Source organism: Furipterus horrens, unplaced genomic scaffold (assembly GCF_987537825.1).
Source record: "Furipterus horrens unplaced genomic scaffold, mFurHor1.1.pri manual_scaffold_1, whole genome shotgun sequence".
In the NCBI taxonomy this organism is placed as follows: domain Eukaryota; kingdom Metazoa; phylum Chordata; class Mammalia; order Chiroptera; family Furipteridae; genus Furipterus; species Furipterus horrens.
This window is the reverse complement of record NW_028327171.1, coordinates 174,570,941-174,715,119: the sequence shown is the minus strand read 5'-3', so window position 1 is coordinate 174,715,119 and position 144,179 is coordinate 174,570,941. Positions and strand designations below refer to the sequence as shown.

Below are 144,179 nucleotides of genomic sequence, written 5' to 3'. Positions count from 1 at the left end.
AGAAACCAGCTGTTTTATTTTTATTGATTTTTTCCTACTGTTTTATGTTTTCAGTACTATTGATTTCTTCTTCACTCTTCGTTATTTCTTTTCTTCTGCTTGCCTTGGGTTTATTTTGCTCTTCTTTTTCTACTATCTCAACGTAGGAGTTTAAGATTATTAATTTGATACCATTCCTCTTTTCCAATACATTCTAATATAAATATTTAGTGCTATAAACTTTTCAACATTGTTTTAATTGTAGCTCAATTCTAAGATTTTGAATGTTTACTTTCACTCAGTTTAAGATATTTTTAAAATTTTTCCTAAGACTTCCTCTTTGACCCATTGATTATTTAGAAGGGTATTATTTAGTTTCTGATTATTTGGAAATGTTACTTTTTCTCTGTTATTGATTTCTAATTTAGTATTATTGTTGCTTAAAGAAGACATGCTGTGTGATTTTAAGTCTTTAATATTTGTTCAAGTTTTTTTTATGGGTCTGGTTTTGGTTTATCTTGGTATACGGTCTGGACATTTGAAAAAATATACATTGTATTATTATTGGATAATGTTGGACAAATGTCATTGAGATCTTGTTGGTTGATAGTGTTGTTGCATTTTTTAATGTACTTGCTGATCCTCTTTCTAGCTCTTTCAATTGACAAGATAAAGGGGTTGAAGTCTTCAATTATAATTGTGGATTTGCCTATTTCTCCTTTTAGTCCTATCGGCTTTTCCATTGCATGTTTTCTATCTCTGTTGTTTGGTGCATACATATTTAGGATTACTATGTCTTTGGGGTGGAATAATATTGCTATCATTATATAATGTCCCTCTCTGTACCTAGTGTTGTCTTTGCTCTGAAGTCTATTCAATATTAACATAGCCACTCCGGCTTTCCTTTGATTAATGTTAACACAATATACAGGAGGGGACCCCCCCAAAAAATGGAATTATCTTCTAGAGGGTGGACTTCTTGTAGTACAGGCTTCCCCCACTAGGTGAGTGTGTTCTAGGAACCAAGTGTATCAGTGTACCAGCTGGTGTTGTGAGAGGCTGTGTTTGGCTTCAGGGAATTTTATTTTTTAAGACTCTTTCAACATGTTTTCCCATATTGTGACGGGTGATCTACATGTGCACCTGCCCACACTGCATTGAGTGTTCAGAAGTTATTGACCTAAAACTGCATGACACCCCATGCCCCACCCTCCCTATTTACCCAGTCTCACCCTGAGCAACTTTCTTTTGCTTCCTTGTATGAAAAAAGTCCTCAGAGGGAACCATTTTGCAGATGTGGAAGAGGTGAAACAAAAATCACAGAAGCACTAAAAGGCATCAAAACTGATGAGTTCAAAAACTGTTTTGAGCAGTGGAAAAAACATCATGATGGTGTACTGTATCAAATGGACAGTACTTTGAAGGTGACTGAAGTTTAAACATGTGAGAATAAGTACACAATTTAATCTACTTTGCCAACTTCTGTATTTTGATTGATGTATTTATAACTTTATATTTAGTATAATTATTGATATGTTAAGGTATAAATCCACCTTTGATTTCTTGTTTGTTCAGTTTTTCATTTGTTTTTTTCCTGCCTTCGTATGAGTTATTTCATAATTTTTAGAATTGTATTTTGATTCACTTATCATATTTTTGAGTGTATCTCTTTATACACCGTTTTAGTGTTTGCCTGAGGCATTACACTATGTATACATAACTTTTCACAGTCTATACTGGTGCTAACCCTTTACCAATTTGAATGAAGTATAGAAACTTTAACTCTTCTCATATCCCTTTATCTTCCTGTTTATAATTGTCTTAAATATTTCCTCTACATACATTTAGAACCACAGGCAGTGTTATTATTTTTGCATCAACTATCAAACATGATCTAGAAAACTTCAGAGGAGAGGTAAATTCTATTTTATTTTCCTATTTTTTGCCTATAGAAGGACCCAGAACTGGAGGCACCTGCTATGTCCAAAAGCAGGGCAGGATATGTGGCATTGATTGAAAGTTAAGTTTGTTTTATGGAGTTGAAGGCTGAGAGGAATGAGTCTGAAAAAAGTCACAAGAGATATGCTCTAAAGAATCTCTGGACATAAAAAAAAAAATAGAAAAGCAAAGATAAATTGATTAGGGTTTTACGTGACTGGAGTACAAAGGAATGCATAAAAAGGATCATTAATATAACTCATGATTGTTCAAGGATTAAAATTTTAATAGCAATTTAAGAGATTCCATGCTGGTGGTATGTTCACATTAACATGCTGCAGTTCTTCTTTCACTCAAGCTGAAGATTAAAGAAACACTTGGGAAAGAAGCTGAAATAGCTGAAAGTAGTAAGGCCTCAAACTAACTTCCTTTCAAATCCCTGAAGTCAGAGTGTTTTCAAGTTCTTATTCTGTCTTGAATTTTCTGTATTGTCTTGGACAGTGTATTTCCTTTCTCTAACCTTGTGTTCCCGTATCTACAAAAATGAGGATAAGTATACCTTTCTCACAAGGTTATGGAGATAATGAAAGAAGACATATGTAAATGTACAAACCCACATTATGTTGGACAAGAAGTCATGAGTATCAGTTGCTTCCAGGAAGCAGTTTAAAGGATACAAGGTCTTAAATGATTTCCTGGCGGGGGTGGGGGGGTGTCTTTCTCCTTATCAAAGGAGAGAGAGGGGTAAGAAGGGAGGAGAGGAAGAGAAGGAACAAGGGGAAGGAGGGAACAAGGGAGAGAGGGAGAGGGAAAACAAACCTTAATTACCCAGAAATAAAATGACTGACATTTAGAAAAAGAAGTATAGGTGGAGTGTCCAAGTTAGTAAGGTAGAGACTTGAGCTACAGAAATAAGTGAGGAGGAGGAACTAGAGACATATTTTTTCCTTATATTCCTTGTTTGTCATTGCCTTTGTAATGAGGTTACTTTGTAATAAGGACTTTAATAGCTGGCACCAGAATTTCTTCTCTTAGGGAGAGAACTGTCTTTGTTCTGGAAAATGTCTTGCTTTTATCTGTATATTGGTGCTTTTGTTCTTGGTGTAACTGTACAGACTTCATTTCTTTAATATGACCTTTTCTCCTTTCTTTCCTTTTGATTCAAACTGACCTCTTCCAGCGCCCTGACTTGCCTGCCTTTTCCTCCCTTGCACATCCACTCCCTTCATCATTAAGCCCTCAGGACAAAGAGGATTTGGTCAGCACCAAATAATCTTAGAAACAAAATCTCAGGTCTATTGACCACAGAGGCAGAGTTTCAATCAAACTAAAAATAACATCGAGGCCTCAGTTGTATTTCAGCTCCAGACCCAGAAAAGCCTCAAAACCAGACCAAGCAATGAATCTCATGGTTGAAATCAGGACCAGATGCAATGATCAAATATCCCCTTACCCCAGCCACTCATTATGGACCACAACCCTCACTCCCTTAGTCACCATGATTAATGTTTTCCCTGTATAGCCCATCCCCTGGAAGTCATCAGGAAGCCAGATCTTTTAGTAATAGCTTCCCTGTGACTCTGGGTGTTGGCTACTTCCTAAAAATAAACCCTTAATTTTTGGCTGTGAGCACCTGTTCATGTCTTATTGTGCCTCTGTGCACTCAGGCATAAGGACCCCTATATTTTAGTAACATCGGAAGCAATATTTTGAAGATTCCAGGGCAGAAGGTGTATATGTGCTCCACAGTCTCAAGGAACCAAGTGGTTTTCAATGAATTCCCTTTTCCAACCTACTTCTCACTCCTTCTCAATGCCAGCATCCTCCTACAACTATATCTCAGCACATCACCTACCAAATGCATGTTTTCATTATAATCAGAGGTATTGCCACTGTCTTTTCCCACCATGTTCCCTGTTTAGTTCCTGCACAAGGTTCAGCTCACTGTCCTCTTCTTCCACCAAGCCTTCCAGGTTACTCCAGCCAAGCCATCCCTCCCCCTTTAGGATTTACATGTCTGTCGTTAGTCTTATGATTAATCTTTATCATTTCATATACATATAACCTAGTCTCTAGACCCATTCAGGGAAGGGGCCAATAAATTCAGTAAAAGTGACCTAAAACACCAGAGTGTGTCACTCTTTTATGTTGTAGAGGCAAATGACAAGAATTTGTCTCAGTTTTTCAACTTTTCAATTATGTTTTAAGCAGCATCATTCACAACATAATATCTAATTAATTCTCATTTCTTTGAGAATTTATACCAATTTTTTGTCACAACGCTTTGGCTAATAATCCTAAATTAATTTTCACTATGATTATAAGCTACAAGATGTTATTTTGGGAAAGACTCAGACTCTACCAGTGAGTGTTTATCCAATGCTCAGTGAAGTATCCCTTGAAAAGGACTCCCTATTAGTACTAAGTATAGATTTTCTGGGCACATCATATTTTGGGGTCTTCAATCAACATCTCACACCTTTAACATGGGTAGGTGCATAAAATTGTTTTATTGATCATGCTATCAATGTAAAACAAATGGAATTTTGGATCCACAAAGCTGTCCACAGAAACAAATTGCTTTGCTTTTTCTTGGTCAGTTTTGGCTTCACATGATACTATGCAAGACAGCAGAGTGATTATGGCATGCTGTGATCCTTAGGGATGTATTTTAGCTTCCAGATTGTTGACTGAGCATTGTGTTCAGGTATCCCTGCACAACATAGAATAGTGCATTACTTGGGAGAAAAATATTCTTGGCTAAATCCAACAAAACTCACTGCAGATTACAACTACAGAAATTTAAAAAAAAAAATGCCATTAAAATTGAACAACAGGGTTTTGTAGAATATGAAATACCCCTCTCACCAAAGCACGTAACTTTTAAGAAGGCTGTTGATATAAGTATCTGGACTGCAGCAATAGTCACAAGCAAATAAAAGTGACTTCTTTCTTTTTGTGCCCCTATGTCTCAGAAAATATAGAAGAAAAATGAGCAATCAATGATTGTAGAAAAAATATTTCCAATGGCCTGTTCTTGCCTGTCATCCTGAAAGGAATGCTTCTAACTCTCAAGAATACTATATTGCAAGTGACCTGTGTACATACATCTCGACCAGTTTCAAATGTATATGTATATGAAAATCATATAGGCATTTATTGAAACATAGATTCTTGGATCACTTTGCAATAATCTGTTACAGTACATTTTGAGTAGGGTCCAAGCATCCATATATTATGTTTTTTTATCCTCACCTAAGGACATTTTTTGCATTGCTTTCAGAGAGAGAGGAAGGGAGAGAGAAGCATTGACTGGTTGCCTCCTGTATGTGCCTGGATCGGAGACTGGTGTGCGGACCAGAACATTCGTGTTCAGACCGGGCAATGGCACGTGCCTCCACGCAGTGACCAAACCCACAACCTAGGTAGGTCCCTGACCGGGAATTGAACCTGCAGCCTTTTGGTTACACAACAGCTCCAACCAACAGAGCCACACTGGCCAGGGCCAAGCATCCATATACAGTATTAACTATCAACTCAGATGATGAGTGGTGGGACCACATTTTAAGAAACACTGCTTTGGATCTTGGACAATGTAGGCTCTTTGCTCTCTATAATGAGAAATGGAAATAATGTTGATGAGTCTCCCTCCTATATTGTTCAGGACCTGAGCCAATCTGGGTTTTGAGGCAGTTAATGGTGTCTGTAATAGCAGGTTGCACTAGGTAAAGAAGGATTTCTAATATGACAATTTCCACTAGGGAAGAGTCAATATAACAAGGTCATGTGACTGACAATTGGTTCAGTACAAGAATGTTCAATATTCAGTTTCAAGTCCTGTGAAAATTTATAATTATCAAAACAGCAAAACATTTTAGTGCTACATTTTTGGTTATTTAATTGTGTGGATAGTTCTTTTTAAATAGTCAGCATTTGATGTAAATTGAGAAACGTGTGAGGGGGCAAGCTGTTGCAGATACTGGGTCCTTGCAATACTTATTAATTTTTTAGCGTTTCAGCACATAGGACATTTTTAGAATTGTGGCACAGTAATAGCAGCAAAAAGCATCCTTATGAAGTATGGCTTCTGTTGTTATTCACTGTGGTGTAACAAACGGACACTGGCTTTTCAGTTATAGGATCCTGGGTTTGAATCCTGGCTCTGTCGCTTTAACTTTGCAACCCTGGGCGAATTAATACTTAGTCTCAGTAAATTCTCCTGTACTGAGGTATTTTTTAAAAAGGAATAAAAGAAATCCCTTATGGGGATGACAAGACACAGTAGTAGTAAGTTCTCACCCTCTCTTACTCTTGTACTCCCTTCCTTAGTAATATCTGCCCCCCTTTTATTGAATTTATTGGAGTGATACTAGTTAACAAAACTATACAGACTTCAGGTGCACAATTCTACAACACATCATCTGTGCACTGTAGTGCATGTCCACCACCCCAAGTCAAGTCTCCATCACCATTTATCCTCCTTTTACCTTCCTCACCCCCTCCCCCGGGCAATCACCACACTGTTATCCACACCCATGAGTTTTTCTTTTTTACCCAATCCCTAAACCCCCAACACTGCCCTCCCCTCACTGGGTGTCAGCCTGCTTTCTATGATTCTATCTTTATTTTGCTTGTTAATTCATTTTGTTCATTAGATTTCACATATGAGTGAAAGCATGTGATACTTGTCATTCTCTGGCTTATTTCCCCACGCATCAACACCAGTTGTGCCAGCAACCCAGTTAAGATCCAGCAATTCATCAACAAGATGGAAGATGCACTCGGCGAGGGAGTGGCGGCAGATGACATTATCGAATCCAATTGGCCACGTCTCCGCGACGCCATATACAACTCCGCCATTATTGCTTACGGGAAGAAAGAGCGGAAGAACGCTGACTGGTACGAGGCTCACTGGGAAGAAATGGAACCCGTGATCGAGGCTAAGAGGAAGGCCCTACTGGCTTACAAGGTCACGCCCACTCCCAGTACACTTCAAGCTCTACGGGCTGCCAGGAACAAAGTCCAGAAGACCGCCCGCCACTGTGCCAACACCTGTTGGCTAAACCTGTGCAGAAGCATTCAGGAAGCCGCCGATATAGGCAACGCACGAGGAATGTATGAGGGTATCAAGAAGGCAACAGGCCCAATCCCCTCCAAGATCGCCCCTCTTAAGTCCAAGACAGGTGAGGTCCTCACTGACCAGGAACAGCAAATGCGGCGGTGGACCGAGCACTACCTCGAGCTGTACGCGACAAAGAACACCGTAACAGACACTGCTCTTAAAGCCATCCCAGACCTACCAGTCATGGAGGAGCTAGACACCCCACCTACTGCGGCAGAGCTCGGCAAAGCCATCGACCGCCTCGCTTGCGGGAAAGCACCAGGAAGCGACGGAATCCCTCCAGAAATCCTAAAGAGCGGGAAACCAGTCCTGCTACAGCTGCTCCACCATCTACTCTGTCTCTGCTGGAAGGAGGGTTACATCCCCCAGGATATGAGAGACGCCAACATTATCACCATGTACAAGAACAAAGGAGACCGCAGTGACTGCAACAACTACCGGGGCATCTCTCTCCTCAGCGTCGTCGGCAAAGTATTCACCCGGGTCGCTCTTGCCCGCCTGCAGACCCTTGCTTCCCGCGTCTACCCAGAGTCCCAGTGTGGCTTCCGAGCTGGCCGATCAACAGTGGACATGATCTTCTCCCTACGCCAGCTGCAGGAGAAGTGTCACGAGCAACATAAACCACTCTACCTCGCCTTTATCGACCTCACGAAGGCGTTTGATCTGGTCAGTCGAAGCGGACTCTTCAGCTTGCTACGGAAGATTGGCTGTCCACCACATCTGCTTGCTGTGGTCATGTCCTTTCACGACAACATGCACAGCACGGTGTCCTACAACGGCGCAACCTCTGAGGCCTTCCCAGTCAGCAGCGGAGTAAAGCAGGGCTGCGTCCTCGCGCCTACGCTGTTCGGAATCTTCTTCTCCATGCTCCTCCAATACGCCTTTAAGGACTGCAGCGAGGGTGTCTTCATTCACACCAGATCCGATGGCAAGCTCTACAACCTGGCTCGTCTACGAGCCAAGACCAAAGTCAAAGAGGTGCTCATCCGTGAGATGCTCTTCGCCGACGACGCAGCTTTGACATCACACTCCGAAGAGGGACTCCAGCAGCTAGTCACTTGCCTTTCCCACGCATGCAAGGAGTTCGGACTAGCCATCAGCCTGACGAAGACGAATGTTATGGCTCAAGGCACGGGGACTCCCCCATGCATCACCATCGACGGATACACCCTGGAGGTTGTCAACGACTTCACTTACCTCGGGTCCACCATCTCGAGCTCTCTGTCAGTCGACTTGGAGGTCAACCGGAGAATCGCCAGGGCAGCCACAGTTATGGCCAGACTGAACCGGCGAGCGTGGAACAATTCCAGCCTCACTGAGAAAACCAGACTGCGCATCTACCAAGCCTGTGTACTCAGCACTCTCCTCTATGGCAGCGAGACGTGGACCACCTACGCAAGGCACGAAAGGAAACTCAACAGCTTCCACATGAGGTGCCTGCGACGCGTCCTGCATGTCGCCTGGCAGGATAAGGTCCCCAACACCGAGGTGCTGAAGCGAGCCAATATGAGCAGTTTGCATGCAGTTCTTAGCGAGAGACGCCTCAGGTGGCTCGGCCATGTCAAAAGAATGGATGCAGGCCGTATCCCCAAAGACCTCCTCTACGGCGAGCTAGCAGAAGGCAAGAGGATGACAGGGCGCCCAAAACTGCGGTTCAAAGACATCTGCAAAAAGGACATGACACAATGCTCCATCAATCTCAACACATGGGAAGTTCAAGCAGACGACCGCCTAGCCTGGAGGCTCGCGGTCAGGCAAGGTACTTCACGCGCCGAGGCTGCGCGCAACGAGGAGGCGGTCCAGAAAAGATTGAGGCGGAAGCAGCGTCAGCAGCAGCAACAACAGCCATCTGCCTTCACCTGTACCAAGTGTGGCAGGGATTGTCACTCCCGAATCGGACTGCACAGCCATTCTCGGCGGTGCAGATAGACTCTCAAGAAGCTACGCCATCGTCTCTCGAGACGGACGGCTGCCGACGACGACGGCTTATTTCACTTAGCATAATGTTCTCCATGTCCTTGATACTGTCACAAAAGGTAAGATTTTTTTTCTTTTTATGACCAAGTAGTTTTCCATTACTGTATATAACTGTAACCACAGCTTTTTAATTCACTCATCTCCTGGTAGACACGTGGGCTGCTTCCAAATCTTGACAATTGTAAATAACGCTGCAATGAGCATAGGGATGCTTATGTTCTTTCGAATTAGTGTTTCGGGTTTCCTGAATAAATTCTCAGAAGTGGAATAGTTAGGCAGTTCCACTTTTAATTTTTGAGGTAACTCTGTACTGTCTTCCACAGTGGCTGCACCAGCCTGCATTCCCACCAACAGTGCACGAGGGTTCCCTTTTCTCCACACCATCGGCAGCACTTGTTTGTTGATGAATATTTCCTTTTTTGATTGATAGTATGATTGTGTAGCAAGTCATCCAAACTAAAAGGCTTAGGATTATTTTTAAACCCCCCCCCTTCTTTACGTTTCTTATCCAGTGAGTTATCACGTCTATCAATTCTGCTTCTAAAAACCTAATCAACTGCCGTCTGCTCTCTCAGGCCTGTATACTGTACACCTTGATCACTGCCTAGTGGTGAGTTCCTTCCCCATCTGGATTCCTGATATAGGAATTAAAGAGTGCCTTTAAACACAAGTTCCAAGTGGGGTCCTGACAATGGCTGCCACACTGAGTGTATATAATCAATGTGCCCCCACCCTCTCTCAAGGCTCGTAAAGCCGCCTGTGCCAAGGAATGACCACTGCCAGCCCACCCTGGAGGGTTACCCCTCGGGAAAGAGAAATGAATCGCCCCTTTTACAGGTATCTTAGGCCAGATAAAATGAAGCCATTGTTTCATTTTGACTAAAAGATGTTTCCCATGAATGTGTTTTAACAAAAACAATAACGATTCAAAGAGCATCTATGCTAATTAGAAATGCAGAGACCTAGACCTGCGAGCCAAGTGTCGCTGGTTCTATTCCCAGTCAGGGCACATGGCTAGGTTGCACGTCAGGTCCCCAGTTGGGGGTGCAAGTGAGAGGCAACCACACAGCGATGTTTCTCTCCCTCTCTTTCTCTTTTCCCCTCTCTCTAAAAATAAATAAACAAAACAACAAATAAATAAATTATTTAAAAAGAAATGCAGAGACCTAGAAAAAAATCAAAAGACATTTTTGTAGAAGAAAATTTCTCTAAAAGTAGGAAAACCTGAATTACATATTTAGGAATGAAGAACATTTCACATAATTTATCTGGAAACATAGCTACCCTACCTCCTGACCTTGGGTCCTCCAAATAGTTTTTGAAAGTTTCTACATGTTAGGAAAACAATACATATTTCTTAAATAAGTGATTTTCAGACACCAATATATCTATTATAAACTACAGACCTAGATATTAAAAAGAACAATTGTGCAAAATACAAAGCAATGAATAAGAAAACAGGAAGAATTCCATTGCCTTATTCGTGCTGTTGCCAATTCCTGTAACCAGATTCTGAATGCTTGATTGTCAGTTACTGAGAGCACAATTATAAAGCCAGCAGTGGTGAACTTAGAAGACAGCATGCAGGAGGCCCAGGGACAGGGCCGTTGTAAATGCTTCCGGAGGTCAGTCCTCAACAGGGTTAAACACATTTAAAACTTAATGATGAGGACCTTTATTCAAACATTTGCCAAATACAAGGCAGCTTCATGAGGCTACTACCACAATGTCTTCTGCACTTCGGGTGGAGTCATTGATTCTTCTGCAACACCATGACAAGGCGGCTTTTTCATGACAAAAGTTACCTACTGCTTTATTACTCCAGCTTCAGCACCATTTTTAGAAAGCTTATCTATGGTTGGAAATGCTATGCCAAAGAGAGAAATTAAGTCCCCTATGAGGAACAGAATAGGTACAGTTAATCATGAGATTAGAGTTAGAAAAAGACCCGTGCTAGTCAGATTGTTTAGGATATAGTGTTCCCTTGCTGAAAATAAAGAGTGTAAGGAGGTGGTTGATACTGTGCATCCAAAAAATGCAACAAGTGACATGGATGGAGCATCTAATATGTGCCACACTATTGCACCTTGACAACCCTGTCTCATTTGATCCTTACAGCAACCCTCTGAGGTAAGTACTATTGCTACATGCATTTTACAGATAAAAAATTTAAACCACAGAGAGGTTAAGCAATTTACCCAAGGTTAAACAGCTAGCATGGAGTAGAAAGCCCATATTGTTAACTGCCACGCTACATACCCAGTCTTACTATGTAATGCTGATAGTTTTAACGAACCAATTTTTTTCTTCCTATTGTAAGTTGAAAAAAATAAAACATTGTTAAAGCCTTTAAGTAGTAGCTATCAAAGCATGCTTCCTACTGAGCATAAAATTAAAGATTCAAATAATCCAAGTGGATTACACTGCAAAAAACATTCTGTAAGAATAGAGAAATAAGAGGAAGGAGAGGTTCTACCTTGATGAAAATTGGGTTATGGAATAGTCAATAATGTTCATAATGTCTAAAATGAAGTTGTCCTATTTAAACAAAAAAGAAATTAAAATTAAAATTGTACAAATAGTCCAAGATCATACGAATGCAAGACCTAGATAACATTTTTTTTTATTTTAAACTCATAAAAATCTTAAAATATTTTATATCTACAACTCCAAGTCATACTAAATGCAGATATAAATTTGATGCAAACATTTCCTTAATGTCACATTTTCATAGCCAAAAACGCCCTCCCCTTCTTTCCAGTAGGAATGATGTCAGGGAGTAGGAGACATGTGGCTGGCTGGGCCAAGAGGGTGTGGACCGAGGCTCAGTGGGACAGAGCCTGGGGCATGAGCACACACCTCCCTGGAAGAGGAGGGAGAGAATGCTCAGGCTGGGTTGGGTTAAGAACGGTAGGAAACACCTCATAAAACTTCAGAAGGCATAGAAACAATGTGCCTAGCAGGCTAGGCCCTTTGATAATGGGCTCTGGATAGTTCACCAAAAGAAACAAAACCAAAGCTAGCACAGACATAGAAAAATAACCCCTCCAAAATGCTACTCCACAAGAATTTATTAAGGGCACAAGAAATGTGCCAGACAGCAGGTTAGATGCTGAATACAGAAAAATGACAACTCTGTTTCCAAGGAGCATACTTGTGGTCTAGGATGCAACAAATAAGATTTACACCAGTCCCTAGCTACAAAGGGGCTGCTGAACTCACTGGGAGTGGAAGCAAAACAAACCGTTTCCTGAAAAGAGGGGAAAGTTGACTCTGCCAGCCCTGCCAGCTCCCACCCGAGGTGTGGGGCTGCGGGGCAGCAGCCACAGCCCACCTGTGAAGGCAGGCAGAGGAAGTCAAAGGAGCCACATTTTAACGGAAAGAAGGCAGCTGCAAGACTTTCAAACGATCACCTCTTCTCAATTTGAACTAGAGAGAAATTTGAGGAACAAAAACACAAAGTAACTATTAATACACACTCTGAATGGCCCCAAGGCTGATGAGCTAGGGAAAGAATATCTGTTACCTATGGGTATAACCTTTAATAGCAATAATAAATCGTAAGTATTTCTTGAGCTATCACCACTCTGCTGGGCACTGAGCATGAAGAGGAAGAAAGCGTGGTCCTGTGTGCATGTGCTTCAGAAGCCCAGGTGAGGAAGGAATGCAGTCAAATAGACACACCTGAGAAAGACCCTACTACAGGCTGAACTGATCTCTAAGGAAGGAGCCAGCACATATGAGAGACTGTAACAAAGTGGGGTGGTGGGATGGAGAAGGCTTCACATTTGTAAATCTTTCAGTGCTAGAGTAGCATGTAATGTACCTGAAATATTAGTTTCCAGAGGTACCTAGGAAAGCCGTGCACTCTAGTAGAGGACCTAGAGGAAAGAAAAGCACAGTGCTTTGGCTAGATTTGTTCAGATTAGCCCTGCTAAGTAGACCACCCTCCAACAAGCAATACTTATTACTGGAGTTTCATATTGTACAGGTTGCTATGTCAATAAAAAACGAGATTTTTTTAGCTATTTCTCATCACACTACCCAGTTGTGGCATGGGCGACTTAATTATTTCTCAGTCCTCTCACGAACCCCCATCTCACAAAAACAAAGCCACTGCTTTTAAAAGCATGCCCACTGAAATTTTACAAATCATAGCCCACGAGAGCTCAAACAGCATGGCTATGCCTGTACAGAGTGGGGCAAAAGGAGGTTTATGATTGTTCATATGGAAAAGAATACAATAATTAATAAATAATAAGACAAGAATAAACCGTTCTGCATTCTCACAACTGTAAACTTACTTTTGCTCCACCCTGTATATTAATGAGAAGAGTAAAACTGATTAAAAGATAAAAAGAAATATAATCTCCATACCCAACATGTTTAAGATAATTTTAAACAATATTTAGCATATGTAATCTTTGAGACAAATTACATGTTGATAACCCTTAAACTGAAGTAATTATCATCAAATACTGCTATGTGAAGGCCAAGGAGCTGCAACCCTATTTTCTCATAACAATAATAATGAGAAAAGCACATTCGAAAAATACAGAAGGGGAACTGATGAAAATGAAAAGGGAAAGCTAGTTGAAAACGAACAGTTGCACAGCAGTTGTATATTTTAAGCTCTTGCGGTAATAATTAAGGCTGAAATTTCTTCCAAGGTAACTTATTTTAAGTTAGAATACTTTTATATTTAGCTCCATCTTTAGTACCCTTTAACTTAAAAATAGAATGAGCATTTTTCTAAGGAGATAAGAACTTTTTAAGAAATTTCTTCCCGTTGCCTGTGGATGATTTTTAATACATCTTCAATGTGTTGAATTCTTAAATTTTAAACAAGAGTCTCCAAGTTCTTAAAATATTTTATCAAAGTTTTAAAGGGATTTGCCAAGAAAAGCCTGCAACATTTAAAAACAGCATCATACTTAACACCTGCAGAATATCCTTACATTGTGGATTTCAAGGAGTTCAGCCTACTATGGCCAGAAAACTAAAATCTAAATGATTCTGAGGTCCTGTGCCTATCGAATTTCTACTCTTCATCCTCCTGATAACTGAGTATGCAAACTATCAATAAAAGGCTTCATCTACCTGTATGTGGCTAAGTTTACAAAGACAAGATCAAGGGAGCTTGAATGGGAAGATCTGCTGATACTTTTTTGGTAAAATGTGAGGATGCAAGGCTCAGCTTTGCAGCATGTCAGGCAGCGCCCACCACCTGGAACTTGAACAGCTGCAGGTGTGGCTTGGAGATGCTGTCTACACTCGTGGCCCTCAGGTCCTAAATCAGATCTCTGAGACAGGGCCCAGGAGTCTATTTTAAACACGCTCTCGGGGTGATTCTTAGTCTCACTCAAATGCAAGAAGTAGTCTGACTCCTATGTGCAGATTATAAGACGTGCTCTAGACACACAGGTGATGGAGATTAAGCTAGTCCATACCAGCAACATGGACATTACCTGGGAGCTTGTTAGACATGGAGAACCTCCTCCCCAGCCCTACAGAATCTGAATTTTAGTGGGAAATTTATCTCCTCTGTTTTCCTGGAGGGTAACCTCTTGGGCAACCAACCTCTGCCCATCCTGCCTGTCCTCTCAAGCAATAGCTAGAGCCCTCTGGGCTTCTGTTCACGCTCCATCAAAATCCCCATTTACCCAACAATTCGTTTCAGCCGGGTGTTAGGGGTGGGGAATGATTTTTCGGACTAATGAGCTAACGTGTATAATCACTGACTAAATTCAGTGCACTACCAATTCCAGTAATATCAGTATTAAAGTAAAATTTTCTGGAGATGCATATAATTAAACCAAAGAATGAATCCCTAATGGAGGGATTCTAGGCACAGTGAGAAAACTGGTATGGGAAATAAAAGTTCTGTGGGAGTTGTTTATATATGTATATACAGTATGTTGCAAAAAAAAAAAAAAGTACCCACACTTTAATAGCTGGTAACTTGCTGCATTTTTGTTTTAGATTTAACCGTTGAGAAATAATGGCTGAAACCAGATTAAGTTTGGAACAAAGTTTTTTTTGAAGTGCTACTGGAAGTACGAAAACGTGGTAGAGAAGAACAAAGACAGTACTGACGGTGTGGTGCGGCTTACTGGCGTGCGGATTAACTGGCCCTTTCTTGCAGGTACTGTAACTGGTGCCACTTACTTGAATTTACTGCGGGAATCAGCCATGCCACGTATTCATGAAGATTTTCATAATGAGCACTTTTATTTCCAACAAGATGGAGCGCCTCCACGTTACCACCATGATGTAAGGGCCTGTCTTAATGAGAACCTGCCAAACAGATGGATCTGACGAAGAGGTCCTGTAGATTACCCTGCACGGTCACCAGACCTCACACCACTAGACATTTTCCTTTGGGGACTTCTCAAGAATAACGTTTATGCTAAAAAACCTGAAACCATCAATGAATTACGAGTACCCATTGAAAGAGAATGTGCCCAAATACTAAATGAAATGATTCTTGGTGCTTGTGATTTCGTTGCTTCACGTTGCCAGCGATGTCTAGACCAGAATGGTCATCAGTTTGAAAACAGGTGCTAAGTATAAAAAAGTAATTTATGTAGTTTATTGTGAACGCTGAAAAGGAACTATATGCAAATAAATACTTTATAATCATTAAAATAGATAATTTTTGCGACACCCTGTGTGTGTTATAAATCAGACATGCGATAGGCTGAGCTGGTCTTGAGTTCATTTTCTTTATATTTAACATGAATTGACTGAACAGAGTTCACCTCCAGGTTAGAGTCTAATTCCCTCTACTAACCTATCACCTAGATTTGTTCCAACTCTAATGACTCCAGACCACTGTGAGTTCGGTATTCAAGGTGGTTTCACCTAGTAGCACTTTGTGGCTCCCGGGGTCCAAGAATTCACTCACACTGAGTATACACTTGACTGGGGGAGTGACTTTGAAGGTCTAATATGCACCAGGACTTGCAACACCCTGGAAAGTCCTGAAATTGCACTCTCTTGCCTCCTCCATCCACCTATCCTTCTGCTCAATCTGGAAATCCAGGTTTCCAAATATCACAATTACAGGATGGGGATTGTGGCAAGGAAACATATATGGTTTTAAAAACGTTTTCTAGGCAATTCTGATACACATGCCCAGTTCTCCAACTGATAATCACTGATCAGTTGTGTTTTATTAGAGGCCATTAAGTTTTATACATAATTCATTGGTGGATACACTGTTCTTTTTTTAAAAATATTTTTATTTATTTTTTAGAGAGAGGGGAAAGGAGGGAGACAGGGGGAGAAACATCAATGTGTGGTTGCCTCTTGTGTGCCCCAACTGGGGACTTGGCCTGCAACCCAGGCATGTGCCCTAATTGGGAATTGAACTGGTGACCCTTTGATTTGCAGGCTGGCACTCAATACATTGGGCCACACCAGCCAGGACCACTGTTTTTTCTTGAAATGAGACACATCATAAAAGATCAAGTGTCCTCTCACATATGTGAAGTTATTTTATACCTCAATTTGATCCATGCATGTTTTGATATAGTTTTGAATCAAAACATAAGTCCAAATATGCAAAATCAATACCTATAAAATTTTTCATTAAAAAATCTCTAGAACTTTACTGCTCTTTCACTCTTGCACCATTAAAAAAAAAAAAGACAATTAAAGAGAGCTACATTTATTAAGCACTTCATTAATATTTACTTAACCATGACAATGCACTGAATACTACAGCAAAGAGCCTGCTGGGATTTGGGCAATCATTTATTTTCACTAAACATTCCCAGTAAAATTTGAAAATATGACCTTGTACTTCTGCCACTTTAACTTGATTCCTAGGATTTAACTAAAACATTTGAATAAATCAAACTAAATCTTCCTGAATTTTAAGTTTACAATATAGTTTATTAATATGAAATAAGCCTTTCTGAAGCTGAGATTGTGGCAAATATTTACAAGATAGACCATAAAGGAGAAGCCATTTTAAAATTTATTATAAAAATATTACTACATAAAGGGAAAATTAAATTTACCCATAATCCCACCACCCTAACATCTTTTATGTATTTTCATCTTTATCCACAATCCTAATTTTTACAGTCGTAACCTGTGTATTTACTCAATTTTGTGAAAGTCACCATTTAAATCCTAATGTACAGGACTACAGTCTCCTCTTTAATAAAATTATATAGTGTAAAAACAACAGTATGTATGTCTCCAAATACCCAGTAACTTCAACCTTTCAGACAAAATTACAACTGCCTTTCTTTCCCTCCCCACCTGAGTACATGAACTAAAAAGTTCACACTAGTCTGAGCTCACAATCTCTAAAATAATACATGTAAAATATAGTTCTTTTTGCTCTTGTTTAGCATATTTTGAGAAATGCTTATAAAAATCTTAAAACTTTATTTTAAACATCACCATACTCACTAAACTGATCATCTCATCCTTATTTACCATTCCAATCTTCTTGAGCTTGTTTTTGAGTTGAGGTGGTTGGTTCAATGACAGATGAAGTGAGTCTGCATCTGCACACATCACCTCCTCAGAAGACAAGCAGAACTACTGCAGCAGGTAGGCGCTGTGACTGTGAGATCGTGGGCCCATCGCTTTGTCCCCCTGCACTTCAGGTTACTTTACTGTAAGATGTGAAATGAATATTTGCATTCTATCTCTTCGGGGATATAAGAACCAGAATACAAGTAAAGCATTTTGTGAACTCAGATGAAAGTTACCGAGTTTTTGAAATAAAAATTTTCATTTTTATTAATTTCATTAGGGCAAACATAACTTATTACTAATCCATATACTAAAACTTCCAGTTAAAATTATGAGTTCACCTTTCCAACGTTTCAAGAACAAGTCTGGAGTGCGAGTAACTGGTTTCACTCAGTAGCACACTGACATCTAGTGGAGATTTATGGTGCATCACGGGATACCATATACCCCAAAAGAACTCCATGATTTTGATGAGGCAGAGAGAAGCAAAAGCACGTTTTGGTCTTTGTACAAAATATCAAAAAATATATTTAAAAAAAAATTAAGGTATTCTTCCTGTATATTTGTTTTTGTTTGTTCAATTAAAAACACTGGCCAATTCTCAAGACATTTAATCAAGTTATGAGATGGTGCAGGTGGTGGCAAAGAGCTGCTGAGCGTTGACAGTTGCAGGAGGTCCTGTAAACCTCCCCGACTCACTTTAAAAGAGCGAGTTTTAAGTATGTGCTCACCTGCTCTGTTCTTTCTACAGTGAATGTTGGCAAGGGTGGGAGAAAGGGAGGGGCGGAGGTCAGGGAAGGGAAAATTGGAGGAAGTACATTTTCTAGGGTTTCCGTTATGTCCCTTGGATTTCTGTGCCTTTGTGGTTAGGATTTTATTAAACTCAGAGGGAAGCTCCTTTAGGCAAATGTTTAAGCTTTTTGGCATATCACTAAGCACTTCTTGAACACTGCATTTACTATGGAATAGAAATATAAAATAAAATATTTCTATTACCCTGAACTTTCACAAATGCCTAGCACATCAGTAAAGTGTGGTTGTCTCCTCCGTATCTTCCAAAGGCTACAAGAAATAAATGTTGAGCAGCTTGGGAGGAAGTTTGACACCTACATACTTTTTTTTTTTTTTTTCTTTGTAAATTTTACTTGATTAGGAATATTTTTTTTTCAGATTTAATGTGTTTTATTAAAATATTACATTTGTGCCAATTTCCCTTCCCTCTGCTCCCCTCCACCCAGTGGCCCCCCTCCCTCCAGTTGTCCCCCCCTTTTAGATTATGTCCATTAGTTGTGCATACAGTTCCTCCCAACCTCTCTCCGTCTATTCCATTCCCTCCTACCTTGATCCCCAATTCCTATATCATCTCCCTCCCTTTCCCCATTCCCCCTCCCTGTTGACCTCCCCCCAATATGCTTCCCGTACCCACAGTTCCTTTTCCACTCTCGTTGCCTATTTAGTTTGCCTTTGTTTCATCTCCCTAGCTTCTGTTTTTTTTAAACCAGTCCCTTTAACATCTCATATAACAGTGGTTTGGATCTAATGAACTCTTTCAGTTTTATTTTGTCCTGGAAACACTTTCTCTGTCCTTCTATTCTGAATGACAATTTCGCTGGGTAGAGTATTCGTGGTTGTAGGTTTTGGATTTTCATTACTTTGAATATTTCTTGCCAGTCTCTTCTTGCCTGTAGGGTTTCCCTTGAGAAGTCAGCTGATAGTCTAATTGGGACCCCTTTGTACATAATTCTTTTCTTCTCTCTTGCTGCTTTTAAGATTCTCTCTTTATCTTTAATTTTTGACATTTTGATTATCATGTGTCTTGGAGTGGTTCTCCCTGGGTCCAGTCTCTTGGGAACTCTCCTTGCTTCCTGGACCTGCAAGTCTATTCCCTTCCCCAAGTCTGGGAAGTTCTCCTTTATTATATTTTCACTCAATTTTTCAAGTTCTAGTTCATCTTCCTCATTCTCTGGCAAACCAATGATTCTTATGTTGGGCCTTTTATAGCTGTCCCAGAGGTTTCTGATCCTCTCATTGTTGCTTCCCATTTCCTCTCGCTGCATTGGTTGACTGCTTGTTCCTTCTCCATATTCCAGTTTGTTGAAATGAACTCTGGATTTTATTTCCTTTCCTTCTGTCTCTTATGCGGTTTTGTTCCTTTCGTTATGAAAGTTTTTCGCTTCTTTCATATCTTTTTCCTGCTCTTTTGTGAATTCTGTAAGCCACCTGATAACAATGGCCCAGAACTGAGCCTCTGACAGGTTTCTTATCTGTTCATCTGTCAGGTTCTCTATCTGCTGTCTGGTGAGCTGCGCCACCAGGATTTCTATAGTTGTCTGCCTCATTTTGACAGATGCGTTTTGTTTTCTTGGGCTGGCTGTCGGGGGCAGTGCCTGTGTACGCGTCACAAATCAGCGACCCGCCGGCGCCTGCCTGTCCGCGACCTATTTCGCAGCCCTGTGGCGCTTTCTTTGGGGGCGGGGGTCCAAGATGGATTCACACAGTTATTCAGCTAGGAGACCGGGATCCGTCCTCCCGCCCCCCTGGGTCTCACTGTTCAAGGCGATGGCGGCGGCCGCTCTCCCCAGCGTCAGAGTCGCGCACCGCCAGGGGCTTGACGGATCCGGGATTCCTTGCCGCCCGCCGTTGTCCAGGTGCGACCGCAAACAGCACTGCCCTCTTTAACTCTTACCTGCCCAAATGGCACCGCTGGTTTATAACTTCATATGTTGGGCTTCCGTGTAGTTTTATTTTCTGGAATTTCTAGTTATCCTTTGTTTTGAAGTAGTTGTATTCCTCTCTAGTTGTAGAGGGAGACCTAGCGTGTCCGTCTAAGCCTCCATCTTGGCCGGAAGTCCTACATACTTTAATGTGATTATTTAAATGGACAAATTCATTGCAAGATTGTCACAATCACATCATATCTGCTACAGCACAAATTAAATTAAATGTTGTCTCCCTCAATGCCCTTTAGTGAAGTGGGAAGGACTGAGTGCAGGTGGTCTACTTGATCTACTCCGGCCTTCTCTCTGGTTTTCTCCTGAGCTTCAGCCACAGGATGGGACTTCACACCACTGCTTTATGGCTTCATTATTCCACTGAAAAGGAAAGGCTGAAGAGGAGGGATCCTGGAAGCTGGATTTATCCTTGGGTTCTGGCAGAACCCCCCACCACAATTTTTCTGGAAAAAAAGGGGGAAAAAAAAAAAGAAAAAAAAAGAAAGAAAAGAGAGAACACTTTACTGGAGATTGGAAGGAAACAGGAAACTAAAGGAAACCTCAAGGATTAGGAAATGTGTAATTTTTCTCTTGAGAAGAACATACATGAGTTTGTTCCCACTAACACCCAGAATGCCTCTAAATTCTTTAAGCCCTTTACTCTTTCATTAATTGCTGGGAATCAGAAGAACCATCTAGAAATGTTTAGACCAGACCAGCTCTCAAGCATAAAATCCTAGAATAATTTATGGCAGCTACGTTGCTTGATTATGACCAAACATCTATAAATAAATACGCATTCATTACTGGTAATGTAATTTTAAAAAAGAAATACACTCACTTATGTTCTTCTTGGCAATTAATAGTAACCTTCAATCTTCAGAGCCCAGAGAAAAACAAACAAAAAAAACAACAAAAAAAGATGCGACACAGCCTATTGGCACAAGCAAAAACCAAATTCTAATAGTGAAGCTCCATGTGGCACGCAAACATATAATTATCCATACAATCTGCAACTGTATTGTTTCACTGCTCTAGTCTTTCCACTTTATACTGCTCAGTTTTACCACTAAGTACATTTTTTTCTGTCACTACATTTCTATTGTTTTTTGTTCACTTACATAATTCAGAAAATTAGGCCCACAGTAGTAAAATGTATAGATACATTATACACACACACTCACATATATAGAAAGCAAGACCATATTTACAAAGCAAGACCATAAATGAGAAAGTTGAAACCTTACTCTATTACAGGTTGTGGTGAAACTGTGTTGGCTCTATGGAGTTCAGTATCCTAAAGACCCAGATGTGAGAATGAAATTATTATTATTTTACTCATAAACAATTGTGATAAACCAATGACCTCTAATTACCCTAAGTGATAATACAACTAAAATCTAAATGTTGTAATCTCCATATTCACTTCAAGATAAAGTGTCAAAATGTCAGGATACAACCCTTAGTAATTTGTTTCCATGTATGTGTAATACACATTTTAGTCTATGATGTGTTTTCTTTTGGAAACGGTAATTTTAAAGATTCTTAGGCAGGACCCCGACCCTGGAGCTAAATCCAGGCTACTGTGTTAAAAGAAGCAGATTCCAATCATTTTTCAGAAAAGCCTTCATTCTGGCGTGTGTGCAAGTGTCCTCCTCAATCCCCCTTCTAAGCCCACTCTCCAGGATGTGCCACATGTAGTGGCAGCAACAGTCTTCCAGACAAGCTCCAAGCTGTAGAAACTAAAGATGAGGCAACTATTAAGAGATCGGTCCATGGGTATGTTATATGAAAGGAATCTAGAGATGTGGCCAGAGTACCTGTGCACAATAGCTATGTCAGAAAAAGAATTCACATGTTATAGAATTAATGCTAACAGCCCCACCACCAGAAGTCACCGACCTTTGTGATCCTGGCTTCCCTGGAAATGCAGAGAAAAAGAGACAAGTCTGACAGAATTGGAGGAAAGTTTTTATTCACTTCTTTATCCATCCAGCATTATGAGAACAGGCAATACAATGTTTTTAACCAAGCTCAAAGGTGTGAACCTTTTCCCAAAGCTTAAATGGGCTGGGCGTTTTCTCCACATTATAGTACCTTCTCCTGAAACAATAATCACTCTTTATCACCATAATTAACTCACGACCCAGTACAGAAAGGGGGTGCTCTTGCTGTTCCTCTTCAGACGCCCCCTGGAGTGTTCTTATCTTGTGGAATTTGGCATCTTATGATATTTAATACCAGTGTTCCCCAAATGATTATCACAGTTATATAAATCCTACTTTGAAATACATAAAGAGGGGGAAAAAAGCATTTCTAGCTAATCACTAAGAAGGTCCTTAGAAGCTGCAAGTCAAAAAGAATACAAAACAATTTCTAAATTTATGTAACAAAACACAGGGCTTTAGATACTCTTCAGTGCAATCTTCCAGCCAGGCCTTAAATGAGGAAATGCCTTATCTAATGTCTTAGGAAAGTGCCTGTGGAAGAGATGTTAACCAGGGAAAGAAAATGAAACTGAGGACAGATAATCTACATTATACTTAAAAACCTCTGCCCCTATAAACTCACTTCAGCAACATTTGAAAAGCCTTCCTTTTGATCTTAACTTGCATTAGCCCAGCTAACAGGTAACCGGAGTTTTGTGCCCATGTTTAAATATGGCCAAATATTTGTAAATCTGACTAGAAATGTACCACTATAATGAAAATAAAAACAAGTAGTGCCATATGCCACACTGATCTACAGTGCTTATCCACTGATTATATACTTGCCTGTAATGTCATTTTATGTATATGTGTGTGTGCGTGTACAAAAATATGTGAGCTAAAACATTTCAAAATATTCAAATCCAGCCCCCCTCCCCCCCAAAAAAAACCCAAAGTTGCCCACTCATCACTGAATTATTCTGGACTGAACAGAAGGCCCGATTTCAGCATTGCCAAATGCTCTTAGGCACAGAAGCAATACACCATCTGTCTTGAACACCAAGTATATCAATTCCAATGTAAAATACTGGTGTGCCCAGCGAAGTATCTTAAGCAATCCATTTTCTGACACTTGAGTCTAACAGGGCCAGCCACAAGGTTACATGCATCACTACTTTGAACTGCTAGTAAAAAAAGTTTATAAAAATGTCAGAGCATCAAAGAGTTGTAGTCCTGTGAGCAGAAAGTCTTGAAGAAGAGCCAGAGGATTAAGGAAGTGTTCTCAGTAAGTCACTATTGCTGTTGCTCTGAGAAAATATTTTTCAAGTGAAAGATGGAAATGTGGCCATTGGCAGGAATGACTGGTAGTTTCACTACAAAACAAGTGCATCTGATGCTGCTGCTACTGGAATAGCTGCTTCGTCATGGGAGCACTGATGTCACGACAGAGCTGGGCTTCTTAAGGAGTCTGGACTTCATCCTGTAAACAGTGGGCAACCACGCAGCCTTGTGCGCAACGAGTGTCCTGATGAGCAGCTTAGCCTGGGAGAGTTAATGTGATAGTGATGTGAAGAAGAGATGGGAGTCCTCTGTTAACTTGAAAGGCTCCTGTAGATTAGGGGTAAACAAGGGGCTGAATAAGACTAGGACCGGAAAGGAAAGAACAAAATCAAAACATGATGTGCTTCAGAAATAAGGAAAAGAGTCAGCAACTATCAGCCTGTGTATATGTGAAATATTCTAATATTGTTATGATCAACACACAAAAGAACTAGACCCTATTTCTTTAAGTTCAGATAATAAATATGTTGAGTTTAAATGTGTAATAATCACAGCAAAGGTATTGTTCAGCAAGCCTCAATCAGGGGAATGAGTTAACTTCTATGTACTTGTTAATTCTTGACTCTAAGCAAAATTAAGTGATTGCGCCAATTATGATTCCGCATCTCTGTCTCTGACCTGATTTTCAGAGAAAGCGAGTTAAGATATGCCCCATTTCTTATGTGTGAACCTTGGGAGGCACGAAGTCAAGACAGTAGGAGGGAAATGGAAGTACAAAAGAAGGTGTGAGCCCTGGTCCTGAGCTCATTGCCGTAAAGGCTCTCTGAAATAAAACCCACTCTTCAAAGTGCCTGCTTCTGGAGAAAGGTGCAGCCAGAGGAACAGAGGCCTGGACTGGAAGGTCTTACCATGGGACTATGGGGAGAAGTCAGCAGGTGATAGGAGCCGGTGTCACTGTCCTCCGACCACCACATCCACAAAGAGACCTGGGGTACAGAATGCTCAATGTTCTAGAATCATCTGAATGGGCAAGAAAAAGTTTTAAGAAGCCATTTTCCTCTACCCAGCTGAGTCATCTGCCACATCATCTGCAGTGTTTCCAAAGCAATCCATTGACCTAACACATCTCTTCCTGACTGGACTATGATGAGCTCTTTGGGAAACCAGTTTTCCTGTTTTCAGCACTGAAAGAACAGCTTTCAATAAATACTTTAATTCCTCTCGTTAAATTTGGTGTCAAGGTAGAATCTTTAATGACAAAAGAAAAACCACTCACTTGGAGAGAAAATATTAAGGTGCTTAAGATTCAAACTAACACTTGCTAACCGTCCTTGATGACATTCCAGATGCTAGAGGAAGTTTAACTACTCTTCACTATTAACACGTAACTATGAAATTAAAGGCCTGTCTAGATAAGACAATTCACGGATTCATTTATTCTCTCAACAACAACTGCTCTACTGGGCACAGAGGAATCACACAGACATATGAGGTCTGGTGCCCCATCCTCACCTTAAGGCAACAACTACTTTCTTTTCATGGAGTAGAAGCAACAAGAGAGCTTCCTATGACAACATCTCCCCACCAGCCTGGACCTATCTCTTTGTCCTCTGCCTGTTCTGTTCCCTTTGGATGGGATGAGACATCTTAGTTCCTAGCACAGGCCAACCACTTTATGTGTTAGATCCTATCCCTTCCCGCCTACCTAGTAGAAGTCAAGAATCTGGTTAAGGCCAACACTGCTTTAAGTGCTGGTGCTGGGTACTATGCTTCCCAGAGTTCCCAGTCTAGTCAGCAAGAGAGACAAACATTAGATACTGAGCTAAGAGACAAGAAGTATAGAGATTATCTTCCAAAAGCTCACTTTCCAGACACATGCATAAGATGTTAAGCTAAACATAATAAAATGCGAAAATGCATGCTAGAGATGGTGGGTTCTAAGAATTGTTTGAAAAACAGAGTAGTTATTTTAAAAGCATCAAATAGTATTATGTTTAGTATCATATAGATTGGGTAAAACTGCAACTTATACTAATCTTTTCATCGGGGACATCTGTTCAATTTCTCATGCAAGAGAAAATGGATATACATTAGCAAAGATGTGTTCTCTGCTATGAGGGAAAAATCTTTCTGGACAAGAAATTATAAATTAAGAATGTGACAATGTATTTTCTGTATACATTGTAGGTAGTACCTGAAAGGAACTTCAGTTAACAAACACTTAAAATTTGTAGAACAGACTCACCATGGAGGTCAGTTATGGGGTTAAATAATATAGCCACCCTCCACACACCCACTCCTATAGAGAAAAAAAAAAAAAAGTAAAGAAAAAAGAATTCCTGCAAAGGAAGTAACCTGGCTTGTTGTTTGTATTTGGAAATAAGCACATGCTTGAATTTATTATTTCTGAGTTTGTGCAGCATCTCAGAAAAACAAACTGACACACTAAAGGCACATTACTAGTAAAGTGGGAAGGTTACATTGAAGGAGTAGAACTTGAGATGAACTTTAGGGACTGAATGATTTGAGGAAAATGCTTTTAACGCTCCGTGTTGGGTAGGTCTGCATAAACAGAACTCTTGCCTCATTGGATTTCAACAAGGCAACCTAGAGACAGGAAAGATTTAAACACACCCAGAGCTCTGCTGCCTCATCACAGTCAAATCTCTTTCTCACACAACTCAATTAATGACAGATACTACTAAAAAAGGGTTCCACTGTCCCTGTGGCCGAGTCTGCATAATCTATCACCTATATGTATTTTTAATTTTCAAACTTAGCTTCTTATGCTTGTCTTACTGATATACGGAATATTATCATTTAAGTATCACTCTGGGCCTCTGTCCCAGGAGCCGCTGGAACCTCCAGAAGTTGAGAGCACAGGAGGCAGCAAACTAAAACAAAGAGATACTGCTACAAATCCAGGACACTCCCTTCAGAGAAGGGCTTATGAGTTAAACAGTCTGGGGGTGGGGTGGGGGGCGGGGGAAAGTGAGACCAGGTGTGACGTATGCATCCACCACAGAGGATCATTCCTCACTTTTAATTAACAAGGTTGAGTCAGTAAGAAAGCTTTAACACTACCACTACGGGCAATGCCGTTTATAAACCGGTCCCAGAAATACACTTTATAACCATTTTGAAAGGACTATCAGTCCACTGTAGAAACACTGTATTAAATAGTACAGTATACATTTAAATCACTGAAGAATTTTACCCCTCCAAAAGCTGACAAACTTGTTATAAAATATTGATGTTTCAAATAATGCCTATTTACTAAAATAATTATTTTTTTTTCTGGATATCTCTTGGAAAAACTTTAGACATGAAATAAATGGATTTATTTATATGTTCTATTTATGTAAAATAAGGAACACTAAATGAAAATATTTAAGTAATTTAATTAGTGTAGAATCATCTCAGCTTTTTAAAATAACTTGCAGTAGTTTTATAAAAATAATTAAGTTTCATATCATGCCATAATCTTTCCAGAGACCACAATATAAAAGTTAACCGAAAATGTGTTAATGTTTTGCATTAACATGATTATAATGCAGGTTAACATCTGAAGTCATATGATGGAAACTGGCTTAAATTTTAGAATACAGCCATTCTTATATTGTTATAAGACTACCCCTGGACAAGTTAGTGACTGACTCCAAGTATAAAAGACCTCCAAGTTCTTATCAGAAAGAGTAGCACATACATGGGTCAATTTACACTGCCCATGTCTACAGAATTTTATCAATGTGATTATTCCTGGCTTTAAGAAAAAAAGGGCAATGTTTAGATAACTAATACATATTGCTATTTTGAAAAAAGTAGTCAATAAATGCTTATAAATTTCCTGATATTATGTGATGTATGGTTCAATAAATTTAAATTAACAATTTCTTTTTCTATATTAAAAAAAAGGAAATCAGTGAAGTTGGAGGTTCTATGACAAATATCTAAGGCAGAAGCTAAATTAATATATGATATTCATTGGAAATTATCAATAAAGCCTTATTTTGTAAGGTTCCATTTGAGACTTAAAACAGACTATTAAAATAAGGATTTACTAAAATACAAAACTGTACCTTATCTTACTGAATAATTTTCAGAAGTTATCAATTAAGCTATGTAAGTCTGCTTTTACATATATATATATATGCATGTATATATATATATATGTGTGTGTGTGTGTGTGTGTGTGTGTATATATATTTTTAAAAATATAACCTATGATGTTATAATAAAAATTCTTAGCCTTGTAAATAATGGGGGCTGTACCTGCATATCACGTTGGTTGTGTGTATGTGATAAGTTAGTTAACCCGCTTGTGCATCGGTTTTACTGTTAACGGAGGATCATCAGTCTCTTCTTCTAGAGTTCTTCACGGCTAGGCAGTGAGATGAGGCTGCTCAGTCACGTCCCTGGCAGGCAGTGGTACACAACACAACTCCTCTAAGGGCACGTGATCATAATGAGAACACTCCAGGCTCAATGGAATGCACGGGGCCAACACCACTCCTGAAGACCTACAACGTTTTATTTGGATTTTTAACTTGTAAAATTTGTTTGTAATAGAAGAGAAAAGGCCTGGGTTTTGAACTACTATGATCTGTATCTACAGCAAAGTTACAAAGGAAAAGAGCCCTTTTTTATAGTATACATAGATGAATACCTATGTAACTGCGAAGCAGATCTACAGTTTTCCAGTAGAAAAGATACTTAAAAATGCAGAATGTTAAGGGAATCTAGTAGTAAAAAACCAAATTATGACTGTTTTTATTTCAGTCCATTTGAATCTGTAGCCTGTTCCCTGGAAGAGAAAGCAGAGAAGCATAACAAAATGTATAAGGTTAGAACGACCTGAGCTTGAGGGCTAACAGAGAATACAGAAATAATCAAATTCAACTTTTGTTTCACACATGAATAAACTGAAACTCGAAAAAGTTCAAGAGTCTTACTCAAGGCTACACCGGCAGTTAGTGCAAGAATCACAAATACTTTCAAGTAACCAATTCCCTCCATTCCGTCCCAGGTGAGTAGAGGACAGAGCCCCACAAGTAAGTGAAATCGGTGGGTGGGAGTAATGAGGCTGATGGCAAGTGAAAGCAGTCCAATGACAGCACCCCCCAAACGACCTAACGTTCAGTAGTAGCAGGAGAGCTTTCCTAGTACAGAGAGAGAAATGTATCCCTGTAGGGCAGGGATTCTCAGCCTGTTTAATCTCACGGCACACATTAACTACTAAAATTCTGTGGCATACGAAAAGGTATATTTTTTACTGATCTGACAAAAAAATTGTGTTGACTGGTTGTCATTTTTTTAATTTGACAATCTAAGGGAAAAGAGGTCAGTGCCCCTAACTAGTGAGGTATTGCATGTTTTAAAAATTCTTGTAGCACACCTACTGAAAATTGCTGCTCTAGGGTGCAGAATATACAATACTGGAAGTGGGGAAAAACTACTTCTACAGCTAACCTACAAAGAAAACCTTGTAGCTGACATAAAAGGTCCCCACTCTCATCTCATTGTCGCGAACTCCTTTACAGATTATGAGGCACTGCTTAAAACAGTCAAAGCTTAATAGTTTTCATAGACCTAGGCTTGAATTCTTCATATTACTGCCTTTTTGTTTGCTGCTGCTTTGTAATATGGGGAGGTTTCTTAAGGGGGAAGTGTAAGGGAAAAGTAGATATGGATGTAATTTTATTTTTACCCTGATTTAAGACTTCTGTTGACACTCAAGTCAAAAGAAGACCAGTATTCTTAGCAAGGGTATATGCAACTATAAAGGTTTTACTTTTCTTTTTTTGAAGCAGTGCACTTTTATGCTAATAATTCCACTCAATACACTTTAAAATAGTATTCTATTTCTATATTTGGGATTGGAGAAGACATGTGCCTCATGTTCCACAACCTTGGTTACATAACCAAAGAATTACCTCAATGATTGTCCTCATCATAGGCAAAAAATAGCACATTTATACCATTTACCATATCTGAATATTGCAAAGTAATTCTAACTCCTTTAAAATATATAATATTAAATAATTATAACCAGAATGAAGGAATTTATATAACCTGTGGAATACTTAAAATTTGGTAGGTTTTCAATTGAGAAGTAATGCCACATTTGCACACTAATCCAGTTCTATTCTACCTTCAGGGCAGAGAAGAGTTTCTGTGTTCAACTCTGCCTCTGGCTACATCTGCTGGCCAAGTGCCACAATAGGAATGGTAATGCACACCATACACCATCAAAATTCAAGACCAAGATTAGAAGCAAATTTTAAAAATGCACCAAGACATAGAAGAGCTACCAGATTGGTTTTTGACAATATTGCCCAATGATAGACAGAAATAACCAATTTGGAAACAAAATGTTCCATAAAACAATGTAAGATTCCTGAGTGAACCAGGATTTCTCATATAGCTCATATATATTATCAAAGTAGAGCTTTATGTTTTTGAGACCAGTGGTTTAAAATCCAGTTTTGTATATTTAACCTCATATTCTCTCATTCGTACTTAAAAGAAAAAAAAAACAAAAAACTCTACACATTCAATAAGATTTCAAATGTTTTCTATTTAATAATTCATTTATTTGTACTAGTCTTTAGTAGTCAGTATCTTCATATTTGCATTTTTATTTCATCAGCAATCATCTCAGACACACCTTCTAACAAGAGAGACCTAAAATATTACGACAGGAAACTATGCCTTCAGGAGCATGTTTATTGTGTTTGAGATGATACATCAGGTGCTCTCTGAGCTACAAAGGGTAAAAGGAAATCCTCTCATTACAAACTGACAAAGGTAAAAGGTAAAACATTTTTCACAACAGCATTAACCACATACTCAGAAATAGATCTGGGTTTAATACAAATGACATAATTCCTAGTCATCTACGGCTACTTTTATAACTTCATACAGATAATGAATTAGGCTAAAATGCACTATAATATTTGGTAGACTTCAGGACCAGTATCCTTAGTACATCACAAAATACATTTTGATATCCCAAAGAAGCAAGACTTGCAAGTAGGCATTTTAAACATAACTAATCTACAGCTACAAAGTTCTACTCTTGATAGCATTTACCTTTTGAGGGAGTCTCCCAGTCTCCAAAGGATAAAAGCAGAGAGTAGAATCAGTATAACATATACACAGAAGTCCGTATTGTAAAGGCTATAAAGATTTGCAGCACAGTGAGAAGATGCCTCTGCTCCTTCACACTGCATACAAATTATGTGAATTATGTCGCGTATCTCTTGGTCCACTGTCTGGCTATCCTGTCATGTTCTGCTCTGTTGGTCAAATACTGAGTGGCTATGCTTCCAACCAGAGGATCCGCTGGAAAAGGGAAAAGAATAATAAAAGATATTATATGTCTTAAAGGTACAGTTTTAACAGTTTATTCAACTGAAACACTGACTTTTGTAGCAGCATCTTAATATTCAATTTTGTTAATGGCCCTTTTAACTAAAAAATGAATGTTGAGTAAACAAATATGATTTTTATAAAAGATATCTGCCTTTAATATACAAAAATGTTTTTTACTCTTGGCATTTTATTCAATAAAGTGTAAAAGATGATTATATTCCTGCCTTCCTATGAACAAACATTAAAAATGTAATTTTAAAATAAAACCTCAGATCTAACAATGCAATGCTATTCAGAATAAAATGTTTCCTTCATTCTATGCAACAATATGACTCAAACAACTACCTTATCTCCATTTGAAAACTTACCGTTCAAAAAAAAATAGAATTCTGGACTGGAAATTCAATCTGAGATATAAACCTTTGTTACTCAGGAGTTTTTTTCCCTGGCAAAAACTTTCATCTGCACCATTGCTATGCAGATATATACACATCTACAAGCATTTAGAACATACTGTTATGCATATGCACTTTTTCAGTGCCTTGCTTTTTTTACTTAATATATCATAGAGAGCTTTCCCTATCAGTTCATAAAGAGCTCTCATTCTTTTTAATAGGAAGATCCTCTTAAATGAACATTCAAGTTACTTCCAATCTTTTGCTGTTTATTGGGTTGGCTAAAAAGTGTTGTTTTTTTCCTACATACTTTTCATTTTCACCAATAGCTTTATTGATTTGAATATTTTGATTATGTCGGATATCTCCCACATGGTATAACACTGACTGTTCTCAATTAATGTTTCAATTTAATTGCTGTCAACTTCAACTGGTCTACCCAACTGTGGAGCATCACCCAGCAAGAAATCTCCAGTACAAAAAATTACTTAAGACATGTTCAATGAGTCACAGCACCTTCTCCATACACTGCACAACTCTTTATTTGCATTTCAGTTTTTACCTTTCTTGAAATAATAAAGTATAATATGCCAAAAATGTGACTTTTCTTCCATCTTTAGTATTAAAATGGCTACACAAAAATTCACCAATTTTAAGTTTTTTTTTTTAATGCACACTGATATGACAGCTGTCACAATACAATCTAACAAAATTGTTTCACATGATGTTAAAGACAACTAAGCGCTACTAGAGCCATCTTACAGGGGAAAAAACCCAAATGAACTTCTTTAGCCAACCCAATAAATGATGTTGCAATATCTATCCAACCATTCATCCATCCATGTTTGGTATATGTATAACTGCCAGGCCAAAGATAATAGTATAGCCTCTGGTGATTAATCAAATGTTTAGAAAAAATAATGAGACGTTCTTTTAAAAAGTGACCTCTTTGGTAAGATAACATATGTAAACCCCCCGACTTAAACATCACTTTTTCAATTCAGCTACTCACGTTAAAATGATGTGTGGAAGTAATACATTTCTTTAAAATGATACAAATTCTGCACTAATGACTTTACCTCTAAGTATATATAATCATAATCTAGTCCAACTATCTCATCAGCTATAATTTTTTAATATCCTCCACTATTAACTACATCCAGTACAATTAACGATAATCTAAAAAAGGAGGAAAGAACAAGAAGTTCTTCATTACTAAGTGGGTGCTTTAAAGCCCAAGGCAGCATAAAGGAAGAAGCGTAGGCACTAGAGTCAGAGACACTGCTTTAATGCCATCAAAGTGGGTTGTACAGAACATAATTCAGAAAACAGAGTCCATCAATGATAGGGAGAAAATAAGTGTAGGGTAGCATTCCATTAACAAACTAAAGAAAGTTATTGTAAAACTTCTGGTCTATTCGAATCGAAATGGCATTGATGATTTCCTGGCAAAATATTTTATGCTGATCTTTCCACCAATGGCATTTACTTCTCAAATCCACATTTAAGCTAACAAAGAAAATTCCCTGGTTTCCACAGCCTCGCTGTGTGTTAATAAATATTTTCTTACCAGGGTTGCAGTCTGTCAAAAGAGAACAAATTGACAGCAAAACCTTTGAAATAGTCAAAGCAGGACTCCAGTTGTCTTTTAGGATGTCCAGACAGATGACTCCCTGACTGTTGATGTTGCAGTGATAGATTCTGGTGCGGAAAGTAACCTAAGGGCAGTCACATTAAAAACAGAAGAAAATGAAATGCTTTCTTAGCAACTGAAACTCTCACTGGCAAAAATGAAGGGTAACACATCACAGATGACACTAAGTAGCAAATAATTTAACTGATGAGCTAATCCAATACTAGGTTTAAGTAATAACAAAATCAAATGATTTTATTTAATTTGGTGGAATTTTATGGTTTTTATCCAGTATAGCCAAGAAGTACAATGATTTAAACCAAAGTGAGTAATCTGATTAATCAAAATGAAAGATACAGTAATTCTGTTATACATGCACCATATACACATGCATGTTGTGCACACAACATACGTTCTAAAGATGGAAAGTGAGGAAGAACAAAAATGTTTTGATGTCAAAGGTAAGAAGTGGTAAAGAATTTTTTAAAGATAAAACAAAAGTTAAAATAATTTGTTGTACAAAATTTCAGTATCAACCCAGCTAATTTCTTGCTATGTGTCAGAAAATGTTGGAGAACAATTTAGAGGAAGGTTGGTAAAATCACCAGCCTATTTCCTAGCCTATTATTTCCACAACTGACTCACCGTCTTATTAGACAAGAAAGTAAAATAAAACAAACAAGGTATTAAGTTACTGAATAAAGGAAACTAATGTGTCCCTGAGATGTGTGAAAAAAGAGGATAAAACTGAGGAACAAATACTGTCAAGTTCAAAACAATCACAAACACTGAGTGGTTAGTTCTTAATTTCCAGAGGAAAAAAAAGTTTCTGAGCTCTTGGAAATAGCAGCATACTGTGATCTCCCAATAGAAGTGTGGGAAGAAAATATTTCTGATAAGGAAGCAAAATTTAAAAAAAAGTAACCACTGGCCTAACAGGCAAGAAACCACCGGTCTTGCAGGGGTGAGAGGAGAGGAGACCACGCACCTTTATAACAGCTCTAATACAATACATACTATTAGTTACAGAGCTCTTAAAATATGGCTAGTTGAATTAAAAAGGGCAAAAAGTGTAAAATACATATCAGATTTCAAAGACTCAATACCAAAAAGAAGATGTAAAATATAGCATTAATAACACTCTTATATTGGTTACATAGAGAAGCGACAATATTTTAAATATACTGGGTTAATAAAATATATTATTAAAATTGATTCACTGTTTCTACTCCTTTAATGTAGCCACTAGAAAATTTTAAATTACATGTATAGCTTGCATTATATTTCTATTAGATAGTTCTGCTATAGAATATGGGAATAATACATGCTAAGATTATTGACAGCTGACTATATGTATGGTGTACAAACACAATATAATTAATACTTGAATCCTTTTAGTTATTAACAATAAGAGAACAGAAGGGAATTACATTTTTATTATTTTTCAAGAAGTTCAACACCTTTATCTGAACTTCAGAAATAAGCAGTACTGTAGAGAAAAATTGTATCTAATACCTTTTCACTTAGCCAAATATAGATCTAAATAATGCTTCACAATACTGTATAAGATACTTTAGGCAAAAGGAATTAACATTAGAGTTAGTAAACTAAAATACTGAGGCCAGCAAAATTATTAACATGCTAAATTAATTTTAAAAGTCATTACATTAACCAAAACAACTATGATAAAGCATATATAGAACGATAATTTGAAACCATTAGTCAATTTCTGTTTTCCATTAAAAGATCCTAAGAAGTTCTTTTCTTCAACAGATTTTCCTTCATATATAAAAATATACAAAAATAACTTCATAAAAAATAAATCTTGCAAAAGTTTTTCTGCTAATTTTGCTATAATGTTAAAGCCATTTTCCAACATGAAAAACGAGGCATGTAAAAGTATCACTTTAATAGTCATGAGCTATTTTGCTGAAGTTTTACATGTTTTCTATCATGTAGACAACCATTGCATACAAATTGAGTGGTTAGTGATCTACTGCCATTTAACATGTCAAAATGAATGTGAATACAATTTGTGTTATTATCAACATGAGGGTTTTATCCTTTTATTTCATTGATCTAGCAAAACATAATCTATATACCTGGGAGCATTAAGACAACCATTTAAAGATCTTAAATTCTGATGGGACCACAGAGTAAACCACTCAAAAAACTAAAAGCTATAGTTTGAGAGGAAATACCTCTAGATGCTGGGAACCTTGGTATTTGCAATTGGAGGTAAATACCACTAGGTAGAAATGCTGTTACCTTATTAGATAATATACTGTCTGGGTTTTTTATTTTCTCTTTTGCAGGAATTAAATTGTTGCATATATTTTTACATAGTATTGGGAACAGAAGGAACTACACTGAAAAAGAAAACATTTCATCATAGTTAAGGGCTTGGTAACATACTTTTCCCTAACAGGTCAGAAATCTTTTACTGATCACCTGTAGACAGCTTGTTTAGCTAAGATCAAGCAAAGAATAATTATGCTCAGGATTAATATTTCTGTTTTTTACCAGGTGGCCTGAACATTTTATAATGAGAAGTCAGAGGAGAAATCTATTTAAGTAACTTATGTTTAAGACTTGAAAAAGAACTGTCAGTCATTACAAGGCAGAACTCAACCCTCCTGTTATCATCTAATTCATATTCAGAGACAACAAGGAGGCATTAAGTCATACAGCCACCCTTGTACCCATTACTACATCCTACCTACAGAGAGCACAAAATAAGTTTATTGAATAGTATTAGTCTCTCTCTTATTTGCCATGATTTTCTGGTTTTTGCTCATCTATAAAGATATGGTATTTAGCACAAAATTCAAGTTATTTAACCCTTATTTCTAGAAGCTGTCACACAGGTTTACTTTTTAATCTCAATACGTTTCTAAGGAAGATTCGTAGAATATTTTCCCTCATTCTAAAATCAAAAATCCATCTGCTTTAATGATGTGCAAAGTGGTATACGAGGGAGGACCCCAAAATATCCAGAATTATCTTCTGGAGGGCAGGCCCCTTGTAGTGAAGGCTTCCCCTGCTAGCTGAGTATTTTAAGAGCCCGTCTTTATCAGTGTACTAGCTGGTGGTGTTGTGAGAGGCTGCATTCAGCTTCAGTGAAAAAAAATTTTTTTGAAGAGTCTTTTCAACACGTTGGCTCATTTCACTATGGGTGATTTACAAGCGCATCTGCCCACACCACGCTGAGTGTTCAGCAGTTTTTGACCAAAAACGGCATGACCCCCATCCCTACCCTTTCTATTCACCTGATCTCACCCTGAGTAACTTTCTTTTGCTTCCCTGGATGAAAAAAGTCCTCAAATGGAAACGTTTTGCCAATGTGGAAGAAATGAAACAAAAAACAGCAGAGGCACTAAAAAGCATCAAAATCAACAAGTTCAAAAACTGTTTTGAGCAGTGGAGAAAGTCTCAATAGGTGTATTGCATCAAATGGAGAGTACTTTTAAGGTGACTGAAGTTTAAACATGTAAGAATAAATACACAATTTTTTATAAATATATTCCATTTTTGGGGGGGAGGCCCTCATACTTTTATTTACAGTTAATGAATCCTCTTTCTGATTACAGTTATTTGTAAAAGGCAGAAATTAATTATTTTTGTAGTTTTAAAGATCTTGGTGCATTAAGTTTCCATATCAATCCATAAAAAACAATGCAATTAAAATGATCACATCAATACTCATTTAATTGCTAGAATAAATAAACTGATTTTAGAGGAGAAGCATAAATATTAAATAATGCACTTCTAGGTTCTTACCTTTGGTGGCTTAAATGGATAATCGGATGAAAATGTGATATCCAGAAAAAACACACCACCTTCATATACAGAACCTGGTGGACCAAGTATAGTCGATCTCCATTCATAAATATTATCTCCTTTAGGCCCAGCACTATTTAAAAGAAATTAAAAATCAATCTGTGTATCTGTAAGCAATGAATTTTAACATCTTAAATCAATTAAATATTAAAGGTAAATTAGCAACCTAGAGCAGTAAGTGATGAGCCCCAATGAGTGCATGCATGTGTATACATTTATCTGGAAATATTTCAAACTTACAGAAAAATCACAACAAAGAACATCTGCATAACTTTACCCAGGTATCTTCTTGTTAGCATTCTGCCCTATTTGCTATGTATATGTACATGTATATGAACACCCACATACAAAGTGCTTTTTCTGAGCCACTTGAGAGTTAAGTAGAATACATCATAACCTTTTCCCCATAAATACTTCAGTGTGCATTTCCTAAAATAACCTCCAATACAATTACAATATAATTACAATACAGCTACAATTCAATAAATATAATATCAATACAATACTTAAACCTACAGTCTGCAAAAAAAAAAAAAAAAAAAAAAAAGTCAACTGATCCAATGATGCAAAAAAAAAAAAAAAACCAAAAAACCCTTATAATTTTTCTCCAGATACAGCATTCAGTCTTGGTGTCATCTATGTCCTGCGCCTTTACAGACTTAATATAAAGCCTTTCAGCCTTCTGTTGACTTCTATAACATTAACATCTTTGAAAAATACATTTTTTAAAGAATGCTCATCATTTTGAACTTGTCTAATGTTTCCTCAGGGTTAGATACATCAGTGGCCAGAAGAGTACATAAGTGATGTTGTGTTCTTCTCAGGGTATCACCCCCAGAGGTACATGGTATTCACCTGTCCCTAAATGGTGATGTTAATTTTCATTACCCAGATCAAGTGCTGTCCAATTTTCCTGCTGCTACTTAATACATTTTCCCTACAACCAAGAGGCAGCCTCTGGACAAACACTTCAAGACCATGCAAATATCCTGTTCTTCATCACCATTTCTCCCCTAGATTTAAGATCCACTTATGAGTCTTGGCTGAACAAAACTACTAAAATCACATTTACCAGATGGCTCTTTAGCCCCATTTGTGTGTATTACCAGTGAGGTCTCATGGATTCCTATTGTTTTCCTCAGGCTTTATAGTTCATTACAACCTTTAATTACATGATTGCTCAAATTACCCAGATCTGGCCAGTGGGAACCTCTTCAAAATGGCCCCTATCACTGGGCAATAGCCCACCATCAGTTTCTTTGAACATCTCTCCTCACTTTCTGGCATAACGAATGGGACGTCCTAGGCTCTGAGTCTTGGAATCAGCCATTTATTTAAGGATCCCTGGTTCCTTTTAGTGAGAAGGTTTTAGAAACCAAGGTCTGAGTGCTAGGCGCCACTAAATCCCAGGTACACTGCACTGAGCGCAACTCATTTCATTTATAAAAGACAAACGAGAGATAATTCAAGTAAAATCTAAATTCACAATTATTTGTCAGTTAAGGCCCATCTAATACTCCTAAAACTCTCTTCAAATTTACCTTAGAGACTTCCACTTTTCTCTAACCTTTACATCATAAATTACCTTGGCTTTCTAAACTAATGTATTATATAGTTTTTCTCCTTTTAAAGTGATCAGTTTAGAAATGATATGCAAGTTTGATTTAAAATTAGTGGAAACCAGCATTCATAAATCAACCACAATAATTAAAATACAACATTCAGTATAAATAAAAATGATTTAACTAGTGTATCTTATTAACTCTGTAAAACAAACTGATCTGTAAACATCAGGTAAGCAATGTTATCAATAATCAAATATGAGCTCTGAAAAACTGCATACAGAAAGGGTATAGAAAGCTTGATGGTATAATCAAAATACAGGGTGCTTCAAAATCTATCTTTAAGGCATATATATGACAAACAAAATGTTATGACTTTGGCCTACTTAGGGAAAATATGCTTTTGAAAACAATACTACTTCATAGGTTTTAAATATCACAGCAACTAATTACAGCAATGGCTCATCCTGTCATCGTTTGAGAATCTGTATATTCCCCAGCTGAATTTTCACTGTAACTAAAGATATGCAGAACAGGGTACTAATTTTGTGGAGGAAAGAAAAAGTTAAACCTGATTCACTGGCATTTCCTCTTCTCAATTTTCCCCTTAGTGACTAAAGATAATCGTAAAATTAAACTACACTGTCAGAGACTTTTATAGGATAGCTACTTTACTAAAATGTTTCTAAACTCTTCATGTCATGAGGTAGTAATAATAGTAACGATAATGTTAGCTAAGGTTTACTTTATCCTTATTATAAGCCAGGCACTGTTCACAGCATATAACTCATTTAATCCTCCTTACAAGTCTATGAAGTAGGTACTGCTATTATATTCCTATTTTTAGATGAGAAAGCTAAGGTTTGGAGAGTTAAATAACTTTCCCTACGTCCCACAGCTACAAAATAACTCAAGACAGAACTTGAACAAAGCCTATGAACTAGTCTGTATTTTGGCTTTCTTTTATTTCCCCTTATAATTTTAGTGCTGTTACATCAAATTTAATCTCCAAATTTTGTAAATAATTATTTATGTAAGAACTCAAGAAACCAAATTTCCTGAGTGATATTTTTTGTTTCTAGCAGAATATGTTATGCTTCATACGGCTGGACAGAAATGAAGTTGTAGATTACAGTATTTTAATGAATCACAGAATTTCAGACTGGAAAGGATATGGTTGAGGCCAAAGCCCACCCTTTATGCCTGAAGAAACCAAGGCATGGAAACTAAATGATCCACCTTAAGTACCCTTTGCCAGTTTGTAGAAGAGCTGGAATTCCTACACCAAACTCTTGGTTTCCAAATTTCCTTTCTTTTCACTTATCATACTATTTTGCAGAATAGTAAGCGTGACTTTCCCTCTGTCTTGGAGTAGACTGGGGAGGGCTGCAGCTTATAGTTAATGTGATTCCTTCACTGTTCAAAGGACATTAGCCTAAGATAAGCAAGGGCTAACATCCAGCCCTCAAGTAGGCTGCCTTACCTGGAATATGGGCCTCTTTTTCCCTCTCACAAAGGTGTCACCTGCTAGTCGGGCCTTTTTTTTTTTTTTTTTTTTTTTTTTAAGAGGGAAGGGGTAAGGGAAGGGTGGAGAGAGAAGGTGTTAGCTGCAGGAGTGACTCCATCCTAATTCAAACAAAGCATTTTATAGGCTAGACCTCCCACTGAGGCCTCCCAGCTAAGTAGAGAATGGGTGATAAATGCCGACAATCTCAAAGTAGATGCTATTTATATCAATTTTCAATCTCTTTTTTTCTACAAGGGCAAAACTCCAGCCATTCTAAACTCCACCCTGGATCATCTATTTTTACCTCTGTGGACCATGCCCACAAGAACACCAAAATGGCTTTTCCTCAATCTTTATTAAAAACAAGTCTCTATTCCGCTATCCCTTCCAGCTCCCATCTCAAACTCCAATTCCCCCTATAATCTTCCCTATTTCATCTAATGGCTATTCCATTCTTCTTTCTAGTTAATTGGGATAAAAGCCTTAGAGACCTCATCCTTGACAACATTCTTTCTACCCCACATCCAGTTTATCAGCAAATTTTATTGGGTTTATCTTCAAAGCATACATACCCAAAATTCTAATCCTACTGCTACCAGTCCAGCCTTTATTCAAAAACACCAGTATCTTCTGCATGGTTAATTACAATAGCCTACCGGCTTCCACCTTTGACCCTAGGACCACCACAGTAGTCTCTGCTCAACAGGACAATCAGACAGAATAGGTAAATCAGATCACAGAACTCTGGTCAAAACCCTCCAAAGGCTTACCTACTTATTCTGTGTTAAAGTCAAAATCTTATGACCCTATCATGCATTACGCATTTTGCCACTACAACCCCACCATCCTTCTTATCTATCTGTTCCTCTTTTCTTTGTTCAACTGGTTGGGTAACCTGTTTCTCCAACACACAACATACACTTCCACCTCAAGGCCTCTGCGCCAGTTGTGACTCTGCCTGAACATTGTTCCTCCTTGAGATAGCTACAGTTTGCACCATCACATCCTCAGAGAGGCCTTACCTACCACTGTATCTAAAATGTCACACATAATCTCCACATTTCATATCTTCCTTTCTATTTTTTCTCCATAGCATCTACCACTACCTAACATATTATTTATCTTATCTATTTATTCAATATTTTACTTACTTATTGTCTGCCCCCACTAGACTATAAGCTCCATGAGGTTACAAGAAATGAACTGGGCTTTTAATGTCCTAAAAGTTATAAGTACTATAATAACTCAAAGTAACTAAAGAGTTGTGGGGTCTAAGAGAAGAAAGAGAGATCTTACAAGCCAAGTTTAATGGGGAAAGGGAGAGGAAGGGGGAAGGGGAGGGAGAAAGGAAAAAAGAAGGAGAGGAGGACACGTAGGGGGAAGAGAGAGGAGAGGAGAGGAGAGGAAATGGAACTTTTTCTTATATTACCTTCATAAGGAAGGGTTCATTCACTTAGTGATTTACTTTACTGACACAGCAGAAGTAAAATTCATTCCAGTTGGAATATGGAAAAGCAGAGACAAAAGTATTAGGGACTTTGTGCATTGAAACCTCAATATGCAGTAATGCAAAAAAAGGATAAATTGTTGAATTCCATAATTGAGGACTCAATTTTCTGTCTAAATAATATTAAGAAAATGAGAAGCACTAGTGTTCTACTGTTTATTCCCCTGCAAACATTCATTTCCTCACAGGAAGTTTAGACAGTGACAAACTTGCACCTGGGAATTTTCTGTTACTAGCTGCTCTTATTGCTAACAAGTGACACTATTATAGACATTAGCAGCATAAGGACTGAAAGCTTTAAAAAACCAATTTCTCATCACTTTAATATTTTTTCAGCTATTACTGTTACTGCAAAAATCATAAACACTCTACTTTTCCAGCGCTGGAGTGATTCCCTATAAGAACTTCCAAACGCTTAATTTAATAATGGATTCAATTCACAAATATATGCTTTAACACATACAACTTCTAATCCTATACTAAGACAAATGTGCAAAGATTTATACTAAATTCTGCATGCTTTTTAACCCTATGGCAAAAATATTATCTTAAAATGAGTTGAACTAAATCCAAGGACAAAAGACTATATGCAACAATGTCTTTAAGTTGGACTTGATACAACTATGAAAACTGGTATGTGGTGAGAGTCCTGTTTTAAATTGTTAAAATAAAAATTCCTATGTGTATAGTATGAGTTAAAAAATTTTAAATTTATACTATACAAAGTTCTTTTTTAAGAATGGGTTTAATTTTGGCTACAAAAATAAAAGAACTATATTTAACTAAGATGTCAAATCAGTATAACTTTAATAGGCTTTATCTACCTTGACTAAGTTTTAAAGAGCTATATAGTAACACAAAAATCTATTAAAAATACAAATAAGATCAAAAAACTAAATAAATGAAGAGACACTGTTCATAGGTAAGAAGAGTCAATATTGTCAACTTGATTCATGAATTCAATGCAATCCCAATTAAAATCCCAGCAAGTTATTTTGTGTATATCAATAAACTGATTCTAAAGTTCACATGGAGAGGAAAAAGAACCAGAATAGCCAACACAATACTGATAGGGAACGAAGTCAGAGAACTGACATTACCCAACTTCAAGATTTACTAAAAAGTAATGAAGACAGTGCGGTCTTGACAAAAGAATACAAATAAATCAACTGAATAGAATGAGAGAACAGAAATAGACCCACATGAATAAAGTCAAAAGTGACCTTTGACAAAGGGACAAAGGCAGTAATAAAATGCAGTAAAGACAGTCTTTTCAAAAAGCTGTGCTGGAACAACTGAGCAACCACATGTAAAAAAATAAACTTTAGACACAGATCTTATACACCCCACAAACAGTAACTCAAAATGGATCAAAGACCTAAAATAAAATGCAGGACTATAAAACTCCTACGAGATAACGTAAAGGAAAACCTAGATGACCTTAGGTATGATGATAACATTTTAGATACAACTCCAGAGGTATGATCCATGAAAGAAATAATTGATAAGCTGAGCTTCTTTAAAGTTAACATTGGCTCGGCAAAAGACAGTGTCAGAAAATGAGAAGACAAGTCAAAGTCTGGGAGAAAACATTTGCAAAGCACACATCTGATAAAGGACTGTTACCCAAGATATATAAAGAGCTCTTTTTAAAAATTTAAATTTATTGCGGTGACATTGGTTAAAAGGATCATATAAGTTTCAAGTGCACATTTCTATGATACAAGATCTGTATATTGCACTGTGTGCCCATCACCCAAAGTCAAACTATATCCTGTCACCATGTATTAGGCCCCCTCCACTCCCACTACGCCCCTACCCCCTTCCCTCTGGTAACCACCAAACTGTTCTGTGTCCATGAGTGTCAGTTTTATATCCAACCTATTAGTGAAACCATACGGCTCTTCGTTTTTTCTGACTTATTTCACTTAGCACAGTATTCTCAAGGTCCATTCATGTTGTTTCAAATGGCAGTACTTCATCTTTCTTATGGCTGAGTAGTAGTATTCCATTGTATGTATCTACCACATCTTCTTTAACCAATCCTGCATTAAAGGACACTTTGTCTCCAAGTCTTGCCCATCATGAATAATGCTGCATGAATACAGGGGTGTATATATCTTTGTGAATACATACATCATACATGTTTTTAAGTTTTTCAAGTAGATACCCAGGACAGGAATTGCTGGGCCATATGGTAACTGTTCTTTTTTTTTTTTTGAGGCACCACCAGAATGGTTTCCATCAATTGTTTACCAATCTACTTTCTCACCAGCGACGAATGAGGGTTTCCTTTCCTCCACAACCTCTCCAACATTTATTGTCTTGTTGATAAATAGCCACTCTAATAGGTGAGAAGTGGTATCTCATTATAGTTCTGATTTACATTTCCCTAATAGCTAGTGAAGTTGAACATCTTTTCATAAGGGTGGCCATTATATGCCTTCTTGGGAAAACTGTTTAGGTCCTCTGCCCATTTTTTACTTGGATTGTTTGGTGTTGAGTTTTATGAGCTCTTCATATATTTTGGATATTAACCCTTTGTCAGAGCTGTCGTGTGCAGATGTCATCTCCCATTCGATCAGTTGCCTTTCTGTTGGACTGCCGGTTTTCTGGCTGTGCAGCTCTTTAGTCTGGTATGATCCCATTTGTTGCTTTTTGCCTTTACTTCCCTTGCCTTTCATAAAATGTTCTCTACAACCAAGGTCCATAAATTCAGTATCTATGTTTTCTATGTAATTTATTGTTTCAGATTTTATATACAGACCCTGAATTCATTTTTAATTAATTTTTGTACATGGGGACAAACTAGTCTAGTTTCGTTCTTTTGCATGTGGCTTTCCATTTTTCCCAGCACCATTTAATGAAGAGGCTATCTTTTCTCCGTTGTGTTTTTGGTTCCTCTGTCAAAAATAATTACCTATACTTCTGGTTTTATTTCTGGGCTCTCAATTCTGTTCCACTGATCTCTTGTTTTCCTGCTGTTTTCATTATCGTAGCTCAATAGTATAATTTGAAGTCAGGTAGTGCGATATCTTAGGTTTTGTTGTTTTCTCTCAGGATTGTGTTGACTATTTGAGGTCTTTTATGATTCCATACCAATTTGATGACTTTTTGTTCCATTTCTTAAAAAAAAAAAAAAAGACATTGGGATTTTGATGGGGATTGTATTAGATCTGTATATTTCTTTGGGTAATATGGTCATTTTAACTATGGTGACCCTTCCAATCCATGAACACAAAACATCTTTCCATTTTGTTGTATCTTTTGCAATCTCTTTTAATAATGCTCTTTAGTTTTCAGTTTATATGTCTTTCGCATCCTTTGTTAAGTTTATTCCTAGGTATTTTGATTCTTTTGGTTGCAACTGCAAAAGGAATGTTTTTTTTTTAGATTTCTCTTTCTGGAGTTTTGTTTTAGTATGCAGGAAAGCTGTGGATTTTTGTACTTTGATTTTATATCCTGCAACTTTAATGTATTTGTTTACTGTTTCTAACAGTTTTTTGGTGGAGTCTTTAGGGTGTTCTGTGTACAGAATTATGTCATCTGCAAAAAATGACATTTATTTCTTCCTTCCCAATTTGGATGCCTTTTATTTCCTTCTCTTGCCTGATTGCTCTGGCTAGGACTTCCAGAACTATGATGAATAAGAGGGTTTGTCATATATGGCCTTCATTATCTTGAGGTACTTTTCTTCTAATCCTATTTTATTAAGTGTTTTAATCATAAATGGATGTATATCTTATCAAATGTTTTTCTGCATCTATTTTTTTTAAAGATTTTTATTCTTCAGAGAGAGGGGAAGGGAAGAGAGAGGGGAAGGGAAGAGAAAGAGGGGAGAGAAACATTGATGTGTGAGAGAAACACCATTCAATGGCCTCCTGCACACACCCCGACCGGGGACCAGGCCTGCAACCCAGGCATTGTACCCTTACCAGGAATCAAACCTGCGACCTTTCACTTTGCAGGATGACAACCAACCAACTCAGTTAGGGCAACTTTTTCTGAATCTACTAATAAGATTATATAATTTTATCCTTCTTTTGTTAATGTGGCATATTACATTGATCTATATGCATATGTTGAATTATCTTGTGTCCCTGGAAGAACTCCACTTGATCATGATGTATTACTTTTTAATGTATTCAGTTCGCTAGTATTTTGTTTAGAACGTCTTCATCTGTATTCATAAGATATACTGGTCTGTAGTTTTCTTTTTGGGGGTTATGCTTGCCAGGTTTTCGTATCAGGGTTATGTTGGCTTCAAAAATGTGTAAGGAAGTATTGCTTTTTCTTCTATTTTTTGGAAGAGTTTGAGAAAGATAGATTTCAAATCTTTGAATGTTTGGTGAAATTCACTAGGGAAGCCATCTGGTCCTGAACTTTTATTTTTTAAGTGGCTATTGATGGTTGTTTCTATTTCCTCACTGCTGATTGGCCTATTTAGATTTCTTAATTCTTCATAATTCAGTCTAGGCAGGTTATGTATTTCTAGGAATTTATCTATTTCTCCTAGGTTATTGAATTTTGGCATATAGTATTCTAGTATGATCCTTTGTACATCTGATAAAGGACTATTATCCAAGATATAGAAAAAGCTCTTAAAACTCAATAAGTAATGGAACAACCCAATTTAAAAATGGGCAAAAAGACCTGAACAAATAACTCACCAAAGAAGATATAAGATGACAAATAAGCACATGAAAAGATGTTCAACATCCAATATTGTTACGGACTTAATTTTTGTGTGCCAAAAAAAAATCAGGTTGAAATCCTACCCCACAATGTGATGGTATTAGAAGGGGAACCTTTGGGCAGTGATTAGGTCATGGAGATGTAGCCCTCATAAAAGAAAACCCCAGACCTCCCTTGCCCCTTCTGTTATGGAAGGACAGAACAAGAAGGTAGCCAGCTGTCTTTGAAAGCAGGTTTTAACCAGACACTGAATCTTGAAATGCCCAGCCTCCAGAACTGTGAGAAATAAATTCCTATTGTTTATAAGTGACCCAGTCTGTGGTACTTTGTTACAACAGTCCAAACAAACTAAGGAAATGTCATTAAAAAAACTGCAAATTAGAACAAGAATGAGATACCATTACATACCTATTAGAATAGCCAAAATTCAAAACAGTGACAACACACACTGGTGAATGTGGGAACAACAGGAACTCTCATTCAGTGCTACTGGGAATGCCAATGGAGGGCAGTTTGATGGTTGCTTACAAAACTAAACATACTCTTACCATACTATCCAGCAATTGTGCTCCTTGATATTTAATGAACTGAAAACATGTCCACACAAAAACCTACACACGTTTATTGCAACTTTATTCATAATGGCCAAAACTTGGAAGCAATCAAGATATCTTTTAGTAGGTGAATGGATAAATAAACTGTGGTACATACAGGTGACTGAACATTATTCAGCACTCAAACAAATGAGCTATCAAGTCATAGGAAAAAAAAAAAAAGGTAGGAAATTTAATTCATGTTATTAAGGGAAGTAGCCAATCTATAAAAGGCTACATTTTGTCTGATTCCAACTGCATGACATGGTTAAAAAGGCAAAACTACTGAGTCAGTTAAAATAAAAAGTCAGTGGTTGCTATGGTTTAGTGGGGAGGGAGGGATGAACAGGCAGAGCACAGAGGATCTTTAGGACAGTGTCAAGTCTGTGTAACACTACAAGAGTGAACGCACGTCGTGTATTTGTAAAAACCCAAAGAATACAGAACACCAAGAGTCAACCCTAATGTAAACTATAGACTTCAAGTGACAATAATGTGTCAAATGTAGATTCATCCACTGTAACAAACAGGCAGTGATGTGAGATGTTGGTAATGAAGGTTGTGCATGCAGGGACAGCAGATATATGGGAACTCTACACTTTCTGCTCAATTCTGCTGCAAACCTAAAAGTACTCTAAGCAATAAAGTATACTAATTAGAAAAAACACAAATAAAGTTTAGAACAAGTAAATGTTTCTATATTAAAGCAAGAAAAGTAAATGTTTTTTAAGCGTTGGTTCATAAAAGAGTTTCCAACTTACAAAGGGATATGTAAGAACTTGGAACACACTTTAACCACGAATATAAATGGTGGTTTCAATGCTGGGTCACAAAATATCAACTTAAACCTTTTCCCCATAACTTTAAATGAGGTACTGTGTATTTTCCAACCCCTGACTTTCTCTTACTAACTGAAACATCAATACTACCTATCCTCCACTCCAAATTTCTAATTCAAACACTCATCACCCTTTCTCCTCCTAGTTCCCACCATGCTCTTTCAGTTGAACCTATTGAGTTCTATCTTTCTTGGAAAACAGGAAGGGGGGGGTGAGGTAATCTTCATTATTATTAGTTGTTCACTTTAACAGGGTTGTCAATGGTGGTAGGGGCTTTGAAATATTCCTGGCACACAGGAACAAATTTCATTACATTTAGCACCTCACAGGCTAAATGAACATGTGTGAACTAGACTGAGCACCTGAGCAACCTTTGCACTGAGAAACTGTGTTCCAACAAGAATAGAAGCTGCAGGAACAACAGCAACCATATGCATTGATTAAGCACTTGTATGTTGCCAGGAGTCACACCATGTTAAGTACCATATATCTATCTCATTCGATCCTCACAGTAGTACTATAAGATAGGTAACTATCTCAGCTTCACGGATGAGAAAACCAAGGCTCACAGAAGTAGCGTCCCCTAAAGGTTCATGGCTAGCACACAGGCAGACAGTGAGGGTCTATCTAGACAGAACACAATCTGAAGCATATCTCTGTATTTCTTTACAAAATTCAAACAACTGTTTTATAAGGGAACAGGCAGTATTCCGAGTGCTTGGGGAAAAGTCATTATTCCTCTAGGTTGAAAGTATAATTAGGAGTTCACAACTTATTAAGAGAGAAATATCAGACAATGGGGGAAAAAATATGGCTTAGAAAGCAATACAGGAAAATACTACTAACTAAACAGACAGACCTAGCTATCTGTTAGCAGTTCACAATTACCATAGCTTCCTCTTCCCTCCCCCCCAGTCTGATCTCATTCTGGTAAATTTAAGACCTTGTGAAGTCTGATGGAAATTGGTAATGCTTATTAATTCATACTCTTCCTTTCTGAACATATAAATTCACACTGAACCTGAAAAATGTATGAGCTTATACAATGTGCAAAGTATAATACTTTGCGTACTTCCCACAGTAGATTCAATGGTGAAAACAGAAATAAATTCATTCATTCATTAAAGATTTGTCTACTTTTTGTGCTGGGCATCTATGCTGGACACTAGAGTGGCCACTGTCCTCACAAGTGGTATTTCTCTACCTGAAACTGCAGGCAACCACCCTCGGCTGCCAAGTAGTATCATCTGTGGAGCTTTAAAAATTATTGATTTCTAGGTCCCCGATACCTCACCCTCCAACAAAGAAATTGTGGTTTTATCAGTGTGGGGTGTGGTCTGAGTGTAGAGATGTTTCAATGCTTGCCAGGTGATATAATGGCAGCCACAGTTCAAAATGACTGCAGGGAGGGAGAGATCCGATATGCAGGAAGAATGGGAAATGACAGAATGAAAAAAGAAATTCCAATCCTCAGACATGACATTATCACCTGGGATATGTATTGTTACTCCCACTGTACAGACAGATGTTATAGGCTATGCTACACTTTTGCTAAAACTCATTATCACCTTTGGGTTATAGTAATTTTACCATGGTAATGCTTGTGCTGTTGGTCTTACCCAGGGGCATCCCAGCCTCCCGGACAATTTCCCTATAACTGCCTCCCAAAGCAGCAATGATAACCAACAGAATATAACAACTTAAAAAAATTAAAAAAAAGCTGATCAAATGAGAAAATGTCTCAATGATATTCTTACTCATATAATGCACAAATAATTTTGCTTATATATTTGTGTTTAAAAAGTAAAATGTTATGACAGTTTCAGATCCTTGCTCTTCCTGATTACGCTTTCTTGCCATTTCTCTCCCTCTTTCTGCTTACACAGCAGAGTGGATTTAATAGCACAGGCCCAAGATATAGCTATTAAACACAGGTAAAGTCTTATTTTAAAATCCTAGTTATTCATTAAGTTCTTTCACTTGACATTCTAACATTTAGAAAATTCTACATAATGGGAAATACATTATTATTTTTTTTTAATAATTATTTATTTGTTTATTTATTTATTTTATTTTTAGACAGAAAGGAAAGGAGAAAGAGAGGGAGAGATGCATCACTGTGTGGTTGCCTCTCACTCGCTCCCCCAACTGGGGGCCTGAAGTGCAACTTAGTCATGTGCCCTGACTGGGAATCGAACCAGCGACACTTGGCTCACAGGCTGATGCTCAATCCACTGAGCCACAGCAGCCAGGGGGAAATATATTATTAATTATGTATAATATATAACTATTTAAGTCAAGAACACTAACCTGCAACATCACTAGATATTATATGACAACCATTGTGTTATAAAATACTTTTAAAAGAGAACTGAACAGATTGAAACCTGTAACTACCATTCAGGGACTTTAGTAATAGTTTATATCATCTAAAAGAATATAAAACAGCAAAAGGTTATCTAAGAAGATCAAGAAGGCATTAATCTATGGGACATAAAAGAGTTCTATTGGCATTACTGGAATATTGATATCAGGTCAAAACCTTGAAATTACAAAAGCAGTTGCTACACAATAAGCTAAAACTGAATACTCTTTAGAATAAAAGTCTTACAGGAAACACATCCTATTAATGTAAACCCACATCCTCTATCACCTCAGAAGATTGTCTCTACTTCATCCCTTATTATCTGTGTTTGCGTTAAAGTCCAGTCTTTAGCACTCCACTTTGTCCTATACATAATGCCATAGATATATATGTACATATAATATATGGCTTAGAGATATCCTGTGTAATATAAACTGCATATACAGTTTCTAAATCTTAAGTTGTAGGAATTGTATCTTTGCATTTATCATGCTGCTTCATCAAGTATACTTAACATTATATAAACTATCCAATTGTCACCTCAAACTCAACAAAGTCAAAATAATCTTCAAAATAAAATCCAACCCTTCTGAAGACCAAAGACTATAGTACTTGAAAGCAAAGGTATAAGGACAGGCATGCTCACACACTACTAGTGGGAGGAGAAAGGAGTAAAACTTTTAAGAAGTTCCTTAACCACGTGTATCAAAAGCCATTTGATCAAGGAATCCTACTTCTAAAAAGCTGTCCTATGAGAATATACAGATATGTGGATAAATATTTTTGTACAAGGAGGCTCAAAGCAAAGTAACAATAATGAGACTTGAAATCAGAAGTCCAACAAAATGGGAAGCTACATCACTTTTGGTTTTCAATGAACTATGAGGTAGCCACTAAAAGTCAAGATTTTGAAGATTATTTAATGACATGGGGAAATGCTGATGAGAGAGTAACGTAAAGAGGTCACAAAACTATATACAGTATTCAAAGCATGTAAAATATGCATATGTATCATATTTTTAAAGTGAATGGTTATGTCTACAATAAAATCATAGTGACCTGTATATGTACTTGTTTGCTTTTGTGTCTTACTAAATATTCTACAACAATTATACATTTATAATCAGAAAATAAATGCCATTTTCAAAAATGACACTTTCATTTATCGTTCCCATGTTGCTGGAATAAAACTTAAGTTCTAAGCCTCTTTCCTCACCAGATCCCATATGCAATCACCCAGTAAGCTTTTTAAAATAATCTTCCTAATGCAAGAATGGAAGTAGCAAACTGTATTGGAAAGCCATGGAAATCCTTCAGAATCCTTGGAATCCTCCCTGATAACTCCTGCCTTTCTGAATACTTTATCTGAATTCATTAATAAATAGAAGGCCCTCCCTAATGTTAAAAGTAACTTTCTCTTTTTTTGAACATATGTAGTACATGGCACTGTTGGCTTTCTGGTTAGCTCACACTGATAGAGGGCCAACTAGAAGAAGAGAACAGCAGCTTGAGGTCAAGGAAAACATAAAATGGGCAAACAATCCCTGAAGCACAGAATGTTAACATCTTTTAGGACAACCTCTTCAGTTAACAAGAAAAGACAGTGATTTCAGTACATACTCTGTTTTTTAAAACAGGCAAACATTACTCTTCAAATACATGGAAAACTTAAAATATGCTTGAAAAAAAGGTATTAGTGAAAGATATGATAAATCTGCATAGAGCCTAAGGCTTAATAGTAATTGACCAATATTAATTTCTTAGTTTTGGAAAATGCAGCAAGGAGGCTTTACAGTCTTTCAATTATGGTTGCCTTCTATTGCCTAAAGGATAGGTACCACCATAGTACTAATACTAAGTCAATGGTACTGAGATCTGCCCAGATGACCATCCACTTTGCGATAGTGGAGATGAGGTATTGTGCCTCACACTGTGATGCTCTTCCTGACCATAGTGCCTCATGTCCAAGGCTTGGTTATCATTCAAGTCACCAAGTGAAAGCATCAGCCATGAATATAATTCTATCTGATAAAGACTTATCACTCTTAAGATTCATTATGTTTCATAGCACTCACAGAAAATCCTGACATCCATTTTAACAATTAGTATTGAAGTGTACTGATCATCTATATAAAAGGTATTTCATACAAAGCTTCTATTTACTGTTCAATGCCCCTATATGAAAAGACAAAGGGCTCTGTCTCAAATGCTATTTGATACTCTATATGAGGACTATAAAATCTTTTTTGAGAAGGAAAAAATGCCAGTGAATTGAAGCATAACTGTTCATTATAATTCTTAAGAGAAAAGGAAATGTGCTAGAGCCTCAGAAGGAACCTCTAAGAGACTCCTAATGAAAACTCAAGTCTTCCACCCTTCTAAGATAAGAGTATTTCACGCTCAAATCTTTTGGTCAATCTACAATATGACAATGGAAAGATTAAGTTCAAAAAAATCCCAGAAACTGCTTTGTTAAATGACATTTAGGCTACGATTATTTTTAATAACATAGCTGCTAAAAAGTGATTTCATGTGTCATCAGACTAAACAGCTTTTCCAGTACTTTTAACCAATGCTCCAACTGAAAGCTCCTTTATATTACACCTTACACTACACAGAATATATTTAATGCTAAGCTTGTTTAGATGTTATAGCATTTTTTAATGTTCCAAAGCAGCTAGTATAATGCTTTCCACATAATACTCAAAAAATGCTTGTTGAATAAATGTTAAGCATGATAAGAGACATCACAGCACAAGATTGATTCTTTATTAAAAAATGCTTTGACCTATCTATCCATTAACCTCTTATTTTATGTACATCAGAAGCCTGCCACTTTATAGATTGTGGTAGGGATAAAAGGGATAAATAAGATGCCACCTAACTGAATTTACAGATACGAAAATGGTTAAATGCAATACAGTGCCAACATGTACAGGACTAGATAGTTCTGCTTACTTGGGTAAAACAGAAAGCTCTATGTACACCTGAATATAAAGCAATCCTCCATTTTCCCAAAAAGAGAAAAACAGTTTTTCCCAAGCCAAATTAAGTATATCGAACTTTAGGAATGGTCAACAGATGAAGGCAGTCTATATTTTATGACTACAGTTAAAAGCCTTTCACTGTGTGGATTGTGATACTCAGAGAGAAATAGATGTGCCTCAGCATGTGACTGTCCTAATGCAAACCTGTACTGTGGACAGGAAGCCACTGCCAGGACAGAATGGTTTCCCCTAGGCAAAAAGGTCAGACAAAGAGGCATTTTATTTCCTTATTTGGTTAATCTGTACACAGAACATACATGAAAACCAGGGCTAGACACAGGAGAAAAGAGGAATAAAAGCTGGCGGAAAAAATATCAACTAGTGTAGATGACAGCATCTTACTAGCAGAAAGTAGCAATGATTTGAAATGTCTTCTGATGAAAGCAAAAGAAAAAAGTGCCAAAGCAGGACTACATTTGAACATCAAGAATATAAAAACCACGAATATAGAAGAAATACTCAACTTTAACACAGATGATGAAGATACCCAAATTGTTCAAGATTTTGCTTACCTTGGTTCAGTCATCAATTCAAATGGAGGCTTCAGCCAAAAAATCAAGAGAAGACCGAAACTTGGAAAGGCAGCAATGGAGAATTAAGCAAGGACATCAAGAAGAGAAATGATGTGTCATTAGACACCAAGATTAAGATCATTCACAGCCTCATATACCCAATTACTGTGTACCAATATGAAAGTTGGGCAATAAAGGCTGGCAGGAAAAAAAAATGAAATGTGGTGTTGGAGGAGAGCTCTACGGATATCCTGGACCACTGCAAAGGCCAAAGTGCTCTACAGCAAATTAAGTCTGAAACATCACTGGAAGCAAAAATGACAAAACTGAAGCTGTTCTACTTCAAGCACATAATGAAAAGGCAGGGTTCTTTGGAAAAGACAATAATGCTGGGAAAAACAGAGAGCAGCAGGAAAAGATAAAGACCAAATATGAGATGGAGTGACTCCAAAAAGAAGCCATAGGGATGCGTCTACAGAGCTGAGCAGGGCTGCTGAGGACAGGACACAGCGGATGTCACCCATTCATGGGGTCTCCAGGAGACGGAGCCGATTCAATCACACTGAACACCTAAAATATTTATTATTTTAGCTACCAGATATTTAAGAACACACAATAAAATGATAAATTAACTTTCAAGTGATACTTTTATCTACTCTCATGTTTCATTAAAATGTTACGTAACTCCTTGATATCAGTCTTTACCATCACTAGAATCCTTTTCTGGAGTACATTACCTTCATTTTAAGATACTGAGAGGCAGCACTTTTTGATTATGCAATTGAAAGTTATCATAAATGTTATCATAGCCAACAGTACCATCTGTACAATCTTAAAATAAATGTTTTCGTTCAACCTGAAAGTGTATCCATTAACTGGTCAATGCAACCATTTATTATATTACTTTTTAAATAATTTAATCAGCTTTGTTGAAGTATAATTGATTTAAAATAAAATTCACCATTTTGAAGTGAACAATATGATAAATTCTGACTAATGTATAGTCCTATAACACCACCATAATCGTGATATAGAAATTTCTACTAACCCAAAAGGGTATTCTTGTGTGCCATTGCAGTTAATCTCATTTCCCCACCCCTAATTATCTACTTTCTGTCACTATAGTTTTGCCGTTTCCAGAATGTCACATCAATAGAAGTATATAGTATATAGTATGTAGAATTTTGTGACCGGGTTTGTTCATGTAGTATAATCTATAATCCCTTAGACTAATCCATGTTGTGGTGTGTATCAGTAGTTCATTCTTCTTTTTTCTTTTTTACTAGCTCATTCTTTCATATAAATATATCACAATTTGTTTATCTACCCATCCAGTTAGTAGATTATTGGTTTTCAGTTTTTGGCTATTAAAACTACAACTGAGAACTTCCACCAGGATAGAGGCATAGACAGACATGATGCGTCTCGCTCCACAACTAAGAAGGAATACAGCTACCTCAAAATTAGAAACAACCAGAAGTTCCAGAAAATCAAAGTGCATGGAAGTCCAGCAAACGAAGATGTAAAGAAGAAATACTCATCCAGACAGGTAGGAAGGGCGGAGCCGGGGTGGGGAGGACACAGTATGGTGGTGGTGGCAGCAGCAGCAGCAGCAGCAGCAGCAACAGCGGCAGGCCGGCGGAAAGCGCAGTTACACGTTTTAAAAAGTCAGGAGGGACACGTGGGGAGTGTTCCCAGCTCCTCACTAGACCATGCAGCTCACTGTCCCAGCATCAGGGAAAATTGGGCCTTGTTGCTTTTGACTGTGCAGACCAGTGGGGGTTGGGATGGAGGCAGAGGCTGCCAGTCTCAGCAGAGTTTGCTTGTTTGGGGGGCCCCCATGGACCTGGAACGTCCGCGGACCCACCCACTCTGGGAACGACGGCCAGGGCAGCGTCTGGAGGGATGCCATTCCGGCATGGAGGTGGGAGAAGTGCCTGGAAAAGTGGCATTGTTCCTTCTCAGACCCCTACCCCGCATGCAGCACCACAATGTGGTGAAATAGGTCGCCCGTTACTGATGAACACCTAAGGCTCTGCCCCTTACAATGAAATAGGAGCGACAGCTCTACCTGAGACATGGAAGCAAACAAACACAGGAGACTTCTGGCCAAGATGGAGGCCTAGACTGACACGCTCCGTCTCCCTCCACAACTAAGAAGAAATACAACTACCGCAAAACCAGAAATAACCAGAAGTTCCAGAAAATAAATGGAAGTCCAATGTATGAAGTTATAAAGAAATGGTGCTCATCCAGACAGGTAGGAGGGGCGAAGCTGGGGAGGAGAGGTTAAGTTGTGCTGTCCGCGGCGGCAGCAGCAGCGACGGCAGCAGGACAGCGGTAAGCACAGACGCCCGTATTAAAGGGGAGGCAAGAAGCGCCTGGGGAACACCGCTGGCTTCAGACCAGATGGTCAGCTTGCGATTCCAAAGCCAGGGAAGGCAGACCTCCATGGCCTTGGACTGTGAGGCCCAGAGGGGGTGGGATGGAGGAGAATGCTCCTGGTCTCTCAGCAGAGAGAGAACGACAGGAATCCATCTTGGACCCACACTCCCGCAGAAAATGCCACAGCATAGTGAGATGGGACGCCCAGTTGTGATGAGTGCATGGGGCCCGCTCTCTATAGCGCAGGAGGTGGGACAGCCTTGCCTAAGAAGCAAAGGTAAACATAAAATGGTCAGGATGGCACAGATCATGATAGAGATCCCGGTGATGCAGCTGACCGGACAGCAAATAGCTAATCTAATAAAGCAGCAGATAGGAAATCTTTCTGAGGCACAGTTCAGAGCTTTGGTTATAAAAATGCTTACAGACCTGATAGCAGATCTTAAACAAGATTAGGAAGGAATGAAGGCTAGTCCTGCTGAAATGAACAAAATTACATACGAAACTAGTGGTGAAGGCAAGAAAACCAGGGATCAAATCAACAAAGGGGAACATAGGGAAGAAACAGTCAACCTGTGCAAAAGAGGAAACGAGAAGTGAGGAAAATGAGGAGAGGCTCAGAAACTTATCAGACAGCTATAAGCAGGCCAACATCCAAATCATAGGGTTGCCAGAAGGTGAAGAAAAACAACTAGAAATTGAAAAATTATGTGAAGAAATAATGAAGCAGAACTTCCCTAACTTAGGAAAGGAAAGAGACTTACAGGTCCAGGAAGCACAGAGAGTTCCAAATAAACTGGACCCAGGGAGAACCACACCAAGACACATTATAATCAAAATGTCAAAAATTAAGGATAAAGAGAGAATCTTAAAAGCAGCAAGAGAGGAGAAGAGAATTACATACAAATGCGTCCCAATAAGACTATCAGCTGATTTCTCAAAAGAAACTCTGCAGGCAAGAAGGGACTGGCAAGAAATATTCAAAGTAATGAAAAGCAAAAACCTACAACCACAGTTACCCTATCTAGCGAAGCTGTCATTCAGAATAGAAGGGCAGAGAAAGTGCTTCCAGGACAAAGTAAAACTGAAAGAGTTCATCAGATCTAAACCACTGTTATATGAAATATTAAAGGGACTTGTTTAGGAGAAAGAGGATCAAAACTATGAATATTAAAATGAAAACTGTATCACAACAACCAACAACAGAAGCTGGGGAACAGAAACAAAGGCAAACTAAGTAGGCAACGAGAGTGAAAAAAGAATTATAGGTATGGGGAATATTATGGGAGCAGGTCAGCAGGGAGGAGGAAATGGGGAAAGTGAGAGAGATGGTACAGGAATTAAGAAGCACAGTAGGAGGGAGTGGAGTAGATAGGAAGATGTGGAGAAGAACTATATACACAACCAATGGGCATGGACCAAGGGGTGGGGACAACTGGAGGGAAGGATGTCACTGGGTGGAGGGGAACAAAGGGAAAAGAAATTGGGACAACTGTAACAGCATAATCAATAAAGCATATTAAAAAAAAAAAACTACAACTGCTAGAACTATTCAAGTGTATCTTTATAAAAACGTTTTCATTTCTCATACGTAAATGATTGTAGTGATATTGTGGTGTATGAGTTCCTTAAGCTGCCATGACAAAGATCACAAACTGGGTGACTCAAACAACAAAAAATTATTCTTTTACAGTTCTGAAAGCTAGAAGTGTGAAATCAAGGTGTCAAGAGGACCATGCTCTCTTGAGGGTTCTAGGACCATGTCCTTTTCTTAGCTTCTCGTACTGTCAGCAATCCTTAGCAGTACCTGTGTTCACAGCTGCATAACTCCAGTCTCTCCTTCCATCATCATATAGTGTTCTCCCTTTATGTCTATCTTCACATGGCCATCTCTCCACCTGTGTCTTCTGTGTCTCTTTCCTCTTCTTAAGAACACAAGTCATATTGGACTCCAGTATAACCTTATCTTAAGCTGTCATAACCCTATATCCAAATAAGATCCCATTCTGAGGTACTGAGGGTTAGGACTGAAGGGACACAAATCAACCCATAACACTGGGTCATATGGTAAGTACATGTTTATAGTAACAAACTGCCAAATTATTAATTCTAAGTGGCTTTACTATTTTGCCTTCTCAAGAGAAAGGTATGACAGCTCCAACTACTCCACATCCTCCTTAACACTTGGTATAACCTATTTTATTGTTTTTTAATTTTAATCATTCTAGTATGGGTATAGTTGTACCTTGTGGTTTTAATTTGCCTTTCCTTCATGACTAATTACACTAAGCATCAGTAGACTGTATATTGCTTTGTAGGTGATGTATCTGTTAAATCTTATGCCCATTTTGAACTGGTTTGTTTTCTCACAATTAAGACATAAGAGGTTTTTGTATGTTCTGGATACAAGTCTTTTATCAGATAAAGATTTTGCAAATATTTTTTCCATGTCTGTAGCTTGCCTTCATTTTCCCAATATAGTATTTTATTTTGATGAAGTTCAATTTACTTATTTTTTCCTTTTATTTCATGCTTTTTGCATCCAAAAAAAAAAAAAAAAACTCTTTGCTTAATTCAAGGTCATAAAACTTTTCTCCTATGCTTTATTCTTAAGAGTTTTATTGCTTTAGCTTCCACATTTATTTCTATGGCTCATTTTAAGTTAATTCTTATATATGATGTGAAGCAAAGGTCAAGGCTCATTACTTTGCATATGGATATCAATTATTCTAGCACTATGTTGAAATTATTTCCCTGCTGAATTACCTTGACATATTTGCCAAAGATCAATTGACCTTTTATGTGTATATCTACTTGGCGACTCTCTATTTTGTTCTACAGATCTGTATGTCTATCCTTATGCCAATACCACACTACCTTGATTGCTTTGGCTTTATACAGTACATTTTGAAATCAGATAGTGCGAACCTTCCAGCTTATCCTTCATTTTCAAAATACCAGCTACAATACAATCCCTCCATTCATCCATTTCGATTAAACATTTGTTATTTCAGAGATACCTACAACCTAAGAAAACAAGGATCATGCCTCTGCTGTTTAAAGAATGTACTATATTTTATCACCTACCACATTAGCAGCTTTTTTTTAAAATTCTTACCAGAGGATATTTTATTGTTGATTTTAAAGAGAGGAAGGCGAAGAGAAAGGGAGAGGAAGTGGGAGGGAGGGAAGAAAGGGAGAGGGATAGGGAGAAGGGAGGGTGTGTGGGAGTGGGGAGGAAGAGAGAGAGAGACACACACATACACATCGGTGTGAAGGAGAAACATCAACTGGTTGCTTCTCATACACACCTCAAGTGGAGATTGAACCCACAACCCAGGTATGTGTCCTGACAGGGAATCAAATCCACAACCTTTTGATATACTGGACGATGCTCTAACCAACTGAGTCACCTGGCCAGGTCTGGAAGCTTACTTTAAACAGACCTACAGAGTTCAATATCACATGGAAAAAATACTGAACCCTAAGACAGCTGAATACTAAGATCGAAAGAATTCATTATAAGTTTATATTGCTTAGTATATGACCTTCCCTCCTGCTCCCATGCCCCTCTGCAAGAACTCTGAGATCAGAGTTAAGACTTGTTTTAGCAATAATAATTATTTAAAAATTACCTCCTTAGGAACATATTTTAAAAGTAAAATAATGATAATTCTTACACATTAAAAAAATTAGTAGTTTTAAGAACTACTGCAGCAAACAAACGAATACCTCAGGAAAAGCAATAACATATACATATATATTATATATAAGAATTTTATATATATTTCCATCTTTATGTACTCTTATATATCAAATCTCTATCTCCACACATATGTATACCTCAATATATATCCTTGCATCATACAAATCACAAGGCAACAGGTACCTAAAAAAATTTTTGCTTGTAGGTTTCACTTTTCACTATTAAAACTGGTATTATCCCTTAAAGAGAGTAAATACAATTACTGAACAAATCAGTTCTTTTGCTATAATACAATGTTAAAAATTATAAATATTAACCCTAAAATACTTACATTATTTGAATGATTTGCTTATTTGCATATTATGTATAATGTAGATTTTATCTAGCTTGAATTAATCTACTTAGAATAATCAAGAACACTAGTGCTGTATATTTTCCCTTTCTCTAGCTTTCATAAATTGCAAGTCTCAAACCAATTCTTCCTTGAAGATGTTATTACAAATCCTTTAAATACATTAACTTTAGAAAATTTCCATACAATGACAGCGTTGTGTTTAAGTTCAAATTCTCATTTTCTACTATTCGAACCTTTTCACCTGTTGAAAACCACATTTTGTCCTCCTCAATACCTTTTGAGACTTCAATTAAAATAGAAATGAAATATAATTCAATGTACACACTAAAATTAGAGGACATAAAATAGTATTACAATATAAAATCCTAGCTCCAGGTTTTGTCAGTTAATGTTTGAGTATTCTAAAAGTACATCAAACATTTGCCTACAAATTTCAGTAATTCTGAACCAAAGTTGGAAATAAGAAAGCACATTTAAAATGATATTTTTTCAATCTCATTTTCTTTGCACATTATGTTATAATAATATACTTAAAACTCGTTTTTTTTTCAGAGACTAGATTTTTCTTATTTATTAAAAAAATACTAGGTTAAAAATATTTAGAGCATTAACAACAAAGAAACATGGAAAGTGGCCAAGACACAATGAACATATTTTAAAATATACTGAATGATTCCACTCTAATATTTTAGAAACTTCACTATTTTATTCACACTATCTATAATATGGAGGCTCCCTTTGATAAGGGCCATTTGAATAAGTTAGCCAAACGATTTTCTGCAGTCTCTATTTTTGAAAGAATAATGTACATTTTTATCAGATAGCAGAAACTGACTCTCCAGAGAAATAAATGTCACCAATTAAAAATTAATGTTGAAAATGTCTTATTTCATACAATTGCTACCAAATGAATAAGGCCATGTTCTATTTCTCTTCTCCTTTGAAATAACGATGTTCACTTTAGCTTTCATAAGATATTACTTCAACGTAAAAGTTCATTTTATCAGAGGCTTTCCCTGGGCAAAAATCTGCTCCAAGTAGCACTACAAGTTTCTGCTACTTCAGAAAATAAAAATCTCAGAAGGGTGAGTATGAAGTTTTTAGTTTTTAGGTTTTGTTAATACCTCTCTGATACAGGTTTCCCATTACAGGAAATAATTTTTGGATACTAAGAACAGGTTACATGGTGTTTCAAGAAAAGCATCTGCGAGACTGGTAAACTTTGAGTTAGACGGAAACAATCGCATTTAAAGTCATTAGTCCGGAACCATCTGAATCGGGAAGAGAGTTGACTGGCACTACTGTTCTGTAGTCCTTGTGTTATATGAGAAGGTGTTACGATATTAACTAAGGATGTCTTCATGTAGGCACGGTAAAATGCCAAGGGAACCACAAGAAAACAGAAATATCGTATATAACAAGCCCAGAGCTAATATTATGCTCAATGGAGAAAAGTGTAAAGCTTTTCCTCTACGTTCAGAAACAAGATGCCAATACTGGTCAATGTAGTATTGGTAGTCCTAGGAAAAGCAATTAGGCAAGATAAAGAAATAAAAGGCATCCAAGTAAAACAAAAAGAAGTAAAACTGTCTTGTCTTTATTTGCAGATGACATTTATATTACCTATAGACAACCCTAACTACTCCACACACACACACACACACACACACACGCACACAAAAACAAACAAACAACAACAAAATAAAAAACCTGTTAGAACTAATAAACAAATTCAATTGCAGGATACACAATCAACATACAAAAATCAGTTTTGAGTTTATATAACAAACTATCAGAAAAAGAAATTAAGAAAGTCATTCCATTTATAGTTGCATCAAAATAATAAAATACTTAGGAATATAATTAAGGTGGTGAAAAATATGTACAGTGAAAACCATTAGATATTGATGAAAGAAACAGAAGACACAAATATATGTAAAGATATTCTGTGCTCATAGATTGGAAGAATTAATATTGTAAAATGTCCATACTACCCAAAGTAATATACAGATTCATGACAATTTTCACAGAAAAAGAACAATCCTAAAACTTGTACAGAATCACAAAGACCCCCTAATAATCCAAAGAAACTCTAAGAATAAAAAAGCCAGATATCACACTCCTTGATTTCAAACTTTACTACAAAGCCATAGTAATCAAAACAGTATGGTACTGGCATGTCGTCGTCGGCAGCCGTCCATCTCGAGAGACGATGGCGTAGCTTCTTGAGAGTCTATCTGCACCGCCGAGAATGGCTGTGCAGTCCGACTCGGGAGTGATAATCCCTGCCGGACTTGTTACAGGTGAAGGCAGATGGCTGTTGTTGCTGCTGTTGACGCTGCTTCCGCCTCGATCTTTTCTGGACCGCCTCCTCGTTGCGCGCAGCCTCTGCGCGTGACGTACCTTGCCTGACCGCGAGCCTCCAGGCTAGGCGGTCGTCTGCTTGAACTTCCCATGTGTTGAGATTGATGGAGCATTGTGTCATGTCCTTTTTGCAGATGTCTTTGAACCGCAGTTTTGGGCGCCCTGTTATCCTCTGGCCTTCTGCTAGCTCGCCGTAGAGGAGGTCTTTGGGGATACGGCCTGCATCCATTCTTTTGACATGGCCGAGCCACCTGAGGCGTCTCTCTCCTCTATGGCAGCGAGACGTGGACCACCTACGCAAGGCACGAAAGGAAACTCAACAGCTTCCACATGAGGTGCCTGAGACGCGTCCTGCATGTCGCCTGGCAGGATAAGGTCCCCAACACCGAGGTGCTGAAGCGAGCCAACATGAGCAGTTTGCATGCAGTACTGGCATGAAAACTCATATAAAATGAATGGAACAGAACAGAGAACGCAGAAATAAACTCACACATATACAGCCAATTAATTTTGGCAAAGGAGCCAAGAATTATGCCAAAAGAAGTATCTATTCAAAAAATGGTATTGGGAAAATGGGACAGCCACCTGTAAAAAATGAAACGGAACCACTACCTTCCACCATACAAAAAATAAACTCAAAATCGATTAAACATTGGAATCTAAGACCTGAAAAATGCAACTCCTAGAAGAAAACATAAGTGGTAAACTCCTTGATATCAATCACCAAAAGCAAAGGCAAAAAAGCAAAAATGAACAAGTGTGACTATATCAAACTAAAAAGCATCAGCACAGAAAAAGAAACCATAACAAAATGAAGACAAAGTATAGAGAAAATATTTGCAAATCATGTACCTGTTAAGAAGTCAAAGTGCAAAATATATAAAAACTCATATAACCCAAAAGGAAAAAGAACAAAAAAATATGATTAAAAAACAGGCAAAAGATGAAGACATTTTTTCCAAACACATGCACACAAGCAAAAAGGTATATGAAAATGAAAAGGTGTTCAACCTAACTAATCATCAGGGAAATACAAATCAAAACCACAATGAGATGTCCGCTTACACTGGTTAGAACTGCTATCATCAAATAGACAAAAGTACTGATGAAGACCTGGAGAAGAGAGAACCCTAGTCCAACACTGGTGGAAATGTAAACTGGTGCAGCCACTATGGAAAACAGTATGTAGGTTCCTCAAAAAATTAAAAATAGAACTACCATATGGATCTAGCAATTCCACTTCTGGGTATTTATCCAAAAGAAACAAAAACACTAACTTGAAAAGATATATGAAGCCCTATGTTCACAGCAGCATTATTTACAATAGACAAACCATGTAAGCAAACTGAGTGTCCATTGATGTATAAAGAAAACAAATGAATACACATACACACACAAAAATTATTCAGCAATAAAAAGAAAATTGGGCCATCTGCAACATGAATAAATCTTGAGGGAATTATGGTAAGTGAAGTGAAGTCAGACACAGAAAAATTAATACTGTATGATTTCACATTTATGTAGGATCTTCAAACAAACAAACAAACAAACAAAAAACCTCAGATATAGAGAGAGGAGAATAAGCTAAATGGGTGAAAGTGGTCAACAGGTACAGACTTCTTGGGGATGGTGGCTATAGTTAACAATACTATATTTTATATTTGAAAGTTACTAAGAGAGTAAATCTTTTTTTTTTTAATCCTCACCTGAGATATATGTATTGATTTTTAGAGAGAAGAAAGGAAAGAGAGAAGCATGATTGGCTGCCTCCCACATGTGTCCCAACAGGAGATCTGGCCTGCAATCCTTTGTTGCACGGGCCACATGATGCTCCAACCAAATGAGCCACCTGGCCAGGGCTAGGGCAGTAAATTTAAATTTTAACTCTATGTGGTCATGGATGCTAGCTGAATTTATTGTAGTGATTATTTCACACATACATTGAATTGATGTTATACACCTCCAACTATTGTTATCATCAATTATATCTCATTATATTACAAAATAAAACAGAAAAAAAAGATTGCATAAGTACAATTATGTTATAATACCTTTCCCCCACATACAGCGCCACAATGTAGTGAAACGGGTCTCCCTGTACCGATGAATACCTAAGGCTCCACGGCTCCACCCTTTACAACATAATAGGTGGGACAGCTCTAACTAAGACATAGAGGCAAACACAGGAGCTTGTCAAGGTGAGGAGACAGAGAAGTATGGGCCAAAAGGGGGAAGGGATCAAGGTTCCAGTAGGAGAACTAAGTGATGAGGAGATAGCCAACCTAAAAAATGAGAAGATAGCCAACCTAACAGATGCAGAGTTCTAAACACTGGTGATAAAGATGCTCGCAGACTTGACAGGTAGGCTTAAGTATGGCAAACACATAAGGGAAGAAAGAAGTAAAGGCTATGCTAAATGAAATGAAGGAAAATCCACACAAAACCAATGGTGAAGAGAAGGAAACTGGGGTTCAAATCAATGATTTAGAATATAAGGAAATAAAAAATTGTCAACCAGAACAGAATGAGGAAACAAGAACTGAATAAAATGAGGGGAGGCTTAGGAACCTCTGGCACAACCTTAAACGTGCCAACATCCAAATCTTAGAGGTGCCAGAAGGAGAAGAGGAAGAGCAAGAAATTGAAAGCTTATGTGAAAAAATAATGAAGGAAAACTTCCCAAATTTGGTGAAGGAAACAGACATACAAGTCCAGGGAGCACATAGAGTCCCAAACAAGCTAGACCTAAAGAGGACCACAACAAGATACATCATCATTAAAATGCCAAATGTTAAAGATAAAGAATCTTAAAAGCAGCAGAGAGTTATCTACAAAGGGGTGCCTATAAGACTATCAGCTGATTTCTCAAAAGACACTTTGCAGGCAAGGGACTGGCAAGAAGTATTCAATGTGATGAAAAGCAAAAACCTACAACCAAGAATACTCTATCCAGCAAAGCTATCATTTAGAATGGAAGGGCAGATAAAGTGCTTCCTAGATAAAGTAAAGCTAAAGGAGTTCATGATCACCAAGCCATTATTATATGAAATGTTAAAGGGACTTAAGAAAATGATCAACACTATGAACACTAAAATGACAACAAACTCACAACTAACAACAACTGAATCTGAAAAATGAAAACAAAATCCAACTAAGCAAACCAGAATAGGAACAGAATCATAGGTATGGGGATCATTTGAAGGGTTATCAGCTGGGAGAGGGGCGGGTGAGAAAGGGGATATGGTGCAGGGACTAAGAAGCATAATTGGTTGGTATAAAATAGACACGGGGAAGTTAAGAATAATATAGGAAAGGGTGAAGCCAAAGAACTTATATGCATGACCCATGGACATGAACTAAGAGGGGTGAACTAAGGGGGGTGGGATTGCTGGAGGGAAGGGGGTAGTACTAGGAGGAGAGCAAAGGGAAAAAAAATTGGGACTACTGTAACAACATAATCAATGAAACATACTTTAAAAAAATAAGCAAAAGATGCCCTGGCTGGGTAGCTCAACTGGCTGAAGCACCATCATGATACACCAAAGTTGCAGGTTCGATCCCTGGTCAGGGCACATGTAAGAATCAACCAATGAATGCATTAATAACTGGAACAAATTGATGTCTGTCTGTCTGTCTCCCCCCGCCCCAAAATTAATGAGTAAAAATTAAAATAAGCAAAAGATATACTGTTTATGGATATACACGGAACCTATATTTTTAAACTAGTAGTAGAATAATTTTTAAAAATCTCACCTGGGTGAGGGGAAGTAGTGGACTGATGACAACACATTTTATAAAGCTACCCATAAATGAATTCTTAATTATTTTTTAAGGTTAAATCTCAGAATTAAATGGCTTTCCACGTAGGAATTCCTGGTAAGTCATTTTCATTTAATGGGCCAAATAGTTCTACTTTCAAATTTATTTGGCATTTTTAATTATGGTTAACCATGCCCCTTAATTCACACAAGTGGTCTGGCTGGCCATGATGCAGTTATTAACATCCTATCCAGAAAAGCAAAAAGCTGGACTCTATGACTATAAAACTTGCCGACACTTTCTGTTACAGTCTTTCTTGTATTCTAAGATTTAATTTATACACATATGCACAGATAAATATCACGTTATAAATTCACATAAGTACATGTAAGTTATAAAATATATGACCCTTAATTTTAAAAGTTACTGGTAACACTTTAAAGGAGCTTAGATTACCTTAAACTTTCTGAATAATTTTTTAAATAAACATACTAAGATCATCCTTAAGTGTAACTTGGGAAAAAATAGATAAAATTAGATGTTTGAATATTCTACACAATTTTCATTAAAAATATTTTTATTAACAAACAAGTAGCTTCATGGAGAATTATTTCTGGCTTACTAGTAAAATCCTAATCAAAATACTTAAAATAGAAATTGCCTGGGTAATTCATTATCAGCTTTATCAATAACCACAGAAACTATAGAAAATGTTATATGGTCAATAGTCACAAATTGGACAAGAATTTTAATCAATATCAAACTAATGTACATTTCCGGACAATGTACATACAACAGATTCAACGTAGCCATTGCCACAGGTTAAATTAAACATAACCATATTGATTGACACAAAAGATGTATATAGGAAATTCACCCTACGTAATGTAGTCTACTTGAAGTGATGGTAAAACAAATCTCATATATAAAAGGGCCAGAATCAAACATTTAAATTAACAGCATTACTGCAACTTGAAGAACACTAATTAATTTCATCTAATCCCCATTATATGCAGCACCTCCCTTTCTCTTTTCTCAAACTTTGGAGGATATTTCCCCAGGATTATCAAAAAATGGTTCTAATAAGATTTGACAAAATACACAGAGGTAACCTCTTCCCTATGTTCACACCAACAAATTATAGAGACCAGCAGAAATCAAAATACTCTATGAAAGACTACAGTTGTCTTTTCAAGGAATTTATGCTTTTTCTTTTCACAGAATTTAACTGAAGGTGCTACCTAAGAGGTTTATCCAGTGTCTTCTTTAAAAAAAGTTTCAGATTACAAGAAAATGCCAAAACAGTCTATAGAATATGCTGTAGTCAAAAACCTGTTTTTCTGTTTCTATGGAAACATTTAAAGTATTAGCCTAAAATCATTTTTTTTCAAACTTTTTGACTAAATCTTCTACAGAGTTTGATTTTTCAATTATTCCTACTGCTTTAATTAACACTATATTTAAGTATTCAATATGCCAACACACTTGATGCTATAGCAAAAGTCTCTTTGGTCCTTGTGTTATATTTTATTAACTATTCTGATGACCCTCCAAATGAAATAAAATTGCTTCTTGGCATTTTTCTAATTTTAACATATTTTTGAACATTAATAATAATTTTACACATTTTTGATAAAATGTGAGTACAAGTTTCAGTATAAATTTCTATAAATCCATTTCCTGCTCTTTTGAAAACAGTTTCCATATAAAGTTGAACTACCTTAGAGAATTTTAAAACCAAAGAACTACATATTGATGCTACACTTGTTCTTACAGAAGACAAGGTGTGAACTCAAATTTTTCTTTTTAAGTCTAGCAGACTATCACTAAATGATTTTTTACTGCTAATATATGTAGATGTGACTGTGGATATTATTAAGAGCCAAAATATTATTTAAATCCAGAATTTAATACAATAATCCCATATTTCCATAATTTCTAATACAAGATCAATAACACAGCACTACAGTTACTTAAATCCAGAAAAATTATATGGTATTTAACAACTCTGAGCACCTCTTCAGTAACTAGTTTAAGATAATACCCTTAAATACAAATTCCAGGCAATTATACCTGTTTTCATAATAAATGCTAAAGGAAAAAGTTATAACAAGGCCAGGTACATTTTCACATTAACTACCAGGGGAATAAAACAGGCAAAAACTTCAATGACAAAATTAACATATGGCACTGTGAAAATCATACTTATTTGTAAATAAAATACTGGTGATAAAAACATTTACAGAAAGCAAACTCACTTCACTGTCTTATATGTTTAGGAATTCAAGTATACTGGACAAAGTGGTCTGGTTTCTAGACAAATGCCCAGACCCACCCTAAAGCCTAAACTGTACCTCAAGACACTGTTGTCCCTAAAAATTATCTGTTGTTTTTAACTCTGATAATACTTCCAGCTTTAGTCCCAGAACCCACTGACATGTGAATAACTAAAGCTACAAGAAATGGTTATGCTGGTTTCTAAAAATCTTTAATAATTTTTAATTGGTTGTCTTATCAATGGAATCATGAAATTTTGCTATTCTATTTTTATTAATGATTACTTTAATAATGAAGAAACAGTATAATAATATATATCAGGAAAAACCTACTTTTGAAATTAATTTTTATTACTACTATTCAAGCAAATGACCTACCCCCCGCCCCCCCCAAAAGCCTCCCTATTTCATTTCTATTAAAGACTCTGGGGATCACTTAATTGTTTTTTTAGCATGTATAGTTTTTCATTTGTAAAACTGCTGCAACATACTGCCTTTATAAAAATAAATTATTCAATAATAGAATATAGTTGGTGGGCATAGAGGGAGTCACTATAAAATTTTTAACTTTGCTGTATGTTTAAACATTTTCATAATAAAATATGAAGAGAAAAAGATTACTATAACAATGACTTATATTTACATAGCAGTACATCACAATTATAATTATACAATATTTTATATACAATGTAAACGCTGAAAAGAAACTGAGAAAAATTCAAAGTATAAGTTATAGTTCTACAATTCTATTTTTGTGCTTTCTGTTGATTTACAGTTTGAAATGGCCCCCATGCATAGTGCTGAAGTGCTGTCTAGTGTCCCTAAGTGCAAAAAGGCTCTGATGTGCCTTATGAGAAAAGACATGTGTTAGGTAAGCTTGGCTGACGCATGAGCGATAGTGCTGCTGGCCACGTGTTCAATGTTAATGAGCTGACAGTGTATATTAAAGGTGTCTTTTAAACAGAAATATAAACAAGATTATGTACTGATCAGCTGAGGAAACAATAACCAGAGGCTCAGAGGAACCTAATCCTGAATTTCCTTTAGGAGTAATGCTTCAGTAATCACTAATTCAGTGTCTGTGGCAACATTACAGAACATAAGTAAGCACTGCAAATAACAAGAACTGACTGAACTTTTTTCCAACCACCTTGATAAATCTTCCTGAAATGTAGAGAGGTAGCAAAAATTAATCTTATTTTCAAGATAGTCTTACTGAAAAGGTTAATTTCCTATCAGATTATTATTAAACATTCATTAAAAAAAAAAAAGGTAGTCTATGATTCCTAGACTTACTATAGGATACTGACCATAACAAGCATTAATCAGATGACATCAATATGCATTCCCACTTAAGTTCAAATATTATTGTTAATGACATCTTACTATAACTGGTCTGCATTTTACAATTCCAAGATAATATACAAATTATTTTATCTTCACAAAAGTTGTGAGTGAGACAGGGCAGCTTTTACTCTTAAAAAAAAAAAAACTAATGGAGAGAAAAATTAGGTGTTTCACATAGAAAAACAAGGTCATGGATTCTCAGGACTGTTACTCCAAACCTGAAGGTGCACTTAGAAATTATTTAAGTTAGACAACAAAGTCCAAAAACATTTTCCAACCTTCTAGTGGTCTTTGAAAAGATGAAGTATAAACTAATAGAAATAGGTGATTAGTCTGCAAGAATATTAAGGAATCCATTGGTTCAAACACTACCAGATTACTTGGTTCCATGACAGGTATTGATTCAGCTCATCGAAAAGAAAAACTGTTAACTTCAAGAAAGGAGGACTTTACAATTATTTGAATAACTGATTTTTAAAACTTGGATAAGGACAGAAAATATAACTTAAAATTTTTTTTTTATTTAAAAAATTTTAATTACAATTTTCATTCAATATTATTTTGTATTAACTTCAGTTGTACAGAAAATATAATCTAAATGAATACATACTTTCAAGAGGGAAAACAACACTCTACTGGAATTACCACACTCTTAACTAATCTTGTGTTTTTTCGTTGCAACTAGGTTATTATATATGCAAGTTCACAAAAACAAGTATTTTACTATAACAATTATCTACTTCATATTCCTCTACCTGTTAAACCACTTTTCCTAATTATTGCTTTCCATGCACAGTATAAATTGTTGACAAGGTATGCAATAACCCTTTCATTATTTTCAAATGTATATATCATACATTACAATACTAAAACATTTCCAAGTAAATTGTTGTGAAACAAGAAGCATAAAATTCCCTCCTCTTCCATCATTGCCTAAATCTAAAAATTTAATAAAAAATTTAATCTACCCAGTCAGCTACAACTGTGTTTAAAAAAATCTATATTTTACACTCACATCAAGGAATTCTTAGATATGTTAACATTAATTTAAAGTTTGTACTTCCTATATCCTCCTATTTATCTGTCTTATGCATCACACATGAAAACCACTTTTAATTGTTCAACCTTCTCTCTTAGCTTTATATAAAACTAGTTTGCACATTTCCTCTGAATCTATACTAAGGCCTTTTATTTGATCTTAGATACCGTAAACAAAGAAGAGTTTAGTAACACTGGCTCATGACACAAAATTGTGGTAGAGGAGACTGACAGTCTCAGTTCCCATGCCCTCCCTCTGCCCCCGCCCACCTGCAGCTGTCTGGGAGTTCCCCGTGATCTCAGAATGCGCCCAACTGAACCGCATTCGGCCTTGATCAGCCAGCTGCAAGATAAGTGACTGAATTCAATAGTGCCTTTTTTCTTTCTCCTATAAAATAACCCCCGCCTTCCCTAGGAGTCTGGAGTAGGAGCCATTCGAAGCATGGCTTCCTCCCCGCTTGCTAATTTCCTCAATAAACTTCTTTTTTTCTGCTGCTGTGTCTTGATGGTTCTCTGAACAGCTCCGTTCTTACAGAGACAGTGTTGAAAGAATTATAAAATAAGATTAACAGGACAATAATCTGGTTTTAGTACATTAATATACATGATCAAAATCTTATCAAATGTTACAGGTTGAATTTTGTCCCATCCCAAAATATATGTTGAAGCCCTAACCTACAATACCATAAAATGTGGCCATATTTGTAAACAGTCACTGCAGAAGTAATTTAGATGAGCCACACGGGAATAAGGTGGGCCCTTAATCCAAAATGGCTTCTATCTTTCTAAGAAGAGACACACAGATACACAGAAGATGGCCATGTGACAAAGAGGCAGAGACTGGAATGGCGCATCTACAAGACAAGGAATGCCAAACACTGCCTGCAAACACCAGAAGCTAGAAGAGCCATGGAAAGATTCTTCCCTACAGGTTCAGAAGGAGCATGACCCTCCCCCACCCACCTTGCTTTTGAGAACTTCTAGCCTCCAGGACTGTGAGACAATACATTTATACTCATTTGTGGTAGTTTGTTACAGCAACCCAAAGAAATTAATTCATGAAGCTTTCAAAGAAAAAAAAACTAAGAGTTAATAGACTTTTTAAAAATCACTGGTACAGTGCATCCTCCAATGAAAATAAATTTTAATTACCAATGAAGCTCCGAACTCTTGAGAATTCTATTATTCCTTCAAAATGAAAATAAAATCCATGCTGTGCTTTCCAAAGTAACAACTTAAAATAAGTTAAAAATGCTCCTTCACACTATATTTTGTAAGTTTATACCATTAAGAGCAAAAAGGAGATTAATGCAAAATTAATATGCTTCTGAGTGATGTTTATGGGCAGCAAATTTTGAGTACTGGCTGAACATTCTCCACTCATTTAATGTCTGTCAACCAAGAGTTTCACAGGCCCATATGTAACAGAACCCACGAGCATTTCAGTTATGAGGGACCTGATTGCCCGCCGCCAGGAGCATAATTCTTAATCCCAGAGTTTGGTGAAAAGAAAAATAAATTTTTATTTAAAGGTTATACAGATTTAGATTACTGGCAGATTTCTGTTGTTAAGTCTTATTTTTCTTTAAAACATCCACATAGTTCTGCCTCCCCCTACCAAACCAAGCTAGTTTTAGAAAAGTCAGAGATACAGTTTTCCTATTTCCCAGATACAGTTCAGTTTTACCAGCAGCTCCCAATCACTCGAGGCTAATTGGGGAGATTTTGCCTGTGCTGTGGTGCCCTCCAGCTCTTACTGCAGAACCACATGGAGTTCCCAGCCTCCTTGTAAACCACATGGAGTTTTCGCTTCCCTTTCAAAGCCGCATGGTGTTCTCATAGCCAAAATGCCTGCTGCCTATTTTTAAATCCCTGACTGTGGCCTATGATGCAGTGGGCATGGTAACCGGTTCCGACCATTCACAGAACCTTGCATAGGTCCTGTGTGCTCTTCTCTCACCACTCTAAGGTCAAAACCCCTCCTATCTCCTTGGGGCCTTGGAAGAACCAAACCTTTTGCATAACTAAGGCACTAGTGCAAAGGCACCTTAAAAGTTGTTCCCTTCTCCCCATCCCCCAACCTGTAGGCTCTTGGTATTTTGGGGGACCCTCACTCTGTAACACATATTCTCATAAATTTTAGAGCTGCAGGGGAACTTCAGAGTTTTGTTTCCAACTTTCTCATTTTACAGTGAAAAGCTGAGACCAGAAAACCTAGATCTCTCCTGCTCCCACATAACTGTTTATTGGGAAAATAATTCTCCCCTATACAAAAGGCATGAACTTCTCTAGATCTCCGAGATACTGAAAAAATAAATTATATATGTTGTATTACTGCACTATGGTCATTCATTGAGATATTACCATTGTGTCAAATAAAAAACAAAGAATCCAGGCAGAAAGAAAAACCAGAATGAAAAAGTCCCAATTCCTGCAATTAAAATGACTTTCTTCTTCAAGCTCTTGAGAACCTGCTCATTAGAAGGTCTAGTAAAAGAACATTAGAAATTAAAACAAAACACAGGTTTCATCAAACAAGGGTCCTTTGGCACAAAAACTAAAAATGAATGGATCACCTTCATTGCAATGTGTGTGTGTGTGTGTGTGTGTATGAGAGGTTTTATATTTATACGTGTATACACACACACACACACACACACACCCCACACTGCTTAGTACACACATTATGTCTTGCTATAGCTCAAGTATATATATGCATATAGATGAAAATATTAACCATGTGTGTACATACAGGTGTTTATGTGAGTGTACATTCTAGTGCTCATGTACATCACTAGAATATATTTTTCCAAGACGGTCAGAATCTTTAAATGCAAAGTGTTCTTTAGATTTTGCTGGCATTGAGTACTAATATAATCTTTTTCAAAAATATTCATTTTAGAAGAGATGGCTAATAAAGTACCAAGAGTAAAGCAAATTCAAGTCCAACAGGAAAGAATGAAAACAGAGCACAATCACCACGGCAGTTTCATTATACGGAGTTCGGTAAAAATTCAAACGAAATTACCTAGGGTCATCTTCTAGGCAGAAAGAGAAAAGCGGGAAGGAAAGATCCTGTTGAAAGAAAATGGAGAAAAAAGTAAACCTAGCTCAGAAGTACCTGGCAGATGGTGGTTAACAGCATGAGCAATGGGATTCTGTAACCAAAACACCTTGTAGCGGTAGGCCTCAATCCCTCAGGTGAACTGCTCTATCTCTTGGCTATCAAAGCCCCCTTTTCAGCTGGTAACTGAAAGACAAGGCAAACTAAGGAGTATTCTAAGCATTATTTAAATAAAAAATGATTTAAACCCTTTTATTTAACGATTTTTAAATAGGCAACATATAACACAAGAGGTAAGTACTTGTACACAAAAGATCCAGGGAGAACCCAGGTCTAGAAGGGGCAGAAGAATCACATTTACTGAAGGGCGGTGTGCACACGACTTACTGCATGTGCAAGAGATGATTTTAGACTGTGAACATAAAAACTGTCTTTCCTTGGAGAAAACCGGCCAGAGCTGTTGCACTCATGGCCGAGTCTGCAGAGAAAAACTGTTGGCTTAAAACAGGAGACTCACACTTGGTTCTTCCTCCTCCGCCCCAACCCAGCCTCCAGGGTCACAGTTTCAGACGTACTCTCCTCTAAGCTTTCATTTCTGAGTCCTTCGCACTGGCACTGCCGTCGCCCCCTCGGGCCTCAGCCTTCACCTGCACACTGCTTTGCTCTCCAGAGGCCTGGTCACTGTCCTGCTTTAATCTGAGGTCCCAGTCCTATTCTTCCAGATTTCCCAATCCCTGTGCCCATCCTTCAGGCTCTACCCTTCTCCCCTCTCAGATGGAGGGGTTCCACCCTCCACTTCAGACCCTCCTATATTCCAGGTTCCATTCCTGGGTCAGCTCTCTGTGTCCCACCTGCAGCTTTCTCTTTTAAATCAGATCCAGAAACTCCTGACTCTATTCCCCATCTTCTTGTCTGTGATACAGTTCTCAGACAGGATCCAAGCTGCCAGTCCCAAACCCATTTCTTTGAACTGTTCTGGGAATTCCAGGCTCTAGCCTCTAACCGAAAGAGTTCTTTTTCTCTGGGCCCTTGGTTCTGTCTACCTTTCGTATACCTTTTTTTCTTTTTTTTTCAGAAAGATAGAGTTCCTTGTTTTTTTTCAGTCTTTCATAACAATTTTAGTTTTGTTTTTATTTATCAAGCAGTTTCCTTCTCAAATTTAAGTAAAACGTGAATACAGATTTAAAGAAAAATATGAAGTAAATAACAGTAGGAGTAACACAATGACAGGGAAAAAGTTGTTAAAATGGTACAAAAATGAATGAAGTCTGTGGTCTATTGATGCTATGTAAAAAGCATCAGTTTTGGAGTCAACAGACAGAGTTGGAATCTTGCCTTCATCACTTACTAGCCAGGTAATCTTGTCAAATTACCTAGCCTCCACTGTAAAATGAGGTTAACATGGGTAGACTTGAAGGATATTATAAGGATTTAAAAAGAAAGTATTAAGAAAATGGCACAATGTCTGTCACATAGTGCTCAATAAATGAATTTTTAATAGCTTTGGCTCCAACTCCATCATTTTATTGATAAAGACAAAAAAGTATAAAAATGGTAAAGGTTGTATGTCTTGTCCAGGTTTGTACAGCTAAACTGGCAGCAGATTTAGGATTAAAACTCAATTCCCCTAACATTGGACTTACTACATTGTTCACCACCACTTATTCCACAGTCTTTTTAAAAAATTTATTTTTATTATATTTTTTCCATTACCATGTATCCCCCCAAGCCCTCTCCCACCTCCACCTGCCACACACACAGAGTCACCACATGCTGTCTGTGCCCATGAGTCCTTTTTCTTTTTTGCTCAATCCCTCCCTCAATCTTCACTAGTAATTATTCATCTCATTTTTATAGCTCTAACATGCTCCATGGTACTATATAACATTCTGAACAGGGTGAAAAGAGGATCCAATTTCTAGTTTGGACTCTTCCAGTACAGTCAGCCATGAATTACTGAGCTAGTAACTTAACCTTTTTGAGTCTCATCTCCAGTATACCGGGCAAAGACCAAGCGTTCTTTTACTGATTACATTTATTCCAAACATCTTTGCATTCTTTTAAGGACATTCGACTTTTTGTTACCATTCAGTTTTGATGGAATTTGTAACATCTGCTTATTAGATGTCTACTTTTGGGGGGAGGGGGACTTCCTAAGCCTATTAGCTTGTTTTTAAACCTATTCTTATCTGCTGAAATGATAAGTTTAAAGTAAAAAATAGGCTTGCCTTTATCATTTAATGGAAATTGTTCATTTTTCCAAGAAGGCTGACTTTCTTTTAACACTGCCATGAATTTGTTTCAAGATTATACTTATCATTTATTTCAACAGTTGGTTTTTTAAAAAGAAAATCCTTTACTTTTCTTCATCTTTCTTGTAAAAACTCATCAAGTACTATCTAATCCCTGCTTTATCTCAATAAATATATCAGTTACTGACAAATGTTCTAGTTAATCAAAACCAAAAATGTGCAAGTGACCAATAGTTTGGGAAGAACACATATAAGCTACATCAGAAAGTAAAGCTAAGTAAAAATCTGCATTTTTTAAATCGCCTAATGTGCCTATGTGCAGGAGTGGATGAATATATTAAGCCATAAACATCTTAATTTTTAAATACCCTTTTGCATGCCCTGGCTTTTAAACTACACACATGCACACACATACACACACACAGTTCTGCTCTTATTTCCCTCTATCTTGATCCTTCAGTGAACATTTAGAAATATAAAGCTCCTTCCATTTCAAAAAGGGGGGGATTTTTTATTTTAAAAATCTCTTCATTTTCCTCTGCAGTACAGGCCTCAGTCTCTCTCCTCTCCAACTTGACCAAATTTCTTAAGAATTGCTTCAGGGGACATCTCCACATTCCTTCCTTCCCCACCCACTTTTCACAGCAACTTGTTTTCACCTCCACTCCTCTTCAAAAGCAATTTTGTTAACATCACCTCCAAGAGACCAAATCCACTAACCATTAGTCAATCCTCAACTTGCATGATTGTGTTAGGTCCATGAAACACCACCTTCTTTAGGTTTCCCTGACGCATATCCTTCTTGTTTTCTTCCTACCTCTCAGGCCAGTTCTGTCCTATTTGCTGATACAACTTCCTCTAATAAACCATTAAAAGATAACATTCAGAGTTTTTATTTCTCTTTTCACATTCTCAGTCTACATTCACCAACAAACTTTAACCATACCCACTGCCATCTACATACCTCTAAAATTCTCAAATAATTATTTCCAGCCCAGACTGTCTCTGAGCTAGACTAGAAACATTCATTTATACTGAATGTCCTTCATTTATCTCAAACTCAATTCACTAAGAAATTAACTCACCACAACCACTGAAAACAAAAATAAAAACAAAACCTCCATCCCTACTTTGGTCTTTACAAGGGATCTCCTATCCCAGAATATGGTAGCACCTCTACTTGACTGCTCAGGTCATTAACATAGGGATTATCCCTAACATCCCATCTCCTCCACAGCCACATCTTTTCAGTCACTAGATTCTGCCCCTCTTCTGGCACATCTCTCACATGTATCCGCTTCTCCCATCTCTACTGCCACATCATCATCTCCTTCCTGGACTGCTAGAAGCATGCTAACTCATCTGCCAGGATCCCCTCTTGTTTGCCCTTCTGCAACAGATTATATTTTCCAAAAATGACCACATCCATACTTGTGGTCCAAATGCTTTGCCAAAATCTTGCTGTTCCCCAATAACAGGCATGGTCTCTTTCTTCTCTTTTGAATTTGGGTGGAACTCTGAAACTACCCTGATAAACAGAATGTAGCAGAAGTGCTGCTGTATGACTTCAGCGGCACCGTCAGAAAGGGCAACGCAGCTTCCGTCTCGCTCCCTCCCTCTCTGTCAGCGTTTGCCCTTGCAACCCAGCTATCATGTTTTAAGGGAGCCCAGGTCAGATGGAGAAGCCATGTTCCCTGCCCCCCTTCTCTCTTTCTCACTGCTTACTCTGGAGGCAGTTAGCTGCTATGTTACAAAGCCATTTCAGCAGCCCATTGACATGTCTATGTGGTGAGGAACTGAGACCTGCCAACAGCCAGTGAGGAACTGAGACCTCTTGCTAACAGCTGTGTGAACCAGCTGTTCTGAAAATGGATCCTTCAATCTAATCAAGTCTGCAGATAACTAACTACAGCCTGCTGATACCTTGACTACAACTTAATGGATGATCTTGAACCACACACACTCAGCTGATACTCTCCCAAATTCTTGACTCACAGAAAGTATGAGATAATGTTTGTTATTTTAGCCACTAACTTGTGGGGTAGTTTATTACATATACCAAAAGATAATTAATACAACCCCTATGGTACACTACCATAACACTTAGTATCTTTCCTCTTTTACAGTTAACATATTCACCATTTAAAAAATTAATGTACATGTTTTCCTAACTGAAAAGGAAGGAGCATATATACGGGCAGAGATAAAGCCTGATTTAGTCATTGTTACATTATTGACACCAAGTAATGTCAAACACATAGAAGGGAATGCAGAAATAATTCAGTATAAGAAATGTCAATATTTATCAGTACCTCTAAATCCATGACTACCTGTGTCATAATAAAACTTGAATGTGTAAAAAGTAGATGTTAATTACAAATATATAAAAAAATAAATTGTATTCATTTTACTAGTCAGGTCTTCCAAACTGGCTTAAAGTATAAGAGATTACTCTGTGCCATTAAATATTAAAGCTCTGTGTGCTTATTTGACAATATGTAGGTTTCAGATAAATGACTTAAAATCAATTATAAGTACACAAACATGAATCCATAAGAGTGGATATACATGTACGTGTGTCTATAGACAGACAGGCACACACACACATACCCCTTGATAGTGTTTGTTTTTGAAGAGCTGGTAAAGTACCTAAAATATATAGCAAACTACTTAGAAAATAATGTAAATCCTAAGACAAATCTGACAACTTCAACTAAGAAACACCTTGACCCTCTATCAACTAAATAAAGCAAAATAAAATATTTGTCTAAATTATGTTTGTCTATTATATGTAATAGATCTGTTAAGACTAATCTAATCAGTGTCACTGATCTAATCAGAATTGCTGAACTAGAAAGGAATATATATACTATTAAAAATTGTCATTGTCAAGAACAAATCTGTAGCCACTGACCAAACACACTGCTTTCTATCAAAAGAAGATAAAAATTAATATCCCCCTTCCCATCTAGTAACCTAATCCTCAACCTTGCAGTGGAGACAACAGTACTACCTTTCCACATAAAATGATAGTTCAGTTCAGAAAACACTAACAAGGAAAAAATGATGTATTCTATCGAGTCCACTTTGCCTAATAAACCTCACTCAGAGAATTTTAAAGCAAATAAATAAAATCACTGTTTTTCCAATTAAGTAATGGGAAAAAAGTTATAATCAATCTTTATCACTGTTCTTCTTAAAAGCAGTTAAAGAGAACATATGGTTCATTCATTTCAAAAGCTAAAATGAAAACAATTACTATTGGTAGGATCCAATTTTTATAACACTAGTTGCCAGATAATCTCTGTGATTAAAGTGTTACAGCTCACACAATACTGGTATCAAGGTGAAACCTGAAGAATGGAAGAACATTACCTGGCAGCTAATACAGTTAAAAATGAACCTTCTATATCATGGTTTCTTTGCAGCCACTGGGTTATCTTTCAAAAAGAAAATTTTGTTGGAGGAACACTAAAAAGAACACTGGACTGGAGCCTAAAGACCGACTTTGTCTCTGCTTTTATCAAAATTGTGTCAAGACCTTGTGGTCAATCACTAAATCCGCCCTTGATTTTACTAACCAAGTGAGGGGCTTATAATAGATTCTAAGTCCATAAGGAGCCTGCCTGTTTTATGATATGCAGTTGAAACTGGTAAGTCTTCAGGAAATTTTAACTCAGGCCACTTACTAAGACTGAAATCAGTAGGTTCGTTTTTGCAGAGCTAATCAAAGCACAAATAAAAGTCTGAGATAAATATGAATACTATCAAAAAGCACATCTATGTAAGAGTAAAACAAAAAAAGAGGATGTAACAAAACTGCCAGCAGGAGGTTTATATCTTCAATACTGTATTCTAGAATATCATACTTCTTTTTATCAAAAAGGACTTTTTCCCTAAATTGGTTTTATCAGTCAAAGGCAGTTTCAGTTAAAAGTCCCACTAGAAGAACACTGTTTGTCCAAGCACAGAAAAAAAAAGTATAACATGATATTAAGAAAAATTCTAGCTACAGTTTTCCCTTTATATCTAACTGTGAAATAAAATTCACATGTAACTACTCAACGCATTTTTGGCAGCCATAAAACAATTACTAACAAAAACAGTGCCAATCCTGCTAGGATTTTTACATTTACCAAGGAGAATTGCCAATATAACAGTATTAAAAACCTGCACAGTTTCTGTTCCCTTACCACACACAAATATTAGGGCAGAGAGGCAAACCTAGACACACAAATACCCCTTTGACTTGTACAGTTAAAAATATCAACCACTACTCTTATTTAGAAAAGAAATCAAATTAAAGCAACCACCTCAAAAATAACTCTTGAAATTATAAAGGATAGGAAAACCAAGAAATAGTACAATAGCATGTTAATAGCCAGCTCTAAGACACCTGAAACTGAGCCTTCTACTGATTTCACTGAATAAAAGTGAGACCTATATAGAGAAGCAAATTAAAATACAAAAGAACACAGCTTACCACAAATATACGTTTTCTAATTATTGTACCAGTACTGTAACAGAATGGTAGACTTTCACCTTATTGTTTCAAATTGGTTAAACAGAACCATGATTCAGAAAGGGTAAAAAAAAAAAAAAAAATGACTGTGACTGCAATCTTATTATAACCATGTATCTGGCTAGAATACAACAGAAAACAGAAATAGTATTTACAATATCAAGATACAAAATACATTAGAGGACAATTACTGCAAAGTAAAAATATGTATTTAAAAACTGGAAAAGGCCCTGACTGGTGTGACTTGGTTGGGTGTTGTCCCGCAAAGCAAAAGGCTGACAGTTTGATTCCTGGTTGATCCCAGTCTAGATATATGCCTGGGATGCAGGTTTGGTCCCCAGTCAGGGTGCCTGTGAGACGTAACTGATAGATGATGTTTCCTTCTCGCATCGATGTTTCTCTCTCTTTTTCCCTCCCTCCTCTCTATAAAAATATTAACAAAATCTTTTAAAAAACTGAAGAAGTTTATCAAGGAAAATAATAATAAATTGTACTTTATAATAAAAAAGCATTTATAAAATAGCTAAGTGCCAATATGCTTTATTAATACCACAATTCTTGATATCAATAAATCCTTATAAGGGGGTTGCTTACATTTCCTAGTGGAATTAGTGTTAGCACATACAGGAGTTAGAAGAAAATTTTACAATCAACACTTTAGTAAAAGAAAAATAAATATTGTAAGGAAGAAAAGTATTTAATTATTCACTGACTGCAGGCAGGTATATAAACTATAATAAACAAAACAATGTGACAATTTACAGAGGGCTTTATAGAGATAGTGAAAGAAGATAATTCACTTTCCAGTTACTTGTTCTGTAATGTGCCCAATCATCAAAAATATTACATGTCTAGGAAAAAAATCACATTAGCATTAAATGAACCATTGATGAAAATCAAGGATTAGATAGGACATTCTTTGTTGAAGATCTGCAACAATTTGAAAAACCTCACATGTGAAATGGGTAGCCTAGGAATTTTGAAAAAAATTAAGAAAAAGTTAGGTACATCATGAATGCATAAAAGACACATAGATACTAGTCTATTTTATCATTCACTACCTCAGGATATATACAAATCTGTTACAAAAGGTTAAAATTTATCAAAACTTACAAACACAACACTTACAGACTGTGCATGGTGCTATTTGCAGTCAAGAGAAATGTAAACAAACATAAAGATGCAGTACTAAATCATAACTGTATAAAATTAACTGTAGTACATTCTGTATTACTGTATTAATTTTGTTGCCACCTCCTGTTGCTATTGCGGTGAGCTCAAGTGTTCCGTTTCTGCTTAAAACGCCGTGTTATGCTAATCATTTTTAAGTGAGTGGTTCATCTCCCCAGTGAATTACATATCTCAGTAAAAAGTGATCTCTTGTGGCTCTTGCGTATTTTTCATCACGTTTTGTATAGTACCATAAGCCTTAAGTAACAGCATGGGATCCATACAAAGTGCCACTAGTGATGCTGGAAATGCTCCCAAGAAGCAGAAGAAAGTCATGACATTACAAGAAAAAGGTGGATTGCTTGATATGTACAGTAGATTGAGGTCTGCTGCTGTGGTTGCCCGCTATTTCAAGATAAATGAATCCAGCCTAAGAACCGTTGTTTAAAAAAAAAAAAGGAAAGAAAATTTCTGAGGCCACTGCTGCAGCTACACCAGCAGGAATAAAAATCTTGCACTTTTTGCAAACAACAGTTTTATCTCATACTGAATATGCAGCTTTTATGTTGGTGCAGGATAGCTATAAGAAAGGCCTAACTACAGACCAATGGTTTGAGAAAAAGCAAAGTCATTGTATTACAAATTGAAGCAAAGGAAGGTGAAGGATCTAAAGCTGGAGAATTTAATGCCAGCAAAAAATGGTTTGATAATTTTAGAAAGAGATTTGGCTTAAAAGAAAAATAAAGATAACAGGAGAAGCAGCTTCTGCCAACCAAGAGGTAGCAGATGAGTTCCCAGATGCCATTAAGAAAACCACTGAAAAGAAAGGATATCTGCCTGAAAAGATTTTTAATGCAGACGGAAGTGCCCTATTCTGGGGGGAAAAAATGCCACAAAGGACATTTATTAATAAGGATGAGAAGCGAGCCACAGGATTTAAGGCAGGAGGAAGAGGCTAACTCTACTGTTCTCTGCAAATGCAGTTGGATTTATGATCAGGACTGCCCTCATCCATAGAGCTGCTAATTCCAGAACCTTGAAGCGAAAAGATAAAAACTCCAGCTGCCAGTCTTCTGGTTGTATGACAAGAAACCCTGGGCAGTGAGAACCTTTTTCAGGACTGGTTCCATCCATGCTTTGTCCCTGAAGTCAGAAAGTACCTTGCCAGTAAAAGAATGACTTTAAAGTTCTTTCGATATTGGACAACGCCCTTGGCCACCCAGAACTCCATGAGTTTAACACCAAAAGTGTGGAAGTGGTCTACTTGCCCCCAAACACGATGTCTCTAATGAAGCCTCTACATCAGAGGGTCATCAGGCCCCTCAATGCTAATTACACATGGTATCCTACAGAAAGGACTGTCAACGCTATGAAGGAGAGCCTGGATAGAGAGAACCTCATGAAAGTCTGGAAGTATTACACCACTGAAGGTGCCATTGTTGTTATTTAAAAAGCCATGAAAGCTATCCAGCCCCAAACAATAAATTCCTTCTGAAGAAAACTGTGTCCACATCTCATAAATGACTTCACAGGACTTATGACAGAGCCAATCTGGGAAATCATGAAATTGTGCATATTGTAAAAAAAGATGGGGGAGAGGGGTAGTTTCAAAATATGGGTCTTGGAGAAACTCAAGGGCAATAGACACCACCCCAGAAACATTAAAAGAAGAGGTAGAAGAGCACTTCCAAATCAGTGCCAGGTGATGAGGAAGAAGATGGGGAAGAAGCAGTGCCAGGAAACAAACTGACATTAGATACCACGGCAGGTTTCCAATTACTCAGCACTGCTTTTGACGTCTTTTATGACATAGGCACTGAAACCAAAGCTAATGGCAGAAGGGCTTGTACAGCACAGAAACATTTTTAGAAACATTTTTAAAAAAGCAAAATGTCAGATAGAAGTTATGTATTTCCATAAAGTAGCGCCAAGTGCGCCTGTCCCTCCTGCCTCCCCTTCCACCTCCTCCTCTTCTACCTCCTCTGAAATAAGAAGACCAAGCCCTCCTCTTCCTCCTCAGCCTACTCAACATGACGACGTCAACGATGAAGACCTTTAGGACGATCCATTTCCACTTAATGAGTGGTAGATAATCATCATGCCATACAGTTAATAAACTTATCTGTTGTGTATGTGAATGTCTTCGTGTGCAAATCAAATAACTATACCACAAGAATTTAGATGTTTTTGTGTCATCAGCACCACTGTCACTACCTTAGAATTCATGTGTAATACGTGTATGAAAGTGGATAACCTATCCTTACAAAGGCATAAGGTGAGTGATATTTAATATGAAATAAATAATAATCAAAGAATCACATTACCATACTATATGTACCTCTCTGCGCCTCCTCCCTCTTTCCTCCTCCCACCTCTCTCATTTGGAGAAAATGTGTATCAGCCTATTATCACAGGTGTTTTTAAAAATGTTTCTAATAGCATATTATGAATATGACTGTAGTACTATATGCCATAAACATTTTATAACAATTCATTCACTAGTGTATAAACTAGGCTACCAGGAAGCAGTCATACTGCTGTTTCTTCATTATTGATGTATGAATCATTAGACCTGTAAATAAATATGAATTTATTTTTCACACTATATTTTCCCTGTTGATATCTAGTGTCGGTAATACATATAACATTTACAGTGTTTTGTATTATACAAGACAATATTGATGCAGACACCGACAGACTATTCTTCTTGTTAAAGACAATATAAATTTATGGTATTGAGTATACAGGGTTTTCTCTTCCTTATAATTTTCTTAATAACATTTTCTTTTCTCTAGCTTACCTTACTATAAGAATACAGTATATAATACATACGACATAAAATGTGTTAATTGACTATGTTATCAGCAAGACTTCAGATCAACAGCAGGCTATTAGTTAAGCTTTGGGGGAGTAGCACATGGATTTTCAACTGTGTGGGGGGGGGGAAGGGGGGTTGCAGTGCCCCTAACTTGTACTTGTTCAAGAGTGATATGAGAATTAATGACTTTTTCAAAGACTACAAGGAGAAGCATGGTCATAATCTAACAAATCATTGCTTCAAACTTAGATCTCAAAAAATTAAACCACTATCTCTCAGTAACTACTTAATGAGTGCTTGTAAGAAGCTGACCCAATTTAAGCATGCCCAGGGTTCTGTGACCCACTTTAATTATGCCCTTTCCCAACCCAAAGTCATCGAGGAATCCCTTCCCCTCCACTACCCTCCTCACCAGTAACCACTGTCACAGCCAGATCCAATCTCTTGCTCTCCTAAAAACCCTGAGCTGTCCCCAGCACTGCCCTAAATGGTTTGGAACTGTGAGACCTTTCCACCAGTAGCCAGCTTCTATACATGCAAACAAAAGGTGAGGGCCACTTTAACAATTTATAAGACCAGTGCAGTGTAGCAGTTAAGAGCATAAACTCTGGAGTCAGTCTGCCTGAATTCAAATTTTGGTTCCACTTTTTACCAGCTGTGTGATCCTAGGCAACTACTTTATCTCTCTGCGCGCCTTTGTGCCTCAGTTCTCTCGTCAAAGTGAGAATAACAATCATAAGACTGCTATGAGACTTGGAACAATGCCTGGTACATAATTATTGTTCAGTAAATAAGCAAAATTATTTGCAAAATGTCTAGCCAAAACTCACGTAGAAAACAAAAATCCTTACGCAAAATAGCTGCCTGTCAAGACCCCATGATGTAACGAGCAGTAATTTATCACTAATGTCAAAGTTTAAACTCATTAAATCTTGACACCTGTCTAGTTATACTGTAAAGTCAGACTAAAGATTATTTAGAATATAAAATACTACTTTTGTTTGGTTTTATTTTCAGTGTATCCTTGGGAAACTAGCACGAATGGACTTTTCCGTTCCTGTAGAAGCGACAGTTCAATATGGTAGCCACTAGCTATATGTAGTTACTGAAATATGAAATAGCAAAATTAAATTACACATTCAGTTCCTCATTCATACTAGCCATGTTTGAAGTGCTCAGTTCCCACATACATGTGGCAGGTATCAGACCTTCCTACCACTGTAGGAAGCTCTTCTGGATAACGCTGGAGCAGGTAAGAGCCCGGCAGCAGCACCATCTGCTCCCCTGGCCTCCACTCCCCGTCTAGCCTCTTGGTGAGTAGTGGCAGAAGAGCATGTGGATGCTGTGCTCCTCCAGAGGAGGTAAAGCTGGAGACCAAAGGTGATCTAATGGAAGGTCCAATGAACTAATTAATTTCAGATCCAATTTCCATCTCCTCATTAGAAGAGAACACAATGTTCTAGAGCTATTTGCCCAGGTATTTTTTTCTAAGCATAAAGGAAAAAGGAGATGATCAACTTTTACTTAGTTCACAGTTTTACTTAGTTAATTTTCTCTCTTTTCCCCCAAATCAGTCTACCTCTGTTCCTGAACAAGTACTTATAAGGCCTGTTAGCAATGGAGAAAAACAACTGGGACTGACCAAGTAGTTATGCGGGACACTCGATGGCCATGGTTCTCCCCATGCCACACCTCGTACAGTACAGATGAAGGAATAGAGTAAGCAAGCAAGCTGTTCCAATTTGACTGAAGAACTCTGAAAACCTAAAGGGTCACTTCTTCTCTTTTTTTCATCTTATTCAAAGAGGTGGTGGGCATATAAACTCTGTTTAATCCAAATTATAATTCCATAGGTATGAAATCACCACAAACTGCTAGATCTGGGTCAAGGGAATTGGGACGACTTTGAAAGACGGGGGGCATAAAAAACACCTGAGTACCTGGCTCAAAGTATTACCTGTTCAGATATGCCTCAAGCTAAATTAGTTCATTATTTCATAACATTTCCAGTGCAGTGCTTCGTTAGAAAGGAGATTAACTTATTAGATATTCTAAATTCTGCATGGCTTTTAAAGTAATTTTATTCTGAAATTTTCGAAGTGTTGACATACTAGCAGTACCTTACCTCAAGGATTATTCTTTCAAAATAACTCTTATCTGAAGTATCAGAGGACTCCCAAAGGGTTTCTAACTAATATTTATTATTTACAAAAAACAGATGTTTTGAGGTTGTGTTGACTTATGATGAAAAGAGCCAGAGAGGGTTGCCAGATTTAGCAAATAAAAATACAAGATGATTCTTCAGAATTATGTCTTACAACTGCATGTAAATCTATAATTATCTCAAAACAAATAAAAAATTAAGTACAGAAAAACGGAGGACACCCATTAAATTTGAGTTTCAGAGAAACAAGGCATATTTAATATAAGTGTATGTCATGTATACTTGGGACTTATGAACAAGTTCAAATTTAACAGGGTGTCCTGTATTTATCTGGCCATTCTATACCCCAAAATTTTAGCCTTCACAGAATCTGAAAAGGCAGAGTGGAAGCTGACAAAATCTGAAATCACAATTAACGTGTAAAGTGTAAAACAGATACTGGACAGAGAGGTGAGCCTTTAAAACAAGCCAAGACATGTCTATGAGAGCAAACCTTAAGCCTTCGAATCCAATGCCAGTCCGGTCAGAGCTATTTTCTGCATTAGTTGTGCTAAGTTCCAGCTCCACACTGTTAATTTTATTCTGTTGACACAAATCCCAAGTAGTGTCACAGACTTGTGCCTCTCCACCCCATCCCACTGTGGCTTGCTCTCAGAGTAGGAAACTTCAGAAATGCCTCCTGATTTCTGTTCCTATGGAAAAACTAGGGTTGGACCCTCCCCATTCCAGCTATGTCACAGCCACCTAACAACCCTCAGCCCAGCCACTGATGGTTAGATCAGTATCTTGGTTTAGTTGTAACCATACACACAGGCCAAAATCCTGGTTATAGGCTCTTCAAAAAAAACTAAACAGAAGCATTCAAGATACCTAGCTGAGGTTTCCAAAAAATGTACAGGCATACCTTGGAGATATTGTGGATTCCATTCCAGACCACCACAAACAGAGCAAATATCCCAATACAGTGAGTCACACAAATTTTTGGTTTCCCAATGTGTATAAAAGTTAAGTTTATACTATCCTATAATCTATCAAGTGTGCTATATATAATAGCATATGTCTAAAAGAATGTAAACCCTTAATTTAAAAATATTTTATTGCTAAAAATTACTAACTTATCACCTGAGCCTCAGTGAATTGTAATCTTTTTTCGGTCGAGGGTCTTGCCTCGATGGTGATGAAAACACATCGGCGAAGCTCAATACAACAAGGTATGCCTGCAAACCTGTTTTGGTAAAGTCATGCAAAAACTAATTAACCCAACCCTTTGTAAATATCTTTGCCATTCCACAACTCAAATAAATGTAATTTCATACTCATATACTCAAGAGACAGATATCCAAAAGATTAAAGCTATGAAAATAGATCTGTTAAAAATGGAGTAAAGAAAAATATACATTTATATAACCACAATGTCTTCTTCAATAGTTTTGTAACAGAAAGCTATAAACCAGGGGAGTCAAACCCAAATGTTCTCAAGTGCCAAGCAGGTAATGTAAATTAGTTAAGCCAGCATACTGGGAACAATGAGGACTATGGAGAATGCCTGCCACCCAAAAGAGATGCATACTGATTTTGTAACGAGTTCATTGACTTGTGGTAACCCATTTCATATTTGCAGTCCTTCTCTCACGGCCTACGTGCTTCCAGTGGAATTCCAAGTCTCAGGAATAGAGCAATCACCTAGGCATGTACCATACGCAGACAACATTTCACTGCTCTCCCACTATGATGGATTCAAGGATGATCTCAATAGAGTGATTTGGGATGCCATCAGAATTCTGATGAAAATATAGAGGCCAGAGCTCTCGCAATATTTTACACTGTTTCTGAACCTAAAGGATGTAGCTGGGAAGACAGTAGCCATGATCTTTTGACCACAATGAGAACGCCTGTCTAATAATGGAGTTGACTAAGAGGAAGCAGCGTTAGCAGAAGTCAGTCTAATGTAGATGACATGTTTAGGGCCAACTCCATTTTAAACTCATAGGTTATGTGAAACAACTTATTCAGTTGTACCATTATTTAGTTATGCCAACGAATTCATGTTTTTCTAAAGTCAGTTTGGTTTGAGTTTTCTACTACCACATTCAAAGTCAATTTTTTAAAATAACTCACAAATACACAGTGTTGAGTTTGGCTGACAGGACCTGTCAGTATGCAAGTATATGCAAATATAAACCCCTGGGTTTTACTTAAAATTCTTTCAAAACATTTTCCTTATAAGATATAATCTACCCTAAGATTTAAAAAAACACATTAGCTTTCAGAATTACATTTAGCAAAAGGCCAAGAAGCAAAAGCGACCTTAGTTGTCACTTACACATTTATTTTATTTCACAGTATAGCAGATTATTAAGCCTTGGCCTCTTTAAAAAGAAATAAGCCCTAAGCATAAACATACAACACAAATTAAAATACATTCCTTGTTACAGATTATCCTTATCTCCTCACCCCCACCGCACTCACGCCTCCTGCCATCAGAACAGCTAAGGCAGTGTGACTGACAGCACGCTCTTTGGGATCAGCCTCACCTGAGTATGAGTCTTGTTTACATCATCAATTAGTATGTTTTTAGACTAGTTACACAATCTCTCAAAGACTTATTCTTTTTTCTAAAAAGATAATAATTATCTGCTTGAGAAAACTGGGAAACAAGTAACACATGTAAATTACCTAGCAAAGAACCTAAAGTAGTTGGTAATAGCTGTTGCTTCAAATGGGCATGTTTAGCTGAAATTATGTGATATAATTCAATACACAAAAAAGGTAAATGGCAATCAAAACGTACAAGGCTAAATGTCTTAGAAAACACCATGTGGTTCTATCATGTACCATGTGTGAACAAATAAATTTTGCTGCACAAAGCATTTTAATAATCAAATTTAGTGTTCAAAAACAACAAACTGATATATGGAATTACAGTAGTGAATAAAAATTACAATCCAAAAATCAGGGAACTGTATCTCACTGAAAGTTTACATTAAATAAAGTCCAACTACAATTAGATTAATTTTACATCCTAAGACAATATAATCCCTTGTGGAAGTAAGTTCTTCAAAAAGACATAACTAATTTGAACTAAGGTTATTGACAAAGTTCTTCTGTAAAAGTCCAGAGAGATACCACATTCGCTCATCACAGACTGTCTGAAACATAACTATTGCTAATGGCAAGATTATCTGTAACAAGATAAATGTTACAAATACATTAGCTCACATTTGCTTAAAAGGCATTAATATAAAAGATTAAACTGATAACAAATGACATTTCAGCTTAGGAAACAAATGACAATATATTTAAGTCCAATGTAAGTTCCTTACTAAATAAACTCCTCCATCTAAGAACCCTACTTAAGCTGAATATACTTCCTGTCGCAAAAGTGATTTTCAAGATACACTGTCCACTCCCCCACCCCCCCAAATAGAGAGAGACCCCCTCTCAAACAAAAAGCATGCATGTGCTACCATAAAATACCAGTTATGAAGAATCATGGGCAGAGTGAAATGTGTTTCAAAACAAAATCCTTTGGAAAACAGCCTGCATTTCTGTATTGGGTATTGAAGGCCTCTTTCAGACCACTAGCCAGGAAAGATTATTAATCTTCCTTTTACAAACTGGGTGTGTCCCAGTTCTTGAAATCTATGCACAATAAAAAGAGGTAAGAGGGAATAAAAGACAAATTAATCCATGATAGGTAAAAGGACACAGGGCAAATATTCAAAGTGGCTAGTACTTAATATGTTGAAATATGTTGTTAAGTGTAAATATATACCAGATTTCAAAGATACTTACCAAAAACCAAAAAAAAAAATAGCTCATTATTTTGTATTAAAATGTTAAAATAATAAATTTAGGTAATTGAGTTAATAAAATACTAAAATTAATTTAATATTTCTTTTTAACTTTCAATGTGGCTACTAAATAAACATTAATATAAAACATATTATAATTAAAAATAGATTAGAAGACATTATGTTGTTTCTAATATACCACTGCTATTATCACGCAGCCAATATCTGATACACATTTTTATTAAAACTACAATTATTAAAACAAATTCATTCCAAGAGGTGGTCAGTAAGGAGGCCAACCATAAAGTTAACCTAATTACTAGAATTTCACTGACCAGCTTGGTGTAAAAGGCCCATGTACTTCCAGCTAACACCAGCTCAGCTTCTAGGAACTGTGCTGCAGGTTGCCTGTGATAATCAGGCCCTTGCATGCCCATGTGCAACAACTAGGAAAGTACAACTTCCTTGTAAACTTCTGTTATTAAAACACAAAGACATGGACAAATATCACATTTTTATTACCAAATATTTAACAGTGAAGATAGTATTATCTTATTAAAGGGTTAAAAAAAACTGTAAGATCTCCTCATCCCTATTTGAAAATTGCTTACCAGATTTGAAAGGTGAATTCCATCCAGACCAGTTTCCCCAGAACCATCCATTTGTCAATTACTTCTTCAAATTTCTAACCACCACTACTCAAGTTATAGGCTAATCTGTTACTTCTAAATCCCAACTCCTCCTTTCAATACCTTACAGAGGTTTCCTAATGTCCCTACATGTCAGGGTCCTGACCTTGAGTTTTGTAAGGTCTGATGGCACTTCAAGACTATCTCTAGTAGTTTTTTTTTTCCTACCCATTCCTCCCATTGTGCTTGAGCAAACCTACTTATGGGGGGGGGGGGCGCACAGCTCATTAACCCTCCCTTCTTCACATCATCTCTTCTGTTCTATTTCCACTTGCTGTCCCCCTACACATTCACAGTGGGGAGGAGGACTTCCAGGACTCGAGGGAAAACAATTTCATTTTCCCCAGCTATTTAAGAAGCTCTTTAAATTCTACTTTCAAAAGACAAGCTCCCAACTTTCTGGATGGAGACTATAATTACTCCTCTCCCACCTATCCTTCCTGAATAAGTGATATATTTTACCTTGTTTCTTCACACTAACTTACATTAAACATAATAACTCCTTTATAAAACTATATAGTTTGGAAGGAACTTTCCCATCCCCTAAACCTCCTGAAATATTACACACAAGTATTTTTCTTTAGAGTTGGTTCAAGTTTTCAATGTTTTTAGCAGTCCAAGTACTGTAACACTTCTGCTGTCATTCTAGTTTCTACCTCTGAGAGCTTGTGTGAATTCATATCTTTCATTCAATCATTATGAATCTTGATAGATCACTGATAGTCAACTCTTCATGAATAATACATACCCTCTGTAATGTTGATGCTAACATTTTTTCTGTGTTTAAAAGTTTTGTTCCTTTTCATAGCACTTACTTTACATACTGGAATTTCAATAATCTCCTTTATGATTTGTCTATGGATTTAAAATTAATCTTCAGGGTATAATCATGGTCCGACTCTAGAGAGTGCCATTCACAGGGTATTCTGTGTTCAACACAGCGCAGTGTGCAGCAGGACAGCCCCAGGAGTTGTACATTGTCGATGTTCTGCATCTACCAACAATACAATATAGGCCTACTTTTCAAAGTCTTCCAACAGTTTGACTCTTGTACAATATATTTAAGATTTTCATTCATCTGGAGCTACAAAAATTGTGATCAACAATTTTTAAAATCACTATTCATTTATTCCAATTTCACTTAATAAGTAACCTTAATTTCAGTTTTGGAAAGTTACTTTTAACAGATTATTTTTTAAAGGTGTTTGTTTAATATATCAAGTCTCAAGCCGAGCTTCTATTCAATAAAACTTTTTTAACCCTTTGAGTGCCAACATCACTGTGAGCGATGCTGACAAATTTTCCCAAAAGTGTCAGCGTGGCTGCCCAGCAACTTTTTTTTTCAATGGCCATAAATGTAAATAACAATGAAATAATTAGTATATTATATTTTGTTCTCTTTTTTGTACCTCAGGTTATATATTGATATAATTTTTTCTCATGTTGATCCAAATTCAGAATTTTTACACTTGTTCAAATACTGACATATTAATTCTGTTATAATTTTACTTATACTTTAAACGGTCCTTTTAATTTCATCTATCTTCGCAATAATCTTCGAAACTCTATGCAGTGTGCATGATAAGGAAATTTTTGCCATTGTATTGTTTTTGCATTTTATTTTTGTTTATAAACTGCTTTTCACTTTGATATCTATTGATATATGTCTCTAGTGTGAATGCCATGTCATTTGTGTTCATTTTTTTGTACATTATAGTTTTCTTTTTATTTTTCAAAAATGTATACAATATTTGGCATACTTCTTGCTTGTCATCCATGTTGTTATGTTTTTTCAAATTATAATCATAGGTTTTATATTATGCCATATATTATATTTCAAAAGTCATACTGAAGGAAAGATTTGAATTTTTCTAAAATAATTGTTATAGTAAAATAATTTTAATGCAATAAAATTTTTGCTAAATTCCGTCAAAGAACACTGCTTACAAAAGAAGAGTGTACTTACTATATGTCATGAAATATTCAGCAAATTATTATGAATAATGTTTTATAGACATTTTCATAAACTTTGTATTTTTCAGCAAAATAACCTGGCATTTCTCACATCAATTTTAGCAACTGCATATTGCACTCAAAGGGTTAAAACAACTGGGCTAAATTACTGATAATGAAAAGGGCAAAAGATGGTTGCTGAACACAAAAGTCTTAGTCTTTACCAGAGAAAGAAAAATTACTATATAGTCCCACTCATCACTGCTATTGGGTTGGCGAAAAAGTTTGTTACATTTTTTTCTGTAAAATAAAAGACAACTTTTTCATTTTCACCCGTAACTTTATTGATTTGGATATTTTGAGTATGTCCGCTATCTCCTGCTATTGGCTTCTAGTGGGTAGAGAGGCCAGGGTGCTGCTAAACATCTTCCAATGCATAAGACAGCCCCACAACAGAGAAATTTTTGGCCAAAATGTCAATAGTACCAAGAAACTTTGCAAATCACTTTTGACACGTTTGATTAGTCAACACCTTTTCCATACACCGCACAAATCTTTTATGGCATTTCAGTTACATTTTTACCTTTCTTGAAATAATAAAGCATACATAATACACCAAAAATGTTGCATATTTTCTTCCATCTTCAATATTAAAATGGTTGCACAAAAATTCACCAATTTTGGTAAGGTTTTTTAAAAATGCATACTGATATGACAGCTGTCAAAACACAATCTAAGAAAATTGTTTCAAATGACATTAAAGACAACTAAGTACTACTAAGAGCCATTGTACAGAAAAACGTTAATGGACTTTCCGGCCAACCCAATATTTGTGGACTATAACTAATTTTTTAAGTCTTTGTATTAGAATTGATTCTAATACCTTGTTTTTCAAAATGTTCTTTCATAAGCCTGCCTATTTATTTTTTCATATAACTGCTATTTTCCATTATATGCCACATACACCATGTTTAAAATATCTGATCCACTAAAAATAGGTGAAATAGGACTACTTTCTGCATTTATGAGAGAGGAGAGTTTAATAACTTGATCAACATCTCAGTCACTTTGTGGAGCTGGGACTTAACTTGTATTTGCCTAACGCCAAAGCCCTTATCTGAGTCAGCTGACTTTCCTGGATGTACAGAAAAAACAGTTTTTTTTTGGTGGGGGAAAGAATTGCTTTGTCTTTTCACAATATTTGTACCTTTTCGTTTTCAAAATGTATGTTATAGTCACAATTCTTACGTAACTACAATGGGAGCATCTCTGACTTTTCTTTTTCTCCTGTTCACAAGATTTTCAATAAACACAATATTGGCTTTTTGTTAAAGGAAAGCCTATTTTATCATTTTAAGGAAGAAATCTCTTTTACTTCTAAAACGGGAGTCAGTTTAAATATGCCAAATGATGCTCAACATCAAGATTAGGGAAATAAAAATCTGAACCACAATGAGATTCCACTTCATACCCACTAAGATGGTTATAATAATAATTTTTAAGAAAGAAGAAAGTAAGTGTGGCCAGTATGAGGAGAAACCGAAACCCTCAAACACTGTTGGAGGCAGAGTAAAATAGGCAGGTCGGGGGTTTCTCAAAAACTTAAACAGAGAATTACCATACAACACAGCAATTCCACTCCTAGGGATACTCATGTATCTCAAAGATCTAAAAACAGGTATGCAAGCAATTGCTTGTACATGGTAGCCAAAAGGTAAAAACACCACCAAAGCCGGTAACTAATGAATGGATAAAATATACCAAGTGCTTTCATTTCATATTGTGTATTTCTTGAAAGGCTCTATACTTTTTCTTCTTTAGCCTATTATTGTAGCCAGAGGATAGGGACTGCCATTCTTCACAGTCCTGAAACAAACTTCCTTTGTTGAGGGGTATTATTATCTTTTACTAAATTAATTCTACTTGTTTTTACAACTTTAATACTCTGGTTCATGGATTATATTAGACAATTGTTATTTTGGTAGTAATGGTTTTATCATGCTTGGGGATTTAGATGATATTTGCCTCAAAACTTGTTTAAGGTAGAATAAAAATAACATGGGAAATATCTGCCACTTAAAAACATCTTATCTATAAATCTATAAATAAAAGTATTTAACAGAAGTATAAACCTTTAAATTTACTTTATAAATCTAATTTATATGTTTAAATGAATCATCCTCTGTTGATTACCTAGAGAGCTGTTAGTTGTTTTTTTTTAACTCTCTTGTTTTTATTAATATAAAGATATTTAGGAATATCTCTGGTGCTTTTAGCTTAAGTTCTGATTTACTTCTATTTTCAGCTATTTGCACTAAAATTTCATGCCCTCATCAACTCATTACCTAACACATATTTGTGCACATGGCCTTTCTATTTAGTAGACTCCTCCCACACACATATACCAATACTCTACAATTATGACAGGCAATCAAATTAGGGAATGCTTAAGAAACAGTGAACCATTACATCAAGAAGGAACTGTTCTTCTCTAGCTTCACAGAGAATAAATGGTATTTCCTTATCTTTCCTATCCCTTCCCCACTCCACATCCCAACTAAGACCTTAGCCTCTGAGTACTATTTCTCAAAAAATAATTGAAAGACTGCTGGCACCTATATCCTAATAGATATGCTTCATAAATGTACACTCTCAGGCCACCCTTGGACTAACTAAATCAGAGTGTCTGCTTTGGATACCTGATTACAAGAATTTCTTGATTCACCAAGCCCAATCAATCCGCTCACACGTAGCATCATGATAAGGTGACCTTATACTTTATCAGAGAAACCGGGGCATTTCTGAAAGTGAAAGGAAATGCTATTAATAATTAGACCAAGACAGTGGCTATAAATCAGGATGTACGGTCAAAGCAGGGTTCCTGTGGTACGCTCCACACTTTTGAGAACTTGGCTAGTTTGAGAATGATTTTCAACTAATAAGTTCATTAAAATCATTCTAAAATGTAGTACAAGAGCATTATACTAAGAGCTGAAAATATAAGGAAACATAAGATCTATATCTTGTCCTGGTGCCTAGTCCAATTGGAATGAGCACATGACAAGAAGTGATAAGAAGCAGAAATAAGTAATATGTAAGTCTCTCAAAAGAGACATGCAAGTTTTGAAATGGGCCTTAAAGGAGCAGTACGATTTGGAAGATGACAGCCATTCAAAGCAATGAGTGAAGGTAAACAGAGCCTAGAAAACCCATGTATGCCCAGGGAGTGGGAAACAAATCACTTTTGCTAGAGCATAGGACTTTTATATATAATGGAAGATTAAAAATAAAGATAAGTTAGAAGCCAGATACAGAAAATTTTGATGGACAACCCCTGAGATTTCTGAGGGAATGCCATAATCAAAAACCAGAGTTCACAAATACTGTATGAGTGCCCAGGGGAGATAAAAAGGGATAAGACACAGGGTGAAAAAAAGGATAGCTATTACACAGAGTAGGAAACAATAAATACTAAAGAACAGTAAAAAAATAAAATAAAAAAAAAAGATTCCAGGAATGGTAGAAAAGAAGTTGCAAGTAAAGAGGCATAGAAAGGTGGGCACCTAACACAAAAAAGAAATTAAAATAAGTCATGAAGAAAATATTGATGGCCAGATTACCAAATGGCGTTACTGATATAAAATAAGAGAAAGAGCCAAGTTAAAAAAGAAAAAGAAAAAAAAAGGCAGAAAAGCAGAGAAATGGCTTCATATTGGGTTGGCCAAAATGTTCATTGGGTTTTTTTCCCAAGATGGTTCTAACAGCACTTAGTTGTCTTTAACTTTATTAGAAACACTTCCATTAGATTGTATTGTGGCAGCTGTCATATCAACGCGCATGTTTTTTAAAAAACTTACCAAAACTGGTGAACTTTTGTGTAGCCATTTTAATATTGAAGATGGATTTTTGGCATATCATGCTTTGTTATTTCAAGAAAGGTAAAAACACAACTGAAATACAAAAGAGATTTGTGCAGTGTGTAGAAAAGGTGCTGTGACTGATCAAACACGTCAAAAGTGGTTTGCAAGTTTCATACTGGAGATTTCTCACTGGACGATGCTCCAAGGTCAGTTAGACCAGTTGAAGTTGATAGCAATCAAACATAGACATTAATTGAGAACAATCAATGTTATACCATGTGGCAATAGCAGACATACTCAAAATATCAAAATCAATAGTTTTTGGTGAAAATGAAAAAATGTGTCTTTTATTTTACGGAATAAAACAAAACAGACTTCTTGGCCAACCCAATACATGGACCGATAAACTAAAGAAGCTAAATAGGGGATAAGGAGAGAAAAGAGGACAGAATTAAGTGGGCTTTAATAATAAATCTCTCAGAAACAGGAAGAGGTTAACAATTAGAGACTAGAGGCAAAAGAAAAGAAAAAGTTCAGTTTGAACGCAGCAATGGGCTAGCAGAAAAATCCTGTTAGAACACAGGTTTTTCTGTAAATAAAATAAAATTCACTAATAATGAAATGACCAAAGGATTATAGAAAGATAAAGTTCATATTTAGTATCAGATTTCAGAGTTTGGAGGAGATGTAAAGAATTAATTGAGGAAGAAAACACCATTTTTTACATAGAAGACATTGTGTATGCAGTAGTATCACACATATTTGGTCATGATAGATAGACTTTACATAAGAAACCTATGACAATTATATATTACTTGAAGCAACAATACACAAAAACATTTTTCTTACAGCATTATGATTTGATCTCACAACAAAGGAATCTAGACCAGCAATTTGCAACTGAAGGTAACAACCCTTCCTCCCCCAACACAGTTGGAAATGAGAGGAGAGGGTGATTTCTGGCAGCCACAATACTGGGAGGGGCTCTACTAGCATTTAATTTTCCAAAGCAAAGCACAATCCAGCCCAAAATGCCAAGAAAGGCCCTGATGAGAAACAGTGTAAGTAGACAAAGAAGGTTACTTTGTCTTGTGTATTTAGGACAATAAGGTTAATTTTTAAACTCAACTCTTGTGATGAACTACCATATTTTTCGCACTATAAGATGCACCTGACCATAAGATGCTCCTAGGTTTAGAGGAGGAAAACAAGAAAAAATATATTCTGAACCAAATGGTATACTAAAATATTTAACAAAAATATAACAGAATACTATTTCGACCATGTAAAGTGAACAGCAGTCAACAGTGGTATTAAGAACCATCATCATTGTCATTAACAAATAAGAGACTTTAAGGTTCAAGTACTCTTCTAGTTCTCTGGGAACCCCAAGAACTCCTCATCACTAGTATCAGAACTTATGGAGGCCTTTAATAACAGGCATTGAGGGAGTTAAGAGGTATCACTAGTTGTAACAGCCACTGAGAGTATCACTATCCTAGTTACAGGTTCTGGCGGACTACCCCCAGTGCCTGTTACAGCTAGTGATACCCCTTAATCCCCTCAGTGCCTGTGTTACTACTAGAATAGTGACCCCACCATAACTCCCTTTATATACTACAAACTTCAGCATTTATGGCTGCTCACCCATTACTGCTGGTCTCCTCACACAGAAATCTGGTGTGCACTGGAAACAGTATGGAGGTAGACGAGATAGCTGTAGCATCTAATGGAGTCAGTAGCCAGCCGAGAACATGTTACTTCAGCTCCACCCATCTGCCTCTAGTGACTGGCAGAGCTTACAACACAGTTATTGGTAATTGGAGGCAGTTCTACTGACACAGATCCCACCCAGTGTCAAAGACAACTGGCAACTGGTACAGTGCCTCCTACCCATTAATAGCCTCAGCTGATTCGACAGGTCAGAGGTTGTAGCTGGGAGTGTCAGGCGGCTCTCTGCACTCTCCCGGGTCCCAGGTGATGGGCAGAGGTGGATGGCAACTGCCCAGACGCCCTGAGATTCAGCAGTAAAGTGGGACATTTAAGCGTCCCAGGGGTTTCGCGTGGGCCCACTGCTTCCTCTTCTAACAGCTGTCGCCACTGCTGACAGGTCAGGTAATATACATCAAGGTCTGTGACACAATATTCCTTCCATAAGACACAGCCATTTTCCCCCCAATTTTGGGGGGAAAAAGGTGCGTCTCATGGAGTGAAAAATACAGTAATTTGACTCTGATAAAGGTTTTTGCATTCCACCTTGACTATTTTAATTCAAAACTTAAAAACAGAACTACAGTTCTAATAAAGATATTTCAGTTATTCTAATGCTAAGACATTAATTAGCCCTTGACAAATGATGAAGAGGTGGCTCGGAGAATGTAGTTTTTTAAAAACAGTAGCTTCAATAAAGTATTCAATTTTCAAAGTAATACACCTAGGGCAAATGTTAAGTTTAATGCATTCATTTGCATTATTTTACCACCAAATACGTCCATGCAATTTTTATACATCCAAGCTTTCCTAAAGCAAAAGGAATTTAAGTTGAAGCTTACTTAAAATTAAGAAGATCTATAAGGATTATAATGGCAATATACTAAAGTACTGCAATGTATTGAAATATAGCAAGTATGAATTCACGATGATTCTGAAAAGCCTATTAAGAAACCAATTTAAAATTATGAAAAAGAATAAAAAATATAATTGGTAAACTAGGGGAAAAATTAAGCTCTTATTCTGCCTTCACTATTTAACTTACCCAACTGAGTAGCCAAATAAAAGATGTGGGTAAGTTTCTCTTTAGAGCTGTATTCCAATGGCTGCCAACACCACAAAGACAACCAGATCTTATGAGTCTCATGACAGAAAAACACACTACCACCTTTGAAACAGTTATGCCAAAAATAATAGCACAGACTAGTGTGGCCCAGTTGGTTGGGCATCGTCCCACAAAGTGAAGGGTTGCCTTCCAATTTGATATCCAGTCAGGACACATGCAAGTTTGGTCCCAGGTTGGGGCGCATACAAGAGGAAACCAGTCAATGTTTACCTCTCACATACTCTCCTTCTGTTTCTCCCTCCCTTCCCCTCTCTCTAAAAATAAATAAGTAAATTCTTAAAAATAAAAAAATAAAAATAATAATAATATCACACCTAAATTTGATCAAGGCTCTTGATCTAAATCCCAAATGTACAGGAAACACTGAACACAAGATAATTAAACTATGCTACAGGAATGCAATCAGCAAAATCTAGACTGAGAAACTCAGCCTGTTTCATTAAATACATTGCAAAATTGAAAGAAAAAAAAAGAGGCAATTTACAGATTAGAAGAGATATAAAAGAAATATCAACCAATCACAATGTATCCACTTTATTTGAAAACTGATTCAAGTAAGTTGAGGGGGGAAGGAATTGTCTAGGACATTCATGAAACACTTGTAAATTTGAACGATGGAAAAAATTTTATATGTGTTAATGACATTGTGGTTAAGTTAAAAGGAGTAACTGTACTCACCATTGAAAATGCACATTGAAATAAATATGTTTTTAAAAATGCAGATGACATGATGTCTGAGATTTGCTTCCTTATAATATGGAGGGTGAAATGGAGGGGGTTATAGATGAAACAAGATTGGTCAAGGGTTAATAACTATTCAAACTAGGTGAAGGCCGTATGGGGATTCATCACGCAAGTCTGTTTTCTTTCATATATGTTTCACATTCTCCAAAATAAAAAGTTAAATTTTCAAAAATTAAACCTCAGCAGGAAGGAAAAGCAATCATTTGCAACATATTTTAGGGTTTAAAAAAAAATAAAAGAATACTTGGCACAGTCCTCTAATGGATATGAGGATGTTAAGCATCTGAGAGGTTGTAACAGAAATGTCTTTTAAATTTTTTAAACAGACCCTGGTGTAAATAAAGAAAATCTAAAAGTACACGTGTTAAAACTGCCATCGAATTCCACATAGATCTCATGCATCTAAATTTGTGTTTGAACCCTTCAAAATGCCAGATTTTCCTTCATTAATACAGCTGGGTAAATTTACTACAAGCATATATATCACAAATCCAACAAATACTCTTAGAAACAAGTGTGAAACAAAAATAAAACCATAAAGCCAATGCCTTATGGTGCCCTCTATATTTTGTTGTTGCTTGCTTCTGTTTAAATTGAGAAGACTACAGAAAGCAATAGGAAGCTATAAAAAACATGTAGTCACAATCTTCTATGATCGATTCTCTAAGGGGACTCAGAATAAATGGATTCTTGACCTACTAAAATTTAATGTGAAAAAATGATCCATTTGTAAAGGACCTATAAGATTGTAAATGGTGAAACGAACTACAAATAACCACCCTCAGAAAGGGAATGAATGGTGTTTATAAATAGTGAGACTCATGAATGTAACAGGAGGATCATCATGATGATTTATAAGTAAAGGAAAAAAAAAAAAGGTAAGAAAATTCATGTTTCCCTAGGCCTTTCATTCAGACCAAAATATGTGGAGCTATACTCCCAAAAGTAATTTCAGACCAGAGATGTCTTTATTTTTCCCCAGACAGGCAAGAAGTTAAACAGAATGACAAAGTATATTTGCTCTGGGACAGTGAAGCAGCAAAGAAACTTTGGGATGGCATAAATGATTCAAATCCCTCCAAAACAGGCAAACTAAACCTCAGACAATAAATGAACACAGCACTATGGCAATTCCTTTTAAAGTTTTGCTTGCTGCAAATAACCAAAATATTAAAACAATTACTATATACACCACGGACCAAACAGAGGAGACAGGGATTTTTTTTTTTTTAACCCTCACCAGAGGATATGTTTACTGATTTAAAGGACAGAGGGGGAGAGAGGGAGAGGTGGAGAAGGAGAAAGGAGAAGGAGAAAGGAGGAGAGAGGGGGAGAGAGAGGTAAAGAAACATCGATATGTTGCCTACCATATGCAACTGACCAGGGATCAAACCCACAGCCTAGGTAGGTGCCCTGACCTGGGATCAAACCCACAGCCTTTGGTGATGGGACGAAGTGCTCCAACCAAGCCACCCAACCAGGAAAGGACTGGGATTTTTTAATTTCTTTATTTTTTAGAGAGAAGGGAAGGGAGGGAGAAAGAGAGGAGAGAACCATGGATGGGTTGCCTCTCCTATGCCCCCAACTGGGGATCTGGCCCACAACCCAGGCATGTGCCCTGACCAGGAATCAAACCCACGACCTTTCAGTTTCTAGAACCATGTTCAACCCACTGAACCACACCAGTCAGGGCAAGACTGCGATTTTAAGAAATTTAAATGATCCTAGAAATTTGACCCTATGACTATTATTCTTAAGGTTAATTACTTTCTACTGAAGTCCATCCAAAACAGGTACTAAAAACAAGCTTATGCCGTTTACCTATACATCCTTATAAAACTAATGAAATGTTAACAGGGAGAAAAATTTCAAAGCTTTTAATTTAACTTTGTATTGCATTTAGACAAGATACGGGGCACAGAGTGACGTGTAAAACTCACTTCATCAATCCAAAATAAACCATATAAACCTAGCAGGTCACCCAGAAAAACATTTTGCTAAGTGAAACAGCTCCTCCACCAAAGAGACTCAAGATAAAAAGCAAATCCCATATTAATATCTATGAATAATCTTTGTACAAATGCACAAGTTAAGGAAAACAGCACTTAAATAAACTATGAATCTATATAAAACAAGACAAAATTAGGAGGCATCTAATACAAAGCCAAATTTCTGTAAAAAGTCAGATCTGGTACTAGTATTAAAAAAAAAAAAAAAGTATGTGTACATGTTGCTAAGAAATCAGCATTTAAAATTTCACAAAATCCTATGTGAGTTCGGGTGGGGGGCACTTTTCTCCATAAAGATAAAAATTCTTTATCTACAGAGTGATTTTTTTCCAACTTCAAAGCAATTCATAAACATGGACTGCTTCATAATACCCCACAAAAAAAGGTAGAGGTAGATTTAACGTTCTTCCTTAGTCCACAGGAAAGCCACATGCAAAGAACCACAGACGGAGAACAAAGATTTGTCTTTTCCATTATGACCATATTCAATCCCTTACCCTCTTCCTTACCAGGAAAGAGAATAGGGCAAGAAAGCTGTCAAGTTGGGGAATGCACCCTGAAAAGCAAAGGCTTCTAAATTTTTTTTAAGTAGAGCCTAGTACCCCAAAGCCAAAGAAGAAAACTCACTTTTCTCCAAGTTACCATATTTACCACATTCTAAAAACCCTACAGAAACAGTATTTTGGATCCTTCAAAAGACTATAAGCTAACAAATGAGATATTTATTTACACTAAGCATACACCTCCAAACCCATAATCAAATCTGAATCCTTTTACCAAATTTCTCAAGCAGCACTGTAAATAAGCTAAAGTGCTGACTTTCATGTCAAAGGCAAGCCTAGATTTTTGCCTGGATCTGTTGTGTATATGAACTACATATGTGACATTTAGCAATTTCCTCAACAACTCTCAGTTTTGAAATCTTAACAAGAATGATCCTTATTTCATAGGGTTGTTCTGGAAATTAAAGAAGATAGCTTAGTAACAGGCACTCTACTATGGAATCCAGTACAGTGTCAAGCTGGGTGCTCAATTATTTCCTCATTCCACTCCTGCAGTGACAGCACAAGTCACCTATTCATGGAAGTATATATTCTATATGGCAGAGAAACTGATTTCTCACTGAACCCCCATATGCTCCCCCCACACTTCCCAGCCACCTTGCAGTGAGTCAAGGCATGTGATTAATTCATGTCTTACTTCCAGACCAAAGCCCTTAAAAGCTGGCACGGGACCCTCCAGTTCTCTTGCCTGGACACATGTTCAAATGACAAGAGTTTGTAAGATGCAAGCAGCATCGATCTGCGCCAACACATGCAAGAGCCGCCCACAAGAGTTCCTGGCCCTACAGTGGAATTCATAGGAGCAAGAGAAATAAAGCTTTATGTTTATATGTTATAAGTTAGTCTGTTAATGCAACACAGCTAGCAAAACTTAGCGTACACTTTACAGCCAAATTGCCTCATATGCTGCAAGACAAAATGCATACAGAAAAATGGCAAGTCCTGTGTTAAAGTATTAAAGGATATCTTTTCTAAATATCTAAAAAAATGGAACGATTAAAAGACAATATTTGATAGCAAAGTGGAAAAGTAGTTCAATATACACAGAATAACTTGAAAGTGATATTTACAGTTTCGCTGTGCAAGGAAAAATTCTAAAATCAAGTCTCAATTTTTTTCTAGTTAAGCATACAAATTTACAACAATAAAAAGCAATGATTCAAAATAACAACTGAGAAGTTGAAAAGGGCAATTAGAAAACAGGTAAAGAAAGAAAAGCAGAGCAAGACTTGAAAACAGCCTTGCACCATGAGGAAAGCAGCTGTAGTCACTTATTGTTGTAACAGAAGCAGTGTACGCCACAACTGCTTATGCTAATTCTGGAATCCCAAAGGCTCTGGGGGAAAAAAAAAAAACAGAGGTTTCTTTAAAAGTAAGTTTGGAGCACAATAATTTGGCGGTAACACCAAACATGAACTAACTCAAAATTATTTGTAGTCTCTATCTATCCCACTTAGTGTGAATGCTCACACATTTTTGGTTTAGAAATATGAGTATGTTTGATTATGGAATGCTGTCCCAGATCCCGCTGAAGGTGTTACATAAAATACAAAAAGCACAGCATCTTCCCTCTCTAAAATCTGAAAATTTCTGCATTCTGAAACACATCTGGCCCCAAGGGTTTAAAATTAAAAATGTGAACTTATAACTATAATAGAAACAAATAATTCCTGCATTGTCTTACGATGAAAATAAAAACCAAATGAAATTTAAAACTGAATTTTGATTATTTTCCAATGGCATTTCTCCTTGATGATGCTTCAATATCCTAGTAGAACACAGACTCTACCAGCCTAAAGTCAGATAATGTAGGGGTAAAATTAACTAGAAGACGTAAAAGAAATAAAAACACTGCTCTGAGTATTTCTGGCCTAAACAGACAATAATTGAGCAGGTATTCAAGACAGCCATTTCTGTGAGTTCACATTAATACCATACAGAGATATCAGGTAATATAATATAAACTATAGCACAAGACTAGTGGGAGGTGCAGATGACAGCTCTGAGGAAGGTATAGGAAAATATATTAAGCAGACATCACTAATAAGATAGGATAATGTTAAAAAAGACGCACTATGCAAAAATTCAAGAAGCCAGGAAATAGAAGAAATATCTACATCAGGATTTCTCAACCTCAGCAACACCTACATTTTAGCCCAGATACTTCTTTGTTGTGGGGGGTTGTCCTAGGCACTGTACGGTATTTAGCAGCATCCCTGCCCTCTATTTACTAAAGGTCAGTAGCAGCCCCTTTTCTTTCCCAATTGCGAAGAGCAAAAGTCCCATGCATTGCCAATTATGGAGGGGTTAGTGGTGGGGCAAACAGGGACGCAAAAATGGCCCCCAGTTGAGAACCACTTAATGCAGAGGCTTTTAAAACAAAGAGTAAAAGTTTAAAGATGTTTCTTCTAGATTGTAACAAAATGTCAAGTATACTTGCCTGTCAGAAGGAGTACGGGAAGAGGGAAAAATACATTTTCTACTTCTCTAGATCTACAAGTGGTTTTATTATGTTTTTAATCTCAATTTTGTAGGGAAGATCAGAATGGCAGATCAGGTTCTCCATTCTCATTCTTATACTATAAGCAAGAATGATTTGTTGATTTTCTCATGAGTAAACATATCCATCTGTTGTTACATCAACTCATTCAAGGGGGAAATGAGATACCAATTGGTTACCTACAGAAAGGAACAAAACACTTTGGAAGTCTTGCATGTAGCTGTGAAGTAGTAACCGTATTAACTTTTTAGAATGCACACACTGTTTCCACCCCTCTTTCTAGTAACATTATTTTCATTAAACTTAATAGTTCCCAAACAAAAATACGGCCTTTTATGGGAGAAGTTTTCAATCACATTATCCTTTAGGAAAAAGTTTTTTTGTTTTTGAAAAAAGTTTTTAGTCTCAACAGTACTCAGTCCTTCTACCACATTGGCATACATATATAAGAGGGAAATAATTAGGCTTACTGTAATTGTCAATTTTCTTTTATTAAAAAAGGTGGCAAAATATTAAAAATTACAATTATGAAAAAAGTAAAACATGGGAAATTAAGCAGATTTTCTCCACTCCTACGTCATTATTTTGCCTGAAATTTCTATTCCTGTCAATCTGACTTCAATTTATTTATTAACAAATCTTCACATGCAAAAAGCACTGTGTGAAGTCAAAAGATATAAAAATGTCTTAAGAGAATCTGCCTTTCAAAGGAATACTAACTCTTGCAGTGGGTAGACAAACAAGTAAATAATTATAGTACATAGCATTAATATAGCATATTCTGTATTTACAACTGTGTTGAAGCATCTATTAGCTTACTGAAAATAAAATATTTAAAGTTATCAGTAATGTCCAAGTGCCAGGAAAAATCCACATGATTTCTGAGGTCTATGCTGATGCCAAAATTTAATTATTAATAATAAAATAACTATCCATTGGTAGATGAACACAATAGGGTGGGATAGAAAATACCTTCATTGAGGGTAATTCTGTACTTATCTATTTTACAAATGAAGCTTCCAATTACAATTTAATTTTCAGAAGAGTTGAAAATAAAAGGACTGAATGACTCATGAATTACAATTTGTTTTGTAAAATGCAGTGCATTCACATAGCACATACTGTCTAATATGAATAATATCAACAATTAAATGTATAAGTAAAAAAAGATAAAGCAATCTATATCTGTGGGAAGGTTTACAATCCAGTGGTAATGTAGAAGCAAGCAACAAAGCTAAGTAGATATCACATGTTATTTTGGTCATGACCTGCCTTCATACACCAATTAAGAAAAGCTTCCAAATCTTTCCTTAGATCACAGACAAGGAAAGGATACTATGTTAGGTAACTGGTCAACTAGATAAATTCATAATCTAAATTTTACAAATACTGATATAATCTCATTCTCAGTAAAACTTCAAATTCTTTTAACGAAATATTTAAAAGGAAAAACAACCATCACACTTATTTTTAAAATTTCCTTTATAATATCCAGGACAGTCAAAACATTCTCTACTGAGCAAAGTATCATTAACCTTATGCATATTCCTTTAAAGCAGCAGTTCTTAACCTGTGGGTCACTACCCTTTTTGGGGTTGAACAACCCTTTCACAGGGGTTGCCTAAGACCATCAGAAAACACATATATAATTACATAGTTTTTGTGATTAATCACTATGCTTTAATTATGTTCAATTTGTAACAATGAAAATACATCCTGCATATCAGATATTTACATTACAATTCATAACAGTAGCAAAATTACAGTTATGAAGTAGCAACAAAAATAATTTTATGGTTGGGGGCACCACAACATGAGGAACTGTATTAAAGGGTCGCAGCATTAGGAAGGTTGAGAACCACTGCTTTAAAGGGCATATACTATCTGCCTTCACCTGTACCAAGTGCAGCAGGGATTGTCACTCCCGAGTCGGACTGCACAGCCATTCTCGGCGGTGCAGATAGACTCTCAAGAAGCTACGCCATCGTCTCTCGAGACGGACGGCTGCCGACGACGACGACGACGACGACGACTATTTGGTCATCGTATAACAGAACCCACAGGCTGTCCAGATTGAAACAGAACCCATGGGCTGTTTAGTTATTAGGGGCCCGATCGCCCGCTGCCAGAAGCATAACTCTCAATACCAGAGATTGATGAAAAGAAAAAGAATTGTTTATTTAATAGTTATATAGACTTAGATTATTTGCAGATTTCTGCCGTTAAGTCTTATTTTCTTTAAAACACCCATAAACACATAGTTCTGCCTCCCCCTACCAAATCAAGCTAGTTTTAGAAAAGTCAGAGATACAGTTTTAGCTTTACCGGCAGCTCCCAATCATTTGATCCTGATTGGGGAAGTTTTGCCTGTGCTGTGGTGCCTTCCAGCTCTTACTGCAGAACCGTGTGGAGCTCCCAGCCTCCTTGTGAAATGCATGAAGTTCTCCCTTTCCTTTCAAAGCTGCATGGTGTTCTCTCCCAAAAATGTCTGCCGCTTACTTTTAAATCCCTGCCTGTGTCCTGTGACACAGTGGGCATGGTAACCAGTTTTGACCATTCACAGAACCTTGTACAGGCTCTGTGTGCCCTTTGTGTACCATTTCATGGTCCAAAACCTCTTCCATCTTCTTGTGGCCTTGGAAGAACCAAAGCCATTTGCGTAACAAAGACACTAGCCAGTAGCCATAGGCATGTGAAGGCATCCTGAAAGCTCTTTCCTTCTCCTTCTCCTCCAACCTGCAGGCTCTGGGGATTTTTGGACACCCCCACTCTGTAACAATTGTTGCCCGATATTCTTACATTTTCTTTTTTACTCAGGTTCCAAGCGATTGCTTTTACTAACATCAAATAAACTGCTTGATACATTCTCAATAAATAAGTCCTTGAACTGATTAAAATGAAATTATTCCTGAAATAGGAGGATGCTGTTGTACTGGACATAATGCCAGCAAGAACAAAAGCAAGCTGCAAAATGTCTCTCCTATTTTAGTCACACTGTGGCCACTTTATTGACCCGATTTACAGTTACAAAATGAAAACATATTAACTCATCTTGTCCTCACAACAAACCTATAAAGGGGGTATCATTTTAATCTCCATTGTACAGCAAAGGAAACTGAAAGACAGAACTATTCCATAACTTATCTAAGGCATCATAGCTAATAAGTGCCAGACCAGGGATATGAACCCAGAGAGTCCAGCTCCAGTACCAGTACTTTTCAAACCTTAATGTACACATACAATCACCTGAGAATCTCTGACTCAGTACTTCTGAGGTGGGAGGTGGCTGAGATTCTGCATTTCTAACAATCTCACTTGTGATGCATATGCTGCTGGTCTAAAGATTACTCTGAGCAGGAGAGTCTAGTCTACCCTAGAAAACATTCAAAGTGGAAAAATCATCAAAGGGAGGTAGAGTCAATCCATAGACCCAGGCTTATGACTAAACCAAGAGCTGCCAACTTCTGGTTTAGAATTTAATTGTTCCTTTTATTAATTATTTTTTAAAAGAAGGAAATTAGCAAATTTTGCCAGTATTATAGTACCTGCTTTCAGGTTTTGCACTGTAAACAAATTAATACTATAACTTGATACTGTAACACCTCCTTCCAATAAAACTTTCCCACCTCCTTCCAATAAAACTTTCCCACCTCCAATGTCCCTGGATATTCAATCTGAACATATTAAAGAATATCTTAATGTATATTTGTACGTTCTCATATATGGAAAGAATTAGAGGTTGAGTTAAAAATCCAGCATCTTTCTATATTTTTGTTGCTTATACGACTGATAACTGACAGGACAAGAACACGCCTTGGGAAACAGGTAGAACATAAATGTCTGAAGAGCATTTCACGTAACAATTCTAGTCATTAACTTGCCCTAAATCAGATAAAATATGCACATCACACAATTTCTCTTCATTCTAATCAACTACTTATACCCTAATCTAGATTAGAGTATGTAAAACCGTATAAATTGAAGCTACAAAATACCATGCCTACATTGAGGATGCTTTGGCCTAAGGACCTCCAATACCTAAAAACTGAAAGTGCCATCAAATCGCTGGGAATAACATTTTATCAAACTTTTATACTACCAGCAAAAGAAATATGAATACCATCAAAATATATTCAAACAAGTTTAAAGCCACTCATGTAATTCAACAATTAAATCTATCCTACGATCACCCTGGGTGTAAACAAATTAGACATGGCTATATAATAACTAAAAAATATTTTATTAATTATATGTAGAAAGAAATTTAAGAGAAGTCTTAATCTAGACTGAATAATTTTGGTTTTGCAGTTTCCTTGTATTTCATTCAACTTTTTCCCAAATGTACACATATATACTTTCATTTCTTCCCTGAGGAACAATTAAATCTGTCACATACATTGACAAGCTTGTAGAAACCATGTTCAAAACTACAATGGAATTCTGATCAACTACATATGAAAATCAAAAGAATTAGGTTTCACCAATTTCAAGCAATATGAATTCATATATTCTAAAATTTATTAATATAGTATCCCATTTCTAATAACATAAATTAAGGAATTTGAACTATATAATCACCATAAGGCTAAAATTCTCACTGATGCACCTGTGAATTATGAGACCAGTATCTGTCACATACCTTTGAGTACAGACACAATACAAATTCAGACTTAGCTGTCAAAAATCCTAAAATGCCTCCACTAACACTCAGTATTTCAAATTCCTGCTCAAGGACAAGGACTAGATATTCCACCCAAAAGAATCTGACAACACTTAAAATAAAACACACAAAAGTATCTCGATATTTTACATGGCAGGTATATGGAAGAACACTGTACCCAAACTAATTAAGAAACAACTTTCTCCCAGTCCCCTAGGACTCTTATTTTCTGTTTTGTCTTTAATCACTCACAGTTACAAATAAATGCATAAGTTAAAAGAACTAAAGAACTGAAAGATGTCAATTGCAATTGTTGTCAGTAAACATATGTTGTGACAAGGAAAAGCAAAGATGATATATTCCATGTTATTGTTCACAAGCAAGCCCAGAGGTCTGCTATTTCATGAGTCTAATCATTAACTCTGAAGCATTATTTCACAGACTGAAATGAAATCTGGTATACAAAGAGAAAAATAAAAACGAGCTAACTTTCTATACTTTCTATCTCCTAGATTCTACTTCCTCTAAAATAATCTTCAATGACCTTAAGGAACCATTCCCATGTTAAACTGCACAGTTTATTTCTTCAGCAACTGCAAAGCTATGCTATTACTCTGAAGACATTCAACACATGTCTACTGGGCTCTCCAGATTTATGCACATACACTAGTTTGGGCCATTTGCAGAAAATCAACAGAAATCTTTAAAAATGTTTGACCTTACATGATATTTTAAAACATTTAAGAGTTCTGAATGGATAGTTCTTTATAATAGGAAATATCAAAATACACTGTGCAAGTGAAGTGATTCTTCATGACCTCCCCCTAAATGGCTACAGATTTGACACACCATTTTGAAGCCTGAAAATACTTTATTTAGTCTCTAAAGCAGTGCTGTTCAATAGAAATATAATGCAAGCCACGTATGTAATTTAAAATTTTCTAATAACCACATTAAAATGGTAAAAGATAAAAGTGATATTAGTTTTAAATCATATTTTATATAGCTCAATATATCCAAAAGGTAATAAGAACAATTTATATCAGTAAGATTATTCTACATTCTTTTCTTCATACTAAGTTTTCAAAATCTGATATGTACTTCACACTTAGAACACATCTCATTTTGAACTAAGTGAAGGAGTCACCAGCCCCAAGTGGCTAGCGGCTACATCACTGGACAGCCCAGCTCGTAAGTAATACTTTCAGATCTGACATACCACTATCTATTTAAAATTAGTTTACATTTGTGTTTCCTTTTGGAACTGAAATGGCTGATTATAAATATGAGCAAAACTGTTACTTCACTGGATAAATCAGGATCAGATCACCTTATCTGAGGATCCGGTTAAAACACATAGCAGGAAGCAATTGGATTTTATCCTATCATATCTCAAATAGGCTTCAGAGATGGGTCTCATCATCGCAAGTGAACACAACTTTGTAGCAAAAATACAGGTAACACAGAAAAAGATTTTCATGTCAAACCACAGCACTGCCTTATTTCCAGCAGCCACTCTCATTCTTGAGCACATATCTCTATGCAAGTTATCTACAAGACTGCTTTTCTAACTTTGATGAATTTTGGAGATCATAAAGCCACTGCTGAAAAACAGAGCACTAAAGTAAAATGAACTGAAAAAACGTCTCAAAGAAAAAATGATCAACCAGTTATTTTAATGCACCTTATACTAACCAACAATCTTAAACTATTCTACATGAGTTTCACTGAAATGAAGTCTTTTCACAAATTCCAATTCATGTACTGCTTCTCATACACTATTTCAAGTACCTAAATCACTAACAATATTCCCAAGTAATTAAGACATTTGATTAAAATGTAAATAATTCCAACAATGCAGTCTCTAGAAAATAACTAAAACCATTAGCTTAGCACATAAAATTTGTCCTTAAGGCAAGTTACTGAATAAATCAAACAGAAACAACTATACTCTTGTTTACTGCATTTACATTTGTGACACATTCAGTGATTTCTAAATTTGGAAGGTAACTCTAAAACAGCAAAATTTCAGAAGTTTCTGCAATATACTTCTGAATAAACACACTACAACAATATTGTAATAGAACAAGTCAGCACAGTTCATACTTATCTCAGTAAAAAGCACAAAATCAGAACCTAAGTCCAAAATGTACAATACATGCTAAAAAGTCTATTTTTTTCTTCCAAATCTATTTAGTTCACCATAGAAACCGTTTGTTTAATCCACTTGCGAAGCTGAGAAGCAGCAAATGTAGCCTCTTCAGAGCAGCACACACATCCAAGGACAATGCGTTCAACTCCTGGCATTTTTTCCACACTTGGAAACTAAATTAACAAAATGTGTTTCTTACCTGCAGTTAGGAGGAGGATCAAGGGTTATTTCAGCTAGCTCCTTCTGAATTCTGTTGGTGAAATGAGAACAGACAAAAAGCACTGGAGAGAGTCTGCAGAATAACCGGGGAATTACACTGCCCTCTACCACCATGCAGTTAAACGCAGGGCTGGCTTCGCCTTCAGTAATGCTAACATGGCTGCTTCCTCTTTGTTCTCAGAGGCATAACCCAAATCCCTTAGCAGAAACTTTGAAGCTTTTTTTCTCACTTGCTACTGTAAATAAGTAAGACAGTGACACCTGTTTTGAGAAACAGTCCTCCACCAGCACTCAGTAAAGGATGTAAAATCTATTTTAAAACACTTTTTACCATAGAAATTCTCTTTTCAAGCTTATATGCAAATGAGACAAAAAGGGAGGAGGGAAAGCACTAGAATATTTGACAATGACTTCAAGTCACTTTTATCAAGGTAAGAATTAACAAGCTACTTGCTCTGACACATTCATAGTTTTGATAATACTTTATCTGTTTAAAAAAAAATAAGTTTAAAATGTACAGATGTCTTTACCAGTGAAAAACTTCTAAAGGACTCTGGCATTATTTAACCATATCTCTTTTCCCTAATCTTAAGTACAACCCTTAAATTTAATAAATTTGGGGGGAAAGGAGAGAAGGAGACACATTACATAGCTTTGAGTAAAGGGGGAGGCAAAAGCAGTTACTGATTTTATTCAAATTTAAAATGCTTTCAAAAATTACTATTTTTTAAATTTCCTCAATAAGATTACAATTGACGAAGATTGCAAATTACAGCAAAGACTGCTGTTATTTAATAAAATATTCTTAAGTTATTAACACTTAATTATTGATACAAGAGATGAAAATCCATACAAAAATAGGAGTACTTCTGAATCACTACAAAATGCCAATATTTGATCAGTTTCATATATTTTTTCCTATGGTTGTGATCAACAAAAATCAGCAAAACGTCAACACTGACTAATACTGTAGGCACATTTGATGTAAATTACTACAATTCATGGATATTCCACTACTACCACTGATAGAGTCCCACTTGACAGAACATTATTTTCACCATCACAGATAATAAAAATCAACAGGAAACAAATGATCTTTCACTTATGCTCAACAAAATATGTTTATCCTGCTGTTGAGCATTAAAGTGTCAAGCAAATTCACAAGTTTAAGAGGGAAAAGGCACAAGGACAAATGAAAGTTTTCAATCACCAAGAGCCACCTAAAATGGTAAATGGCTACTCATCAGCTTTATTTGCCCTCACAGGAATTGGGAGGCGTAACCATAATTTAACGACGAAAAGTAATACCTGGGATGCATGACTTAAGAAGTCATGTTTAAAAAACTGAAAGCGTATTTGAATCACAGTTTTCAAATCTGCTTTCACATATAGCCAAGGCCATGAACTGACAAATATTCCAGCAAACGTGATTGTTTCTGATCATTAAGTTTCCCTAAGAAAGGAACTGCTGATCTGCAGAAGTGTCAATTTCAATGAATAAGAGCATGGCTCATAAAAAGGAACACCCTCCACGTACCAACTAATTTGGGCTCACCAAATTTTCCTTGCCCGACTCCTTCAACAATCTGTGAGAATGTCAGTCCAATCTCTATGCAAGGACACTCTTTCTGAAGTTACCAAAGTACAGAATAAGTTAGCTTCAAAGGCTCATTCTAGGGAGATGGCTTATCCACGTACCACCTGAAGAATGACAACTCATTCAAGTACAAATAAAACTGATCACGAAGTCAATTTTTTTGAACTACCGCTACAAAAGCCTCCATTTGGAAGACAACCTAACGATGTGCTTGATCCTTCTCGTACACATTACCTTTTAGCACTAGTGGATAACTTAGCAGTGGTTTTGCTAGAGAGTTTGGTGTTTTTCTTCTGCTGGGTGGCAGAAGGTTTTCTTTCTTCTTGTTCTTCAGGCTCTGGAGCGGCTGGGTCTCTCTGGTCTGCATCAGAACTACCACTGCTGGTGCTGGGGCTCTCATCATCCGACCTTTGCCTATCACTGGACATCTTGATGAAGTTATTACTTGGAAAACTTTTTAAAAGAAAGGGGGAGAAGAAAGGACATGGTAAGTCTAAGAAAGAAGCCAATAGCATGTTCTTCTCTTAGTATTCACCTAAAATCATATTTTAATGAAAATGCTTCAAAAGTGTTCCCACTTATGACATGGTACAGCAAGGTTACAGAAGAGGTGATGGGTCTGTCTCCCAACGCCAGCGTTCAAGGATTTACCGAACTCAACTTAGAAAACCCACTCACATTTTTTTCCATCCCTTGGACAATCTATCAATTGTCTACTTTCTCAGAAGGCATGAAACAGATTTGCCAGGGAACTTAGGCAACGAGCATTAATAACATAGGACACACTGTAAATAACAAATCTCGCTGAAAAATGTTCAAAAGTCACTAATAACGTCTAAATATTTACACACTGACATTGGTCAGAGCTACCAAATTCCCTTTCCGAAAGGAAAACATACCCTGTTAATCGCCCATATGCTTATTTAAGGTGGCAATTCCTCCTCTGTGCACGTAAACCTTTAAATACAACACTTAGGAATTTAAAAATCAACTAACAAGCTGCTGTAGCCGTTTGTACGGCCAGCAGCAAAGATTCATCCGGCCAAGACCGAGCTGCCACCCTGGGAAAAGCAGAATCCAAACTGCACCTTCTGCAAAGCTCCCAATGCCATCAAGGTTCCTCGCTCAATTTTTATATCACGGACCGACATTTTGTCAAAATAGCGAAAAAAAAAAATCAGAGGAAAAACAAACAAACAAACAAAGCCCCAAGAAGTGCAACAAATTTCCGCACCCGCGGAGACGAGCCACGGCCGGCGGCAGCGGCCACGCAGCTCCGCGGCCCTTTGTGGGGAGGGCCGCGCGGGGGCCGCGGGCAGCGCTCGCCGCACCGGGCGCCAAGTGATGCGAGCAGCCCAGCCGGCCCCGCCGCGGCTCGCGGACACCGGCGGCGCGGGCGCCCGGCACGAACAAAGCTGCCCGCCCCCACCCCCTCCCCCACCGCCGCCGCCCCGGCCGCCCCCCACGCGGCCCCCTAGCCCCTCCGCCTTACCTCGGCCGCCCGCCCGGCCCGCTCCCGCGCGTCGCTACGGTGTGGGGGAGGGAGAGAGAAAAAAACCCTTCCTTAAGGAAATGGAGGCAGCTGGGGGGGGAAAGGGGGGGGGAGGGAAAAAAAGAAGCCGAGGAGGCTCTGGCCGGGGAGTGTGGAACATTGAAAGTCGGAAGGGGTTGTGCAGTGCCCGGCTCCGGCCGGAGGGTGGCGCCGCCCAGCGCTTTCGGAAAAAAATGGGGGGGGTGGGAGCTAGGCTGGGCGAGGGCGCGAGCTCCCGGCGAGGCGGAGGGGACGCGGGAGACCCCCGCGCGCTGTGGCCTCCCGCCGCCACCGCCCCGCTCGGCTCCTCCCGGCCGCGCAGTCAGCAAGTTCCGAGGCGAGCGCGGGGGGTTGGGGGGGGAGGGCGCGGCGGTGGCGCGCGTGCTTGCTGCTTGCCTGGCGGAGGGGCGCGCGCCGCCGACGCTCTGCGGGCACGAGCTGTTCCCGCGCGCTCCCGCGCTCTCTCTCCGCGCCTCCCTTCACCCGGGGGGCGCACGCGTCCGCCCGCGCGCGGCCAGGACAAAGAGCGCAGCGGGGACCCGGCGGGCTGGCCCCTGCCGCCCTTGGCCGCGGAGCCAGTGCCTGAGAGGGCGGGGGCGCGGGCGCCGTCTCGCGGGGCTGCTGTGCCGCGGGGTGGCTTCCGGCCTGAGCCCGCCTCCAGAGCGAGGCTGCCCATTGGACTACCCTCCCCGCAGGCTGGGGCCCGCGTGCCTTCGGGGCGGGCGGACTGAGGTCATCCTTAGGACTGGCCACATCCCCTCTGCCTGTGCAGGGCTGGCGTGGACCCCAGGGCCCCACGCCTGGGCAAGGGCCCTGGACGCATGGTCGGGAGTCTGCAGCTGCCCTGCGGGACTGGAGACTAACATGTCTTTGAGGAGGCCGGCCACGCAGGTGGAGGGAAGCTGCCTCTTGCCCCTTGTATGAGCTAAGAGGGCAAGATAGGGTCTTGGGCATTGAGGGAGGTAGAAAGCGATTCTAGATTACGGGACCTGCCTCTGTTTCTCTTTGACCCTCAGCCTGCCAAAAAGGGGCAGTCCTTCAGATTCTTTGAAAACTTAAAAATCCAAAACAATTTTTTAAATGTCCTGTTCAAGATTGCTTAAAGTGAAGGGAGGGAGTTAGGAGCTTCAAACTTGACAATTTACTGCGGGGCTATTCTGATGTGCATGCTAGGTGACAGTTGTGGAAAGAGAAGCCCCGACTGACACGGTCAGAATGTCCACACAGATGAGGATAGTGAAGATTAGTGTCGCTCTTATCATTCTCTCTTGCAGTCTCCAGGTGGACTCCGCAGTTTTTGCCTCAGGCACATACTGGACAAAAGTACAAGAACTTCCTGTTTGCAGCCCAGACTTCTCCATCTACTGAGAACTTGTTCCAGTGATGGAGCCCCAAAGGAATTTGTGGATTCCTCTCCCACAACTGTCCAGGGGCAGAGGTGCTGGGAGAATGTGGAGTTCACAGAGGGAGTGAGAATGGCAGTCATAACAAAGGAGTTAGAGTTAAAGAAAAAAGAAGACAGTGAGCCAACATATTTACTTATTTTTCCTCCAAATAAAATTTTTGGTAGAGGGTTACAACTCTGAAGAGTAAGTTACATTTCTGTTATTTTCCAAAAACACAATCATTCAATGAAGTTTCTTGAGGGTTATACTGGTAGGTACTAGAAACAAAATCATTCTTTCAATTACTGTGTGACTAAAACCAGGTCTCCAGTCTGTGCTAGAAGTTTGCAGTCCAGAAGGGGAGCAGTTCATTCAAGTCACCAGTTTGATGTGGAGGAAGGATACCCCAGTGAGAATGAACAGCATATCTCAAGAAATGGTGAAGAAACAGTATGGTGTGCTGACAAGCATTTCATCTGGCTGACTCAAAGGGAGCTTGTGGAAAGAACTTGTTAGTGAAAATACAGACAGAATGCCCTCCACCCCCCAACTTTCACACTGTGGTGCTACAGCAAAAGCCAGCCAATATTGAATTTGGACTTTGAAATGGGGAATGCTGAAAGAAAAGCCAAATATAAAAGTGGATTCTTTTAGAAAATTTAGTATCACAGAAATAACCTGAAGACCCAAAAGCCAACAGCTGATAGGATTAGGGTGGGGCCAGAAAACTGGGAAATAAAGATACTTAGCTGTATCTTGGAAGCATCTTCTCTAGAGGAAACAGTGTAGAGCTGGAAAGCAACGGAACTGGATTCTAATCTCATCTACCAAGTTTACATGACTTCAAAGAATTACTTGTTCCAACTTAATTTTTCACATACGTGAAAGAAGAGTGTAGCAAAGGTTCTAAATCCTCCCTTGCTCAAAAGTTCCATGATTCTTCAATGAGTTTGAAGTTAAGGAGTTCCACTCAACATTCGCTCAACAGAATACTTAGGAATTACCAAATGCTGGGAAATTGGAATGAGATACAGTGCTGCTCTTACCAAGCTCAGTGGGTAGTGGGACTGCCAGAAATGTAAGCTACAGAATGAGGAATACTGTATTAAAAAAGTGAACAGAATAAGTGTAGCATGATTAATAATTAACAGTTAGTAATGGAATTAATAATTCAGCTTGGGGCCATGGGATGTGGGTCAAAAGAACTAACAATGAACTAGGCCAGAGGGATCAATAGATAGTATAAATAGTGCTCTTGCCAAAGTACCTGGGACATAATAGGTGTTCAACAGAATTTACCATATTGTTACAGTCACCATAACAAGAATAAATGGCTCCATAAGTTTAGGGAGAGTCATGGCCTACCCTCCACAATATTAGGTGCCCAGCTATCTTTATTCATCTGACTAAAGGTGTCATTCAAGTGATGCTTTCCAGCTCACAGCTTGCTTCAAGCTAACATGACAGTACTATCCTGACCAGAAGCAACTTGTAAGTTATGAATTATTTCTACATGAAGTTTTTCCTCACCACACACCCTGTTTTGTTTTGTAGTAATTTTCTCTTATTTTTGCCATGTCTACCCTTGAAATTAGGGATTGTGTATTTACAATCACTCCTGAGAATGTACAAGTTTTGCCTAATGCAAATTATCCCATAAAGTATGTAATAAAAAATTTCTGTATGATCCCTCGAAACAGTGCCACAAAGCAGTACTTCCATATGCTGCCACAAAAAGATTGTTCTCTCTCTGTCTCCTATTTTCTTAGTGTTATGGGTCCTGCCAGCTTCTTACTCACAACTCTTGACAGAGCCACAGGTAAGGGGAAAGATACTAAATCCAGTTGCAACAGAAAGTCACCTCAATTACCTTCTCTACCCTTTCCCCCCAAATGTGGCCAAAAGGGACCTGTCATAAGGGCAGACAAAGAAGGCCCCAGAATCTTTTAGACCTCCCTGGTTTGAGAGGTGCTTTCCCCTGAGCCTTCACTGGGTCTCAGTGGTATATATGTACATAAGTATATGTGTGTGTAACCAAGAATTCCACAGGAATATATCATTTGAGTTACCTATAAATTTTCTGAATTGAATAATTATATAAGTTACAGTGAGGCTACAGATCTTTTTAATCACCCCCTATGGCCAGAACATAACTCACACACAATGGATGTAGAATAAACATTTGTTTTGCTGATTTCAGAGCACTTTTGTTTCCTTCACTCAATAACTTTTCTTGATGTCTCATCATTTTACTCCTTTTTTTTTTTTCAGGCTGTTTCAGGTGGATACCCAGTTATTTGTACCCTTTTGTACTCTGGATATTAAATTTTCTCTTTCTACCCATGGAAACAGGATTGGTGTACTAGGAAGTCATTTCTTGGCCCAGGCTTAATTTAAGAAGCCATGTTTGCCTGTTAGTCTCAGTGTCTCTGGACCCCCAGAAGCCAATGCACTGCTCAACATGACTGTGTTCCTCCACTGTGTCCTGTGTGCTACACCTGCTCCGAGCCTAAACCCGGGCTGGGCCCTGGAAGTGGAAAGGTACGTAAGCTTTCATTGGACTTCAAGGGCTTCGTGGCACAAAACTCGGATCATTTCCTGCTTTTCTCCTTTGAGATACCTCTAAGGGAGGGTTAATATCAAACAGGGTTCTCATCTTTATTCCATAAAGCACTCGTAAACATTCAATGAAAATATAAAGCAAAAGGCATATACAAAATATTAAAACAAATACACTTATTTAACCTATCAACACAACAAAAACAAGTTTTAGTGATTTTAATTATTGCTGGCAAATAGATTTTTAAAAATTCCCTTTGTCCTTCTCCAGGGGCAGTGAAAACTGGGACAAACCTTTGGAAACACAATTTGGGAGCTTGTGTCAAGAGCCTTCAATGCGTTCATGCCCCTTAACCAAATTTCTCCATTTCAAAAACATGTATCTTAAGAAAACATTCTAAATGTGGAAAAAATTGAAAATGTCCAACTATAAGAAAATAATTACATAAATTGATTAACCCATACAATTAAAAATTTACAGTTATTAAAAAATACATATGAGGAATATACAAAAACAAATTATGATAAAATGTTAATGAGGGCAGGATTTTTCTGTTTTGAGCCTCACTCAATGCCTATCAAGGTACCTGACACAGTAAGTGTTCAACAAATATTTGTCAAATGAATATGCACCATATCTTTACAGCGAGCAAGACAAAAATGTATGAATGGAACATCCTCTAAAAAGTTAGCTATACCTAAATTTTAGAGCAACTATGAATAAGCTTTTTAATTCTTTCTATTTATATTCAATTCTTTTCTAATTTATTTAACAAACAAGCAATACTTTTATAATGAGAAAATGTGAATAAATGCAAATGTGTACATCTTGTGAAAATAAATACCATTTAACAGTTTTTAAATTGAGTTATGTAACATCTGGCTGGGTAGTTCAGTTGGTTAGAGCATCGTCTTGATATGCCAAGGTTGCAGGTTCAGTCCCTGGACAGGGCACATACAAGATTCATCCAATTAATGCATACATTAGTGGAACAACAAAAATCAATGTTTCTTTCTCCTTTCTAAAAAAAAAATTGTTATTTAATAAGTTAAAAGCAATGATGAAAATTTAAGCAGACTCTTAGAATTTATAAAAATGTTAAGGTTAATATAAGAAAATATAGGCAAAACCATTATTAAAAAGCCATGTGAGGGGGCACCACATTAAATAAAACAATAAACTCAGGCTTAAGGACAGCTAGATCACCGAAACAGAAGTAATCAAGAATTAGATGGTTTCATATATAACAAATGAGAATTTTTTACCTAAAACACAGAAAAACAAAGGATTATTCTATTAATGATATTGAAGTAACTAGTTACCAACATGGAAAATGTTCACATAGAACCATGCCTTATGTCATACATCAAAATAAATTACAGATGAATTCAAAAATTAAGTTTTAAAAAAAATCACTCCTTAAAAATATTAGAATAATTTGAGAACTCAGTGTAGACAGAGAGGAGTTGCACTATGCTATGCTAAGAAACAACAACAAAAAAAAAATAACATATTTGACCAGTTAAAAAATTGAATCCTCAGTATGCTTCCTAACACACATACATCTACATACACCAAGTTGAAACAACAAAATAAAAATAGACAAAGCAGTTTGTACTATGAAAAAGGGTTAATATATTGCATATAATTCTGTATAGACTTACAAAAATATCAAATCATGATAGACGGTTAAAGGACATGTTAGAAATTTAAGATTATTAAACTATATATTGCTTTTAAAAATCTAAAAAATGTATTACAATGAGGTACTACATTCTTGTACAGAAAATTTGCAAACCTAAAAACTGTACGATACCAAATACCTGTGAGAATATTATGAGAAGGGCACTTGCGTATATTGCTGGTGGCATTGTAAATTGCTATAAGCTTTTTTCTGGAAAGCAATTTGGCAGTGTGTTTCAAGAGTCATAAAAATGTTCATACCCTTTAACCTAGTAATTCTACTTCTGGGAATCTTTCCTAAGGAAATAATCCAAAATATTAAAAAATGCCATATGCCTGACAATGTTTATCTCAGTGAATTTATACTATATAAAAACGGAAACCACTCAAACTGTCCAATATAAAGGCTATGCTTTAGTAAATTATGGTCCAATCATTCAATGGAATATACATGAATATAAAATGGTGAGTATTATAACTATCATTTTACCATCAGTTTCACCTCAGGGTTGAAATCCTTTTCTATGAGATCAGCTGATGTTTTCCTTAGTTAATAAAACTAACAAAAGATGTTGTGTGTTATCTTGGTTACTGACATTGTTACTTAATATTATGTCACTTCAATTTTTCTGAGATACTTTAGATTATCTCATGTGAAATCAGGTTTAGTGATTCTGCTTCAGAAAACAAAACTGTATGCACAATATGAAGAGATAATGTATAAAAGAAATTTGGAAAACATATACAAACAGCCATTTTAGGTTAAGGCCCTGCTTACTTGTGAATCTGCCCATCTTTTCTATTTTGCACAAGTGGTTACTTAATTGGAAAAGATTCAATAAGAAAGAATATGCTTTAATTTGGGGCAAGAAAAAAAGTAATTTAATTTGACATGATGAAGTTTACATTTTAGTTGAATGTCTTTATAACTAAAGAAATAAAACATTATATATTTTTTATCCTCACCTGAGGACATGCTTACTGATTTTAGAGAAGGGGGAAGGAAAGGAGAGAGAGAGGGAGAGAAGCCTTGAAGTGAGAGAAAAATATCAATTGGTTGCCTCTTATATGCACCCTGACCAAGGTCTGAATCTGCAACCTAGGAATGTGCCCTGATCGAGAATCAAACCTGTGTCCTTTCATTTTACAGGATGATGCTCCAACCAATTTAGTCACACCAGCAGGAATAAAACAATATTTTTAAAATGGGGATATTAACTAATTTTTTTAGTTATACTTTAGTTTATTTTTCAGGACCAGATTCTAGAAGTGTATCACAATTTATAAAACATCTCAAAGGTATGCCTGGTAAGATGTCAAAGTCTATATGATTTTAACTTTTCTGGACTGCAATATCCCAAAATAACTCAGATTAAGTAAACATCACAGATATTCAAGTGAGTTAAAAAATGATAAATAATGTTTAGTAAGAATATACACTCGGTGTGTGGTGGGGATAAGTAGCATATCCAACTCTGACTCATAAAATAGTGACCACTTAGTACTAGTACTTATATTCCAAGAAAAGGATATTGAAATACTAGACTTTTTTTGATGAAGGCAGTTGAGTCTCAGACACTAAATGACTTCCCTAAAGTCTTAAAGCTAGCTCTTGACAGAACTGGAGACAGAATTTTGAAATTCTGTTCCCATTCCACTGCACTGTCATCTCCACCAGGGCATATAATCCAGTTTCCCAAGTCACCAGCTTCTATAGAGATATTATCAGAAAGTTATTTTGTCATAAGTATAACAATCTTCTTTTCTTACCCTTGTTAATCAGCATGCGAAAAATCTTATCGGATACACCGAAATAAATTTGGGAATCCTGTTATAATCACTCATAATAATACACTTCATATTGTATAATACTTACCATACTTTTAAGTAAATATTTGTGTGATGACTAAAATGAGGGCAGGTGCTATAACTTTTGTGTGTGTGTGCCTAGTACAATGCCTGGCATAAAGTATACAGTAAATAATTTGTGAATAAATAAATGGATGGTCAAGTTATTTTCACACTCAATCAATCGAAGGTAATGTTATAGAATAACAACAAGAGACATGATTTTTTTTACACTTCCTAATTATTTATGGGTCTGATTTTCATGCAAAGTTGCACAGGCCAAGCATACAGGGGTCTAAAAGTATTTATTTAGAGAATTTAAAGAACAGTAAGTTAATTAAAGGGTAATAGATTAAAGGACAAATAAATTGATGGTCTTTAGTATGTGACCCTAACTTTTAAATGCATGTGAAGAGAACAATGACTGCCTTTTCTCACCAAACTATTTATAGAACCCTAGTCAGAGAATGAATATAGGCTAATGTCCATGTCTGAAATAACAGTAGGACAGCAAAATTCATCTAATCTGCTTTATAAAATATCTGCCTAGAAGAGATCAAGTTATGTTTTCTGTAAAGTTAAATGCTAGCAATTAAGGTTAAAGATCAATCAACCTCAATCTCAGATTCATTGACAGACGTATTTAAAAGGACTGATGGTAAAATAACAATTACGTATTTGGTCCAACTCTATCTCTTAATCAGAACATCATGGCCATTTCCCAGAACCTGGCATCTTAGGTTCTAGTTCTGATGCTTTAGCCTTCTAGATACTAGTTTCCTCATCAGCAAAATGAAGGAATTTGGAGGATTTTTCCAATTCTGGAATCTCTATGATTTATGCTATTGTGTAAGTAAGTGCTGTTGAACAAACAGAATTAACTAACATGGCTGATAGTGCTTTTTAAACATCAACAATGCTTAATGGGAGGATTTATGTAAGCAATGATTTAAGGCCATATGTATCCACATGAGTTGATTAATTGTTAAAGTTCAATTTGGCTTTGAAAAATTAGAATGTCAGACTTTCTCTCCTGGGCTCGCTCTCTCTCTCTCTCTCTCTCTCTCTCTCTCTCTCTCGCTAAAAAAAAAAAAAAAGAAAAATTAGAATGTCTTTCTTAAATAAAGGCTACCATAACCAGCCACCACACTCCACCCCTATCCTACTCCACCCTACCCTCGGTTATTTTGGTTATATGAACATATATGCATCCAAACCAGCTGTCAATTTAAGTGGGTAAAGTATACCAAGTAGTTCTAGTTGTTCAGAATTTAAAAAAAAAAAAAACAGTAAAATTTTTATTTTTATTTATTTAAGTTCTTAATTAAGTTGTTTAAATCAAGTTAAATTTCTACTTCTTGGTCAGATTAATTTTAAAGTTATATTTTTCCTTATTCCTAGAAAAAAACAGTTGTAAGTCTACAACTTACCTATGGCTATTTTTGTAACACGCCCCCACCCACCCCACCCCCACACACACACAAAATCAAATTTAGGAACTACAACTATTTGCATATATGAGACTTTATTTTAATCATGTGACAAACACCTTTTAAAAGACAAAGCACAGTACTAGAAGCTATGTGCCAAACAAGATAGGAAACCATCTCTGCCTAAAGCGTTTATAATCCAGCAGGATGGTTTAAGAGGGAGGGCTCCAAAGTCCAAGAACAGAACTTTCCTACCTAAAAAACAGTGGCAGATTTTCATTCACCTATTTTTCATGATATAGGCAGCCACTTAGACTGATGCTTTTACTGCCTTCAACACATTACAGAAGAAGCCAGAGGATGCAAAAGAGGTATTTATGTGCTCATTCAATAAACAAACACTGAGAAATGAGAAAACTATTTTTGAGTGAAGATCGCATGTCCTTCAAAATACACACACACACACACACACACACACACACACACACACACACACACACGGAGCAGGCTCTATTCAAAGTTCAACCTTTCAGCCAGGAAACCTCAGATGCTGGTTTCTTTCACTCACTCCCTGCCTTCAAAGCTGTATCCCTAGTGCCTAGCACTCTGTAGGAGCTCAATAACTGTTGAATAACAGCAAACACCTCTGTAACACTTACTGTCTTTTATATATTCTGACTCATTAATTAGTCTCAATAGCCCCAAATGAGGCAGGTACTGTTATATATTAATGTCACAGATAAGAAAGCTGAGGCACAGAAAGATTAAACAACTTGCCCAAGATCACATGACTAATAAATAGTGGGCTCTGGCAAGAAAACCCATGCTCTTTCCTGCTATACTATGCCACTTCTAAATAAATAAGTGGCATTCCAAATAATGGTATGGAAAGGAAAAGGACTAATGGCATATTTGGCCCCCCAGTCAGAAGGGAAATAATTGGGACCTCTGAGACAGGTTGGAGATGTTGATAGCCAGTGAGGAATGAAGGAGTGCAGAGGTTTTAGGCATCCCAAGGGGTTGTTTTGGGACAATCTTTGGGTGGTGAAGTTGACAGAGACCATCCAATGAAAAAAAGATATGTAAGAAAGCTCCTGGAAAAATCAGATATGTTTTCTGGTCCTTTGGGGCAATTTTTCTTCTGCCAGTCTTCCTTCTTTATGCCATTCTCTTTCTTTGTCCCTTTTCTTTACTATCCCTTTTAGCCTGTTATAATATTGACCTACATTTTAAATTGTTGTATTTATTAAATCAAATGGATACATCATCTCTCTCTGCACTTCCATGAAAAGAAAACAAACTGAAGTTATTTTAAATTTGTTCCTTATTAGTTTGGTACATGCAGGTCAATGACTTTTAATAGAAGAAAAGTCTCCAGAAGTGGACTAACCCTTACTTAAAAAGTAAGAGATTATGAAAATAAATCTTGGTACTCCATCACTTCAATATTAGAAGAGATGGCCAAATCTTAAACACAAAGCATTTTGTGTTAAAATTCAACATTTTCTTTTAAATTTTAAAAATATCTGCAAATTTAGGTTTAAGAATATTAAAACATTGATTAGACTTTTCACTTTATAATAAGTACAAGAGTTCATTTTTGCCTAATGTTAGCTAAGACATAGTTTATAGAATGCTGAAATTTCTGTGTTTCTAAAAAGAACACTAAAACACTGATGTTATATTTATGCACTTAACTATATGAGTATATAAAAATAATAGTGAGTCATTTACTAGAGTTGTCCAGAATAAATTCTCAGAACTATGAGGCAATTTGTGCCTAGTCTGCTACAGTGTATGGATTAATGAGTTAATCTGAGTATACTTAGTCTAATTAGTAAAACAATACAAACAATCTGCTACAAGAACAAGTGCTTGTTTGTTAAAGACTGAAAATAAGGATCAACATTGCAGCATTTACAAGCACATAAGTTGATAAACCACAATTTAGGTACTGTAGATATGGAATAAGTAAAACCAGTATCAGGAACTGACATCAGGAGCATATCTGTGGGCTCTATGTTGCCTAAGCCATGTCACTACAATGTGCTTTAGTATGTGTGATGGACAGCCCAAACCAAAGAGATTCCATTTTAAAAAGATTGATTTGGGGTGAGGAAGGTGATATGATATTCATCTCTGTATAGCTTCTTAAAACTGATTTACTGCAGTGGCTTGTGGAAGTAACAGATGTTTATTTGAATGAATATTCATTGGCTGACATCAAGTCCCAGTAGATGACACTTTCCTCTTAAGAGGTCATATTTTCCTCTTAAGGAGTGTTTGTTATTGCAGTTGCCAATTGTCTATTTGGAAGACATAACACTAAGAAGCTATGTAAAGTGGAGTGTTGATATACAATGATGTAGAGTCAGAACTAGAAGTAATATGCTAATTAGAAACAGCAATACTGCCAAATATAAACATCATAGTGACTTACCTTATCCTTCTCGACAGCATCATGATAGCTTCTCATCAGCCAATCATGAATTTTCTTTTAAATTACCCTATTACTACACTGCTTGAGTTTTAAAAATATTTAGGGAAGAACATTACCAAGAAGTGAAATGACTTTAAATAAACATAGAAACCAAATAAAGAACTTTATTATGAAGATTTTTTAAATAATAGCCCAGCCCTGACTGATGTGTCTCAATGGTGTGGGTGTCATCCCTCAAACCTAAAGGTTGCCTGTTCGATTCCCAGTCAGGGTACATTCTTGGGTTGCCAACCAGGTCCCCAGCTGAGGGCCTGCAAGAGTCAGCTAATCAATGTTTCTTTCTCTCTTTCTCCCTCCCTTCCCCTTTCTCTAAAAATAAATAAATGAAATCTTTAAAAAATTTAAAAACATAGACCATACACCAAAGTTTTGTGAGTATGATTTTTGGTCAGGGCCTATACCTAGGTTTTGTGTTCAGTCCCTTGTTGGAGAGTACATGGGAGGCAATAGATCAATGTTTATTTTTCACAAGGATGTTTCTCTCATTCTTTCCCTCTAAAAGCAATAAACATATCCTTGAGTGAGGATAAAAACATTATAAAGTTTTATATGAATAGAAATTATTATTTTGAGCCAAGCTTCATCTCTACCACTTGCTACACAAAACCTTGCTTTCTTCTATGTGTGTTTTTAGAGAAAACAGCAATATCAGAAGTACAGATAACCTGTTATAATTGTTTGTTTCATGAATTCATGCACTGGAGCCAGTTTATCATACCTAAAGTTACTTTGGCTCTGCGAAAGATTATTTTGGCAGAAGTTTTATTAGTGTGTCAAATTGTCTTTTAAGAAACTTGGCTAGGATCACTGCCCAAGATGGTAAGTTATAAATTTTAAACCTTATTATTAGACACTCCAGTCACCCTCCCCTAAGACATTAGCACTATGAATTTTCTCATGCTATGATCCAAACACAAATTTGTTACAGAATTCCAGAAACAAATAAGGTAATTTTAGGAGCAAAGTTACAATGAGATAATGTTCTTGTCATATTTCTTGGTTCATGGCATGCCTAAAGTATTTAGTAACATATTAAATAACTACATCTCCATTATCTATGGTGTTAGGAAGCAATACAACATATACATTGAAATCTGTAGCTAATTCAAAAGTTTCACTGTTAAGCCATTAGAATTAGCCTTCTTTCTCAAACTCACAGATCTGTTTTCCATTATTTAACCCTTTATATTAGTGGCTCTCAACTTGAGCTGCACATTTGAATCATCTGATGATTGGGGGACTGTTAAAAACCCAGATAAACAGGCCACACTCCCAATTAACTATATCATAAGCTGTGGGGCTGAGACCCAGACATGAGTAGTTATTTTTAAATCTCTTCCTGGTGAGTCCAGTATACAATCAAGGTCAAGAGCTTCTTAGTAGTAAGGATGCTGAGTATCAGAGATGAGGAGAAACAATAAGAAAAGAATGTCTGTTTACTAAATTAAAGAGTAAATGTCAGTAATTATTCAAATTGCTATAGATCAGTAATATGTAGAAAGAGATACTTTGGCTATTTTTTCTCTGATTTCTTTGAAAATTATAACTTCTGTTCCATCTATTATTTGAGAGGGAAATTTTCCAGATTATAGAGATGTATACCTACTTAAGTATGAAATACATCAGTGACATAAGTTGCTCCTATATTTCAATATATAATAATTAATTTTTTAATTTGTGAAGTATTTTTCAGAGTAGTTTTGAATACTTAGCAAAATATTTATTCTAAAACTATATTATATATATACACATACATATTACTGGATAGCTATGATGCAAAATTAATAATTTTTAAATGGTATTTGGAGGTAGCAGGGATGTCCTTGAGAAGTAGATTTAGCCATTCTCATTTTAGGGAAAAATGATAAATCTATATTTTGTGCTGTTACTCATAGAAGTTTTTCATAAAATATGTTTTCCTGAGATATCTTATAGGCATTATCTAGTAAGAAAAATGAATTATATTAGAGGCAGAAAAAATCCCCTTAACTTTAATGTAATTTTGGTAAGTTAGAAGCAGTGATTTATTTGCTTAGATATAATTAATATATTTAATATAGAAGGCATTATGATATATACAGTGATTAGATTAAAACAAACCAGAGTTCAAAACCTAGCTATGTCCCTCCTAGCCATGTTTCCTAAAATGTATTTACCTAGCCCAGGACTCACTTTTTTCATCTTTAAAAAGAGCATATTTATATCTTCTGTGCAAAGTTGTTAGTTGTGGAACATTAAATATGAAAACGTTGACTGAGCCTTTAGCATAGTACCTGGCAGATAGTAACCCCTGAATAAATGGAAATTATTTTTAAATTATTCAAGCTTGTTTTTTGAGAGACTATCTTCCCCACTGGGTAATATATGCTGCTTTTTAAAAAAATATATAACAGCCCATCACAGACTTGATATTTGAGAGGGTTACAGGAAATCTTTATATATTCTTAAATTCAGGCAAAGAGCGGCAAGGAGTGTGAGTTCCTACACAAATGCATTCATGGCCACATGAGTTCAGTGAGTAAACACCATGCCCCTTCCCTAACTGAGGTGCCCCGTTCTGTGAACAGATGGGAAAAGTGCTCTGTGCCTCAGCAAAGCTGAAACCCACTCTCATCACAGACCTTCTCGGTTACTACTGAAGAGTGGGAATCAAGGATGTTAAATCATCGTACTCTGTGGGTCTCCCACTCTCTATATATTGCATTTCATTGGTTCTAATGTGCACATTTTAACATCTCTGAAATCAAAATGTGCCATCCGATCAATAGTATTTTAAATCACTCTCAGCCAAGCAGTTCTTCTGAGGTAGTTGGTATTGCCTGTAACTCCATAAACTTAGCCATACTTCTTCATGTGATGGTGATGCATCATAAAAACACAAGGCCAAGGAGGTTTAAGAAAATTATTTAAATAATTAAAGTAAAAATTCTAAATGATGAAAAATAGTGTCATAGTTTAATTTGGCAGTAAATGTTCTTTCCTAATCAAATTATAATGTATCATAGATTCTAATCTTTAATTTGATGTCACAGTTTTTGGAATAGTTTTTGGAAAGCAACTCGGCAGTATTCCTCAAAAACTTTTACAGTGTGGATCTCTGCAGCAATTTCAATGCTCCTAATTCCTCCTAAGGAAATAATCAAAATTAAAAAACCACCTTAATCCTTCTGTCTTGGTTGCTGTTTAGTCTTAGTTTGTTATTTAATTATTTATTATTTTTAGAGAGAGGGGAAGGGAAGGGAGAAAGAGAGAGAGAGAAACATTGATATGACAGAGAAGCATTGATAGGTTGCCTCTCAGACATGGCAAAGGGAAATTAAAAGTTGCAGATGAATTAAGGCAGTTTATAAGATGATCTTAAAAGGATTATCTTAGAATGTTAAGTGGGTGACAAGGATCATTAAAATGGAAAAACTGAAGGAAAAAAGGAGTCAGAAAAGGAGGTAAAATAAAGAAGGAGTTGCAGTCACATGATATGGTGTGAGAAGCACTTGCACTGCTGTTGGTGACCTTGAATATGGAGGAAAGAGCTACAAGCGAAGGATTGCAGGAGGCCTCTATAAGCAAGGCAAGGAGATGTTTTCTTTTCTAGGCTTTCCAGAAAGGAACAAAGCCCTCCTAACACCATATCAAGAGTGAGAGCTAGGTCGGATTTCTAACCTACAGAACAGCAAGATAATACATTCTTGTTGTTGTAAGCTACTAAGTTTGTGCAAATCTGCTATATCAACAATAACTAATATAGTTGATAAGGTAGAAAAAATTGTATGATTGATTGCATGCATTAGGAAATCATCACTAAACTTGTGAATTTAATTAGACCAGTAAGAGTTTCAAAAATGTTAGGGTCAATTGCCAGCTTTTAATTTTACTGCTTTAAAGTTACTGCTTAAAATTATAACATATCAGCATATTATAACATTGGTTTTTAATAAAAGGATAATATATAAGAACATATGTTTAAATAAATATGATTTAGAAAAAATTCATTGCATTATTTTCCTCACTCATCTAAGGACCAATAAAAACATCCCACACAGCACTACTTTACGACCAAGATTTGGAACCTCAGTGTTAGCAGCATTGTTTATTTTAGAATTCCCTAAAGAGAGGGGCATTGGGATAAAAACAACAACAACAAAAATCCTTAGATCATAAATTCTTAATTCAGAATTATCAGCAGTTTGAAGTTAGACATCTTATAATTACTTCTGCTGTGATTTCTTTTTGATTCTTTCCCCATTTTCCCTTGCCATATATCCAGAACATCTTGTATTAGTTTCCTATGACTGCTGTAGCAAATTGTCATAAACCTGGTGTCTGAAAACCACAAGCATTTATTCTTCTGCAGTTCTGGAGGTCAGAAGTTGGAAATCAGTTTCACTGGGCTGAATGCAAGGTGTTGACAGGGCCACTCTCCCTCTAGAGGCTCTAGGACAGGGGAAGAATCTGTCTCTCTGTCTCCTTGCCTTTGCTAGCTTCTAGAGCTACACCCCTTGGCTCATGGCCCCTTTCTCCTTCATCAAAACCAGCAGTATTGCATCTCCAAATCTCTCTCTTTCTCTCGCCACCTGGCCTTTCTTTTATGTAAAATATCCCTCCACCTACCTCTTATAAGGATATTTGTGATTACATTTTAGTGCCCACAAAGATATTCAGGACAATCCTCCCATTGTAAGATCCTTAATTTAATCTAATCTGCAAAATCTCTTTTGCCATGTTAATAACATTCACAGGTTCCAATAATTAGAAATAGGATACATTTGGGGGCCATTGTTCAGCTTACGACATATGGTTAGCTTATACACATATTGCATAGCCATTATATTTGTTTTAATCTAGGTAGGAAGTTTTTTGTAAATTTCTATTAAGTTATCTATTCAAGTTGTAACATAGTCTAGGATGTCCAAATCCCAGAAAGCCATGACTGCCAAAGAAAAGAGGGTGTAAACACAATTTAGCAGTTCTGATTAATAGCCTATATTCCTTGTATAAAATATCTTTTGCAAAAAGCACTCTCCTACACAGAAAAGTATAAACTACCTGTGACTATTCCACTTTGATATTGTAACATTCTCTGAAACTCCTGGTGCAAAAAAGCCACTCAGACTGCGAGGGCAGAGCAGCATACCGAGCATTTCTCGCCAGTGCTCTGGCACCCCAACGTCAGCAGTGCACTCCTGGGGGCCGCTGGCGATCAGGCCTCTTCTTCCCTTCTACTGAATCACTATCAGCTGTCCTGTTGAAAAAAATTACAGAAGGAACAAGCTGGCAAACCCAATCCTGTTTCTGCCATTGCTGCGGAGGTTCAGTAAACAGTATCTGAATGACTCTGACCCACTTAATGCCCACCTAAACATCAAGGAAGAACATGCGTATAGGGAGGATTTGTCTCTGTGTCAGTGCCTAATAAAACAAGTATCCTCTTATATGCCTGGAAAAGAATAGAGACTCCAAATCAGTGGCTGCAGATGCAGTTCTAAGTTCTATAGGATTTCACCAGTACCTCAAAGAGGGCAGCCATGGTAGATGGAATAGACAGAACAGGGCCAGCTCTGGGTCATTCACTCTAGGTATACCCAGAGCAATCTCACTTTTATCTGTTTTACTTATTGGAGTTCTGGGTGTTTTTGTTTTTAAGAATAATTCAACTAGGCACCACAATGTCTTTTTTCCATTTATCTTGCTCCAGCATGTCCAGCATGCATAAATATGATATTAACAATAATTATATTAGGCTCTAAAAGAGAAGAGGGTTCCCGTGGATGGGTTTAAAAGAACTGCTGTAGATAAGCAGAGAGAATAGAGACCATTTGAATCAGGAAATAAGGAAAACAAGAAGGGTGATAGTACTCTTCTCTGCCCCGGACAACAGTTCCGTTTATCTCAAATGAAAAATTAAGATGAAAAGACCTTATTAGTTTGCTAGCACAGCTGTTACAAAGTATCACAAATTGAATGGCTTAAACAATAGAAACATATTGCCTCCCATTAAGTCCAAAAGTCTGAGATCAAGGTGTTGGCCAAGCCGAGCTCCCACTGAAGGTGTCAGCAAAAGGGTCTGTTCTAGGCTGTCTCCCAGCTTCCGGTAGTTCCCTGGCTTGTGGCAGCAGAACTCCAGTCTTCATATGGCACTCTGCTTGTGCGCATATGTCTCTGTCCTTTTTTCTAAGGACACCAGTCACATGGAGTTAGCAGCCCATCCTATTCCAGAATGACCTCATCTTAATGATTACATCTGCCATGACCCTCTTTCCAAATAAGGTCACATTCTGAGATACTAGAGGTAGAGGCTTCAACTTGTGAAATCAGGGCAGGGGTTTCACAGTTCAACCCATATCAAAGCCCAATGAGTATCTGAGTCTGCAGGCAATGGTGAGCTACTAAGTGATGATTTTTTTTTCCTGCTTTCTTTGTGTGGGAAACTACTTTCTTTGTGTTGGGAAACTGATGTGTTCCAGCAGATATTCAGGAAAGATCAATCTAATTGTTGTGGACAATAATAATTGAAGGAGCTATAACCTGGAGGCAGAAAGGCTAATTTTAGGCTGTTTAAGGGCTACAATCTAGTACATCGCCTACAGGGGCTACGTAATCTGTCCGCTCTACTTATGGACCTCAGGGCAAATCATTCTCCACCCCTCTTTGTCCTTCATCAACACAAGCTCCGCTTGGGGCTGAGAGGGCTCCTGTATTCTGAATGCCCCAGTTCCTTTCCTCTTTGACATGTTGTTCTTTATGCTTAGATTGCTCTCTTTCCACTTCACTTACTTAATGCCACCACTTCAGAGATCAAGGCAACTGGCACTTCCTAAAGAAATCTTCACTTGAGCTCTCCAACTAGATCTGTCTCTCTAGTTACTTGCACTTACTATCTTAGTCCTCCTGTGAAGCATTACCCCAATTGTAGAATTTGTCATTTACTGTCTGTCTGCCCTGCTAGACTATAAATTCCATGAGGGTAGGAACAGCCTCTGTCTTAATATCATTGCTACAGTATAAATGCCTTGTGCAGAGTAGGTGCTCAATGTGTATTTGTTGCATAAAAGAGATAATAAAAAGAAAAACTGCTAGGGTAGAAGCTTTGGGAATGGAAAATAAAACACAGAGAACAGGTTCAGAACAGTTTGTGGTTTGGTAACTGGATGTGATAGGCAAAGGAGAAGTCAAACATAGCTCAAAGGTTTCAAGTGTGAGAGAAGGATGGTGCCACTGTTAGAAATGAGACAAGTGTCAGCTAGGTTTGGAGTCCCATTTTTGGCACTATTAATGTAAGTTCAATGATGAGACTCTTAGGTAAAAACATCTACCACTTAGTTAAATACAGGAAGGTAGACAGATACTTGAGATTGCTACAGGGGCTCCTAACAATCATTGTTGAGGGACAGGAAATTCTTATTTGATCTGCATTTCTAATATTATAGATTCACAGCCATTTTTCATATGTATTTTTATTATTAAAATACTCATGTTTAATGTAGGTAATTTGGACAATAAAGAAAGGAAGGCTCAAAGGAGATCACCATTACACATCAGTAACTAGTGACATAAGTTTTAGGGTACACTGACTTAAATCAATGTATTAAGCATTTTGATCTATTCACACTGAGTTAATTTGAAATGCATGGACAGTATAATTTAAATATCAAACAGCAATCCCAGAAATGACCCGTTACCCTTCACTTTTATTTTTTGGAGTACCATTCAGTTATTGATTGAGGCATCATAGCACTACATTTGCTATATGTGAGATACCATCATCTTACCTATATATGTTGGTCTCTACCTGATTTCCCTCTACTCTCTGCTGTACTTAGAGGAGAGGACCCAGCAGTATTAACAGAACCAAAGGAAACTATTATTCTGAGAGTGTTTTTCTTCCAAAACTGGGTTCAGATCAAAGAAGCCAATGCTCAAATGCTCCATGCAGGGTTATTCTCCAATGTACTTACATATTATTTTATCATAGGTGTTTTTAAACCAGAGCATAACTTATTCCCTTGTATTGGCTGCACTAGAAACTATGGAAAGCCTCTTTGCAGAGATGGATGAGAATCTCATTTTCTAGAAAAGAGACAGATAATGTTAGGCAATTTGGAGAAAACCTTTTCACTGCTCTTGCAAAAATTCTGTTCTGAAATAGAGAATAAAAATTAAAAGTCAAACAAGAATAGAGAAAGGCAAAAAGAAAATGGAAGATCCCCTGAAAAAGAAGCAGAACCAGGAAGAGCAAAATATGACTACCTCCAAGTGACATGGAACTCTGAAATTCAAATGTTTTTTAAGTTAAAAATTCCCTTATATTTGATTGCCTCAACTAAGACACTTTTTATAATTTTTAATTATGCCCTTTCTTTCTCCTCAAATGTTACAACAATTAATCTTGCATTCACTGAAAGCTTGTACATGAGCATCAGTGAGGAGCCGTTTTTTTCTCCATGGATGAAGAAATTTGGCTTAGAAATTGGATTAGTTATACATGTTTGGAAACAGCTTATATGTAATACAACGGTTTCCACTTAAACATGAGGTTGTGATTATATACATCTTTGCAGATGTGAAATTTAAATATAACAACATTTACTGAGTGACACGATACATTATTTAAACACCCATAGCAAAGTGAACTGTACTTGGCTATTTTAAGACCTTTTTGTAAATGTTAAGAATTTATTGGAACAGTCAATTGTACCCAATTTTTGATGGAGTATTTTAGATGAGCATGGAATATCTTACCTTTTACCCAACCAATCCTGACTAACAAATTCTCATTTTGGGCAGCAAAGAGCATCACTAAAAATACTGACCTGTGGAGGCTGCCTGGCATCCAGGGAAGGTAATAAGATTCACTTCTGGCCAAAGTCAAGCAGCAGTCTGTTATGCATGTATCAAAAGTTTCAGCTCTCCTAAGACAGGTGCTACTCCTTCACTATACCAGCTTGTTCTTTCCTGAAATTAGATGTGAAGTGTGGAGGTGCAAGAAACCACTTGCAGCCATTTGCAACAAGCATGGTGAGGATGGCTAGGATGATGGAAGACAAAGATGGAAGGAGCTCAGGTCCCTGATGATGTCACAACACCTCACTCTGTCCAAGCCCGAGACTGCTCATAGCTAGTCTGTTTTTTTCATAGCATTAAAAATCTGTTCTGTTTAAGCCACTATGGCAGAGTTTTCTATTATTTGTAGCTCTGAACAATGCTAAGTCATACAGTAACCAATTCTCTTACACATTCTTTGCCCTTTTCTGTTAAGGTTGGCTGAGAGAGAGAGAGAGAAAGAAAAAGAGAGGAAGGGAGGGAGGAAGGGAATGAGGTGGGGGGAAGGGAGGGGGGAGAGAGAGAGAGAGAGAAAGAGAGAGAGAGAGACAGCAGCACTTTATTTAAAATAGTGAAATCCTTCCATACAATTTGTAAATAGCCACTGCCCTAAGCCTTCCAAGCACCAGACTCTTGACCCTGTGGTCTTGGTTCCTCCCCTGAGGCCTGTTGGACTTTCCATGATCCAGCGCGGACCCAGGTCAATGTCAGGTGCAGCAAGGGGCCTCCAGAACCTTGATGCAGCTGGGCCCCATGTTCTTCCACAGAGGACTTTTATACATCTTAAGGCTGTTAAATACTTTGCATGTCATCTTGGATAAAGCATCATTTATTCATAAGAACAGCATCAATGGTATTTTATATACTTTAAATGGTGATGATACATACCATTTATATTTAATGACCACTTCTTTTTCTTATAGAAAACTTTCAGAATTTCCCTTTCAGTTTTAAAAAGATACTCATGAATTTATTTTTCTTTATGGCAGATGATCTGTTTAGTTCTGGATGGATTAATGATTTTCTGGGGCCAAGGTTATTTAATCATATGCTCTAGGAATCTGCATCTCAGTCAGGCCTCTTCAACTCCCCTGTCTTACCTCCTTCCTGCCTTAAGAAAGGCACAGAGAAAAACCCGAATATTTGAACTGAAATAAACCATGAGTCATCTGTAATTAATACACTTCTCATCATAAAGAAGGTATTTCTTACTCTCTTTCCAAATACTTAGTTTTATAAGGTCTCAGTTCTTTCTGTAATCACGTCAAGCCAAAGAGCATGTATTTGACTTTCTTTTCACAGATGTCACAAGAAGGCAGTCCTAAAGTCTGAATTTACTTTCCTCATCTTCTTATTTATTTATTTATTCTTAGAGAGAGGGGAAGGGAGGGAGAAAGAGAGGGAGAGTAGCATCCATGTGAGACAGAAACATCCTGACCTGGGACCAAACCTGTAATCCAGGCATGTGTCCTGACAAGGGATCAAACCAGTGACCTTTCACTTTGTGGGACGATGCTCAACCAACTGAGCTACAGTAGTCAGGGCTCCTCATTTTCTTTTTAAACTTTACATCCCTTAGTAGGGGAAAGAAAAAGCACCCTTTTTATTTCTCCGCCTATATTTTACGTCCACTTTCTAGTTTCCTCTCCCAAATCTTACTTCTCCTAGTTAGATGCAATGGAAGGGGCTCACCATTGTCTCACACATATTAAAACTGAAGTTCTCACAGTCATGGAAAATACACACAGAAGGGAATTTCATGGTTGGACAAGGTTAGGAAGAGATTACTGAACTCAGTAAGATGCTCTGTTAGAAAACATGTAAAATTTTAAAAAACATTATACTATATGTGTTCAAAAGACAACTTACATTCAGATTGAGAATCTGAAATGAATATATAAATAGATGTAACACTGTCCAAAAGTGTCATTGTTCACAGGGCAATAATCAATAGCCAGACACAATTTACATTTCTATGGACAGGAGTTATTTTTGTTGTAATCTGTTTTCTACAAGTTAATTTTTATCTCTACAAAGCTGTAAAACAGCCCAGAGACAAGCAAAGGTGACCAGGAGATGTATGAACTAGCAAGAACACCCCATAAATTTCAAAACGTGTCACAATTTTTCCATACTCAGGGTACCTGGTGAAGTATAACCAAAAGATGGTGCTCTTTCTTGACTCCCATCTTGGGAAGTGACTTAATGGCCTTTCTAGGAGTCAATAAAAATAGGGTAAAAGAGAGTTGGAAGAAGGACAGTTTTAATGAACAAGACTAGAAAACTGAGTGAGAGTGAGGCCAGTCGTCCTTGCCTACCAGACTGGGGTTGTGTTAAGAGCTTGGGCCTAAAACCACAACATGTTGTTCAAATCCCATTTTTGCTACTTACTACATTGGTAGCCTATTGAGCAAGTTACTTAGTCTTTTGAATCTCCAGTTTCTTCATCTAGATAACGAGGTTAGTAGTAGTACCTAATTGATAAGTTTGTTGAAGATAGTCAAGTGAAATGGCCTCAATAAAATGCTTGGCATAATAATTGGCTTGGCCAAATGCCCAATAAATGTTAGTCATCTTTTGGTCAATATTATATAATATTTTGGTCAATATTATAAATTCCTTTTAAGTAAAACGAGTATGTCCAAGCTTAACCAACTCAGAAGTATATAATATCAAACTGAGTTTTAAACAGTTTTATTAAAGCATAATTGGTATATACTAAACTAGTTACATTTAAAATGTACAATTTAAGTTTCACATATATGTGTCATGAAACCATTACCACAATGAACATATCCATCACCATCCAAAGTTCCCACATCACCCTACAATTTTTTCCTCCCACCTTTCCCTGTCTTCCCATTCCTATCTACAGACAACTACTGATCTTTTTGTTAGTATAGATTAGTTTACATTTTCTAGAAGGTATAGAAATGCAACCATTTAGCATGTGCGGTTTTTTTGGTCCCCTTTCACGCAATTATTTTGAGATTCATTTATGCTGTAGTCTGTGTTAACAGTTTTTTTTGTTTTTTTTTTTTAACTACCAAGTAGCATTCCATTATATGTACAAGTGGGGATCCAAAAAACCCTAGGCATTTATTTATAAAAAATTGTGTATTTATAATTACATGTTTAAATATCAATCACCTTCAAAGTACTCTCCATTTGATGTAGTACACCTATCGAGACTTTTTCCCACTGCTCAAAACAGTTTTTGAACTTGTTGATTTTTAATGCCTTTAGTGCTTCTGCCATTTTTGGTTTCACCTCTTCCACAGTAGCAAAATATTTCCCTTTGAGGACTTTTTTTTTTATCTGGGGAAGGAAAAGAAAGTCGCTTGGGGTTAGATCAGGTGAATAGGGAGGGTGGGGCATGGGGGTAATGCTGTTTTTGGTCAAAAACTGCTGAACACTCAGCGCAGTGTGGGCAGGTATGCTCTTAAATCACCCATTATGAAATGGGCAAAGGCGTTTGAAGAGTCTTCAAAAAAAAAAAATTCACTGAAGCTGAACGCAGCCTCTCACAACAATCCCAGCTGGTACACTGATACAGATGGCGTCCTAGAACACTCACTTAGTGGGGGAAGCCTGTACTACAAGGAGCCCGCCCTCCAGAATATACTTTTTTATTTACCCATTCATCTCTTGATAAAATTTAGATTTTCATTTTTAAATTGATTTTAGAGAAAGAGAGAGAAAAAAAACATCTATTTGTCGCCCCACTTATTTATGCATTCCTTGGTTGATTCTTGTATGTGTGCTGACTGGAGATTAAACCTACAACGTTGGCATATTGCATCTTTGGCATATCAAGGCAATGCTCTACCCAACTGACCTACCCCTTTAGGGCTTTTCCCATTTTTAATTGTTACAAGTAAAGCTGTCATAAACATTCACATAGAAGTGTTTACACGGATGAATACATTAATTGGGTAAATACATAAAAGTTCAATGGCTGAATTATATAGTAGGTATGTGTTTAACTTTTTAAGGAAGTGCCAATTTTTGCATAATTTTTTATTCCTACCAGCAATATATGAGCACTCCTATTGTTCGCATTAACTTTAACATTTTTGACATTATGTCAACATTTTTAACAGGTTTTAACTTTTTAAGAAAGTGACAATTTTTCATAATTTTGCATAATTTTTCATTCCCACTATAAATGCTCCTGTTGTTCTGCATCCTTGGCAACACTTGGTATGATCACTCTTTATCTATTCTAATGACTAGTGGTATTGAGCATCTTTGCATGGACTTATTGTCATGCACTTCTGCGTTATAAGATGCTTTGCTAAAACTATTGTGGGACTTGGGTAGTAAATTCATGTATAATATATTTCATCTAGTCTAAGGCCATAGCCAAAACAGATAAAATTTAAAAGCCATAGACAAAGTCCAAAACACATAAATACTTCCAAAGGCTCATAAACAAACAGAAATGTGAATGATTACGTGTGACTCAAGCTGCAGGTCTGCCAGATAATGGGCCAAGAAACAGAAGTGGGCAATGGATGGCTCCTCCTGGTATGAAGGTTAAAAATTCTCCACAGGAGATGAGGGACCTGGCCTGTCTCATAACTTTAAGCCATAACTCATAACTTCTACTCTCTCCTATGAAAGGAAGCTAACAAAAGAAAGGTCCTATGTTTTCTTTCTTTTTAAATAATCTATCAGATGTGTTATTTTATTGTATTTTTTCCATTACCATTTGTCCCCTTTATACTCCCTGACAATCCCCACACTGCTGTTCATGTCCATGAGTCCTTTTTCCTTTTTGCTAAATCCCTTCACGCGAGCTTCAGCCTGCTCTCTATCTATGACTCTGTCTCTATTTTTCTTGTTAGTTCAGTTTGTTCATTAGATTCCACATATGAGTGAAATCATATGGTATCTGTCTTTCTCTGACTGGTTATTTCACTTAGCATAATTTTCTCCAGATCCATCTATGCTTGTAACAGACAAATTTTTCTTATTTTTTAAGACCCTATATTTTTGCCTTCCTCTTACCTGCTTACCTACCACTGTCTGGGGCTCACAGGAAGCTGTAGGCTACAGAAGCAAGAAGACTGTGACTAGGAACTAAGTCAAGTTGCCTTCTGTTCCTGAGGTCTAAATCCATTATTAACCCATAGATCATAATAGTGTAGGAATCCTCAAACACACTGTAAGACTCAATTCTGGACTTGAGGTCTGAAGGAGTAGGAAAGTAACTAAAAGTAGATGGGTGGAGGAGAGAGACTGAGAATAAACCGAAACAACAAATCAAAAAAAAAATCTACCCCTCAAAATGAACCTCATGAAAGAAGTAATAATAAAAAAGACAGTCAACAAAACCAACAATCAGAACATAAATTCACCATATATGAAGTCATTTGCATGGAAAAATATGACAAATAACAACATAGATTTGCTTTAAAAAATGAAATGATATTCATTACAAAGAACAAGAGTTCATGAAATAAAATAGGCATAAGAAATAATATGTGGATATGAAAAGGAATTAGAAATAAAAAAATATGCTTGCAATACAAAAAATATAGAAGATGAATAAATTCTAAGTAGACATGGTAAATTGCAAATAATGGTCATATATTCTTTGTGGCTCCTATCATCAAAAGATAGAGTCTATTTTCCACTCCTTGAATCTGGGCTAGTCAGTGTGACTTGCTTTAGCCAATGAGTCACTAGAAAAAATGAGACAAGTAGAGTCTTTGAAAACACTTGAGTATTGGGTCTTATACAATCTTGCTGCTGGGAACATTGAAGGTAAGTGTGGCTTACCTCTTTGGTAATGAGAGATCACATGGAGAGTGAATTCAGCCATAGCAGCCATTGGCAGCCCAGTGAAGCCCAGACCTTACTTAGCTGACCTGCCTGGTAATTACATGAGAGAGTCCAGGCAAGACTAGCAGTAAAACCACTTAGCAAGACTAGCAGTAAAACCACTTAGCCAAGCCACAGAATCATGAGAAATAATAAATTGCTCTTGTTTCAAACCACTAAATTTTGAAGTGATTTATTCGGCAGCAATAGATAATTCATACACTGGCTCAGTAAAAAGAGAGTTAAGGAATGAGAAGATAGTTTGAAGAATTCACCTCAAACTCAGCACAGACAAAACAGGTTAAAATATGCAAAGGCAATTAGAAGATATAGAGGGTAGAAGTGAAGATTCTAATATCTTTCTTCCTAACAAGAATTCTAGAGGAAGAGACTAGAGTGACTGGCAGAGAGGTAACATTTGAAGCAACGATAATTTGAAATTTTCCAAAACTGAAGAAAGTCATGAGTGTCTAGCTCTAAAACTATTAAGGTATGTTATGAATTTAATAATATAATTTACATATAAATATAAAAGTTTGCCATCCTTATAAGTTGTTTGCATATTGACTTGAAGAAAATATGAATTTTGTTCAAGTTAAACAGAAAAGGGTGTGTTTCTCATTTTGAAATCTAAGTTTCTTAAAATTGACAAGTGGCCAGGGTGATGGCGTGGAAGGCCTCCTTGTAGCAAGCATCAGCATACTGAAATGCTTTGTTTTTGTCTGACCAGCCTCCCTTTCTTTTACAAATTTACCCTCCCATAACCACGTGACTTTGATTATCTCTACATCACAAATTCTCAGTCCCAGTTCCAGTATTGCTAGGAGGACATATGAACCAAGATGCTCCAGTGTTTTCTCTCGCAGCAATTTTACACTTCAGATAAATTTGTTAAAAAAATGGCCGACATTCTTGTATCAAACACACACACATACAGCATATTATTTCTTTCTAAGGATTTAAGGATTTGGGAAAGAATGATGAGACACACACATTCACTCTGTCCACTGTCTGGACCTAATCTTTCTCATGTGTTCTTATTCTGCTTATGTTATTTGTTTTTCAAAATAGTGACAGATAAAAAGCAGCAAATTTAACATCAGGAAAAAGGCTCCTAGATATAGGCTTTTAAGAGCATTGAAGAACAACAGATTCGAGTTTGACAGAAAGGAAGAAGACTGAAAAAGTTTAAAAAGGAGACACTACTAGTCAAAACACACATCCATGGGATGCTAATGCAGGGCTATATGTCTTTCCATGTGCTTTAGCAGACTCTGAGGGCACCAGTGAGTGTGGAACACACAGTGATAATTGTATGGATCATTAAGACATTAAAAAAAATTTTTTTTAGTCTCTTTTTAATAAGGTGGGAAAGTGGTAAATGTGCCTATACATTTGCAAAAAAATTTCTATCAAAACAAAACTTTTATTCTTTAAAGGAATAAATACTCATGTATAAAATTTATTCCACAAGGATCTGAGGTTTTACTCCATTAGCTAAAATTAGATGGTCTAGAAATTTATCAATGTTTTTCATTATTTTCACTTTGTCATGGTCATAGTTTCATAAAAATTACTCCCAGTTTCCTTGGTATGGTACATAATGTTTTAAATTTTACCCAAGGAAAATTTCTCTTCTGTGTAATTCAGAATAGTTCTATTTTCAACAGAGAACTATGTGTACTGTTAGCTTGTTTATATTTAATGCATTGACTCTGATTTTTCTGAGTCACAAAAAAACCCAGAACCTAATTATTTTTGCTACTAGAAAATTGTAAGTAGAGCTTTCCCCAAATATCCTTTCTCAGATTTTTTTTTTTGAGTTATGTTAAAAAATGTGCTGTGCAAGGACCAATTTTTTACATTAGGTAATAAAATGATAAAGTAAAAAGCCCAGAGTTTTTGAGTTAGTTATGTACTCAAGTTAACTAAGATAGTTGTCATTTGGTACTGTCCTTCTTTCCAAGTAGGAATCATCCCCTGTACTCTGATGATTGTCCTCTAGTCTCGGCTCCTGGTCACAAGGGGTTCTTAACTTTACAAGGCATCTCATTTTACCTTTAGACAAACCACATTGTGAAAATACTATTGTGCTTATATGGAAGCAAATATGGCTCCCCGAAACATACCATTTAATTCAAAGTAATTCTTATGGTGTTTCTATATGTGGGTCCTTAACCTATCTGAAGACAGTGGTCAGTCACCACCCATCTGTTTTCATTTGTTTAAAATAAATTTTCCTAATTTCTTACACAGCCATTTTTAAAATTTAGATTAATTTAGAGACTTCAGATATTCATTTATTTGACAAAAACTTATTAAGCCCTTACTATGCATGGTATAGGGGCCAGTATAAATATGATAAAGCAGATCTCTGTTCTCATGGGAGATTAAAAAATAGTCAAATTTATAATAAAAATATAACAGAGTATAGTACATTATATAGTGAGTAGAGTACATAAAAATATAAAAATAATGATTATTATTATAAGTTCTATG

General features: G+C 37.0%; 1 protein-coding gene across 5 annotated transcripts; it reads right to left on the bottom strand.

Annotated features, from left to right (window-relative positions):
• Window positions 1-30,138: 30,138 nt before the first annotated feature.
• On the bottom strand, window positions 30,139-116,221 carry UBE2E3 (ubiquitin conjugating enzyme E2 E3). 5 transcript variants are annotated; one of them, XM_090281255.1, is made up of 6 exons: window positions 116,025-116,221; window positions 114,332-114,550; window positions 112,481-112,531; window positions 36,615-36,747; window positions 32,772-32,919; window positions 30,139-30,776 (listed from the first exon to the last, which is right to left on the bottom strand). In XM_090281255.1, the coding sequence occupies exons 2-6, from the start codon at window positions 114,523-114,525 to the stop codon at window positions 30,679-30,681; spliced, it is 624 nt and encodes a 207-aa protein (XP_090137381.1). In that variant the 5' UTR covers window positions 114,526-114,550; window positions 116,025-116,221; the 3' UTR covers window positions 30,139-30,678. The 5 variants fall into 5 exon arrangements, with proteins under 5 accessions (XP_090137381.1, XP_090137373.1, XP_090137389.1 ...); XM_090281247.1 differs by lacking the exon at window positions 116,025-116,221 and adding an exon at window positions 115,590-115,649; XM_090281263.1 differs by lacking the exon at window positions 116,025-116,221 and adding an exon at window positions 115,186-115,263.
• Window positions 116,222-144,179: the final 27,958 nt, after the last annotated feature.

What these genes read in the sequence shown, in the direction of transcription:
- UBE2E3 (XM_090281255.1), bottom strand. Translation starts at nt 114,525, where the DNA reads ATGTCCAGTGATAGGCAAAGGTCGGATGATGAGAGCCCCAGCACCAGC. An exon ending in TTATCCACTAGTGCTAAAAG is followed by an intron (nt 112,532 to 114,331) that starts GTAATGTGTACG and finishes TTTCACCAACAG; the next exon opens with AATTCAGAAGGAGCTAGCTG. An exon ending in TTTGACAGACTGCAACCCTG is followed by an intron (nt 30,777 to 32,771) that starts GTAAGAAAATAT and finishes TCCCTTTTCCAG; the next exon opens with CGGATCCTCTGGTTGGAAGC.